At 56.4% G+C, this 115,455-nt stretch overlaps 41 protein-coding genes across 41 annotated transcripts; 22 read left to right on the top strand and 19 right to left on the bottom strand.

Annotated features, from left to right (window-relative positions):
• Nucleotides 1-1,621: 1,621 nt before the first annotated feature.
• LY79DRAFT_519825 (C2 domain-containing protein) lies at nt 1,622-5,210 on the top strand (the record flags this gene model as incomplete). Its single annotated transcript, XM_060555177.1, has 2 exons — nt 1,622-1,860; nt 1,928-5,210. The coding sequence occupies 2 exons, from the start codon at nt 1,622-1,624 to the stop codon at nt 5,208-5,210; spliced, it is 3,522 nt and encodes a 1,173-aa protein (XP_060411916.1).
• Nucleotides 5,211-5,386: 176 nt separating this feature from the next.
• On the top strand, nt 5,387-7,476 carry LY79DRAFT_560230 (methionine aminopeptidase 2-like protein). The gene is made up of 4 exons (XM_060558313.1): nt 5,387-5,852; nt 5,904-6,682; nt 6,738-7,001; nt 7,081-7,476. Exons 1-4 carry the CDS (start codon nt 5,810-5,812, stop codon nt 7,273-7,275), a joined length of 1,281 nt encoding a protein of 426 aa, XP_060411915.1. The 5' UTR covers nt 5,387-5,809; the 3' UTR covers nt 7,276-7,476.
• A 643-nt stretch (nt 7,477-8,119) lies between these two features.
• Nucleotides 8,120-9,341, top strand: LY79DRAFT_636085 (uncharacterized protein). The gene is made up of 3 exons (XM_060562264.1): nt 8,120-8,143; nt 8,191-8,437; nt 9,098-9,341. Exons 2-3 carry the CDS (start codon nt 8,264-8,266, stop codon nt 9,293-9,295), a joined length of 372 nt encoding a protein of 123 aa, XP_060411914.1. The 5' UTR covers nt 8,120-8,143; nt 8,191-8,263; the 3' UTR covers nt 9,296-9,341.
• A 306-nt stretch (nt 9,342-9,647) lies between these two features.
• LY79DRAFT_560221 (WD domain-containing protein) lies at nt 9,648-11,866 on the bottom strand. Its single transcript, XM_060558312.1, has one exon. It carries the CDS (start codon nt 11,716-11,718, stop codon nt 10,111-10,113), a length of 1,608 nt encoding a protein of 535 aa, XP_060411913.1. The 5' UTR covers nt 11,719-11,866; the 3' UTR covers nt 9,648-10,110.
• A 535-nt stretch (nt 11,867-12,401) lies between these two features.
• LY79DRAFT_290721 (uncharacterized protein) lies at nt 12,402-13,519 on the top strand. The gene has a single exon (XM_060552205.1). It carries the CDS (start codon nt 12,690-12,692, stop codon nt 13,386-13,388), a length of 699 nt encoding a protein of 232 aa, XP_060411912.1. The 5' UTR covers nt 12,402-12,689; the 3' UTR covers nt 13,389-13,519.
• LY79DRAFT_560213 (glutamine synthetase) lies at nt 13,490-16,186 on the bottom strand. The gene is made up of 5 exons (XM_060558311.1): nt 15,919-16,186; nt 15,734-15,769; nt 15,509-15,601; nt 13,727-14,636; nt 13,490-13,658 (listed from the first exon to the last, which is right to left on the bottom strand). Exons 1-5 carry the CDS (start codon nt 15,919-15,921, stop codon nt 13,621-13,623), a joined length of 1,080 nt encoding a protein of 359 aa, XP_060411911.1. The 5' UTR covers nt 15,922-16,186; the 3' UTR covers nt 13,490-13,620.
• Nucleotides 16,187-17,835: 1,649 nt separating this feature from the next.
• Nucleotides 17,836-18,922, bottom strand: LY79DRAFT_290592 (uncharacterized protein). Its single transcript, XM_060552204.1, has 2 exons — nt 18,508-18,922; nt 17,836-18,403 (listed from the first exon to the last, which is right to left on the bottom strand). Exons 1-2 carry the CDS (start codon nt 18,627-18,629, stop codon nt 18,013-18,015), a joined length of 513 nt encoding a protein of 170 aa, XP_060411910.1. The 5' UTR covers nt 18,630-18,922; the 3' UTR covers nt 17,836-18,012.
• Nucleotides 18,923-21,018: 2,096 nt separating this feature from the next.
• On the top strand, nt 21,019-21,587 carry LY79DRAFT_591869 (uncharacterized protein; the record flags this gene model as incomplete). Its single annotated transcript, XM_060561345.1, has 2 exons — nt 21,019-21,502; nt 21,526-21,587. 2 exons carry the CDS (start codon nt 21,019-21,021, stop codon nt 21,585-21,587), a joined length of 546 nt encoding a protein of 181 aa, XP_060411909.1.
• Nucleotides 21,588-23,220: 1,633 nt separating this feature from the next.
• LY79DRAFT_591868 (uncharacterized protein) lies at nt 23,221-23,523 on the top strand (the record flags this gene model as incomplete). The annotated part of the gene is made up of 1 exon (XM_060561344.1): nt 23,221-23,523. The coding sequence occupies one exon, from the start codon at nt 23,221-23,223 to the stop codon at nt 23,521-23,523; it is 303 nt and encodes a 100-aa protein (XP_060411908.1).
• Nucleotides 23,524-24,144: 621 nt separating this feature from the next.
• Nucleotides 24,145-25,833, bottom strand: LY79DRAFT_581464 (uncharacterized protein; the record flags this gene model as incomplete). The annotated part of the gene is made up of 1 exon (XM_060560193.1): nt 24,145-25,833. One exon carries the CDS (start codon nt 25,831-25,833, stop codon nt 24,145-24,147), a length of 1,689 nt encoding a protein of 562 aa, XP_060411907.1.
• A 959-nt stretch (nt 25,834-26,792) lies between these two features.
• On the bottom strand, nt 26,793-27,563 carry LY79DRAFT_660866 (uncharacterized protein; the record flags this gene model as incomplete). Its single annotated transcript, XM_060562780.1, has 2 exons — nt 27,040-27,563; nt 26,793-26,908 (listed from the first exon to the last, which is right to left on the bottom strand). Exons 1-2 carry the CDS (start codon nt 27,467-27,469, stop codon nt 26,793-26,795), a joined length of 546 nt encoding a protein of 181 aa, XP_060411906.1. The 5' UTR covers nt 27,470-27,563.
• A 2,101-nt stretch (nt 27,564-29,664) lies between these two features.
• Nucleotides 29,665-30,931, bottom strand: LY79DRAFT_290504 (uncharacterized protein). The gene has a single exon (XM_060552203.1). It carries the CDS (start codon nt 30,568-30,570, stop codon nt 29,860-29,862), a length of 711 nt encoding a protein of 236 aa, XP_060411905.1. The 5' UTR covers nt 30,571-30,931; the 3' UTR covers nt 29,665-29,859.
• A 1,742-nt stretch (nt 30,932-32,673) lies between these two features.
• LY79DRAFT_671444 (uncharacterized protein) lies at nt 32,674-34,198 on the top strand (the record flags this gene model as incomplete). Its single annotated transcript, XM_060563913.1, has 4 exons — nt 32,674-32,909; nt 32,979-33,231; nt 33,426-33,658; nt 33,721-34,198. The coding sequence occupies 4 exons, from the start codon at nt 32,674-32,676 to the stop codon at nt 34,196-34,198; spliced, it is 1,200 nt and encodes a 399-aa protein (XP_060411904.1).
• Nucleotides 34,199-34,564: 366 nt separating this feature from the next.
• On the bottom strand, nt 34,565-35,867 carry LY79DRAFT_560183 (mitochondrial ribosomal protein subunit L20-domain-containing protein). Its single transcript, XM_060558310.1, has one exon. The coding sequence runs from the start codon at nt 35,533-35,535 to the stop codon at nt 34,888-34,890; it is 648 nt and encodes a 215-aa protein (XP_060411903.1). The 5' UTR covers nt 35,536-35,867; the 3' UTR covers nt 34,565-34,887.
• A 4,163-nt stretch (nt 35,868-40,030) lies between these two features.
• LY79DRAFT_290355 (uncharacterized protein) lies at nt 40,031-41,666 on the top strand. The gene has a single exon (XM_060552202.1). It carries the CDS (start codon nt 40,517-40,519, stop codon nt 41,603-41,605), a length of 1,089 nt encoding a protein of 362 aa, XP_060411902.1. The 5' UTR covers nt 40,031-40,516; the 3' UTR covers nt 41,606-41,666.
• Nucleotides 41,667-42,738: 1,072 nt separating this feature from the next.
• On the bottom strand, nt 42,739-44,223 carry LY79DRAFT_560175 (P-loop containing nucleoside triphosphate hydrolase protein). Its single transcript, XM_060558309.1, has one exon. The coding sequence runs from the start codon at nt 44,145-44,147 to the stop codon at nt 43,131-43,133; it is 1,017 nt and encodes a 338-aa protein (XP_060411901.1). The 5' UTR covers nt 44,148-44,223; the 3' UTR covers nt 42,739-43,130.
• A 2,466-nt stretch (nt 44,224-46,689) lies between these two features.
• Nucleotides 46,690-48,021, top strand: LY79DRAFT_519803 (DnaJ domain-containing protein; the record flags this gene model as incomplete). Its single annotated transcript, XM_060555175.1, has 2 exons — nt 46,690-46,859; nt 46,947-48,021. 2 exons carry the CDS (start codon nt 46,690-46,692, stop codon nt 48,019-48,021), a joined length of 1,245 nt encoding a protein of 414 aa, XP_060411900.1.
• On the bottom strand, nt 47,911-51,847 carry LY79DRAFT_691533 (uncharacterized protein; the record flags this gene model as incomplete). Its single annotated transcript, XM_060564749.1, has 3 exons — nt 47,911-49,121; nt 49,201-49,587; nt 49,648-51,847. The coding sequence occupies 3 exons, from the start codon at nt 51,845-51,847 to the stop codon at nt 48,358-48,360; spliced, it is 3,351 nt and encodes a 1,116-aa protein (XP_060411899.1). The 3' UTR covers nt 47,911-48,357.
• A 300-nt stretch (nt 51,848-52,147) lies between these two features.
• LY79DRAFT_560170 (uncharacterized protein) lies at nt 52,148-52,582 on the bottom strand. Its single transcript, XM_060558308.1, has 2 exons — nt 52,385-52,582; nt 52,148-52,319 (listed from the first exon to the last, which is right to left on the bottom strand). Exons 1-2 carry the CDS (start codon nt 52,498-52,500, stop codon nt 52,205-52,207), a joined length of 231 nt encoding a protein of 76 aa, XP_060411898.1. The 5' UTR covers nt 52,501-52,582; the 3' UTR covers nt 52,148-52,204.
• A 1,195-nt stretch (nt 52,583-53,777) lies between these two features.
• Nucleotides 53,778-54,651, top strand: LY79DRAFT_290203 (uncharacterized protein). Its single transcript, XM_060552201.1, has one exon. It carries the CDS (start codon nt 53,887-53,889, stop codon nt 54,481-54,483), a length of 597 nt encoding a protein of 198 aa, XP_060411897.1. The 5' UTR covers nt 53,778-53,886; the 3' UTR covers nt 54,484-54,651.
• Nucleotides 54,652-56,959: 2,308 nt separating this feature from the next.
• Nucleotides 56,960-57,330, top strand: LY79DRAFT_671438 (uncharacterized protein; the record flags this gene model as incomplete). Its single annotated transcript, XM_060563912.1, has 2 exons — nt 56,960-57,066; nt 57,108-57,330. 2 exons carry the CDS (start codon nt 56,960-56,962, stop codon nt 57,328-57,330), a joined length of 330 nt encoding a protein of 109 aa, XP_060411896.1.
• A 243-nt stretch (nt 57,331-57,573) lies between these two features.
• On the bottom strand, nt 57,574-58,293 carry LY79DRAFT_671437 (haloacid dehalogenase; the record flags this gene model as incomplete). Its single annotated transcript, XM_060563911.1, has 1 exon — nt 57,574-58,293. The coding sequence occupies one exon, from the start codon at nt 58,291-58,293 to the stop codon at nt 57,574-57,576; it is 720 nt and encodes a 239-aa protein (XP_060411895.1).
• A 1,046-nt stretch (nt 58,294-59,339) lies between these two features.
• Nucleotides 59,340-60,439, top strand: LY79DRAFT_591859 (TatD family hydrolase; the record flags this gene model as incomplete). Its single annotated transcript, XM_060561343.1, has 2 exons — nt 59,340-59,420; nt 59,501-60,439. The coding sequence occupies 2 exons, from the start codon at nt 59,340-59,342 to the stop codon at nt 60,437-60,439; spliced, it is 1,020 nt and encodes a 339-aa protein (XP_060411894.1).
• Nucleotides 60,440-60,583: 144 nt separating this feature from the next.
• On the bottom strand, nt 60,584-62,250 carry LY79DRAFT_591858 (saccharopine dehydrogenase; the record flags this gene model as incomplete). Its single annotated transcript, XM_060561342.1, is given in 6 exon segments — nt 60,584-60,808; nt 60,884-61,121; nt 61,190-61,626; nt 61,689-61,747; nt 61,810-62,081; nt 62,099-62,250. 6 exon segments carry the CDS (start codon nt 62,248-62,250, stop codon nt 60,584-60,586), a joined length of 1,383 nt encoding a protein of 460 aa, XP_060411893.1.
• A 2,680-nt stretch (nt 62,251-64,930) lies between these two features.
• Nucleotides 64,931-65,436, top strand: LY79DRAFT_519937 (uncharacterized protein; the record flags this gene model as incomplete). Its single annotated transcript, XM_060555184.1, has 3 exons — nt 64,931-65,056; nt 65,108-65,155; nt 65,227-65,436. The coding sequence occupies 3 exons, from the start codon at nt 64,931-64,933 to the stop codon at nt 65,434-65,436; spliced, it is 384 nt and encodes a 127-aa protein (XP_060411892.1).
• A 941-nt stretch (nt 65,437-66,377) lies between these two features.
• LY79DRAFT_591856 (CST complex subunit Ten1) lies at nt 66,378-66,871 on the bottom strand (the record flags this gene model as incomplete). Its single annotated transcript, XM_060561341.1, has 2 exons — nt 66,378-66,672; nt 66,783-66,871. 2 exons carry the CDS (start codon nt 66,869-66,871, stop codon nt 66,378-66,380), a joined length of 384 nt encoding a protein of 127 aa, XP_060411891.1.
• Nucleotides 66,872-67,620: 749 nt separating this feature from the next.
• On the top strand, nt 67,621-68,481 carry LY79DRAFT_519844 (Snf7 family protein; the record flags this gene model as incomplete). Its single annotated transcript, XM_060555181.1, has 4 exons — nt 67,621-67,804; nt 67,864-68,068; nt 68,137-68,342; nt 68,402-68,481. The coding sequence occupies 4 exons, from the start codon at nt 67,621-67,623 to the stop codon at nt 68,479-68,481; spliced, it is 675 nt and encodes a 224-aa protein (XP_060411890.1).
• A 664-nt stretch (nt 68,482-69,145) lies between these two features.
• LY79DRAFT_289064 (uncharacterized protein) lies at nt 69,146-70,044 on the top strand. Its single transcript, XM_060552199.1, has one exon. The coding sequence runs from the start codon at nt 69,290-69,292 to the stop codon at nt 69,764-69,766; it is 477 nt and encodes a 158-aa protein (XP_060411889.1). The 5' UTR covers nt 69,146-69,289; the 3' UTR covers nt 69,767-70,044.
• Nucleotides 70,045-71,207: 1,163 nt separating this feature from the next.
• On the top strand, nt 71,208-71,800 carry LY79DRAFT_289192 (uncharacterized protein). Its single transcript, XM_060552200.1, has one exon. It carries the CDS (start codon nt 71,275-71,277, stop codon nt 71,599-71,601), a length of 327 nt encoding a protein of 108 aa, XP_060411888.1. The 5' UTR covers nt 71,208-71,274; the 3' UTR covers nt 71,602-71,800.
• Nucleotides 71,801-80,579: 8,779 nt separating this feature from the next.
• On the top strand, nt 80,580-84,842 carry LY79DRAFT_671432 (uncharacterized protein; the record flags this gene model as incomplete). Its single annotated transcript, XM_060563910.1, has 4 exons — nt 80,580-80,603; nt 80,666-83,615; nt 83,674-83,694; nt 83,848-84,842. 4 exons carry the CDS (start codon nt 80,580-80,582, stop codon nt 84,840-84,842), a joined length of 3,990 nt encoding a protein of 1,329 aa, XP_060411887.1.
• Nucleotides 84,843-92,223: 7,381 nt separating this feature from the next.
• On the top strand, nt 92,224-94,019 carry LY79DRAFT_519877 (multicopper oxidase; the record flags this gene model as incomplete). Its single annotated transcript, XM_060555182.1, has 3 exons — nt 92,224-92,545; nt 92,601-92,802; nt 92,855-94,019. The coding sequence occupies 3 exons, from the start codon at nt 92,224-92,226 to the stop codon at nt 94,017-94,019; spliced, it is 1,689 nt and encodes a 562-aa protein (XP_060411886.1).
• Nucleotides 94,020-94,635: 616 nt separating this feature from the next.
• On the top strand, nt 94,636-95,127 carry LY79DRAFT_560091 (uncharacterized protein). The gene has a single exon (XM_060558306.1). It carries the CDS (start codon nt 94,859-94,861, stop codon nt 95,024-95,026), a length of 168 nt encoding a protein of 55 aa, XP_060411885.1. The 5' UTR covers nt 94,636-94,858; the 3' UTR covers nt 95,027-95,127.
• Nucleotides 95,128-95,709: 582 nt separating this feature from the next.
• On the bottom strand, nt 95,710-96,935 carry LY79DRAFT_560089 (uncharacterized protein). Its single transcript, XM_060558305.1, has one exon. The coding sequence runs from the start codon at nt 96,852-96,854 to the stop codon at nt 95,772-95,774; it is 1,083 nt and encodes a 360-aa protein (XP_060411884.1). The 5' UTR covers nt 96,855-96,935; the 3' UTR covers nt 95,710-95,771.
• A 2,013-nt stretch (nt 96,936-98,948) lies between these two features.
• Nucleotides 98,949-99,738, top strand: LY79DRAFT_288999 (uncharacterized protein). The gene is made up of 2 exons (XM_060552198.1): nt 98,949-99,356; nt 99,417-99,738. The coding sequence occupies exons 1-2, from the start codon at nt 99,029-99,031 to the stop codon at nt 99,599-99,601; spliced, it is 513 nt and encodes a 170-aa protein (XP_060411883.1). The 5' UTR covers nt 98,949-99,028; the 3' UTR covers nt 99,602-99,738.
• Nucleotides 99,739-100,314: 576 nt separating this feature from the next.
• LY79DRAFT_591853 (gamma-glutamyltranspeptidase) lies at nt 100,315-102,438 on the top strand (the record flags this gene model as incomplete). The annotated part of the gene is made up of 4 exons (XM_060561340.1): nt 100,315-100,479; nt 100,544-100,562; nt 100,666-101,015; nt 101,110-102,438. The coding sequence occupies 4 exons, from the start codon at nt 100,315-100,317 to the stop codon at nt 102,436-102,438; spliced, it is 1,863 nt and encodes a 620-aa protein (XP_060411882.1).
• Nucleotides 102,439-102,966: 528 nt separating this feature from the next.
• Nucleotides 102,967-103,626, bottom strand: LY79DRAFT_591852 (thioredoxin-like protein; the record flags this gene model as incomplete). The annotated part of the gene is made up of 3 exons (XM_060561339.1): nt 102,967-103,139; nt 103,236-103,512; nt 103,600-103,626. 3 exons carry the CDS (start codon nt 103,624-103,626, stop codon nt 102,967-102,969), a joined length of 477 nt encoding a protein of 158 aa, XP_060411881.1.
• A 228-nt stretch (nt 103,627-103,854) lies between these two features.
• LY79DRAFT_288918 (uncharacterized protein) lies at nt 103,855-106,606 on the bottom strand. Its single transcript, XM_060552197.1, has 2 exons — nt 105,802-106,606; nt 103,855-105,743 (listed from the first exon to the last, which is right to left on the bottom strand). Exons 1-2 carry the CDS (start codon nt 106,203-106,205, stop codon nt 104,144-104,146), a joined length of 2,004 nt encoding a protein of 667 aa, XP_060411880.1. The 5' UTR covers nt 106,206-106,606; the 3' UTR covers nt 103,855-104,143.
• On the bottom strand, nt 106,607-108,083 carry LY79DRAFT_288917 (SAM-dependent RNA methyltransferase). Its single transcript, XM_060552196.1, has 5 exons — nt 107,601-108,083; nt 107,510-107,527; nt 107,329-107,439; nt 107,154-107,272; nt 106,607-107,064 (listed from the first exon to the last, which is right to left on the bottom strand). The coding sequence occupies exons 1-5, from the start codon at nt 107,911-107,913 to the stop codon at nt 107,008-107,010; spliced, it is 618 nt and encodes a 205-aa protein (XP_060411879.1). The 5' UTR covers nt 107,914-108,083; the 3' UTR covers nt 106,607-107,007.
• A 2,005-nt stretch (nt 108,084-110,088) lies between these two features.
• On the top strand, nt 110,089-112,117 carry LY79DRAFT_581443 (serine carboxypeptidase; the record flags this gene model as incomplete). The annotated part of the gene is made up of 3 exons (XM_060560192.1): nt 110,089-110,231; nt 110,335-110,695; nt 110,753-112,117. 3 exons carry the CDS (start codon nt 110,089-110,091, stop codon nt 112,115-112,117), a joined length of 1,869 nt encoding a protein of 622 aa, XP_060411878.1.
• A 318-nt stretch (nt 112,118-112,435) lies between these two features.
• On the bottom strand, nt 112,436-113,229 carry LY79DRAFT_560070 (uncharacterized protein). Its single transcript, XM_060558304.1, has 2 exons — nt 113,204-113,229; nt 112,436-113,083 (listed from the first exon to the last, which is right to left on the bottom strand). The coding sequence occupies exon 2, from the start codon at nt 112,777-112,779 to the stop codon at nt 112,531-112,533; it is 249 nt and encodes an 82-aa protein (XP_060411877.1). The 5' UTR covers nt 112,780-113,083; nt 113,204-113,229; the 3' UTR covers nt 112,436-112,530.
• LY79DRAFT_519833 (anamorsin family protein) lies at nt 112,776-113,903 on the bottom strand (the record flags this gene model as incomplete). Its single annotated transcript, XM_060555178.1, has 2 exons — nt 112,776-113,083; nt 113,204-113,903. 2 exons carry the CDS (start codon nt 113,901-113,903, stop codon nt 112,776-112,778), a joined length of 1,008 nt encoding a protein of 335 aa, XP_060411876.1.
• Nucleotides 113,904-115,455: the final 1,552 nt, after the last annotated feature.

Here is a 115,455-nt window from a genome sequence, read left to right as displayed (position 1 = left end):
AAAAAAAAATCCAAACCGACATGGTCCAGTAATACACCAGCCTCCTGAATTTTTCTCAGATATGGATGGAGTGCATGGTACGGCCCAACCTGGAGTGCTGGACCATGATGGATGGCATGGTACCTGTTGTCGAGTTCATCAGCCCGGAGTGCTTGCTTGCTCACTCTATTCCCCGTATAGTAAATAGGTACTCCGTACTCCGTACTACCAACTCGATATCCATACACTGCATGTCATAGGTTAGTAGGTAGTACGCAAGACTGTGCTAGATTCATCTGGGGCTGCAAGGCAGCAGTAATCCGCCCCTCTCCCCACCCCCTCCTCTTGACACAACGAAGCCAACCCCAAAGGAGATCAAAGCAAATGCCGTCCGTCACAGATCAGACGCAAAGGAAGCCGCCTCTGGCCTTTGCTTGGTTCCTGACTGACGACTGACAGACGGCGAGGTTGAAGCCCCCAGCTCGACCAGCCACAGCATATTCCCCAATCCAGAATCCAGGACGTCGGTGGGGACACATAAATGGGGGCCCTCATGTCGCACCTCATTCGCCCAGCCACCCACACGCGCGGCCCTGGGACTGTCCCTGCACGCACAGTGCGGTTGGAGCGTGTGCCTTGGCGCAGCCGAACCCCTCACCCCCGTCGTTGTCGTCGCTAGCGTGCAGCCCCGTCCACCCCCAGCCAAACGCAGGGCGCAGAAGAGCTAACCTGGGAAGGTCATGTAGGTACGGCAACAGGGCTATTACCTGCTAGCTACTCGAGCTACCTACCTACCTATCTACCTACCTACCTATCTACCTACCTACCTACTTACGCAGCATCACAGACTGACTGGGCTATGCTATCGGCCTTTCCTCATTTTCTACCTTCATCTTGTTTCCATCACTCTGCCAGCTCATACCTGGCTGGTCCGGCTCTCGACAAACAGGTTCAGGGCATTGCCTAGGAAGAGAGCTGTCACGGCTGGTACCTGTTTTTCCCCCTTCCTTTCTTCCTTGCTGGCTTTGCCTAGCTACCTACCTTAGCCCCCCCCCCCCCCCCCCACCTGCCCTCCAATTGGCATCCTGTGCATGCCGCCCGACGCCAAAATACGGTCCTGAGCCGACATCATTCATCATACGTCTGCGTCGCACGCACTTGGCCGTGTCTCTCCCACACCACACAACGCAACGCTCGCTCGCTCGCTCTCTGCGCATTACCTCCTCTTCCACCTGTTCCGCCTCCTTCTTCTCCTCCTCCTCTTCCTCCTTCCCCTCTTTCACACCCGCTGCCATTGCCATTCATTCCACGGCTTCAGCGTTGACTCGCCCGGCTCTGTTTCACTCTCCTTGCCCTCATCGTCATTCTCCATTCCATTCCGCCTTTGTGCTGTTCTCTCGGTGCGCTGCGCCCTGCCATCGTCTTTTCCTCGACCTTCGACTGTTTTGATACCCGTCTTCAAGAACCCCGCCCCGTGTAGACAGCTCCTCGTCCAGCTATTTTCTTTCGCTCTGTGGCTCGCCGGAAGCCCTTGCTTGATGCGTTTTCTTCGACTCTGCAAAGTCCCGGCGGCATTGGTTCGCTGAAGACGCAGCTCTCACAAAGCCGCAATAATAATAACAACAACAAACAAGCCACAGCCATGGCTACGGCCAAGTCGTCCAAAGTCCACCCGCTCAATGGGATGCACACGGCCGGAATCTTTGCCGACCCCAGCATCGACGGGCCTTTGATTGGAACTCTGGTTGCCATTGTTGACCGCGCCAAAAACTTGCCCAACCGCAAGACCATCGGAAAGCAGGACCCCTACTGCGCTGCCCGGCTAGGCAAGGAAGCCAAGAGGACCACGACGGACATTCGCGGAGGTCAGACTCCAAGATGGTAACCGTCCCCTTCATCCTTGCCCCTCCGCGAACCTTCACTTGTGTACTAACATCCGTCTCTCCAGGGATCAGGAGCTTCGCTTCCCCGTTCACGACTCGCCAGATTACTACCAGCTGAAGGTGTCCGTCTTCCATGACGATAAGAAAACGGACCTCATCGGAGAGACGTGGATCGACCTGAGGGACATCATTGTGCCTGGCGGAGGCCAAAACGACATTTGGCGCAACTTGATGTTCAAGGGCAAGTACGCCGGCGAGGTGCGCATGGAGATTACATACTACGATCAACGCCCGAAACCCGAGAAGCCCGTTGCTAAGCCCAAGCCCGTCGAGGCAGAGCCTACCGAGTACCACCATGGCACCATCCCTCGGAAGCAGATCAAGCGCCGACCGCTGCCATCCGATCCCTTCACCGGCGAGGCTCCCGCTGCCCCCTCTCCGGATCAAGCCCCGACCCCGCCCCGCACTGGCGGCCCCAGAGGTCCCAAGGAGATGAGCACCCCTACACCCCCAGCCCAGGAGGCAAGTCTCTCGGGCTCGCGCCCGATGCCAAAGGGCCCGAAGCAGTTACAGCCAGCCCAGGTGCCGACACAATCGCCCTTGCAGGCCATTGAGTATAACACCAACGCTGCCCCTATGGCCCAGCCCACCCAGCAAGACTTGCCTGCGCAGCCGCTTCAGACCGCTCTGCCGCCGCACTCGACAGAAGTGACACCACAGCACACGCCGAGACACGAGCGTTACGAAAGTCCCGCCGCTCAGTACGACGACAGGGACTACAGTCCGAGATACTCATCCCAGGAAATCGTCAACCAGGCCCATTACCGTCAGGGTTCCGAGCCACCGCGTGAGATGCTTTATTTGGAGGACCAGCGGCAAGAACCCCCTGCCGACGACGATCGTCCACCACCTCCGCCCGCTCATAGAAGCCGCGGAAACTCTCAGGATATGGTCCTGAGGGCCGCCTACGACACTCCTCCCAAGTCGGCGAATGCCATGAGGCAAGATGTCCTCCGAAACGAGGCTCATCGCATGTCTTTTTCTTCCACAGCGTACCCTGGACGGCCTACCTACCGTGGTTTCGATTCGGCCCCCGCAGTCACCAACGCGCTTCCAGCCCCTGAGGACCACCATCACAACCACCATCAGGAGCTGACATCTTCGAGGCACCACTCGTATGATGCTCATGCAGAGTACCGATCCATGCAGCCGACGGTTGAAGACGTGCCCGAGTTGCCCAATACTTCGGCGAATCCCCACCAACGAAGGATCTCGCGTGCGCCTCCGTACGAGGAGACGGGTTACGGCCAGGAACACAACCAGCTTCCGCCATCGCAAACACCTCAGCAGTCGCAGCAACAACAGCTACAGCATCAGCATCAGCATCAGCATCAACATCAGCAACAGCAACAGCAATTCCAGCAGCAGCAGCAACAACAATTCCAGCAGCAGCAGCAGCAACAATTCCAGCAGCAGCAGCAGCAACAATTCCAGCAGCAGCAGCAGCAATTCCAACAGCAGCAACAACAGCAGCAACAACAGCATCATCAGCAGGCGATGCAGTTATCCCAGCGCCGGAACTCGTATACACCCCAATATGACGAGATGGGATATGAACAAGGTTACGACCAAGTGCCTAGTCCTGCCCCCTTGAACATCGGCGGCAGGGGAAGTGCGGGCTCCTCTCGTCAAAGAGGCGCCTCGCCGCAGCCCGGCTACGGGCGAGGGGACGAGATGTCTCAAGCGGGCCGCTACAGCACGTCGCCTCACCCAGAATACCAGCCGAGAGGAGACGAACTGGTATTCGCCGGCCGAGGCGGTGCTTCCCCGGGGCACTACAGCACATCACCTCAGCCAGAACATCAACAAGATTATCAGCCTAGAGGCGATGAGCTGGTTCTTGCCGGCAGAGGATCCGTGTCGCCGGGCCACTACAGCACTTCCCCGCAGCCGTACGTGAGGGGAGACGAAATGGCTCGCCGTCAGCAAGTCTCTCCCATTGCGACTCGGGACTTCGCTCCGAGCCCGATGGAGGGATCGCCGTACCACTCGCACTCCCGTAGCCAGACCCAATTCACTTCGCAGCGGTCTGAGCTGGGCGGTACCGAGGTCACGGCTCACAGCATGCCCGCTGTGCCGGCGTCGTTGGTGCCGGGCACCGATCCGACAATATCGCAAGAGGTTTCGGATCGGATCTACGACGAGAGACGTCAACAGCGGCGCTATACTGATCAGAGCACGGCGATTCAGCATCGCGGGAGACAGCATAGCGAGCCTGCCGGATACGATGGCAGCTACACGAACCAGACATACGTCCCGCCAGGGTACAACTCCCGGGCATCGGCGTACGGCGCGCCTCCCCCTGACATGAACAGAGGACGAGGGCCTTCGCCGAACCCGATGAGGGGACGGGGCGCTTCCCCTAATCCCATGATGGCTCGAGGATCTTCTCCCAACCCTATGGCTGCGCGGGAAGTCTCGCCCAACCCCATGAGAAGAGGTACTTCGCCTCAGCCCCCTCCCCAGCACATGAGGTCGCGAGGCATATCGCCCAATCCTCACACGCAGCACACGATCAAGCGGAAGTCTGTTAGTCCCGCGCCGCCTCCATCTGAGCACCGCAGGTTGTCCGGCATCCCCTTTGGCCCGGATTCATACGATATGCTGAATCCGGCGGTGTCGACCACCAACAGCGACATCTCGAGGCCCGACCCCGACGAGAAGATCATCACTCATGACGGACGTGAAATCGACCCGTCGGATCATTTACCTATGGACACCTGGGCACCAGAGCCGGAGCCAAAGGGTCCCAAGACGCCGGTCTCTGCGTCCACCCGATCACGGGCGTCTACTGCCGGCGCTCAGGCCCTGCCTACGAGCGGCCGTCGGCAGCTGCGCATCGCCGGCCGGCCCCAGTCTCAAGCCTCGCCAGTGACGTATAGCTCGGACCCGTACCACGTCCCGGGCACTCCGCCGAACATGAGCGGCGGTGGCCGAAACCGGCTCCAGAAGAAGACCCAGCGCATGTCTGCTCTTCCCTCGACGTCGCCCGCGGGATCCAGCCCTCTGGCCCCCATCTCATCACACAACTACCAGGACAACGGTGGCGACTTCACACCGCCACGCCTGCCGAGGGCGAGCACATGGGACTACCCGAGCGAGAACCACGCGCCGCAGTACGGCAGCTCTCCCGGAGGAAACTACGGCGGCGGCGCACCCCCGATCCCGGCCAAGGTCCCCTTGCCCATGATGAGTGGCGCGAACGGCGACAACGAGTGGGCGCTGATGCAGGAAATGAGCCGCATCGACATAGGCGCCGGGCGCTCCAGACGTCATCGGCACCACTGAGCAACGGCGTGTGTTTGGTGGCGTCGACAAGAATCGTCTTGTACATGTACTATATAATGGTTACGGGGCTATGCTTTCTGAGATCGAACGATGCTTGCTTGAGTGAACGAACTGAAAAATGTGGCTTGGGATATGGGGCTTGACGGACTGTGGTAATGCTGTAGGCAGCCGGAAAATTTGATTTTTTTTCTTCATGTTCAGTATGTTCCATCGTGTTGGTGAAGTCCATGCCGTTCAGACAGGTAAGGGACGATTTCCTGTTCGCACCTTGCGTTGGAAGAAGTGTTGTCTCAATTTAGTCATATCTTCTTCCATGGGGGGAAGGCAGTGCCGCTCCTTCCTCGGGAATCCATGCCTGTACTCGTCTAGTCTTGCCGCCGGCTTCGGCTTCACTTTCTAGCCAGCCAAATAAAGCCGTTGCGCCCTTGGGTTGACAAGCACGGCGCAACTTCCTGCGTCCTTTTTTTTTTTCCTTTCTTGTAAAGCGATATAAGGGAGCGCGGCTTTGCTCGAAACCGCTCGTTTTCGTCCTCTCTTCTTTTCTCGTCTAGAATCCACCATCGCATCATCCAACCCAACTTCCCAGCGTTCATGTCGGAATGGGATCCAAGACACCCGAAGAGCAGATTCCTGGAGGCAATGGTGTGACTTGTTGACTCGTTTCCACTTGTAACAAATACTTACCAGTAACAGGCGGACCGCTGTCAGCCGGCCCTTTTTCCAGCGGCGGCGAGCCGCGTGGCGCGCATCTCTCCCGCGATGGGGATGGTAGCCTTGGGAACCAGGGCGACGACGACGACGCTGACGATGACGATGTTAGCTCCAGACCGTTGACGGCAGATGCCGAGAAGAAGAAGAAAAAGAAAAAGCCGAAGAAGAAGAAAAAGAAGTCTGCCGCTGCCAAGGAGCAGTCGTCGCCCCCAAGGGTGCCGCTGAGCGACCTCTTCCCTTCAGGGGAATACCCCGCTGGCGAGGATCTCGTCGACGACAAAGTTTCTCACCCGGACGCTAACACGGCTCGATCCACGACCGCGGAGCTGCGGTATCAGAGTCGCAAGCACCTTGAGGACCCCGCACTCCTCAACGACTACCGCAAGGCCGCCGAGGTGCACCGCCAGGTCCGGCACTGGGTACAGGAAGTCGTCAAGCCTGGCTGGACGCTCCTCGACATCGCCACCGGCATCGAGGACGGCGTGCGCTCGCTTCTGGCCAACCAGGGGATCGAGCCCGGCGACAACCTAAGGTCCGGGATGGGATTCCCCACGGGGCTTTGTTTGAACCATGAGACGGCACACTACACACCGAACCCCGGGCAGCGGGACGTCGTGCTGCAGTACGGGGACGTCATGAAGGTTGACTACGGCGTGCAGGTCAACGGGTGGATCGTCGACAGCGCCTTCACCATGAGTTTCGACCCCACGTACGACAACCTCCTGGCCGCGGCCCGGGACGCAACGAACTCCGGCATCAAGGTGAGACACGTTTCTCAATAGCCTCAAGGACATGTGATGACTGACACCATCTCAGGCCGCCGGCATCGACGTCCGCATCTGCGACGTTAGCGCCGAGATCCAGGAGGCCATGGAGAGCTACGAGGTCGAGATCCGCGGCAAGACGTACCCCGTCAGGGCGGTGCGCAACATCTGCGCCCACGATATCAAGCGCTACCGCATCCACGGCGGCAAGTCGATTCCCTTCATCCGGAACAATGACCAGACCAAGATGGAGGAGGGCGAGATTTTCGCCATTGAGACGTTCGGCACAACCGGCCGCGGCAAGCTATACGACGACGTGAGTACCCCCGCTTCCCTTGACAATGCACTGGCCACTCCGAGATGTGAAATGAAAAAGGCTGAATTGCGATTGGAAGTTCGGTGTCTACGGATACGGACTCCGGCACGACGCCCCCGCGCAAGTGAGGTTGCCCTTCGCCTCCGCGAACCGGTTATATAAGACGATCAAGGAACAATTCGGGAGTATCGTCTTCTGCCGCCGCTACCTGGACCGTCTTGGTTTGGACCGTTACTTAGCTGGGGTAGGTCTCTCTTCTCCTATCTCAGGATAATCTTCGAGATAAGGTACCGTACTAATCGGCTGGTCTACGACAGCTGAATTCCCTGGTTTCGCATGGCGTTCTCGAGTCATACGCGCCGCTCGCGGACATCAAAGGATCCTACAGCTCGCAGTTTGAGCACGTAAGTTTGGTCACCGGGCACAAGTTTCCATAGAAGATCAAGGATGCGTAGCTGACTTTTCCCAGACGATCTTGCTGCGAGAGTCCAGCAAAGAAATCGTGAGCCGGGGATGTGACTACTGATTTGGAGATAGGATGAGAAGAATCATTGGGACGAGGAACCGTCTTTGCGTGAATGCAGTATGCGGCTTGCAAACTCAGTTTTTGGAATTCAGGGGCAGATTCAACACCGCCTGTGTGAAGTGCTTCATTGAAGCAAGGGAGGCAGCTCCAACACTGCCTCTGCCTCGACGCGGGGTGTCATGGCCCCACTGCGTCTTTACATTCGTTACGCTTTGTCATTAGTTGTTCTATCCAGAAACTCGTGCTCGTTGCTAAAGCATGGTTCGGCAATGAGACCTGCAAGAGTGAGACGTGGGCTTTTCCCTCTCGTGCAGGCCTGTTATCCAGGTGACGGAACTGCACTCAATGTGGTCTCCGGCTCTATCCTGGTGTATCAACTTGGAAGATTGCAATATCAGGGTGAAAATCTTGCAATATCCCAAGCATCGAATCTCTTCCTCCCCCTTATTTGGTGTTGTGGGAGCGGGAGAGGAGCAGTGGGGCGCCAAAGATCGCCGACGTAGCCCGTGTAAGTCGCAGCCGGGCCGGAAACATCTCGCTGACTTTTTGTTTCGGACGGGATCCCTCATAAACCCCCATCGCCCACCAGCTTTAGTTTTATAGTGAACCCTGCCGTGTAAGCTCATTCCACGAAAGCCGTCCATAGATGCTAATACCCTGAAGTTTCGATTTCTCGCCTCGCAACTCATCGACATCGTTCTATTCCGGTCCAAAAACTCAAATTCAACCCACCACCATGACGTCCATCCCTTCCAAGACTCTGGAGGTCTCGCCCGGGATAACGTACAGGTACTTTTACTCCCGCGCCGCGCGGGCAGACCTCCCCACCATCCTCTTCCTCCACGGCTTTCCCTCCACGGCGGCCGACTTCCGCCCGCAGCTCGAACACTTCGCCGCCCGGGGCTGCGGCGTCCTCGCGCCCGACCTCCTCGGCTACGGCGGGACCTCGAAGCCGGCCGACCCGGGCGCGTACACCTGGCGCGCGATGGCGGGCCACATCGCCGCCCTCCTCGACGCCGAGGGCCTTCTCATCGGCGGCGGCGGCGGCGACACGGCGCCCATGGTCGTCGGCGTCGGCCACGACCTGGGGTCCTGGTTCCTGAGCCGGCTGTGCCACCTGTTGTATCCGGCACGGCTGGCGGGGCTGGCGTTCCTGTGCGTCGGGTACGTGCCGCCGGGCGGGCGGTTCGACGTCGAGGCCATCAACCGCACGTCGTCGGCGGCGGCGTCCGCCGACGGGGCGGAGCGGTTCCGGTACTGGGACTTTTTCACGAGCGACGAGGCGCCGGCGCTGATGGGGCGGGAGACCGAGTCCGCGGTGTCGCTGATGCACGCGGCGCCGCCCGGCGTGATGGCGGCGAACCTGGGGCCGCGGGGCCGGGCGAGGGCGTGGATGGCCGCAGGCCGGGTGGCGTCGGCGCACTCGTTCGGCGACGGGGACGCACGGTCTCACGCCTGCTTCCGGGACAAGGTCGCGGCGTTTCGGACGGGCGGATGGACGGGGCCGACGAACTGGTACCGGGCGCTGCGGGATAATCTCTCGCTTGGGGACGAGGAGGGGATGGGGAAGGAGCTGGAGGTGCCGGTGCTGATCGTGGGGTTCGGCCGGGACGAGATGACGGCGGCCGGGCTGCAGGACGAGATGACGAGGCCGTGGGCGCGGGCGGGGTACCGGTTCGAGGTGCTCGACACGGGCCACTGGGTCATGCTCGAGGACGCGGCGGGGACGAACCGGCTGTTGGAGGAATTCGTGGACGGTCTTTCTTGACTCTTTTTCTTTCTTTCTTTTTTTTTTTTTCCTTCCTAGTAGGGGGTCAGTGTGCTTATGGCTATGCTTGGATTGTGGTGTTGGATAGTACCGTATTCTGATGAGCCTCCCGTCGTTCGTTGGTCTGGACGGTTGTGCCATTGATGGATGGATACACGTATCGCCTTGATTCAGGAAAGATCGAGCATGTTAAGAACACTTGTTTGGACAACGTGATATTCAACAACCTCTCGGCCTGTTGCCCGTCCTCTTTCGGCCAACATAGTTAACCGCGAGAACTTGCGGGATTGGGGAATATAGACGGGGGAGGGTGGGATGCAGATAGACTTTCAGATTCCACATTTGTGTTTGTGTAGCTTGGACCCAGAGAGACCTGGATGATATTCTGATTTTTGAATGTCCGGCCCGCCTCTAACGGCGTATTCGGGTAAGGTAGATAGATAGGTTGGGCACATTCTATATCAACACACAATTATTCTTCCTCGTCTCTTTTATCTTGTTTTTCCTTGATCCCCCAACGCCATCGCAATGCATCAGTGACCAACAAGGTACGATTTCCACAATCGGACATCCCTCCGCCGGGGGACGGATCGTGGTCCCTCCTTCCATCCCCTCTCTCCCGCCCCTTTTCTTGACAAGGCACAAACCTCGTCGTTGTCATCTCCGATTCCTTCGAGAAACCTGAGAGGCCTGGTATACGCACCGGTCAACCGAGGATTGCCCAGAACAACCTCGTACGTCACACAAAACATCTAAACCCAGAAAAGGGAGAAAAAAACAGAAATCAAAACCATCCCGATTCAGAAACCGTCCCACTAGGCAGACCCCATCATCAGGCTCTCGACCATGCCGCCCGTCTCGCACGCGAGCTGCGCCTTTTCGACCTCGTTCCCGACGCGGCGCCTCAGTGTCCGGAAGCCTTCGAACAGCTCCGCGCTCGCGGCGGCGTACTCGGCGTACAGCTCCACGAGCACCAGGCCGACCTCGACGCAGACGCTGACGTACCGCGGGTCGATGATGTGGTTGCACGTCCACTTGAGCACCGGCTGCACCGTCCTCTCGTCCCTGCCCTCGAGCGCGTCCCGCACCGCCGACCGGTGCCGCAGCGCCAGCAGCAGCGTCAGCACCGCGAGCGGCGAGTGGTCCTTGCCCTGTGGGTCGAGGACCTGGTCCAGCGCGCTGGCGTAGCGCCCGTGCCGCAGCGCCTTCTGCCACGCTGTCTCCTTGGTACGGGAGACGCGCGCGTCCTGAGCGACGATGACCTCGGCCTGGCCCTCGCCGAGGGCCTCGAGGCGACGGTGGGCAGCGACCTTGCGCTTGCGCGTCTTGGTGACGCGGTCGTGCTGGTCGAGTGTGCCGGCGATGAGGGCGGCCATCTCGCGCTCGCGCTCCTTTTGGCGGGTGGCCTCGGGGCCGGTGAGGCGCGTGCGGATGGAGAGCACGCCGGACTGCATGCCGACGACGAGGTGGCGGTCGGCGTGGTCGGGGGAGTCGGAGGCCGAGAGCACACGGAGGGAGAGGATGGGCGAGGGGTACTTGGTGGAGGAGACGACGTTCCAGGCCGTCGTCTCAAAGACCTTGACGTGGCCGTCGAGGCCGCCGGTGACGAGGCGGGTGCCGTTGGAGGCGAGGCTGAGGGAGGTGACGGTCTTCTGGTGGTTGGAGATCTGGTGGATGGGGCGGGCGGCGACGAGATCCAGGACGGAGACGTTGGCGCCCGAAGCAGCGAGCAGGGTGGTTCCCGAGAACAGGGGCAGGACGGACTCGACGGGGGCGGCGTGCTTGAAGGTCATGACGGCCGCGTTGGAGCCTATTCTGGGATCCCAGATCTTAACGGTGGAGTCGTAGGAGCCCGAGACGACCATGTTGCTCGCGCCGGAGGGAGACGTGGCAGGGAAGAACTCGGCACAACGGACGTAGTCGGCGTGGCCCACAAAGGTATGCGTCGGGTCGTTGGCCGTGAGGTCCCAGAGGCGGACGGTCTTGTCGTCGGAGGCGGAGAGCAGCGTCGTGGGCTGGGTGTTGGAGAAGCGCGTGGCCCAGACGGGCTGGCGGTGCTTGGTCCAGGTCTTGAGGATGGAGCGCGAGTGGGTGTCGAATACCTGCATGCGCCCGGTGTCCTCGGCAGCGACGAGCACGCGGCCGTCGCGGCGCAGGGAACCGGAGCGGGCGACGTCGGCGAAACGTGTGATGGTCTTTTCGAGCTTGCGGGTGCGCGACGAGTAGAGTTGCACGCGGGTGCCGGTGGTGACGGCGAAGAGGCCGTCCGCCGAAGTCGACGAGATGTGAGTGATTGGGTAAGACGTCGGCGAGGGAATCTGGAGCTGGTTCTTGAAGGACTTCCAGTAGCGCTGCTCGGCCGTCACGGGGGACGGGCCCGAGGGCAGCTTCACCTGCGGGAGGGGTCCCACGGGAGCTGCCATTGTGATGATGTGCGGGATACTTTTTCTGCGTCTTACTCGGTATGCCTATGTGGAAGGGGTGGTCGTGGCGGAGTGGGCTCAGATGGGGAGGGAGGGGGGATATCGTCGTCGTGATAGACGTTGGCGATATTTTTTTTGGAGTTTGGCAAAACCGCTGCTAAGGGGAAAAAAAAAAAAGATTCTCAATTGAGAATTTCTTTGGGTGGCTAGTCCCGGTTCGGTTTAGCGGATACCCCACGTCGACTCGATAAGATAAGGCGCGGGGCCAGGGACATCGAGGCTTGGAAGGATTAGTGACAAAAGACTGGTGCACGAAAGAGCTGTCTGGCCTGAGAATAATGGTGTTATATGCAAATACGCAAGATATGGTTTTAATTGCAGAGAAAATAGAATGATTAAGTTCCCCTTCTCCCTTTTTCCTTGAAAAAAACAAAAATTGACCAGGCTTTGCGCTGTCGCGGAACAATTTGTGGTCACGTAGTCTTCAGCAATAGAAAGCAAGGGTATACTGACAGCTCAGCCATCGCCAACTCTATGGCTCCAGCTTCACATCTAGCCCTTGCTGTGTGAAAAGCCTCGAGTAAATCAGACCCGCACATGCATCAGATCTCCCGCTGCTTGACGCAGAAATTCTCTCCAAGAGTACAAGCCTCCGATCCAACTAGCTATCTTTTCGAACGAAACATCCATGCCCGCCGTCGTTGCCAAGGGGAGTACAACACCACACTTCACCGACCAACCCCATGTCCAACATCTCGGCATCGAAGGTGCGAAAAAGGCTGGACAGTTATATCGAGCTCCAATAACGCGCATAGCGACGCCGCAGAAACGCGAGGCTGACAGTTGTCCGTCCCGTCCATCCAACACACACAACAGTCCAAACCACGGTCCGCTCAGCCGCCACCGCTTGGGAGAAGTAAGCCCCAAACGCCCCTTCCACCCCAAAACATTCTCCTCCTCCTTCTTCTGGGATGTGCCTACAACTATCACTCACCGCTCGTGATAAGCTCCATCCCATGGTCGCCAGACCGAGCTTACAGACTCTTGGCCTCACCAACTTCACCTGCCGGCTCGCCGCCTGGCGCTCAACCGCCCTACACCTCATCCGTCCTCCAAAAGAAAGGGGGAGGCTAAAAGAATATATATCGTCATCGTTCGAAGACAATGTGAATTCAACTCATCGGACGGTGATATCACCGCCAGAAACAACCGAACCGACCCTTTCTCTCTCTCTTCGAAACAGGCCAGCGGACGGACGGACGGGTGGGCGGCAGGGCTTTCGTCCGATGTCGCCCTTCTCCTGTGGATTGGGTACCCAAAGTCTAAAAAACCCCTTCTCCTCGCTGGGCTTAAGCACCCTTCGAAAAAGTACAAAGCAGTACCTAGTGGTACTGTTAAAGGCACCCTACCATTTCCGTAAAGCAAACCGAAAAACTCTAAACATGACAAGTCTGCTGCTATTGCATCGTTTTCCTCCAACAAGTCTTGGCGAAAAACGCTGCGCCACAGGGCTCTACGAAATACGGTCACGGTCACGATGGTCGGTGGTTAGACGGTGGGATGCCGTCGCCACCTGCGGCACATACGAGGCACAAGAAAGGTCTCCAGACCAAACCCGAGCTGAGCTGAACGTTTCAAAATGGGTTCTCCGTCACGCACCTCGAAAATGACGTCGTAACATCATTAAGCAAGCGCCATTCAGCATGCTGTCTCTACGTATGGAGGGAATTCTTCTCAACATCAAGGAATAATTGCGATCAACATTTTTTGAACTTTGTTTGGATTTCTCATTGACCCGTAATAACCTTGTCTGATCTATGTAACACGCTGGTAAAGCATATTCAAAACGAATTTTGAGCCGTTGAACTAGGGTATAGCATCCTCTCTCTTCTCCTTCTCCCCTTACGCGACGGAACCGAAAATAGTCTCCATCATGATACCTGCAAGAAATGGTTAGCGTCACGGCAAACAACATGGCGTTGTGAGATGGGTGCATCATCAAACTCACCAGTAATTCTGTAGGGGTCGGCATTTGAGGCGGGGCGGCGGTCCTCGAAGTAGCCGTAGCCCTTGGCGGCGCACTCTCTGGGGATGCGGATCGAGGCACCACGGTTGGCGACTCCGTAAGAGAACTGGTCAATGGAGCCCGTCTCGTGACGGCCAGTGAGACGCTTCTCGTTGCCCTCGCCGTAGACGGCAATGTGCTCCTTGTGGCGGCCCTCGAGCTTCTTGATGGCGGCCTCGATGTGCTGCATGCCACCCTCGACACGCATCTCCTTGGTGGAGAAGTTGGAGTGAAGGCCGGCACCGTTCCAGTCACCGGGGATAGGCTTGGGCTCAACCGAAACCTTGGCGCCAAACTCCTCGGCGATGCGGGCCAGGAGGAAGCGGGCGAGCCAGAGGTGGTCACCCATCTCAATGCCGGTGCAGGGGCCGACCTGGAACTCCCACTGGGCGGGCATGACCTCAGCGTTGGTGCCGGAGATCTTGACGCCAGCGTACAAGCAGGCCTTGTAGTGGGCGTCGACGATGTCGCGCTGGACGACCTTGCCGGCACCGACACCGCAGTAGTAGGGGCCCTGGGGGGCGGGGAAACCGTTGGTAGGCCAGCCGAAGGGCCGGTTGCTAAGGTCAAGCAGAGTGTACTCCTGCTCGAGACCGAACCAGGGCTCGTGGGCGGCGTGAGCCTCCATCAGCTTAGCGCACTCATGTCTGTAGTTGTACTTGTTGGGGGTGCCGTCGGCGTTCCAGCACTCGGAGAGGACGAGGATGTTGGGGGATCCACGGAAGGGGTCGGGGAAGACGGCGACGGGCTTCAGGTAGACATCAGAGTTGTCGCCGGGGGCCTGGCCGGTGGAGGAACCGTCGAAGTTCCACATAGGGAGGTCTTCGGGGGTGTACTCCTTCTCCTTGAGCGTCTAGAGGGGCACATGATGGTTAGCTCCGTGTGTCTGCCAGAAACGGTATGATGCAACTGCGTGAATGGTTCCCCGACTCCATGCCCCAAGCAAGCTTCTGAGCCGTGCCTAGCCGCCGAGGCTTACATCATGCGATGCACCTTGCCGTCAGACCGACGATGCCAGACGGAGCGATTCCAGCAGCCCATGTTTTGGGGTTCCTGCGGAGAACGACGCTCGGCCGGCGGCAGCAACTGGGGACAGACGACACACCGAGAACGCGCCGACGGCCAAAAGGGCAAAGATACGGGGCGAGAGACCGGCAAGAATCTCTAATAACCGAATTGCGGCGTTGAACCCTGCAACCGGAGGCAAGGCAAAGCCTTGGAGGGGTCTCGGTGTCTTGGTGACCACACGAATTGTGTGGGGTGGGGTTCCTTGCAGGACCGAGTCGTGGCCGAATGCTGCCAGCCAGACATGGTCAGACAGGTACGTACCGACCGCCCACCCGCACCTGGAGGGGCAGACAACGGTTTGACCCCCGCCAAGCCCCCCAAGCGCACATCGATCCGTATCTTTGATGCCCCCTCTGCCCGCCATTCCAGCCGGTACTCGGAGACGCCCCGAGGGGAAGAATACAGAGCACGGGGGGCCGCGCCCCAGTTTTGTCGCGCCCTGTCGCCGCAGGAAAAAGAAAGGAGCCATGCGACAGCAGCGCTCTCTCTCTTACTCGCTGAGACGGGCCGCGGGAACAAGGACCTGACTGATGTTTCTCACATCGAAGAGCGTACGGCTTGGGTGAACACAGCGCTGAGGCCGGCCAGGACCAACAAAGGGGAAACCCAAAAAGGGAAAGGAAGAGAGGAAGAACGAGACGAATGTCGCAAACTTACCCTCGACTTGGAGCGGGTCTCACCGTCAGCGTCGATCCAGATGTACTCGGCCATGATCGAGCCCTTCTGGTCAAGCTTGAGGTACTTGGCCAACTATTCGACGGGGTCAGCATATTTGCTTATTTTTGTGCTTGAGTCGTGATGCGCCAAGCCGACAGCAGGATCGGCTACAATTAGTCGATCCTACTGTCAGCTGAGCTCCGGGGAGAGGCGGTGTGTTCTCACAGTCTCGGGCTTGGAGGTGAAAGCAGCTTCCGTCGCCTGAAGTCAAGACTCATGTTAGTATATGCCCTTTTTCGCACAAGCATCGTGTGAGTGTCGGAGGGGGAGAAGGCGGTCTGGTCGCCATCGGAAGGGTATGATGTGGGTGGGGGGTTCAAGTGCGGTGTTGAGGGCGGAGTGAAACTTACCATTTTTGCGGTTGTGTATGATGTAAATGTGGGAGAAGAAAAAAGACGCAGGGTCAATTAGTGTCCGAGGAGGTTCAAGCAAGAAAGATCTGGTGATCTAGGTATCGATGGGGGGATAGAGGATGGATCTGGAAGTAGAGAAGGGGGTTCGATAAGAGAGGCAGACGAAGCGGGTGGTTGAGGGTTTTATGTCTTCTCAATGCGCTGTTCGTCTTCGGGGGTGGAGGGGGGCACAAAGGAGGGAGCAAGACCTGGGCTAGGAAACACCCTCACAGGGCGGCGCGATGCGTCGATGCTTTCTTACACGCACACACATAACATGTACACACAGCGAATCTGCAAGGTACCGTCGAGATACAACATGACAACCGCGGTCCTCGCCCACGAACTCTCACAGGCGGCCGGTACAGAACCGTCACTTTGTCCCCCGCTCAAGTTCCTCCTTGGTCCTTTCCAGCCCAAAGATAAGGCCTACCCACCCCTCTTACCCCACCCACAATCGATACCAGAAGCCACAGACTGGCCACACCCCTGCACGCTGCGATGGGCTGGTGGGGTGTAGCCCGGAAACGCACCTCCTGCCATTCGCCCGCCAACCCAGGGTTTGGGGGGCCACAGATACCTACAGTAGGTACATGCCACCTTGAACTTGCTACCCAGGGTCTCTCACATTGTCCAAGTCGAGATACTTGCGCCCACCTATTCCGCCACCATTTGCACAGCAGTCGTATGTACTCCTACAGCATCCTATCCTCTCGTAACCAACGGCATCGCGGTTTCCTGGGTTCCGGTAGTCCAACGGAAATGTGACGGCCGGACCATTCGCCTCTAGAGGCATCGTCAACTCCCTCTTCTCCGTAACTGACCCCCCAGGATCTCCTCTTGCGCTCCCACTTGGATGATTTTGTTCTGTCAACCCTAGTCCCCGGGGCTGATAAGTAGCAAAGTCACAAGAGGGAGAAAGAAAGAAAAAAACGTGTGACGATGGCCTCCATGTACGCCCAGAGGCCCAGCTTGGAACCAGTCATATGTCACCGGAGGCAGCCAGTACAACATGTGCCTGCAAGTAGCTGCATTGGAATTTCCACCTCCCAACCCCATTCATCATAGTGAATAGCAGCGAGCCCATGGAAAAAGTTTGCCAAAAGAGAGGTGAAAGACAAAGAGCGCGCGGTACACATACACCATCGTACCTAACCAGTTTAGGGTAGGTATTCGTACGCAGTCAATCCTACACTAGGGACTAGGTACTCAAAGCCTAAAAGTGACTCTCGCCCATACCGGTAGCCGTCCACCCGTGCAACAGCGCGGGGTACGTACCGATGCATGATTTACCAAGCGCACACCCCACGTCCTCCTCTGTTTCTATCCTTGGAAATGCTCGTGTGCATGCACACCAAGCCTTTCGCCCTCTCTCTCGCCTTCGCCCTCGCCGCCGTTGTCGGTATCGGGGTTATTGTTGGGAAGCCAATGCCTGTAGCAATTGCTGGTGGTGGCTGTGGCAGCCGTCCAGCGCCCGGGCCAGAAGCATGACGGGTATCTTCCTGGACTCGGCGACCACCTCCCATTCAGACCACTTGCCAAAGGAAGCGCCCTGGAGCTTTCAGGCCTCGAAAGTGCAGCGCTCATTGGTAATAACTGACGACTGGCGGTCCAGAATGCATTGAGAGGGGAGGGGAGGAAGGGAGAGAAGACCGCGTCGCCTGCAACTTGGTTCCACGCCGACGATCGCAAGGTCATATTGCGACAACCTGCATATTCCTGGAGCCGGTTTCTTGCTGGGGGGGACCGTTCAATCTCTAACCCTCGTCACCTTGTCATTTCTCTTCTCCAGAAGACCCTAGATCACACAAGATCACACAAAAGCGACACAGCGACAGTCTTTTATCGTCCCGCAGGCGTAGCCCGTCGCAAACAGCAACACGCATGCGTTGGTTTTCCTCAACTCCTCAATCTCCAAACCTTGCCATTAATATGCTTGAGCGCGGCACAGGAAAGATAACCATCCTTCAGGAGTCGTATCCTTCTTCGTCTTCTTCTCCTCCCTCGGAACCAACACCGTCTGGTTCGTGCATATGGCCTTCCCATAAAACATTAGCCGCCTCTCAGCAGGCATATGTCGGCCATCCTCAGTGATATCTGGCAAGTTTCTCTCGTTCCCGTGTGTGTCTGTAACCCCTTGGTGGGGTCAACTGGCGACTGGGGTTCCCTCTCTTGAGGTATCTGTACCTCTCTGTATGGATCTGTCCTGGGTGACTCCCGATTTGGACTGAACCCAGGCAACGTCGTCACAGATTCCACTTCGAGGCTATCGCGCGGCAGCGAGGGGCAAAAGGTGGGGGAGGCCATGTTGCGGTCCAGATGCCCTCCGAGAGTTGAGGTGAGTAGCCAATGCGGTACGATCCGATGAACTCTTGTCGGTATCCTGTTAGCAACCTCGAGTTTACAACACCTCCCGATCTCTCCGATGACGGCTTTCCCAAACCTTCGGGATCGTTAGCCGAGCTCGTCCTTCCGGCCAGTATTCAATGGTCTATTCGTCAGCGAACTCCCCACCCCAAGATTTTGCGTCAGGAAGCCACCTTGTACATCAAAGGACCCCTCTCTCCTGAAAGAGGGCCAGTCCGCATGGCCTGCCGTGACCCCGTCCTGCGAGACTTGAGTGAATATCTGGTTGATATGCAGCCCAAACGTCTTGGAGACTGCAACATGCACAAACAAGGCTGGAGGCTATCGAGGGGGCCGTCAAGGAGAAATGCTGCTCGATAACAACATTGCGTTCAAGGAGTAGGATGCTGTCCAGTTGGTCATATCGAACACAGAACATTTTGCTCCGATACGGCGGCGTATCAAAACTGAGCTGATTACTCCCAACAATACCGTCCCAACATCTCAAATATCACTCGTCGGCCGTGGGCGATTCAGGCTATATTCTGGGATGGCCGCTTGCCATTGCCGCTTCTAGAGTGAGCTCAGGTAAAACTTTGATGATTCCATTATGGAACCTGTTCTCCAGATGTGACCTTCAGGAGACCTCCATCCCGGGTGCCTCCAAACCATCAAATGTGGGGCGCTAGTGGGCATTTCTCATTGCTGGCTTATCGCTGGGCGGTGATTGGTCAGAGCCCTTCTGCAGAATAATTGAATTCTCTCAAGAGCTGTGTCGATTCTGTCGTCTCCTTAAAGACGGGCATTAATCGCTCAAGAGGACCTGGTCACCCGTGACGCCCTTGACTGCTAAGCACATTTCCATCTCTTGTCATTCGCAACTCCTGTTCACCTGCAACGATGCAAGGCTTCACGAGGTGTCGTTGGCCTCGGTGAAGCATGTGGCAGCTGACAAGCTTACTTGGTGGAGAGCAGCGGTAGGCAATGACATGGGGTCGCTGCGAGCATGAGATGCAGTGAAAAGCACCCCGTCCATGGCAGAAACAAACCGTTTGGATCCAACCCGATGGCTAGTGCTGCAAAGTTGGGTTCTGGAAAATGTGGATGGAGCAGCCATAGCTACTGGGCTTGGTCGCCGGACCGGCGGGGATGGGGGGAAAAGGTAGAATCGGGTGGAATGTGGACTGGGTGTGTTCTCTCGCTGAGTTGACGGTGACCAGGACTCTGCAGAACCGGCTTGACGAACAGGCCGCCGAGACCGGGCAAGCAGCAGCACAGCGGCAACGGCCGGCAAGCGCAGACACGGACGGCACCACCGCTCTTGGCTTTTGCGAACCCCGACGACGTGCGATATCCGTAAATCCCACACCGGCAACTCATCGAACAGACCCATCTCTACCGAGTATCTCTGTCGCTTTCAACAACGGAACTGTCGGCTGCCATCGTCGCTCTTTCTCTCCTTTTCCTTTAGCTCTTCGAGGGCATGCGAAAAGTCATCATTTGCCATCGTCCGAGCTTTGATCAACGACCATTGTCTCGTCGCTGAGTGGTTGGCGTTGACACATAGTTATTCTCTGATTGGTCGGCTACCATCCGCCACGAATGGGACCTGGCTGAACACTGCCCGGGGCACCTGGGCTAGACATGCCAGGGCTCCAATCGGGGATCGATGACCCAGAAGAGCGCCTAGAAGAGCGGCGACATCCATCATCATTGTGGTCTGAAAGTAATTTGTTTCAGGAGGTCTGCAAAAGCCGACTCGGGGACCAGCACCGGAGAAGGCAAGACGGCTTCCGTGACGACGGCCGCGACGAGTATCGACCGGCAGTGGTCTCGACTCGAACGTGGAGATACCGAATTTGGACTCGGATCATGGAGTCCCTCTGTTGTGATCTATAGCTGGATCTCGGGGCCCCCTCAGCGGGTAGGCGTCTCGGTGTGCGGCAAGCGCCACATGGAGAGGCCGAAAGGCCTTAGCAGTGCCGATATGCCAAGGCGGCGGGCGTGACACAAGCCCACAGCAGGGCGCAGTCGACATCACGAAGCGGGTTGAGTCAGGCTCGTGTTCGGCCGACGGGGGCATGTGGTTATCATCGGAGCTTCGTTCCGGGACCAAGCGTTGGGCAAATGTGAGATGAGACGGGAGAGAGGCTGTTCAAAGACTCCCAGGGTAAGGCTTTGATGTGTCACAGCGCGAGCGCACAATGGATGTGCGCGAGGCAAGGCGGGTTCTGCATCCACCAACAAGATGCGCCGCCCCGAGTCCAGCTGAAAGGAGGAGGCTGTCTTGAGGAGGCTGTCTTTGACAGTGCGTGGACGATGGTAACATATGAAACCGCACTGTATAGAGAACCGAGTTGGCTGATGGCGGTTTGAGGCAGCAAGTGCATCTTTCCCAATCCAAGATCTCTTCCTTCCCGAAAGGGACAGGACTGTAAATTCCTGGCTAAGCATCACATGACTTCTGATCGGTTGGGGAAACCGTAACGATAGATGGGTTGGGAAACTGCACCAGCCTGACGTTTGCTGCGTACAAAGGACTTCTCTGGACGTATCTGAGAGTCTGAAAGTGATCTCGAACGAATTTCGCAGACTGAAAGTATACCTCTGTCTTTCGTCACCGCTGCGCTGCATCACTTCTGAATCAATCAGTAGCCCGGTTCCTGGCTGTTTTGGTGCCCACCAACACCAGCACCCCTTTATGTCTGCGCCATGAACTGGACCGAAGGGGCTTTGGCTCGTCATTCGCGAGGAAGAGGCTGGAATCCGGAGCTCGCGAAGCAGAGGCAGTACTTTGCAAAGGCTCGAGCAGGGTTTCGGGTCACCTCGAAGCCGGATCTTGCCTCTATCTCAATTCTTCCTCGACGGCCCGAATCGCCTACGGTGCGTCCTGGTAAACAGCCGTCAAGGACTTTGATGGAGAGCTCGCCGCATTTTCAGCACCGACAGAGCCCGCATGGAGATAATGGAGAACGCCATGTCGGCCATTCGCTCCACCAGCGTCAGCAGGAGGTCAAACCATCCATGGATGGTCGTGGTTTTCCCAAACCTCACGGATCGATGCATACGAGCGCCAAGCGAAGGCACATTGTGGGCGATGAAGAAGCGTTGGATGTGAAGAGACGGCGGTTGTTACAAAAGGCTGACTGGGCCGGCATCAACGTCCCAAAACCAATACCCTTCCATTTCTCGGCCCGTAATAACTTGACTGGAAATCAGATCTGGGGCTTTCGCAAGAAACATATGACTGGGCAGCCCGCTCCTTTCGTTCAGAAGATTAGGCACAACAATGATGCATTGAGGAGACCCGCCACCAGTTACAGCAGCACTCAGGATGGAGACAGAGAAGTCAGAATCATGATTGGCAGCGAAGATATTCGGCTCGGTAGCGAGACCTCAAACACAGAGAAGAACAGGAACAAAAGGTCTCTTCGAACTATCTCCAAATCAAACAACTATCATCAGTCGGGCTACTTCCAGAGTTTCTCATCTCGGACACTTTCGCAGCACCACGCATCTCCAGAAAGCCATGACCACAGAGAAGTGGCAGGTCATGGGACAAAGCGTTTGCGGGAGATTCGCCTTGGAAGAGACGGTGCGGCCCCCGGGAATATTGCAATATCTGTGTCATCATCCGCTTCATATGGCCGACGGACCAGGCCTGAACATGTGCAACGAGCAGGCCAACATTTGGTTGTTCAATCATCTTCTTCCGTCGTTCACCACCCGGTTCCTCAACGACTCAGTCAGCTTGTTTCGGCACAGAAGTTGGGAACCCCCGAATCGGATGCATTCGGAAGCACCATCGCCGAAGTTAGTCATAACCCCCTTGCCGCCGTCCCCTCCTCAGAGATGAGTGAGAACGAACGTTGGCATGGCATGTTTTCATCTTCCGGCGACCGCGCAGAAACCCCTGATAACATAGATTACAACGGGATTACCGCAGCTGAAGATATCAGTCCTGGAGTCAGCAACTTTCCAGTCCCTAGCTTCCCACCAATCCAGGAGTCAAGTCCTGAAGACACTCAAAGTAACTCTCTCTCAGATCTACAAAACAGTCCTAGCTTCAATAAGGTTGTGCAAGTAGGCTTGCGAAGGTGCCATGTTGGATCTTCTGACGAAACTGATGACGGCAGAAACCCGTTGGAAGACACTGTTCCCACGATAAGGTTCTCCTCGCCACTCTCGCCAACCAACATTTCTCTTTCCTTAGACCGCCCAGCCTCAAGTGACCTTAACGAAGATATCGGTCATATCCAAGGAATAACATGCATGACCGAAGAGGTGCTTGCGGGAAACATGGTAGATACCATGATCCAATACCCTTCGTCATCGATGGCCTCGGACATCCCTGGAGAACGAAATCTCGACCAGCACGAGCGAGATGAATGCACTGCTGGCAAGACGGGAATGCTTGAGAATCCCAGTTTATCGTTGCAATCTCTAGAGATCGGCGTAGGTCGAAACACACCAGTACCAGAACCAATGCGGATCGGAGCGGATGCAGAGTGGATCAACTTCATATTTGGCGACGGTGGTTATGAAGTCCAAGAAATCGCGTTTCAAGAAGCAAGAAAAGAAGCAGCTCGAGATCTACGGCCATCAAGTAGCTCTGCCAACAGTTGCTCTCAAATTCTAGGACCACCCAGCGTTGACCATGCCACAACAGTCGCAGCTACCTATGCAACGTCCAACCATGAAACCGAGGAGGATAACATCATTCCTTCACCTCATTCAAGAAGTTCTTCTGGATTCGGGCTTGGTCATACATCCATGAAAGCCTTCGAAGACTCCACGGACGCTCTTCTGGAGACATACAATCATGTGGATGCTCACACAGACATAGAGTCCACCATTGTGGAAGTTTCTGGATCAATTACTCAGGGGGTACAGCCAGGTTATTACATGGCTGACATGTCATCAACACCAGCATTGGACTCTGCGTCTACAGCGGCGCACCCGCCCGAGTCGGAAGTGGGAGAAGTGCCGGGTCATTCTTTCCAGTTTGTACGACCAAAGACGTTCATTGGCCGACTGGCTAGTTCGTTCGCGCAAGACGTAGGCCCTATCGTGCCCCTGAGTGTTCACAACGAAGCTAGCAAGAGCGTCAGGCCGAGAAGAAGGTCAAGGAAAAAGAAGGCGAAGGACGGGAGAGCCGATATCCGCCGAGTGCCGGACCATGACGGTGATCCCATCGAGGGGGGTTCAGATGAATAAGTACTTGGAAGCCTACTAAATCTTGTAAGAACATTCACCGGATACCAAAGCACGGGGCGGGCACTCATGTACGCTTTTCCTGGCATCATTTCAACATTCATGGGATATCTACCGCTGTTGGGGGACCTTGTCCCATCTATGCTAGAAACAAGAACAAAAAAACACGCACAGTGTGCCAGGAGGAGAGGAAAAGACCGCAAATCCCCCTAAAAGTACAATGCTCCGAGAGCCCCTTCCCCTTTGCCGTCCATCCTGTCCAAAGGGTTCATGTTTCGTTTTCTGATGCTCCAGCCACGTCAGAACCCAGCACAGCTGCCTGCTCCGGGGGTGATCAAATTTCGTTTGTATCATGTGCAAATAAATCTTTTTGCCTTTCCCAAACAAAAAGATGTCAAATGAGGGTATTTTTTATGCTTTTTCTTTTCTCCCCTTTTTTTTGTTTGTTTGTTGGTGGTAGTCGTTCTGGGGTCAACGTTCTGTGTGTATGACTGACATGGCATGATGTCTTTGCAGCAAGGTAGGTAGGAGAGCGGACAGCAAGAGTACCGGAGGCTGAACTTGTGTTCGAGCTCTTCTTTCGTCTGCTACTGCGCCTCCGCTCCCTTCCGCTCCAAAGCCGTCTTACCATGAGCCAAGGGCGCGGCCGAAGTTGCGGGGGCGGTAGGCCACGTCGGGTTCTTGTGTGTGCCCGTGCTTCTTGAAAGCCTCCTTGGCCTTTTTGAGCTCGCCGGTGGGCGCGGGGCACGAGGAGACGGTCTGGGTGACAGTAACTGGGACGCAGCTTTGGGTAACAGTGACGGGAAGGCAGTTCTGGCCGCCTTCGCCGCCCTCGGCCCCAGGACTGGGGAGGGCCGGTGCCATGGTCGTGGCGGAAGCGGTGCTCTGGGCTTCGTCGGAGACGGTCACGACGCCGGTAAGGGTGCCGACGGTGACGGTGATGACGCGCGGGGGAGCGGCGGTGGCTGCGGGAGGCTGGGCCGTGACGTAGATGGTGGTCACGACGGGAGGGGCTGGGCCCTCGGGCTTGGGCGCCTCGGGCTTGGGTGCCTCGGGCTTGGGCGCCTCGGGCTTGGGTGCCTCGGGCTTGGGCGCCTCGGGCTTGGGCGCCTCGGGTTTGGGGGGCTGAGCGGGAGGAGGGGGAGGGGCAGCAGCCTCGGCGGTCTTGGTGACGTAGATCGTGGAGACGACGGGAGGCAAGCCGCCCACAGCAGGGAGGGTCGAAACAACAGCGGAAGTGACGACAGGCATGGGAGCATTGCCTCCGGCAGGCATGGACGGCGCGGCGCCAGCGTTCTCGGTGACAGTGATGACAGACACCACGGGGGTGGCGTTGGGCTGGTCAGGGTTGGCTACAATGGTGGTGGTCAAGACGCTGGTCTGAGGGGCGGCAGGCTGGGAAGGAGGAGCCGCGGGGGCGGCGGTGACGGTGACAATCGAGACGCCTCCGGTTCCGACGGACACGCCGGCGCCAGCAGGGAGGGTGGTGGTGGCGATGACGGAGCCGCCCGCCTCGGCAACGCCAGAAGCAACACCACCAGCGGCGCCAGTGGCCTGGCCGTTGGGCAGGACCACGGTCTGGGTGACGGTCGTGGGGACGGTGACAGTGACGGTAGCGGTCTTTGCGGCGTTCTGGCAAGCGACGTGCTGGGACTGGCACTGGGAGAGCTGGAAACCCTGTCCGGTGATGCTCTGGCACTGAGAGAGCTGTATGCCACAGGCAGCGCTGCAGGCGGACTGGAACTGCTGGAATTGTTGGCCGGCGACGATGAAGCCGCCCTGCTGGCCCTGCCGGACAGGGGGACATGCGCCGCCGAGGGCGGAGTTGAAGTTGAAGAAGGTGACCTGGGAGATGATGATGATCTGCGGCTGCATGATGATGGGGGCAGCGGCGGTGACGGTGCGTTCTGTCGTGACGACCTGGGTGGTGGTGACGTTGTTGGACAGGAGCGAGGTGACGGTGGTGACCTCCGTCAGGGTCGACATTTGGGGAGGAGCGGCAGCAGCGGCAGAGCTCGCTGCTGGGGGGAGAGCTGCGGCGGCAGAGCTCGGCGGCGGGGGAGATGGAGCTGCAGCAGGGCGCGTGGTGTTGAGGAATCTGCCCGTGGTCCCCGGCGGGGCGGGCCCGGCGGGAACGTTGACACCAGCGCCAGTCGACAGAGGAGGCGGGATGCTGATTCTGGAGAGGATGGGCGACGGGGCAACATTCTGACGCTTGACCTGGTGCTGGGGCAAGTATCCAAGGCGCTGCGCCTGATGCGCGAGACCAAGCTCGGCGAGGAGAGTGAAGAGGAGAACGGATTTGAACAACATGTTGAAGGATGTCGGTGTTTTCGCCATAGTTATGCGAAGACGAGCTTGACGAAAGAAGAGAAAGCTAGGAAGGGGAGGGAGTGGGGGGGGGCGCCGTCCAAGTCGTTTATATCAAGAGGAAGAAACAGAAAGCAAGGCCCTTCGAGGGAGTGGGCGACTAGCACCGAGAAGAAAATGACAGGATCCTCTAGGAAGAGGCGAATAGAAGAAAGAAGGAGAAACTTGGCCGGAGATGGATGCCAAAGAATGTCAGACCAAAGAAGCTGTTGTGGCAAGAACAAGGACTGGACCAGAGACGGGAAACAAGAGCATCTTTTAAACGCGTTTCCTCGTCCTCATCTGACCGATGGACAGGAGGATAGTCCTCGAACCAGACCCTAGCCCTTCGACTTGACAGATCGGGTACCACATCTCTAAGCCACTTAGTCTCATCCCCCCCCCCCCTCCCAGTGATGCTGCTTCGCCATCGCCTGGGTACGATCGTCGTGAGACGTTGGGTCAACAAGCGGTCTGGCTGCGGGGCCAAGGTAGGGGAACGAGCTTGACCGTCGTTTGGTGTTTACAATTCCAAGAGAGGGGGGGTCGCAGGGTGGAGGCAGCGGAGGAGGAGGAAATGCTGACCAGAGGGGCGAACAGAGTATTCTCGCGGAAGATGACTAGCGGCGAGGGCGGCATCATCCACGAGAGCGTGTTTCCCGAGGGGCCGACTTTTGGCAGGCTGTGTTATTCCCCCTGCCGGCACGACAGGGGACGTGGGAAGGATGGAGGGGATGGGTGAGGGTTAGGCGTTGATGTCTGTGGACTCAGGAACGGAGGAGACGGCGTAATGGGATGCTTCCTCCGAGGGGGGCACACCTATATCACACCGTGACATAATGCGGGCGCCTCCTTTTTCCAGAGGTAGTGACGAGAAAGCGGAGCTCAGTAACCAAGTTTATGGAATGAGGGTTGGATGTGGTTTACGAGGATGCAACGACATCTGCCGACGCAGGTACTGCAGGAGGCTTGTTGATCCAACCGTCGAGGGGAATGAAGGAAGATGATGAGAAGGACGAGATGATGGTCTCGTTGCGGCCTACAGCAAAGTTCACCTTCAACTGATCTCTCTGTCATGTCACCACGATCTGCAGGTCATCTGTTGTCTATCCTGCCGTCTGCCGTCTTGTGTTTTTCCGAAATGTCTCTTTCAGACCCACCAAACGATACTTTCTTGAGCTCCTGAACGTCCGGACAGGCCAGTGACAACCTCCCCCTGGTTCGAAGGACTGCACAAATGGGAGCAAACGGTGGACGGGCTCAGGGAGCGATGCCTGTTCAAAGACTTCTTTGCACCGGTCACAGGGGAAGGGGGCTGGCTCAGAGGGAGCCGCTTGGCGTCCGATGTTCTGCACCAATAAAGCATAACAGCATCAAGCTTGATGAAGAAGAAAAACCTGCTGCAGGGAGCAGGCAGGCTAGGACAGGAGATGCGGTCGGTATCAGGGCCCTCCAAACCGAGGGGGTGCAGGCCTGTGGAGGAAGTGAGGTTCACTTTGAGTGCCCAGACTAAGGGGGGACGTTGAACAGGACTGAGCGATGAAGTCGGTGTCGGGATTCTGCCCATGCCTTCCAGGGTTACCGGGAAGGGACGGTGCATGATTTACGCCGGGGGGGATTGCGGATCCATCGGACGCTGCCTGCCCATCAGGGAGGGGAGATCGGGGGATCTTGCGCATGTTGCCGTACGTACGTAGTAATATAACGTTGCGGCTAAGACCCCACTTGATTCGTTTGAAGATTCCCGCGCACTTTCCCCCCCACCACCTCATGGTTGGGTACCTAGGGAGGCACATACAGGTAGGTAGGTAGGTAGGTAGGTAGGTAGGTTGAGGTTCTTTCCCCTCCAACCCCTCCCTCGTACCTACCCGGCTGTTCCTGTTTCAGCTGATTGCCGAAAGAGGAAGTCGAGCCTCTTCACAGTTCCCCTGACTGTGGCTTCCCTGATATTAAGAGAAAACGACCACCACACTTAAAGGGCTTCTGGACTCTTGGTGTTCTCCACTGTCCAATCAACTTCCATCGCGCTTCCCCTTTTCGTTCCCGAGTATTCGACCGAAACCGCTTTCAGATCACACGTGGTGTGGTGGGTGGCCTTTGCTGACACATGAACGCCATCTGCCCTCTCCTCTCCTCGTCCAGCAGTCCTTTTCGGTCCTTCACGGGATTTAGACATACACCAATGCCCATCTGATGATGTCATGTTGCCCGACACGCCCGACACGCCCTGGACCTTGGACCCCTCCCCACCCTTTGCGCTACTTTTCATCGAGGCTAATTGCAGTTGTCGTCTTCCGCGCAGACTTTGGACGACAGTGGGCACTGGGTCGCCAGCTATTCCCTTCCTCGCTGTTATTCTCCACGTCGAGAGTTTTCCCGAGAGCGTAACCGGGGAGGGAGAAGAGGGGCAAATATTGCATCGAACCAAAAGCGAAGCCTAGCTTGTGTCCAACAGATGAATAGCAGAACAGTTGCATTTGCTACCGCTGTCGGAGAGCCATCTTATCAATCCACGACGTCTATCGGAGATTCGTTACTGTAACTTTTAATGCCCGCCGCCGTCAAGGTTCTCGCTGATCACCCTGATGCCCGCCGTTCTGAGCTCCGCGATAGGCTAAACCCGAGAATAAGGTCTGGCGTGTGCGACCCATGCGGGAGATCGTAGGTGCCCCGACCCTCACCCTTCTCCCTCTCTCTCTCTCTCTCTACGGGTACGTGTATGTATCACTGTCTCTCTGCACCCCCTTTTGGTTTCGACAGCTGCCCCTCTACCCATGTTTAAACGGTTGGCCGTTTGAGGTTGCGTACATAGGGGTATAGTGGAATTTGTGTGAGACTTCATCCATGTAGCATCATCCCGGAATGGGCAACCACTTCACTTGCCAATGTCGACTGCTTTTCGGCTTTCACGATGTGGGACCTTGGGCAACGGTTTCTTGGCCACTTGCTAACACGGCGGGCCGATGGTGAATCGCCGTGAGGGTTTTTTAGGCGTTGCTATGTACTTGACCGTTGGAGATCGCCCTTGGCCAACGGGAGCTCCGAGCATCAGCTCTTCCCCCCCTCCCTTGCGCCGTTAGGAAAATCTGCCAACAAGGGACGAGACCGCTCTGTCGCTGCCACTAGGCTAGACGACATCAAGGAAGAAGGCTGTCAACTTAGCTGAGATGAACCACAGCAGAACCTTCAGACAAACTTTGCTTCATCTGAACCTGGCAGTCCCGGCAGAGTCGCCTGTTAGACTAAAACGGCGTGACTCGGTCTTGGTATAACGCTAGCCTCCAAGGTCTCTCTCTGCGTACTGCCCTCTTCGAAAACGGTAGTTCGGCCCTCGTGCGACTGCCACTGTTGGATATGGCAGCACGAGATGCGTCTAGAACCAAAGATGCGGCGCTCAGCCATCATCAGCCTGGTGCGAGGCCGTCGCTTCGGTTCCGCAGATCCATCCGGCGTGCCATCGGGTTGTGACCGTCGAGCTTCGGCATTGACGCAAGAGCTGGGATGCGTGCTGCGCCCTCTGGCGATCAAATCTGGGCCGGCCTGCCGCGCACATTCTTTGCCTGCGTGGAGGGCCTCCCCCCCCCCGTCTTTTTTGATCTAGAAGAACTTAGGCGGCTTCCGTTGCATCGCCTTTGCCCCTCCCGGCTTTCCATACGGGTGCTCCACATCACCAGCGATTTTTTGCCGTGACAAATCAGGCCTGCGTGCCTAACCGCCATCCGAGTTTCAAGTGACCTCTTTTGACATTAACGGCTTTTCTTTCTTTCTTTCCTTTTTTTCTTTTCTTCCGGCAGGCCAAGCCCCTGCATCTATCTCCTTGGCCATCGTTGCAGCCGCGATGCTGTGAGTCTCGGTCGGTCGGACTGTCGAGTGGTTGCCTTTCTCGTAGCCGCCGAGCGTCCGATCAAGCGGCAGGTCGGGCAGAGGAACCGGGGCGGGTAATGGCACTGAGGCGTCTGAAGACTCGCCGAGTAAGTGTTCGCCAGCCCGTCATGACACGCCCGCGAAAAACCCATTGATTATCTGCGACTTGGCCGCTAAAAAGATGCGCCGGGGCCAGAAACACACTCTCTTGGTAAGGGGAGAAGCTTCGGGGTGCGACCAAGATTTCCACGAGTCCGAATCACGTTGCAGTATCTCGGCTACGGTATTATCGTTATTCTTCTTCTTCTTCTTCTTCTTCTTCTTCGCATCGTAATTGACATGGCCGATTTCTGTATAAAAACTTGTTCTGCTTGGGCGGCGTTTTGGTGTGGACGTTTCAGGGGTTCCGAGCCAGCAAACCATCTGAGTCGAAACCAAGCGATGTTGGACATGTTCCAAGCTGTTTCTCGACATAAGCCCCTGTGTGAACCATGTGGTTTTCCCAACCCCACTCCTTACTTCATAAGCGGAACGTACTCCGTAGTATACACTACGGTTAAAAATCTGTGCCCTTGTCTTTTGATTACCCGATATCTCGATAAGCAGGGTGAGTGGTTTCACCTTGTGTTGTGCATTAGGCCCCCCCGAGGGCCGTCGACTGAGACGCCGAGTCCTCGGGCCCCCGCAAACCGGGTGTTCGATTCTTTTTGTCCGGATCTGTAAGAGCCTCAATGAGAAAAGATTTTCCCCCCCTCTTAACCCCAACCCCCCCCATGTGGTATCAGCTAAGCGGTTTATGATTCTTAACGACGATCTGACCCCCGAGCTCGTCGGCATGTTTCCCAGGAATCATCCTTGCAGCGTTGGCTTTCTGTCAGGTGATGGCAGGTGAGCCAGAGATAACCCGGGAAGTTACCGTCAAGGTTTTCCCGCGGTGAATACTAGATTCCAAGGAGGAGCCGGACGAGCAAGCCTGGGAGGACTTGGGCAAACACCAAGACTGCTGGTGGCGAACCTACCGCTGGGCTTGCCAGGGACTTGGGCTTCACTAACTATGCTGTGAGCTCGGCAGGCAGATTCTACCTGGGAGTAGGTGACAGGTTTGACGTCGGCATTTTGCTACATCGCATGGAGATATGTCCAAACAAGGTTGTTGTGCTCTAGAGACAGACTCGGGAGTCGGCATCGATGACGTACGCCGTAGACCATGCATGCAAAATCAAACCTGGTGGCACCCTTGATGCCAGCTGAGCTGTGACCATGACGGGAGAACAGTAGGTTCAGGCTTTGTTTGGTTTACCGACGTTTGTAAGGTCTGCCTCCATGGGATCATCGTAACGTGAACAGACCACTCCGGTCGGATATAAGGGCGCGGAACACAACACATGCCGCTTCTGACATGACGAAACCACAAAGCTTGAGTAGGCCTCAATTAGAAGATGATTTGACAGACCACCCCATCTTAAACTGCTTCAGCGACTCCGTATGACGGCTAGGGTTACACCAGCAGTCGATGGCTTTTTAGATTTCCAACAATGTCAATCTTGCTAGCCAGCCATAGCAGTATTAGTATTCGACAGAGGGTTGAACGGCACCCAGAAATGAAGGGCAATTTACCGCAAAGACTTTCGAGTTAGAAGTGTCTTCTCTCTCCAAGAGATGAGAGCCAATGTTTTTCTACCCATCTCTGTCAGCCGACGGAGGTAGATCATGTATGTTGCAGCGGGAGTAGCCCCACCGGGCCGGTGCAGGCTCAAAGGCCCGAAATTCCGGGGAAAGGAAAAAAAAAGTCGACGCCAGAACCCGGGCCGAGTCCGATGTCTCTCGGCAGAACGGTCAAAATACGAAAGGCGTCAAGAACAGAGTTGATCCGACGAGAAGGACTGTGTTGGTAAGCGGAGTAATTATTCATATTGGGAAACAGCATGCCAAGCCGGTCGGAGAATCAGGAATATGATGCAAAAAGAGACGGATGTCTCGTCATCGCCGAAGACGCCTCGGCGGTCGGTCGTGCGGTGTGGGGTATCCCGTCTGGCCGTCTCCGGAATTCGGGGTACTGCCCACCCCAGAGCGACGCAAGTGCTTTCCCTGCCAGCACAGTGTGAAGACCCCCCATCAGAACAGGGAGAGCGCTGGACCACCCCGGTGATCAGTACTACAGCGCGTGCGCTAGTGACTATGCTGGCGCTAAGAGCGCCACGAGCGAATGCCGCCATCCCCAAGTGCAACCAAGGCATGTAGGCCGCGGAGAGTGCATGTGTATCTTTTGATCGGGGTGGCAGCACGACGGTACACGATCTTGGGGGGGGGGGGGGTTTGTCTTCCGTTGTTTCTGGCCGGCCTATCGTGCCGAGAAGCTAGCTTGGGCGTTTCTCTCTTTCATCTCTCGTCCGAGATCTTGATGCCTTCCCTCACTGTGCGCTTGGGTAGGTAACTGTGTTCTCTGACGCTCTCTCCTCCTCGAGCTGATCTAATCTCTGGCCTGGGCCTCTCCAACCGGTCAGCGATTCTCTCGTCTTCCCAACCCCACATCACACTTCCATCACTCACCTACCTACCTACCTATTATCGCGGTGCTCTCAGCTCAACATCGCCAACTTGCGATGGACTCGGAGGTTGAAACCCCTCTCTTCTAGTGTTGTGTCCGCAACGTATTGTTTTCACATTTTACTCACTCTTCTCTTTTCCTGCTTTGTTTCTCCACAGCATCTCCTGAGATCTGCCTTGCGTCATCTACCTGACCCAGCGGGGAATCAGAGAAGCTGCGGCATCGGGGGGAATCTCGAACCCCACCCCGCCCGTCAATCCTTACTCACAGCTGAAGCTCGGCTCGGTGTCCAGGGACCGAGAGGAGATCGGCAGCAGAGCAAGCTCTCGCCCATTGCTTGTCCGTTCCAAATCTTCAATTAGCTTCCCTGATCCTGCCGCCGCTTGTCCGCCATGGTTGTCTTTGTTGATCTCGATGAGGACATGGAGCCCCTTCATGTGCTCGAGGCGCGTCGCCTGGCAGCTGCTGCCGCGGTCGCGACTGATTCACTGGAACCAAGCAGTCGTGAGCTTGGTCGTGAGCTCGAGAAGCCGGCGAGCGCTCCGCTTGTATCAGTGGCGTCCGTTCCCGCACCAGAGCCAACGCCGACATTTCGGAGTGCTGCTACCGAGGCTTTTGGCTGCTATCCGTAAGCTTACCGTACACATTGCTACGTGTTGCCCATTGCCACCGTGGCTGACGTCGAATCCTTATACAGTATCGTCATGTCCATTGCTAAACACATCGACCTCAACACCCTCGACAGCCTAGCCCGCACCTCGCGTCAGGTCCGCCGTGGCTTGCTGCAGTACCGCTCCATCCTTCTATCCTCGACGCTGCACTGTTCCAATGAGGACGTACCTGTCGACCCAGAGTCCACCTTCCGCTTTCGCGCAAGGGCAGGCAATTGGTATTATATGGAAGACGGCCGGAACTACAACGGCAAGAGCGGCAGCTGTGCCCGGGACCTGGTAACGGAGTGTCGAAGGTGCAGGACCGTTGTGTGCAGGGTATGCTGTCCTATGCCGAGCCACATGCCCTTGGGCCTTTCTTCCGCGAGGTCCCCCTCATAGTCGCGAGAGCGGAGACCAAGGGTTTTAGGCAATGGCCGGGGGAACGATGATGGAGATGACCGAGCACAGTTGATCGCTGACACTGGCAACAGAATTGCGCTATCAAGCCTCCAGCCCACAACGCCCTTCGGGAGCGACATCGCAGGTTGTGTAATCCATGCACCAAGGCTCCCATCGCGACACTTGTCAACGACGCACTGGAACCCGACACGTCTCTCGTGGACGACGCGGTGAGACGGGAGATTTGCCGGTGCGAAATCGACGGCGTCTGGCTTTGCCAGCCTTGTGGGCGGAGCATGCGCGGTGCCGATCACGACTATCAGCGGTATGAATCCGGCCCTTCGAACTTGACACACAAAGCTCGATACACTGACAGCTTTTGTTCAGCGTCTGGAAGTGGCGAGCCCACTACGGCGAAGTGCTTGGCGGCCTGGGAACGGGCATCGGTGAGGGTGACCGCGGTGTAATTTGTGGCCGCGAGAGCGCCTGCGCCGGAGCAAAAGAACGCGAGAACGAGACCGACTGTGACGCCGAGGATGCAGCTGTCAGCGGCGCGAACCTATGGACGGCCACGGACCAGGTGCATCTGGATACGGTGCGGTACGAACGGACGCCGAGTCCTCAGCTCGGCCCTGGGTATGAGAGGCACGAGATCGAGGGCATCGGTGGCTGTGTCAAGACCAAACTCATCAGAATGGTGAGGGTCGGCGCTTGCGTGCCCGAGTGGGACGACGAGAAAAGCCAGCACAAAATCCTCGCGAGGGAGGTCAAAGGCACCAGGAGGAGCTGGTGCGGCTGGTGCTACAGAGTGATTCCTGGTGAAGCCGATTTGGCAAAGGTTGGTATTAAGATGAGCCAACTTTGACAGTTGGATAAACGATATACTTTCATTGTAATGTTTTGACTTTCATTTTCTATGACAGTTAGGTATGAGAGAGGTAGTAATGCTGTTATGGAACTCCTCCTATACGGCGTCAGGGATGGACAGTGGGATCAGGGGCACGAGGATAGCCAAAATGAGGAATCGGTCCGAGGCAAAGTGCCTCGAAATGAACAGCCTGTGGGGGGGGGGGGGGGATGCCCGGAACAGCCAGTATTCTGTTGGAGGGAGCATATCTGTGAAAGCGTAGGCGCCATCGGCCGTCCCAGTCAGGGGGCCCATCCACGAAGACGAGCATTTCAGTGTATATGACGACGCGGCGAAGTCGACATGGGAAAATTATACACGAGTTTCTATAGCTTTTACTCATTGTACAGATGTTTGGGTGGGGTTTCAGTCACATCGGCAACCCGCAAATGCCCTGCTTCTATCCTACAGTACCTCGACCCCCCCCTTTTTTGATACTCATTGCGATGTGATGGTACAAACAGTGGAAGTGCCATACCTCTCTCTCCCCTTTTTCGTCCCGTATTGGTACATACTTAGACACCTTTCTCCGATTTGGCGGCATACCTTGATGTTTGCATCTTGGGTCATCTCTTTCTTCAAGACGGCCTATATTCGTGACGTGCCCAAGGCCCCGTTCCGTCTCATCCCTTCCTCTCCCCTCGCCTTTAAAGCTCGCCGCGGAAGAGCATCTCCTTGCGGCGGGCGCGGTCCTCGCGGGCCTTGGTGCGGATGGCACCCCAGCGGCTCTTGACGCCTTCGAGCTTGCGCTCGAGGCGCTCCTTGTGCTCGCGGGGCGCGGGGGTGCAGATGGTAATAAAGGTCTCGGAGCAGTCGAACTTGCGGGCGAGGGCGGTGACGCTCCAGAAGCCCGGGTCCTCGGCGCGGAGGCGGCGGATCTCGGCGACGTCCTCGCGGGAGAGGTGGTAGCGCGGCTTGGGGCCGCGGGAAGGGACGTCAAGGGCCGGGGGGAGGGACCTCGCGGCCGACGACGACGGCGTCGTTTGTGATGTCGCCGCTGAGGAGTTGGCGAAGAGGGAGGAGAGGTTGGCGCGGCGGCGGGGGTCGGACGGCGGAAGGAACTTGAAGGGGGTGTGGTAGACGGAGGGGGCGGCCGAGGGCGGGTTGTAGATGATTGTGTCGCCGGCGGCCGGGGCCGCGGGGAGGAAGTCGGGGTGGGGAGGGATGTTGAGGGAGCGCTTCGTGCGGGAGAAGGTCTTGTGGCCTCGCCGGGGGGGAGCGGAGACGGCGGCGGTCTGCTGGCGGAGGAGGGCCGCCAGCGTGGTGGCCGGTCTAGTTAACGTCCTGGCCTCCATGGTTTTTTTTTTTCGGGGGGTTCGTAAGGGAGGAGGTCGTGGGGATGGAATTGGAGGGAAGTCGGGGATGGACTGTGGATTCGTCGAGCTCGAGAGCCTCCTGAGGGTTGTTGGTCGTTTTAGAAGCCAAGGGGGGACACGCTGGGCGACTGCGATTGTGACCGATTGGACAGAGGCACGGCCAGCGTCGCTTCAGAGGGAGATGGTGGAGAAGACGACGGCAGGAGTAAGGGAGGCGTGATGCTCGGACGGGCGAGGCGCGTGAGTCGGGTGTCGCGTGCTAGCTGGCTCTTCACGGGGACCCTGAGGTGACGATCTGAAGTTTTTCGAAAGCGCGATGGTAATTTGGCTTAGGTAAGATTGTGGAACAAGCTGTCCCGAAAGGAAGGAATTGCTTAAGTAATACAGACAGGCAGCTCTATTATTCTACTCTTCTCATTTGTCGAAACCCGAGGCGATGTATGATTAGCTAAGAAGCATAAGCTAGATCACATGATGAAGCACGTGATTGGCTCGGGGAATCGATGCTCCCAGGCGACTTGATCCAAAGTTTGACGAGTGATCAGACAAGCTGATATTGTCCCCCCCCTGTCAACCCGAGAGTACCGTGCACAATAACAGCAATAAAGCTCAGCAGACAGTGGATTTAGTGATAACACAACTATCTCTAGAGGCAAAAGGGATGGTCTTGGCCCATCCCGACCCGGAGCGCAGCGTAGGAAGCAGGGTGGGTTAGACCATTCCAACCCTCCCCGGCGGAGCCGTTTTGGAATTAAAAAAATCTAAGAAAACTGGATTTGAACTGGATTTGAACCTGCAGCCTTTAGGATGAGGTTTATCGCTGTTATCGTGCACGGTACTCTCGGGTTGACAGGGGGGGGACAATATCAGCTTGTCTGTAGACTCAAGTTTGACCAAGGTTGCGCCGTTCGTTCGCCTATGTGACGTCTTCGCAGCCAGCTCGCAGCCAACACACCTGATCACTTTCTTCGTGTCGTGGCACCCGGCGGTTGTACAAAAAAAAAAAAAAAAAAAAGAAAAGGCTAATAGCGAGAAAGTGCGGAGAAAACGAAGGTCGGATCTTGCAGCCGATTTGACTTCGTGTCTGTCACTTGAGGCTTTCTGACCGCCGCCGTCAGGCACGGTGTCAGATCTCCGTTTGGTTGGGAATGCGTCTTTTTTTCTTTCTTTCTCTCCCTCTTCTTCTTTTTAAGCTTTGAGGCTTTCTCTTCCCTTCTTCTGCGCCCCCCTTGGAGGTGGCTTGGCCGAGGCATCTAGGAGAGTTATCTCACGGGATCACGAGCGGGACCGCCTTGGCTACGTAGTCGCTGTGCTTTGAAAGGGTTTCCCGCTGGCAGTTCTCTGCATTGGTGTTGTTCATGCGAGTGCCGAGTGACGTGCGTATGCTTTTCGCACAGGGGCCCCGGTTTCCTGGAAAAGCGAGGCTGGAAAGAGGGACCACCTCAGCGATTGACACAGGGATTCGTGCCCTGCCTTGCCATCGACAGTACACACATGCATAGACCCGTAGGAGGGTACTATCGCTTTGATCGAGTTCGCTCCTAGGCGGTAAGCCGAAGACGAGGCGGAGGGAGGGGCAGCCCTTGGTCATGACCGCTGTTTCCCAGGCGGACACATTCGCGGGCTCTCGCGGCCAGCTTGGTGACTGGGGCTTTTCCCTCGAGGCCAGACCTGTAGGGAAATGCCAATGTAGAGGGGAACGCGGCGGAGATCAAGGCTGATAGGGAGGAGAAGCGATGAAGGTGTGGAGCGCAGAGATAGAGAGACGTCCGAGAGGAACCATGTGGGAAGGGATCTGGGAAGAAGGGGCGCGGAAACAGGGAACAGCAGTGTTGGCAGAGTCGATGTTTGGCACGCAACCAAGATGTGATTCGTCTAACGCCGTCAACTTCCTGACATGCACTCACGGCCTTCTCCGTCTGAAGGGGACTATCCCTATACCCCCTTCTGCGATGTTTGTTCGGTCATGTTCCATTCAATGCCCCGGGCTCGGGGCATGAGAAGTTGAGAGACGGCGAATGGATTTCTGGGGTTTGATGGCTGTTACCGGGGGTAGTCACGTTACGTCTTTACTTCAGACGGTGGGCATCCCTGGGATGGTCTTCATCCATGACGGGGCATTTGCCGCTTGAGGGGTGCGCGAGTCAAAGATCTGGGATAGAGCATTGCGGGACCGGAGAAGGGTCGAGAAGCGGTTGCGAATACAAACAAACAAAGGACCCGAGGAGGACGACGAAACAATCCCCCGCGGATATTTTTGGGTCCAAGACATTCCACTTCAGTGCCTGCATTGCGAAATAAAGAAAAGAAAAGAAAAGGGGTCCAGGGTCGAGAATGGCATTGTGGTGGGCCAAGCTAAAGCTGTGCTCAACTGGCCAGTGAAAAAGCCCGGATTTGTACGACGACGGAAATGCCCAAGAGCTGAGCTCAAGGCAGAAAGGAAATTAGCTATAGTGGAAGGGAATCAATGAGAAACTCGGAAAACGAGCAACGCATGTGTAAGACTGGGCAGAAAAAGAAAGAAAGGGTCCGAGAAGGGGAGAAGGACGCGTTCCAAACAGATTGCGGTGGATGGTCAATCGAAATCAGCCCACGTAACGTTTGGACCCGACTCACGCCACAGGGCGCGAGGCCATGTTGTTGTCGTCGTCGTCGTCGTTGTTTCCCCCCTGACGCCAGGCGCAAAGAAGAAAAGGTTAGAAAGGAGACAGGGAGGGAGGGGAAGAGAGAATAAAAAAGACTGAAGCCATCAGAGGCTGCGGATGCTAGCGGGGAGGCCCAAAGATTGGATAGAAAGATGACGGAGTGGCGATACGGACGGGTGATTGGTTTGAACAGCGTTAACGAGATTCGGGCTCAAAAATACCTTACTTTCGGACGGAGTAGCTAGCTGTTTTCATCATCGTTTCATTCATGGATACGCGACACGCGACAACGGGAGAGAGGGGGGTAGTCAGGTCCGGCGAAGAGCGGCTGTGCATCACTAGAGGGTTAGTGGTGCCGATTGTCCGTACTGTAGATAGTTGGGCAGAAGTGTAATTGAGTGTCTGTGTTTGTGTTTGTTTGTAAGTAGGGAGGTGATGGATGGAGAGGTTGCACGCAGCATGTCACTGCCTCCTTCCTTTCCTCCTTCGTGCGGTAGTTATCACGTCACTGCACGAACTCTGCCGATCCTGTACGTGTAAACAACTACGCGATACGAGGGGGGACCGGACGTGACTGACTGGCGCCCCCTTTCTCACAAGCTGCCAGGGCGTTGTTGACGGGTGACCGGCGGATGATTTTGCCCTTAGTGGCAGTTTAGTTTTGGCTTGCAGAAGGAACCTGTGCGAGGACGAACGGCCGAAGACTAAATAAATTATAAGAGAGGAAAAAAAAAAAAAAAAAAAAGAGGAAAAGAAGAACTCGCTGCTCACCTCCTAATCTCCGGAATAAGATAAATATCTACTTAGATAGATGGGCCGTTGTTCCTCTTCCGACTCCATCTCCTTTCTCCTGAGCCTCTTCCCTTCCGCAATCATCATACCTACCTAGGTGGTCTAGAAGACTTCTGCGAGTCTGTACTTTGTCCTCCCACGCCTCCTATCATAGCTCTCGCCGACCACACTGCGAACTCACAGGGAAAGCCCAACGACACCCGTGACCTTGGGCGCATTGCATCCACGGGTACTCGTACATCCATCCACCCAGGGAGAGGGAGAGGTACTCCACCGAACAACCGGGCCAGCCATCCATGACCCAAGCGAACTCATCCATCTCCAACCACCAAAGTTGAACAGGACACGCAGCGAACCCCGGTCCCGCCTCTTCTGCCTCTCTTGCAGATCAGCACACCTGAACAGGGCTCCCAACCTGCTTACCAGACAGACGCCCTCGGCCGCTGCGTCACACTGTCTCCAGATTCGCTCGTCAATCAGGGGACCCGACCTGTTGCTCGCGGCTGTTGACTTCTGTCTCTCTTTCTGGGGGTGGTCTGGATCGGGCGCCATTTTTCGACGACGACTGACTGGCTACTACGCCTGCTGCGGCAGATACCTACCCTTCGGCCTCGGAGGAAAAGACAAAATAAAGGAGTCACTCCAGCAAAACGACACAAGAAGACAGCATCCACAATAGATACCAAGTCCGTTGGTAGTCAGAAGGGCGAAGACTCGCGAACCTTGTTAGTAGCCGACAGCAGAAAACGAGAAACGCCATTCCGTGTAAATCGTCCCATTTCACCACGCCCAACGCAACACAACGCAACACAACGGCTAGTCTCATTCCCAACTCCTCCGCCGAGCATTTTCCATACGCAGGGGAAAGAAGAGGGAAAAAATCAGTAAAAAAATTGTGCCCATTCCTGGCTCTTCCCTCTGTTTCCAGCGAGGCTAAACCAACGGTCGGTTTCGAACCCCTCCCGGTATGTACATCTCGATATTGTTATCCCGCCCAAACGCACATCCCACCCTATGTTCACCAGGCCAACCTTTGATTCGGAGTTGGGGGTGGCACAGCTGGCGTTGCTGCTGCTGATGTCCGCCCTTCGCCTGTGACAACCACGGAACTTGCACACCCCCCTCCCCCCCCCCTCATTCCACTTTCCCCTTCCCTTGCAGTGACCCCCTCCCCCCAAAAAGGGCGAATCGCGGGAATCGACGTCAATCAGGGTCACAGGGCCACCAAGCCAATCTATTGTCCCCCCCCCCACCACCTGCTTTCCCAAAACTCGTTCCTTTTGCGTCCTTCCCCCTCTCCCTCTTGGGTCTACAAAACATAACGTCAACGCCCGGGTCCCTGCTTGTAAGAGAGACAATCTCATTAACTTGATCTTTTTTTTCTTTGATAGAACAAGCCCACCCAACCCGAAAGAAACGAAGAAAAAAAAGTCACCAAGCTGTCGGCAAACCTACTAGCGCAGACACCTTACACACCTTACACCCCAACAAACACCACTCAACCTAAACAACTCTGTATCACCATGAGTCTAGCACAGGCAGCACCCATCAGCGCTGGCCAGACGGCTATGAACCCCTCCATTGCCGTCCACGTCGGCGCCGACAGACTAGGCGGCGATGCGACGTCCCGCTCTTCGAGTCATCGCACTTCAGATACGGACGGCAGTAAGAAAGATGTGAAGAACAAAATGCGCGGGCTGTTCGGGCTGGGGAAAAAGAAGGAAGAGCCCAACGTCTCCAACAAGTCGGCACCCAATAATGTGACCAGCAACCCCTACTTGTCACGAGACCCCTCGCAAACGTCGGCTCGATCTGCGGCATCACCCTACGTTGGCGACCACTCTGCGTCGCCAGGTCGCGGAATGTCCGCCTCCCCGCGAATGATCTCGCCGGCAAGCTCTCAGATCTTTGAACGAGATGTCGACAACATGTCAATCAAGCCTCAGTCGCCTGCCATCCCGTCGCACATCCAAACCGAAAACCACATTCCGCCCGTCCTAGATGCGTCATCCGAGGCCATCACCGATAGCCACCTCGACCCGGACTCCGTCGAGATCATCACCCATGCTCAGCACCAACCCGCCGCAGCTGCCGTGACTGGCTCAAGTGGAACGCCCCATGCCGCCGATTCCATGTCGGCATCCTGGACAGACGAGCTCCGCGCATTTGCCGACCGCGACGACGCATCCAATTTCAATTCGCTCGATAACGCCGACGTCCGAAGACTGAGTTTCATCTCCTTCGCCGATGTCGTGCAAGCTGAGCACGGCGGCCTCGCCGGCGTAGGAGGCTCACGGGACTCGGCGCACGTTGCTGGTCTGACATCTCTCTCGTCCATCAATGCTCGCTCGCCCTCGCCCATCCGGTCGCCCGTGTCATCGCAAGGCCTGGGCACCTCGCCGCCGACGAGCAACCCAGCATCCGTCAAGGGATTTGAAATGTCCCCTGGCCGGAAATCTCTGGGCAGCCCCATTTCGTCCCATCACAATCTCAACGTGAGCGGCGATCTTAACATTGAGACGATGACGCAGGCGCTGAGGCGCACGGGAAGCTCGGATCTCAGCGGCGTGCGCAGCTTCCCCACAAGCCCGGTTGAGGGACCCTCGCGTTGATAACTTGCAGACGAACAAGAAAACGAAGGAAAACCAAAGAAAAGAAAATAAGTATACAGGTACGGAGTCGGAGGCAAACGGAGAACCATTGATACCAAAGTGGACGTTTCTATCGCACGGGTTTATTTCACGGATGACATTTTATTCTCCTCGGAATGCGTTTGAGTAAGGCCGAGCAGTCCTCTGCAGACTGGTTCTCGGATCAGGGAGGGAGACTGTTGCATTTGTTTACAAGTATTGGTTTGGAGTTGAAGGGGTAAAGAAAGATGGAATGCCATGTTCATTCGAATGGTCTCTGGTGTGTGTGCGTATGTGTGTGTGCGTGCGTGTGCGTGCGTGTGTAAGCGCGGTGCGTTGGTGTAGCAAGATATCTATCTTCTTTTCCTCGAGATGAGGGACCTCATTTCTTCCCGTCTCTAAAACGGTTCGGGCCTGGATCAGTTGCACTTTCTATTCTTCCATCGACACGCGCATACGCTTCCTAGGGCGAAGGCAATCAAGATTGTGACGGACTGTTTTCTATTTGTACTTTTTGTTTTTATCTTGGCCGGAGGGAATTCGGGCAGTAACTCGAATAAAAAAACCTTTAGACTGTCTAAAGTGATTCCTCTTCTCTCTCCCCCTCGTTCTCTACCTAATCAAGGGTTCCCTCCCCTCTCCTGTCACCTGTCAGGCCCAAGACCGTGCCAGTTGCTCTCGACACGTGGATGACCGTTGGCGCTAGGCGCTCATCCGGACAGGTCTTGCTTGGTATGGCCCCCTAAGGTGGGAACCGTGTTTGAGGGTGGGGGAATAAAGAAAGAAAAAGAAAAAAAAAAAGCTAAGCTGTCACGGACGCGAGCTTTTCTCGTGGATGTCTCGGATGTTAGAATCCACCCCGCCCTCCTCTCTCCTGCGAGCGAGAAAGTGAACGCCGCGACTCCCCTATGACTCCTCTCTCCTCCTCTAGGACGCATCATGGGAGCGAAAGTCGATACCCGTCCCCCCCTCCCCCCCTTGTGCCGTCATGGCTCGGGCTATGGCCTTTCACGTTACATAAAATGGAATGATTTGGATTCGGACGACTGCAAAACGCGCAGAGTGTGGCCTATACAGTCATGATCCAGGTCGCAACGACGTCATTCACGTCGTGGTTTTTTTTTTTTTTTTTTTTTTGGTACATGGATGTATACTTATCTCGACCTTGTGGGATGGAGGTAGGGGAGACGCAGAGGAGGGGGGAGCGGTATGGAGGGGAAAGCGTTGCTGGTGCGCCGGCGTCCGGACGGCGACATGTGAAACCCGGACCGGCTGGCCGTCGGTCGACGTGGGTGGGCGGTGTTAGTCGAGACTCGCGAGGAACAGATAAATTGCACCATCGGAAAATAGGGAAATGGGCAAACCGCTCGTAGAAATCCCAGCAGACAGTGGCGTGAGTCAAGCGTTTTGGACATGAATTCGTTCGACTTATTCAATCTGGGCTAAAACCCGCCGTTCCGCCAGCCGCTGGGCCCACCCCTTCCTTCAACGCCTCGGTTCTCGGAGTTTACCGCTCGTAGTTCCTCGCCTTGGGCATCTTCTTGTCCTCCATCGCCTCCATGTCCTTCTGCTTGTAAAAGTGCGGCGCCAGCTCCGCCAGCCACTTGGGCTCGATGGGCATGCAGCTGCGCATGTACTCCTTGGTGGTCTGCACAAGCTCAAAGTAGACGAGCATCTTGACCGGCGGGTCGACGCCCATGAGCACGGAGCTCGGGTGGATGTAGACGGTAGCGTTCTTCTTGACAGTGCGGTAGCTGTCGCCGCTGCGCTGCAGGCGCGCCGCGTTGGGGAAGAAGCCGGCCGTCAGCGCCCGCTTGATGGGCTGCAGGTTGCTCGCGCCGCACGTCGAGGGACTGACCTCGACGCGCTCACAGAGCTTGGCGAGCTGGTCGCGCACGTCGCGGGCCCGGGTGAGGGAGCGCTGCTGCAGGAAGTTCTCGCGCGCCCAGATAGGCGAGAAGTCGCTGTCGACCCACTGGTTCCAGATGTTGAGCAAGGTGAGGTGATCGCCGCCCTCCTTGACGGTGAACCGCGCCCGCGCGCTGTCGGCGTGAATTTTCTTGTCCTTGGGCCGGAAGAAGAGCGCCGATGCCTCACTGAGCATCGACACGACCGAGAGCACCTCCTCGACGCAGCCCTCCTTGTCGGCGGCGAGCACCGCCTTGGCGAGCATAGGGTCCGTCGGGAACTCAGCCATCTGCCGACCCATCTTTGTGAGCTCGCCCTTGTGGTTGAGCGCCTGCAAGGCGAAGAGCTGGTTCAGCGCGCCGATGAGCGCTTCAGTGGGAGGTGGGTCCATGAACTCGAAGTCGAGCAACTCGTTGATGCCCAGGGACTTGAGCTGAAGCACGACGCCGTTGAGGTTTGTTCGCTGGATTTCGGGCATTGGTGATTCGTCCATCTCGTTCATGTAGGCAAACTTGGTGTACAGTCGGAAGCACTTCCCGGGGCCAACGCGACCGGCGCGGCCGCTCCTCTGGTTCGCCGACGCTCTCGAGCAGGGCGTAACGACGAGGTTGGACATGCCCGTCGCCGGGTTGTAGACGTTCTCCTTGACGAAACCCGGATCGATGACGTAGACGATGCCGTCAATGGTCAAACTCGTCTCGGCGATGTTAGTAGCCAGAACAACCTTGCGGGCGCCCTCGGGCGTCGGCTCGAAGATCTTGGCCTGTAGTTCCGATGGCAAGTTGGCGTAGATGGGGCAAATCACCAGCTCCTTGATACGGCTTCCTAGCTTTTTCGCCGTGTCTGCTATTTGCTGTTCGGCGGCGTCAATCTCGTCTTGACCCGTTAGAAACACGAGGATGTCGCCCTTGCCCTGTGTCGTGTGGATTTGGAATACTGTCGTAATGGCAGCGGCCAGGTAGTTGGCTTCCGGAGCGGGTGTGTAGTAAATGTCGACCGGGTATCTTCGTCCGGGGATGTTATAGATGGGGGCGTCGTCGAAATAGGCGGCAAACTTCTCAGCGTTCATCGTTGCGGACGAAATGAGCAGTTTCAGATCCGGCCTCTCTCTCGCCAGGTCCTTGACCAGCGCAAGCAAAATATCCGTGTGGACAGTCCTCTCGTGAGCCTCGTCAATCATGATGGCAGAGTACCCCGCGAGATCGGGCTCTGTCATGAACTCTCTCAGCAACATGCCATCCGTCATGTACTTCAGGATCGTCTTGTCGCTGGTGTTGTCCTCAAAACGGATCGAGTAGCCGACCTCCTGTCCGACCTTGACGCCAACCTCGTCCGCCACACGCGCGGCAACACTCATCGCAGCCACGCGACGCGGTTGTGTACACCCGACCTTCATGCCGTTCTTGGTGTACCCAGCCTCGTGCAGATACTGCGGCAGTTGCGTCGTCTTTCCGGAACCCGTCTCTCCGACGATGACGAGGATCTGGTACTTCTCTATCGCCGCGATGAAGTCATCTCGGTATGCGTAGATGGGCAGGCTCTTCCTCGTCTCCTGGATAGAGAGCTGCTTTTTCTCGGCCGCCTCGATCTGAGCTGCCAGAAACTGCTGCTCTTTGGTCAGCTTGCCCTCCCCAGGCAAACTCGACCCCAGGTTCCACTTGATGTACTGCTCCTCGTCCATGACGTACGAATAGTCGTCATTGTCCCTTTCGGCCCTCTGAATCTGCGCCTTGGCCTTGGTCGCCTGCTCCCTTTCCCACTCCTCGTGCTCCGTGACGAACTTCTCTTGTCCGTATTCGTCCTTCTCCACGTACCTCTTGTACATGGCCTCTTCCTTTCTCTTCCTGTCGATTTTTCCCTTCTCCGTGATGTAGTCCTCCGGTATGTAGTACCCGTCCGTGTGGTCGTCAATCTTGAGACGCTCCTCCGCCAACCGCAGAATCTCGCGATTCTTGGCGAACTCGGCCTTCTCCTTTTCCGACAACCTGACGCCGCTCCTGAGCTCCTCTGTCTCCTCGGCGACCTGCTTGCGCAGCAGGGCAAGCTTCTCGGCCTCTCGTTTCCCGAGGTACATCTGCCGACTCTTCATGCGCAGCTCCTCCATGTTCGCCTTGCGGTCCACTTCCGGCCGTCTGCTCTCGGCGCCTGCCTTGGACGATTTCTTGTCGTCCTTCTCGCGCAACCGTTTCGCAAAGGCCTCGCGTTCCTCAATGTCGCGTTGGCGCTCCAACTCCTCTTTCGCGCCATCCGACAGGTCGCCGTCGCGGTCTCGATCATCGTGGCTGAGTTTGACGCGCTTGGATGCTGATTCCTGGAAGTCGTTCTCCTGATTATCCTCAATCTCGTCGGCGTCCGATGGTGGTTCCTCGTCCGCCCACCTGTCGTCGGTGTCGGCATCCCTCTTGCGGTACTGTTTCGACGGTCGGGCGGGCGATCTGGACCGTGATCGGCGTCTCGACGTTCGCTCGCTGCGGCCATGGTCCCTTTCCCTTTCACGCGAGCGATCTCGGTGGCGCGACTTGTGCTTCTTCTTATCCTTGACCACCTTCGTTGGACCGACCTCGTCGTCCTCCATTGGGAGGAAGGCGTACTTCTTTGACGCCATAGCTGTGTGTGGCAATTAGAACCCCCCAGAAGACGCGCTTGTGAATCGATAAAGGCGGCTCAGGTGTGTATGGTGAACAGGATTCGAGGCAAGCACGAGCACTGCCTGGCGATGTCAAGTCACGGAAGTTGAGGCCTCGGTTGACTTCCCTGGCGTGTGCCTCTGCGCATTCATCTGAACCTCCACGGGGCCCACATCTTTTGCAGCCAGGTGTGGGGCGGATGCTGCATAGAAGCTGCCGCCCAATGACCGTGCGTCGATAACATGTCTTATCGGACCTCTCCAGCTCCCTTCTTAACACGTTGGAACTTTACATTTTGAGAAGAAGCTGGCTCCCAATTGCGCTTGGTTCTAGTCGATGTCTTCTACAATCATCCCCTTTCCTCCTCCGCCAGATCCTTGATAGGACCCCTTCTCTTCCCCCCCCTCGTCGCTTCTCGAGGACTTGAGAACACCAGGCTGTTCTTAATACGAGAAATACCAAGCGTTCTTTCTTTCTTTTTCCACTTCTTATAACCCACCTCCCAAACGAAATACACCAAAGGGGAGCGCGATGTTCTTCCGAGGGGCAGCACTCGTGCTGCTGCTCCTATGCCTCGCCCAGCTGGCTCTCTGCGCCGAGGACTATTACAACCTCCTCGGCATCAGCAAGTCCGCCTCGGACCGCGAGATCAAGTCCGCCTACCGTAAACTGAGCAAGAGATACCATCCCGATAAGAACCCGTACGTTTTAGTCTTCTAATTCTAGAATACTTGCTCCCTCCACCCTTCTCCCTTTGATTTCGGAAACTCACAATCCCTTTCTCACAGCGGCGACGCCACCGCAAAGGACAAGTTTGTCGAAGTCTCGGAGGCCTACGAGGCCCTTATCGACCCCGAAAGCCGCAAGATCTACGACCAGTACGGCCACGAGGGCCTCAAGCAGCAGCAGCAGGGCGGCGGCGGCCACCGCCACGACCCCTTCGACGTCTTCTCCCGCTTCTTCGGCGGCGGCGGTCACTTTGGCGGCCAAGGCCAGCGCCGCGGCCAGGACGTAAACGTGCGCATCGGCATCTCCCTCCGCGACTTCTACAACGGCGTCAACACCGAGTTCCAGTGGGACAAGCAGCACATCTGCGAGGACTGCGACGGCACCGGTTCCGCCGACGGCAAGGTCGACACATGCGGCGTCTGCGGCGGCCGCGGCGTGCGCATCGTCAAGCACCAGCTCGCCCCCGGTATGTTCCAGCAGGTCCAGATGCAGTGCGACGCCTGCGGCGGCCGCGGCCAGAGTATCAAGCACAAGTGCCGCACCTGCGGCGGCGCGCGCGTCGTGCGGAAGCCTACGACGGTCCAGCTCACCGTCGCCCGGGGCGCCGCGAGGGACAGCCAGATCGTGTACGAGAACGAGGCGGACGCGAGCCCCGACTACGTCGCCGGCAACCTGGTCGTCACGCTGGCCGAGAAGGAGCCGGAGCTCGAGCAGGACAACCCCGACCGCGTCGACGGCACCTTCTTCAGGCGCAAGGACCACGACCTGTACTGGACAGAGGTCCTCTCGCTGCGCGAGGCGTGGATGGGAGACTGGACGCGGAACCTGACCCATCTGGACGGACACATCGTGCGTCTCGGCCGCGACAGGGGCCAGGTCGTGCAGCCGGGCCACGTGGAGACGGTCAAGGGCGAGGGCATGCCCGTGTACCACGAGGACGGCGACAGCGTCTACCACAAGACCGAGTTTGGCAATCTGTACGTCGACTACGTCGTGGTGCTGCCGGACCAGATGGAGTCGGGCATGGAGAAGGAGCTCTGGAGCGTCTTCCAGAAATGGCGGGGCAAGATCGGCGTCGACTTACACAAGGACAGCGGGCGGCCAGAGAAGCCCGTGGTGCACGACGAGTTATGATGAAACATGTAGATGAAGTGAGATATAGAGAAATAGACGATGGCCAAAACAGCATGTGTACATAGGTCTGCCTTATCCGATGCTCTCGTCTCCAACAGCTTTTGTACTTTGGAAGATTGGAAAATCTATCAGATATGTTCAGCAAAGCTCTATGTATTTTCATGTTTCTATTGATGCCATCTTGTCCGTAAAATATTTTTTGAAGCAGAATCATAAGTCGTTAGAATTCCCGTCATATCATATCTAAGTACCCCAAGGTCAGGTCAGGTATAGGAAAAGGCACCCCCGCGTACAAGAGGGCGTAAATAATCGAAAAATCAAATCAGTCGTAAGTCGTCAGTTACTCCTCCTCCTCCTCCTCCGCTGCCGGCCGTGACGGTCCTCCTCTTCGTCCGTATCCTCAATCCTGCGCGACTGCCCACCTTGTTGCACCTCCTGGACAATTCCGACAACATCCTTCAACAGACTCTTCCAGCTACCTTGCCCACTAATCATGTTTTCAATATCGCCTGCAACTCTCTGCACCATATCTTCGTCTGTACCGCCGACAGCCCACGCCCCGCTCGAGTGCCAGCCGTTGCCGTGCCGCAGTCGGGTTTCGAAAGCGCCTTGCCTCCACCGCATGGCTCCCGCACTGCCAAGGGGGCGGCCCTCGGAGTCAAATCGATCAGGTAAGACCTCGACCTCGTCACTTGGTTCAGGAGAGTCCAGTTCTCGTTTGCGACGAGCGGCTAGCGGCCTGCTGGAAGAAGGGTCTGACGAGGAGCGCCGGCGGTTGAGAACAGGCCGCAGACTTTCCAACTGCTCTTCACTGAGCGCAGGTGGTTCTTCTTCCCTCTTGGCCTCCTGCTCCGCATGTTGCTCATGTTCTAGACGATGACGACGCAGAGTTTGCGACGATTGAGGGGAAAGTGGAATGAAGGTGACGGATTTGGAAGATGAGTGACGCGGCACCTGGGCGCGTTTTTCAGACACAGAGCTTGATTCCGAAGACGACGGAGAGGACCGCGGCCGGGGTCGAGGCTGGGGCTGAGACTGAGGCCGGGATAGTGAACCTGGCGGCAGAAACTGTTCGACACGCTCTCTCCATTTTAGACCATCTACAAGATAATGTTAGCCGCCGGTTCGCAGGGAGCGACTCAAGTCTCAGAAAAAGAAACAACGACTAGATCAACCCACCCTCACGGCCCAGACCAACTGGCTGGGCATCTTGTGGTGAGGCGCTACGAGATATGTCATCACTCACATGATCAGGACCGAACCTCGTCCCCGGTGGCAGACCACCTGATGGGGGAGGACCGCCAGTCGGGGGAGGGGGATATCCCCCAGCACCGCCAGTGGCCATAGGCGGAGAAGGCCCCATTGGCGGTGGTCCTGGGGGATAGTCTTGGGGATACGGCGGGTACTGCTCCCTCAAGTTGGCGGTCGAGATGTTGGGATGTTGAGTGAAGCCCGCAGCGGCGGCCGGCGGTGGCGGATAGTAAGAACCGCCTGACGCATGAGGCGGCGACGGCGGACGACTGTAATCGTTGTAGTACCCATCGTCCCGGACGCTTTCTTCATACCCTGCCAAGCTTGTCAGCCGTGCTCTCCACAGAAATCGATGCACATTTCAACTCTACGTACTCCTGCGGTCCCTTTCGCGGTCCCGATTTATCGGCCGGTCTGTGCTTCGTTCTCTGCTGTATGCCCGGTCTCGCGAGTGTCCTCGGGAGCGCGAGACAGATCTGTCTCTGGAGCGGGATCTGGCGCTTCGCTCCCTCGACCTGAGGTCCTCCTCCTCCTCCTCTCTCTCCTTCTTCTTCTGGTACTGCTTAAGCCCGATAGCGGCGGCTCCTGTCCCAACTGCCGCTGCTGCCATGTCTCTCAGCCGACTCTTGCTCCTCTTCTTCGCTGGCTCGCGGTCATCGTAATCATCGGCTGACGTACGTCGGTGTCGACGGCGCCGCCTCTCGTTCGCTGCAGACTCATACCCATCATCTAGAGGGTACGGCGGGTCGGTCGGCAGCGGTGAAGCCCCGTACTCAACTAAGCCTAGCTCGGAATCAGCGCTGTGCGGCTCGGGATGTAGAGAACGGGCCTGAGACCTGCTGCGCGACCGACGGTGTTCACGCCGTTCCCGCCGGACTTCTTCCTCATACTCATCATCGCTGAGTTCGCGATCTAGTTCGCGCTCTCTCTTGTCCTTGCGGTTTTTGTAAATCTTACTAGCCACGCCTCCAGCCAAGCCGGCAGCAACCACCTCCGCTCCGGTCCTTAGGCGGGACTTGGACCGTGAACGGCTCCTAGATTTGGATCTGGACTTATCGCGGAAGTGTTTCACCAAACCTGCGGCGGCAGCAGTTGCCGCTGCAGCCTTGACAACGGACCGGCTGCGGCTCTTGCTCTTGCGGCTCTTGCGGCTACGGCTGCGAGACCGGGACACAGAATAGCTCGAAACAGAGTAGCTTCTGTTCCTGCTCCGACCGCGGCGCATCTCTTCCTTTTCGATTTTGCCGCTTTGGTAATATTTGGCCGCGCCTGCTACGGCGAGTGCTGCGGCGGCAATGCCAAGGCCAGTCTTGATCCTGGAGCTGCGGCTGCGGGATCTCGAGCGAGACCTGTAGTGGTCGTCGTGATAGGTGTCTTCGTATGCGCTGCGGGCTCTTCTCAGAATCTCGGTGCCCAAGCCACCGATGGCAGCGCCTGCGAGGACTTTGCTCCCGCGGTTAGCGGGGATCTCGCCACGGCCGTCTCTGCGACTTGCGGCTAGCGCTGCAAGGCCAGCACCGGCAAGGGCTCCCTCGGCAAGATGGCGCTTGTGGTGGTGGTCGGAGCTGGAGCTTCTGTTCCGGCGGATGACGGTTCGTTTGATGTAGTAGTCTTCATCGTCGCTGATGTAGTCGCGCGCACGGCCTCGGCGGTCGTAATGATACTCACGTTCGTCCCGGTGGTAAGGACCGATGTCTTTGGTCTCTCGGCGGTAATAGTACTCGTCCTCGCGGGGCTCGCGACGAACCATTTCACGGGGAGACTCACGCTCCCTCAGCACGACAATGCCGGGTTCTTGGCGAGGGACAATGATGGGAGCAGGTGGGGGCGCCTCCTGGACAATGATCTGCTGAGGTTCGGGAGCCTGCTGGCGGATGATGACAGGCTGGGGAACAGGCGGAGGGCTGATGGGAGAGTAGTACTCGGTCTCCTTGCGGTATGTCTCGACCTCTGCGCCGCCGTGGTCGTCCCGGTATTCCTCGACACGCTTTTCAACCTTGACGTCGCCATCCTCGCGACGCTCAACACGCTTGTCGACGCGGACTTCTGTCTCGGGCTCATGGTGATGGTGGTGGTGGTGATGGTGGGAGGTTCCTCTGGAGCGGCGGTCCCAGTCAACCCGCTCGCGCTCAACCTCGATGACACTTCGGTTGTCGACAGCACTACGGGCTTCGTCGAAACGAGTGTCGTCGAAGCGGCTGCGGTCACGGTCACGTTCGCGCTCGTAATTGATTTGGGAGACGACGCTGCGGGTTTCGCTTCTGTAGGGGTCGACGACGTCGCGCTCGCGCTCAATCACCTGGCGCTCGACAACCTGGCTCCGAGAGTCAAAAGCGGAGCGGGGACGCTCGGGAGCATAGGCAAAGCCGCCGGAGCTGCGCAGCGGGTAGCCGGAATAGCGTGATCGGCGGTCGTCTTCGTCGATTTCGACTCGCTCCGTGCGCTCGACCGTGTCAACACGTCTGGGGCCGACCTTGTAACGGCGTACAGTAGAGGACTTGTAACGGTCTTCGTCGGATGAGTAGTCGGTCGGATCCCGGTAAACTCGGGTCGACTCTCTATAAACTCCAGCCATCGCTGGATGCGATGGTAGCGAAAGAAGGGCAATGCCGTTTGCGGAATGCGGCAGCTGAAAGTCAAATGGGCGACGCGGTTCAGATCTTTTGGTGTAGGTTTGCGGGGGATCAAGCACAAAGGATAAGGACAGGATGTGCGATGATGACGGAGGGGAGCACAGGATTAAATGGTGTGTATATAGAGGAGGGGACACTAGTGGGTAGTGTGTACTGCGCAGCGTACGTAGTGCTGGTGGGCCTGCGACAGTCTCTGGTTGGGTGGAAGCGGGTAGGCAGCCTGTCTAATGAACACACCACATACACACACACACACACACACACACACACACACACACACACACATACCAGCCGATGTATTAGTGTATTGCTTCTGTCTTGCGAGTGAAAGGATCACAACTGGACATGTACAAGTGATGGGGAGAGGGGAGTGCTGCCCGAGAGAACGACAGAGAAGTGGGTGGAGAGCGGTTCGAGACAGAGAGAGGGGGGGGGGGGGGGGGGGGGGAGGAGGACGGACCTGGAAAAGAAGGGACGGCAAGAAATGGAAGTGGTGGAGGGGCACCGTGGTGTTGGGCTGGGATGGGCAAAGTGTGACACAGACAACCCAGCAGGACCACCACCACCACCAGGAGCAGGAGGTGGTGATGTACATCGTACTTTACCTAGCGTCTCCTCTCTAGGTAGGTAGCCCTACCTATCTTAGGTACTCAGCCTACCTACCCACTACGGATAGGCATGCAATCAATGTATTAAAGCCGTCTCTTTCTAAACTAATTACTTTGAGGCGTCCCGACTCGTCCTCCCTCCCCCGACCCCCTGGGCCTTTCTCCCGACCAAGGCATTAAGCTACGGGAGAGGGGCCAGTCCGGCCTTGTCGGCGCCCGCCGCCAGCTCAAGACGGGTCCAGGCCAAGGCCAGCACATGGGAATGTGACTCCCTGTTGCAGTAAAGTGCTAAATTTGCATAGGTACCTAGGTACGGATAGCTTAACTCCAAACCCTCGAAGGGGGTTCCATGTCATCCCCCCAAATGAAAGCTTCTCGTTTGGCGGCAACTGACCAAGCAGGGTCTGGAGTTGGAAGACGCTTTCTCAACCAATGTTCCCCTTCCTTCCTTCTGCCCATGCAAGGTCGTAATACTATCTGCATTATTGCGTCTCCGAACCTGTCCAGCCAGACACCTTACGACATTGACTTGACCACCTTCTGTCGCGGCCCCCTCGCCATACTGTGTCGACAATATTACGTCATTTGTAATGGCCGTGCTCTTACCCACCCAAAAAAAGCACCCAACACCTCCCACCCCTCTTCAGTGCTAACTGTCCACGAGCGAGACACAAAAGCAGCACGGTTCGCGAAGCACCTGCTAGAATCCACTCTCCTCAACAAAAAAAAACCCCCCCCAAGTGACAATGCCTTCTCGGCCAAGCAGTACTGAGCGTCGAGGCCAGGGCAGCCTTGTGACCAGCCAGACTTGGTGCGGCACGCCATCCGAAGCCTCGATGGGTGGGTGGCTCAGAGCAACGACAGGCCACGATACCCCTCAAGCGGCCTTGTCATCCGTCCCCATCCTTGTCACCTGTGGCAGCTGGTCAGACTTCAACTGGACGCCCCGCAGGAGACACTGCCTGGAGGGGGGTGGCAATGGTCTATGGGCGAACGACGAAGAAAAGAGCGGCACGGTTCGATGCCTGCCTCCCGAAGGAACTCTTGTTTTCTCGATCTATAACCTTGGTTCCCCGTCCCACGCCATCTTGACAGTTCAGACGGCGTCTATGATGTGGTGTGCCGCAGTCTTTCTTCACAAATGCATCCCTCATCACAAATGCTCATGTTCTGAACCCTGGAATATTCTGCCCCGCTTCGTCGCAGCTGCATGTCGTCATGGCACGGAAGAGCACCTGTAGACTACCAGGTGTCACTGTCTCTGTATTAGATGCGCCAGCCCCGCCGGAACGCCAGAACACTGAGGGAAGCCCGAAGAAGACTTCTCTCAAGCTAGCTCCACCTTGGCCTGGCCCTGTCTAGTCTTGCTTGGTATGGTTTGGTCCGGTCTGGTCTTGCCGTCGAGGAAGAGAACGCTTGCTGCCCGAGACCGTGATGTGAAGGACAACGGGCTCAAAAAAAAATTCCCATCGCTACCATCTTCCAATCTCGGAAAGCTTGTCAATCGTTGGGATCGGCCCTGCTTCACTGCCACGACATGCCGCCCGCTACCAACTTTCTTCTTGCGCTGCTGTACCGCCGTCGATGCCGCAGATCTGCTTCCAGGGAACGCTTTCTTAATACGCCCTATTAAGGCGACTACCTTCCAAGGCCTGCGTTCCATCGACTTTGGCCAGCTGCAGAGCTGTCTGCCTCGCTGCACACAGCCGGCACTTGACCATGACCTGCAGCCCGCCGTGGCTCATCTGCTCCGCCCCGGGGACTGCTGCTGCTGCCCACTATTGTCGACATCTCAGGGATTCCGGGGCCTCACAGCCCCAAAGCCTTGGACCCGCGTGGACGCCGGCATGCTTCCTGTTGTGGCTTGTCGATGCAGTATCCCATCGATTGGTTCGGGGGCATTCCCACGGATATGGGGGGGCATGCACCAGCCGACCCCGGCGCTCACCGACGTACCGGTGTCAGACTGACTGGGCTGGCGCCGCTAGATGCGGAACAAGTTCACAATGGCCTGTATCACGAGTTTTCAAACGGTAGTCACATGTACGGCAGGGAGCCCCGATCCAAAAGAAGTGAGAAGGCAGTAAGTATTATGCTATATAGCTAACCAAGACATCGACAATATGAGTAAGTTCTACTGCAGAACTTCTCCGTTGGAACCTGTAAAGTCTTGTTAGCCAAGCGGTTCCTCCCGAGCGATTCCTTGATAACAGAGCAATCATTGTGTCGATTCAGAATTTTCAGTGTGAATAAATAATCATTTAATAAGATATCAATACAGATGGGAAATATCCCGGTATCATCTTTAAGGACGGTGTGGGAGAAGAAGCGAGGTGAGAAAAATCTTACAAACGTACCATCAGTGTTGCGGGATCAGACAGGCTCTCAGCTGACGACCCGGTCTCAGGTCTGCATAAGACCGATGAGAAACGATTGCCACCCGGGACCGTCTCGAGAGCCGCGTCTGATCCCTTTTGGTTTGTCAACGAATAACCGCCTACGTGTTGCTGGGGGGTTTTTTTTCGGTTTGGCGAAGGACGAGAGAAGTGAAGATTTTTTTGCGGCTGGTCTGGTTTTATTTGTCGGGCGGCGTGGGGTCGCGCTCATTACGTAAGCGGGATTTCCCCGACGGCGCACGCTCCACCCTCCAATCCTCTCGCTCCTATGCTCTCATACGGTACATGAGGTAACTCACAATTGAACATCACTTTTCAGCTTCATGTTTTGATTTCATTATCTCGTATTTGGCGCGGTATAACAGATTGTGAGACAGGTGACTGGAAAACTGCCTCACAAGTCGTGGATATAAATGGGATTCTGATACATTGAGTCAAATTCTCATAGCTAAAACCGGATGCATGTGGGCCGCCAAGGAACTGAGCCAGCGTCGTCTGAGAATCATGAACACCAGGCTAAGACCGTCTATATCTTCCCCCTCTGAGTCTTCCTTATGTGAAACGTTTAACCTAAAATCCAGTACCATGAAGCTTTGACTTAGAGTATAGATGATCTGGTGCTGGGGCCGTATGCTGGTTGCGACATGAAGCCTGCGGGTTCGGGCGCTGATGATAACACAAGACATTCTGTCTTCGCTTTATTGAAACTATCGCGACTTTGAACGGCATCATTTGTTAGAATCTGGAGACGTTCACTCGGATAAGATGCGATCGGGAGCCACCATCTCAGTCAACAGCAGCTGTCTTCGCTCTCAGAAGCTCTTCGCCTTCCTGGGCATTTTCTCGCCAATATCACCCTCCGAGACATTCGGGCGAGACACCTTGCGGCCCCAGACCGGCAACAATGTGAGGTCGTTGCCGGCTGGTTCCTTGTCAAAGCTGTCGGTGTGAACTAGTGTCAGACATCAGAGCTTTCATAGCCTGGATCGGCTTGAATACTGCTGGGGTTTTAGGTCCCAAGACGTCAAGTCACTGGGGACGGGCTGAATCACCTGGATCAATCAAGTTTCTTCGTTCACGATATGAAACTATTGTTTGTCGACTGAGTTGTGTAGTTTTGCTCTAGGTCACCTACATTTTGCTCAACTCCCATCACTAGTGTAACACACATAAGTCTTTTACACAGAGACAGAAATCCGAATGAAGCAAAGTTGGTTATGTGTTTTCATTTCTTAATGGAAACCTGCAGAGCTTTTTTTTTTTTTTTTTTCCAGCCCAGAGAGCCGGACGCCTTGCATGGCGTACTCTGTGCGAATTATTTGGCAAACACTGCAGACCTCCCCATCCATGATTTGCCAATAGAACGGAGGTACATGGTGATGAATGAGACAGACCGTATTCAGCAATATACCAAGCATATTTATGGGCAGGATTTATGCAAGGTCAACTGTGCTGATGATGTCGATCGTACAACTCCGACAAGACAGTGTTCAGGACAGACGCCGCGTGGCGCTAGTGCCCGTAGCCAGTACGCCTTTAAGATTTGGACTGAGAAAGAAATCCACACTCGGACCGCAGAATTGCGGGCTCAAGATCTTGATGGTGTGAGTTGTCAGTGTGCGGCTTGCCAACCAGACCGTAGGCGTCCGATCCGGTACCCGATCCCCGCCGAAGCTGAGTTGCAACAAACTGGCACTACCCGGCCCCACGCAGCACCGGTTCCCATCGGGAGAGCTCCCTGGATAAAACTGCAGAAAAATCACAAAAGTCTCCCGCTCATCGCCGTTCCGGTATACCCTAGTCAGCCAGCCCGTCATTGCAGTTGGAGAAAAGCTGGGGTGGGTGGGAAGATTGCAGCGATTGCGTGATGGCCTCCACACTTTTTTTCGGTCCTTGACTGTCTCTGAATTCTTCCCATTCCTTCAGCAATTACCCCCCCTCTCCCCACTGGCAGTATCTCGCATTGGTGCGGAGGCCATCCGATCTCGAAACCGCAAAGACCAGCAAACTCTCGCCCTCCACGCCATAGTGTCCACCCAACGACGCAATCATGGCTAAACCGCACGCCCGGCCCCGCTTCCCGGACGAAGAAGCCGGGGGCGCACGAGCCGCCAAGCCCCCGAACCCGGCATCGTCGCCGCCTCCGCCTCCGCCTCCGTACCACGATCCGGGAACGGAACCCTCCGCCCCGCGCGAAGACCAGCCCCTCCTCCTCCGCGACCCGGCCGCCGCGATGGGGGACGGCGAGACGTGGAAGCCCCCCCCCGCGGCTTCGGCTGGATCGAGCTGGCCATCATGTCCAACGTCTTCCTGTACGGCTTCGACGGGACCGTCACGGCGGCGACGTACGTCGTCATCGGCTCCGAGTTCGGCGCCGCCAACACGTCAACACGCTTGCTGAGCCTGAGACGTAGATTCTGAACGGCATCATTCAATACATAACATAAGTTAGCGAAACGGCCGATCAAGTACTTCTGTAAAGGCAATGGCTGATTTTTATGGCACGCAGAATCAATCAGAATATCCATAGCTTCGCATGGTGTACTAGACATGTCCAGTCCAGTTCATTGCGTGAACCAAACGAACCCTTCTTACATGGAGCAATTGAGCACATCGGCCAGAAGTCATGGGGAAAAGCTTTGTCTTGCACCGGCCAGGATTAAATCAAGCCAGTTCTTTTTCGAGAGCATCTGCCATCTGGCCCAGGGTTTCAAACTTCCTGTCGTACACCTCACGCTCTGTGTTTCCCATCACCGCACCGGGCCGCACGATCCAAGACGATTTGATCCCCGCCTCCTTCGCCGGGTGGTGGTCATGGAACTGGCTCTGCGCCGTCTGCAGCACCTGGTCCTTGTCCACCCCGAAGCCCCCCCTGACCTTGGCCAGCATGTATTCGAAGTTGCGTTGATCAGGCTTGTAGGACCCGACATCCTGAGCGGTGATCACCAGGTCGAACGGGGCACCTTCGAGGGGCCCCGAGTTGGTAGCGGCGAAGGAATCGCGGTCGACGTTGGAGAGAACAACAAGCTTGTAGTACTTGCCCAGACGGCGCAGGGCGTCGACCGTGTCCGGGAAGGCAGGCCAGCGGCCCACCGAGTCCCCAAAGGCTTTCGAGGACTCCGGAGAGGGAGCGGCCAGTCCGAGCTTGTCGGCTATCTGCGGATGGATGGTTGTGAGGAGCTCAGAGTACGGCAGTTCTGGGGTCTTGGTTTGCTGTTTATGTTCGTGGTCTTGGTATACTTCCAAGAGATGCTTGCGGGAGAAGTCGGTGCGCTGGTTCTCCTCGAGGAGGGGCTGTAAAGCTGCCAGCATACCAGTCTCCCAATCAATCAAGGTACCGTAGACATCAAAGGTAAGAACACGGAAGTCTTTGAGGCTCGTCATGATTACAGAAAAGCGCGGTGAAGTCGGTTGCTGTTGCAGGGTTGACGGTGGTAGTTGTGATAACTGAAGGGCTTAGATGAGATAAGAGGAATTCGGGATTGTTGATCTTATGTTGATAGCAACATAGGTGAGATGATTTGCAGATTTCCAAACCCTCGTGTGATTTCCAAACCCTCGTGTGGAAAAGACGTTTGTATTTATGGAATTTGTATCTAGATTGTTGGTCCTTGGTTGATGTCTAGCATGCACCAGGCCGAAGTAATGACAAGACAGCCTCCGCTTGGAAGGGCGTAACATGTAGTAGGTACGTATTCTTCTCCGCATAGCCAATCCCGACCGGGTGACCGTTCCCGCCGCTCAAGCGGACACGGTGCTTACGCACGGTTAACGCCGGCCCGGCCACAGAACCGGGATTGTCGCTTCTACCGCGAGCATTTAAATCCGCAGCCATGAAAATGTCAATAGACACAATAGAGTAGATGGACTATCTGCACTCATGAACCAGAAGTAGTTGCGGGCAGAATATCAGGGCCCTATCCAGACAGATATTTCTCATTTCAGTATGCGTGTGCTTAAGTGCGGTAAGTAGACGAAGGTACTTACTGAGCCTACTGATGTGTCAAGGCCAGGGCCAAGGAAGGCAGCCCTACTTCTATTTATCATGAGTAGATGCTATGTCTAGAATGATTTTGCCATGAACCTATCTTCAGTTGCAGTGGGCAACGAAAAGTTGGATTTGAGGCTATATATCGTTGTCAACTGCCTGTCTATGCCATCGTGTCACTTCAATGTCACCCTGCGATGGGGCTCAGAGATAGATTGAGCCCTGCTGCCAAGATGTCCGCTCCACTAGCCTAACTGATTCCGAAGCGGGGGGGGGACGTGTGGGAACACTGCTTGAATCACAGCAAATGACTCACTACTGGTGATGATAACAAATCTGAGGTGTTGTCAAACGCTTGATCTATTGAAAAAAGGCTTGGGCATGCAGTACCTCTGATCGCCACTTTTCCCGACCGGTGAGACTCACTGGTCATCTTGAGTTGATGGCACCGGATGCAGACCTACTCGCCGGCTTCCCGACGAAAGCGCCGGTGAAGCCGACCAAGAAACTTCGCTTCGCGGATGTAAGTACCTGATTCCTTCCAAGTCTTTATGCGCATCAAGAGCACACGGGCCTTTGGTGGGCTGACTGGCCGTGTTCCAGGTCGCCGTCACAGCGACAGCAAAGAACTTTGCAGGTTTCTACCGTGGCAAGCAGTATCATCAGCCGGACTTTGACGTCGTCCTCGACCGCGCCCTGGCCGCCGGGGTCGACAAGGTGATGCTGACGGGTATGTCGCTCGGCGACGCGGCGACCAACGTTTGCATTGCGAAGTCGCGGCCGGCGGGGACTTGTTTCGTTACCGTCGGTATACACCCGTACCACGCGGCCGAACCGGATGCCGAAGAGGATGGCGGCGAGGACGGGCACTTTAAGAAGCTGGCGCAGGCCGTACGCGACGCCCTGAAACCCGCGACCGAAAGGTCCCCGTCGGTGTTGGCTGCCTTTGGAGAGCTTGGCCTCGATTACGACCGTCTCAACCACGCCTCTAAGGAGGCCCAGATCCGCACCTTCAAACGCCAACTGGACCTCTTTGTCGAGGAGCGGTTTGACCTGCCCCTGTTCCTCCACTGCCGCGCCGCATTCGACGACTTCGCGGGCGTTGTCGGGCCCTACCTCCCCAGGCTACCCCGTCGAGGTCTCGTCCATTCCTTCGTCGGCACCTCGACCCAGATGAAAGCCCTCGTGGAAATGGGATTCGACGTCAGCGTCAACGGCTTCAGCTTCCAGGGCAGGGAGAGCCTGGAGATGGTGCGCGAGATCCCGCTGGACAGGCTGCAGATCGAGACGGACGCGCCATGGGGCGAGATCCCCGCCGGTTCGGAACTTGCCAAGAGATACCTTGCCAATGCGCCTGCTCTACCGCAGAGCAAGAAGAAGGATAAGTTCGAGATGGGGCTCATGGTAAAGGGCAGGAACGAGAGTTGTACAATGGAAAGGGTGGCTTATGTTGTGGCGGGGTTGAAGGGCTTGAGTGTCGAGGAAGTGGCGGATGCTGCATGGAAGAACAGTGTTAATATGTTCAAGCTTGGTGAACTGTAGGCCAGGCACGCGAGTACAAAGATGGATATAAAGAAAGCCAGCCAATTGACTCTCGTAGTATGAATCAATCCCGGAAGTACAGCTAAACATGCTGTATCCCCGGCAAAAAAAGGGTTAGACAAGGAGATCGGAAACATCAATTGCCTAAAGAGTCTTCTCGACCAACTTGATACCCTCGTCCTCAAGCTTGTTGCGGATTGGGTTGCAGATATCCTCTGTATAAGGCACCAACACTCCAGGTACATCAAGAGCCGGCTCACCATCAAGCAGCAACTGGGTAGCGATGCCACAGGTAACGCCCACTGACTTCGCCATGGCAGAGTGGCCGTCGGGATCTCCCAGAAGCTCCAGGGTAGAGGTTCTTGTCTCCTTCACGAGCCGTCCATCAGCGTTAATCACACGAAGCGCGGGATATGGCATGTTAGCTGGTGGGGCGGCGCTTACCTTTCTGCCGTCTTCCCACTGGATGACGAACTTGTGCTGCAGCATGACCAAGTCCCTCTCGCCAGGCTGGAAGCTCAAGAGCCGCTCGAGCTCGACGCAGAGCGTGTCAAGGGGATTCCCGCGAAGGGTAGCCGGGCTTTTGGAGAACAGACCAATCCACCGCAGCCCAGAAATGATCCTGCCTCTCTCCGCGCCGTCTGGGAAGCTGCACAACTCGTCGATGCGTGCGATGAGGGACCTACGCCCCATTAGGGGAATGGATACAGGAGGAATCACGTTCTTTGGAGAACTCACTCTTCGTCTGACCCATGTGCGCCGATTATGCGTCCAAACACTTCTCTCAGCGTCAGATCACTGTTCTCCTTCTCCAACCACTCCCTCGACTGTGTATCCAGCCACCCTAGCTTGATTAGCGCCGCCACGAAGGACGGGTTCCCCTCGTATCGCAGCGACCCGCGAACAACGGTCTCTGCTTCGGGAATGTTGTAAAACTCCCGAAATGGGACCGAGTTTCGGTTCGGGTACGCCACGAAGGAGTATCCGTCGGCAACGTGGCACGGGCCGGCCCGGGCCATGAGGTCTCGGTCGGAGATGTCAACCACCTTCCCATCTTGGAGGTACGAGGCCGAGTTGAACTGAGAGAGGAGAGCGCCGCGCGGCGACCAGGAGAACTTGAAGCGTAGGGGGTTGTCGGCGCATTCTGGGAACGGCAGGCCGCCGCAGTAAGAATGGAACTCCTTGATCTGTCAAATTCCTCCGTTAGTCACGTCGTTGTGCGAAGCAGAAAAGCAAAGCAAATCTTCACCTTCCCGCCCTTGCGGTGCACTTCGCCAATAGTTTTGATGGCGTACAAGTGATCCACGCCTAGAACGCCACCATGAGCAATCTTCTTTCCGTGAAGAACAAATAAGGAGGACGCGTCTTACCGGGATCAACGCCCACTTCGTTCAGAACCGTAATCCCCGCCGCTTTGGCTTCTTCCTCCAACTCCCTGATGCCTGGAGACACGTAGCTTGTAGTCACGACGTGCGTCTTTCCCCTTATCCCGGCATTTATTACTGTCGGATGGTGAACGAAGGGAACAAGAGAGATAACTAAGTCGTGGGCGGCTACATGTGCGTCCAGCTCAGGGGAGGCGACGTCGAGAGCAATGGCCGTGGCTCGTATGTGGTTTGACGCCAACGCCTGCGCAGCGGACCTGGTACGGCACGCTACGGGTGGGTTGTCAGCTGTGCTAGGTAAGAGATTTGCCGGAACAAGGAATGCGGACCAATCGTCAACTTGTTTCTCTCGTTCCGTAGGAGGTAGTCGACGCATGGCTTTGCCACCAAGCCACTGCCGAGGACGAGAATCTTCTTGTCAGACATTTTGGGGGCTTGAAGGTTATTTCGAGGCTTGGCTGAGATACACAAACAAGAGCACATTTATACCATCGACTTGCCTCAGTTCCTGTTGTCGTCTTCACACTGTTCTCTTGAGCCCGTTATCAGCCGTGAGTCATCCGGCGAAAACGTTTCAACGACCGACCATCCACTGATGTGCGAAACCCTACCACTAGTCTTATCGATTTGAATATCCATACCGAGTATATCCCCGGCGAAACCGTTCAAGTAGAGGAAGACAGGCGGTGCATCCTTCGCAGCCGGCCAAAGACGAGGATTTTGCACTGGCATTCTTTTTTCTTAACAAAAATAAAAACCAACAAGCATAATTGTCATCAAATTTCTCAAATAAAAGTTGCCTCGACATGTCAAGGCGTGCCAGATTGTGATGCAGAGGCAGATGCTTTGAAAGGTGCACACCAAATGGAGTCGTGTGTCGTTATCAGCTCTGGTAGTAACATTCGAGGTCAGCACCATTAACTTGAAGAAGGGAAGAACACACAGGCAATTATTCGTAGCCAGGACAGGCTTGTACTTGTCTCTCCGGTGGCCAACTGAGACGGTCTTGAGAGTGGATGATGGCCTTAGAAACAAACCCTGTAAGCCGTGGCCCTCTGCGGCTCAATCGAACGATCGAGGGCACAGGTCTTGCGCTAAAATTGACGTCGACCAGTAAGCCAGGCGACCAAGTATGTCTGAAGACGAGCATACAATATGCTCGCCATATAATAGCAGCTGACACGCGAATGAATCACGCGCAACGACACTTCGACAGCAGCGCCGACGGCGATAAGCCAAGCCTTGATCGACCCACCAGTGTGACGATCTAGGGCTGTCGAGGATGTCCAATCCCCCGACAGGAGCCTTGATTCGTGAGGGAGAATCGCGGGAGATTGCTGCAAGTGTTTAGCTGCCCACCTCGAGTGGATCTCCCGGTAGTTCCTTGGCAAGGGGTTTCCATTGTTGGTGGTATGCAACGAGAGACGGCCCTGGCCGCCTTATCGTACGAGCCATGGACTGTCCATTACAGGATTTCTTCTTTACAATATGCGGCCGACGAATACCAATGTAAATGCTCGCCCTGCTTTTCACACCCCGTTCTTTATCCGTGCCGTCCTTTAGGTACTTAAACAACGGCAGAGCTTGAGACGGTAGCAACAATAGTGACGAGGCAGGGGAGAGAAGTAAAGGTAGTGTGTGGGTAATGGTGAAGCACAGAGTCTCGTACATAAGTCTGTCTCGTGCAGTAGCCAATCCGTACGTAGTCGAGGACATGGGCATTTGTTCACCATCCCTCTACCTACGGCGGGGAGTCCAGGCATTGTGTTCACCCAGGGGGGGTTATATGGTGATCACCAAACAAGATCCCTGGTAGGAAAGCGCCGGTTTTGTTCATCGTAGTTGCGTGAGTCAGCCTTGTACTGCCGTCGTCTTTCAATATTGAGGAGTCGACATGGTCTCGGAGTAGGTACATTCCAAGTGCCAGTCCACAGCCAGGAGTTGATTATACACACTACAAAGAACAGTGGGAGGGCTGTCTCGAGAATGATGATCGACTTTCGATTATTATTCATCCGAACTATGACGTGACGTCGCCGATCACGGCAGCCCTGGGTTCCACAGACCTGGAACCAGCATCAAAGCTGGAAGGGTCTAGGGTTCATCCGGATCGTTGAAGAACGCGAGATCCTAGATGAATATAACTTCCGGTGGGCACCGAGTGGCCGCCTTTTCGCCCTTCCCCGCAAGTTCGCCTCGAAGTCGGAGACAACGATCGTCCCAATCTGCGCATTCGACCGCCAGTGAAGAGCGGCGCCTTACCTTACCCACCGGGGTCATCCATGGAGGGAACCCCGTAATGAAAAGGGTATGCCAGGAAGCCACGAGGGGGTGTTCCATTCCAGTGTGTTCGAGAACAGCCGTGGCAAGAAGATGGACCTGCAGAAACTGCACTCTAGTCCCCGTCACTGGATCTGGCAGCGGGTTGATCCATCCATTACCGAGAAGTGACTAACGAATGGCCAGCGTAGGAGGCATGGTTTAATGACTGGGCGCGGGCGCGAAAATCGACGACACAGTTCAATGTAGGTGGCTTCGACGTTGGGTGCAATGCCCGAAGGTGATTTGCGGTTGCGTTGGCGGGATTATTGCGAGCGTGTGAGGCGGACCGTCATGGGGTTGCCGCCGTCCGCCTCACTTTGCCTATCTCCTGCAGGCTCACCACCCCAACGTGAGAGGTGGAACGCACATTCACGCACACACGCACACGCAAACCCATCCATCTGGTTCCCGCCCTCATGAGAACCGACACAACAGACGGACATGTGTAGCGTCTGGCCTTGCATGCAGGCATTACCGAGGCAGGTTCTGACGACTGACAGCCCGAAGCGGTGAGGATGCCGACAATAACTGTGCCGAAAAGGCAAGTCCAAAAGTGCTCCTTTTGTCTTGTTTGGTGCAAATGATAGGCCTTGGAAACTAGTCATCTCGACTCTGTTGCCGTGTACGAGGATTGGCGCGCCCAGATCATCGCGCAAGTAGTTGGGCGAAGATAAATACCGTCTTCGTCCTCCTGATCGCCATGACCTCCTAACAATTCGAGCCATCTCATCCGTTACAGGTGCTCGAGCAGACAAATCATATTTCCCATGTCTGAGCGCTTGCCATGTCTTCAACAACAGAGATGAACAGATATTGGATCCCTCGTTTGGATATCCACAAGAAGATCATCACTCAAGAGCTTCCCTATTATCTTGGCCCAGATGCAACGGTCAGGCCTTACACAAACGAGGTGTGAACTTGTCATCCAGTGTGATCGAGCCGCCTCTCACAGCATCTATAGGGAGAAGATGGGTTTCTCATCACTACTCCAGGCCCATGCCTGACCGACGTGAGCTTCACCATGACGCATTCTTTCTTTTGAAAAGCGCACTTGCCGCTAACTGTCTTGGCTTCTTCTAGGAGCAAATCGATGATATTTGCAGGAAGTCCAAGGAGATATGGGAGCGACAGGCGGCTATTAGGGCACAAGAAGCGGACAAGCCTCTCAAGAGGCCGTTGCACCAGCCGGTCGTGATATCGCGAGGGTCAAACGATTCTTCGCGAAGGAGACATGAAACACACCGAAGCCATGAGCGGCATCGACGTTACGATGAGAGGCGGCGTGAGTGAGGGTGGACAGTTCGGTTGAGTCGGTTCTTGCGACCGAAATCTCATATTGGGCCAGACTTTTGGAACCAAGCGTAAACACCAAGGGCGTCGCACATGGCTGGATTCGTCCTTTGCTGCATATCGGGACGAATTTGTGGAATTCGATGATTCGAGGTATGCGATGAAGGCCGTGTCTTTGGTGAGGGGAAGCGGTTTGTGTGGCCTAGGGCCGCAGCGGACGGTGGACCCGGTCAAGCAATCGTTCTGTGGCTGGTCAGGCGACAGGCGGGATGAAGCAGCATAACCAAGTCTTTTCTGATTGGGACGAACAAGAGTATGTGCCGTGGAATCATCCAGCAGCAGTTCGCCATCTGGCAAGTCCGGGGAGCCAATGGTAGCAGCCAAAACTACGGCACCGTCCGTCCACTGCTCTCAATGGGTATGCGTGTGCAAAAACGTCGTGAGAGGCGCGCTGCGGAAGTTCAGCGCCCGGCGGGATGCGACCAGCTAGCCTTTTCCGACTCAGATACTCACTTTTGTACAGTTTTTGGTTCCCGAAATAGACAAGATGCATTACAATCGCACCAAAGGTGCTGCTGTGGGCCAATAGCATGTGCTGCCCAAATTCTTTGTACAACAGAGGCTTCCGACAGGACGCCAAAGTCGGGACTGCACTCGGTCCGTCCCAAGGCTCGAACCACGGATCGGGAACTTTGTCACCAGTCTAGTAGACGTAATCCTTATCGAAGTCTTGTGGTTCGTGTGTTCGACGACGAATCGGGAGACATGAGGCAGCCTGAAAGCGGTGGTGAGCGGCAAGCCCGACAAGCATGACACGTCTGCCAATGTGGTGAGTAAGGTTCCTATCGAGGTGTGCCCGGGTCATGCGTAGCCTTTCACGACATATGGTGAGTGTGCTTCTTTTCGTCAAGCAGTAACCGCGGACTCGTCCAGACTTCTGGTCAGGCAATGGTAAATGTAGACTCGTATCTTTGAAGATCGAGAGGGCCGGTCGACCAAAGCATCAGTGCCTGGATAGCCGCTTTCCTGGGCTCTCCTGTTGTTCCCTTGGCCCGTGTTCCCGGAGGCAACGGTGTGACATAACCAACGACATTAACCCATTCGCCGATTTGCGTCTGATTCGGCTTAATAGTGCCAAGTAGAAGCTGAACGTCGACTAATGCAGTGACGTGGGACCCTTTGGGGAAGCTGTGCTCTAGCGTAAGCACTGCCGAGTGCGTTGAGTACGATGTTACACTGAAGCCAAATCAGTATATAGTAGGCACGGGGCGACTTCTGAAAAATCAATGGGCGAGATTCTACCAACAATGGTATGAAGAATCAGGGATGGGGGAAGCGGATCTTACCATCCCATGAATCTGACCTTGTCGCCTGGAGACCTCAACGGCAGGTCTGATAGAAGACACAACTGGGAAGGAAGCGGGCCTCTGGACATGATGACGCAAAAGGCAACCTTGTCCGAGGCATACAGTTCACCGACGTACTCCGAAAGAGAATTGTTTAGGCCCCTGAGAAGTCTGTCATAGTGACACTGGTTTGAGGAACATGGCTAGGCTGATGATGGGTTGATGAACGTGAATGCTTAGAGAAGATTGGACTTGTCAGTTCAACCCACAGGACGAAGCTTCCAAATAATGCGCAGACAGCTGGTAACACCTGGATCAAGTCGGCGATAAGCAACATGCTTATCTGCCAGTCACATTGCGAGAGTCACGCGGCCCTTCTCACATGACCGGCTGAACCTCGGCCGAACCGAGCGGACGGTGTTGCTGGGCAGAGCCGCCGTCATCGCCCGCCGCCCACTAAACGGCATCGTTAAGCCAGTCGGAAGCTTGCATCATACCTGCTTTGGCTACCTGATCCTATCTCTCAGCGTTCTACCTACCGACCCTGCGACGTATTGACCTGGAGAGCCGCGAGTGTTCATCACACGATTTCACGACTTTGGCAACCGTGTTAGCCAATATTCCTTGCTACCTCTGCGGCTCGTTGAAACGACGACGAGTGCCCGCTTGTTTTCCCGTTTCGGTACCCCGCCATCAAACTTCGGCGAGTGCCACGCAATCGTGGAATACGGCTGCCTTCGACCGATAGTCGCCTGCGCACAACCTCAAAACCGGCTCGGCCCCCTTTCCGTTCACTCAACTCGATAGCCAACCTCTTAATCCTACAGCCTGTATCATAATGTCTGGCGTCTGGGGCTGGTTCGGCGGCGGCGGCGGCGCCAAGAAGAAGAATGACGCCAAAGATGCGATCCTTGGCCTTCGGGTCCAGCTCGATATGCTTCAGAAGAGAGAGAAGCACCTCCAAAACCTGATGGACGAGCAAGACGCTATTGCGAGGAAGAACGTCAACACCAACAAGAACGGTAAGTCATTTGAGCCATATACCGCAAGGAAGTTGAAGGCTGACGAGGCAACCCGATAGCCGCAAAGGCTGCCTTGCGTCGCAAGAAGGGCCACGAGCATAGCCTCGAGCAGACTATATCTCAGATTACGACACTCGAGTCCCAGATCAACGCCATCGAGTCGGCGAATATCAACCGGGAGACGCTGCTGGCAATGGAGAAGGCCGGCCAGGCCATGAAGGGCATTCACGGCAAGCTTACGGTCGACAAGGTGGACCAGACAATGTATGTTTCCGAAAACCCGCGATTTGCGTTGACGGCCAACGGAACGAATGCTTACACGGTGCAAACAGGGAGGAACTCCGCGAACAGAATGCCCTCAGCGAGGAAATCGTCAACGCCATTACGACGGGCCAGACTGACAACATCATCGACGAGGATTTGGAAGAGGAGCTGGAAAATATGCAGCAGGAGCAGTTGGACGAGCAAATGATAAGCACTGGGTCGGTGCCAGTGTCGGATGCCGTCCATCGCATGCCGGCTGCAGCGAACGGAGAAAGTAAGGAATCCCCTCCCCTTTCATGGACGTTGAATAGTGGCTAACATGCGACAAATAAGTCAAAGGCAAGGCACCCATTGCCGAAGAGGACGACGAGGAGGCCGAGCTCCGCAAGCTGCAGGCGGAAATGGCCATGTAAGGGGCTACAGGTGGCAGTTGTTCCCGCGGGGACGGCCGAGGAGGATGGCATAGCATTCGTGGCCAAGAACGGGGCTCCTGGAGGCTTGCATGGGACCGCTATACGGGGGTGTGAACAAAGCCAAGCCCAAGTCTGTCTGGGGGGGAATTGGTGGGCTTTGCACGACATACACGACGTACGATGTAGGCTTTGCACAGGCTTGCTTATTCGATGCGGCGACAACTTCAAGGGCGGCCTTTGTTCATACGTTTCTCGGGTACCTTGGCCCTTTTCATCAGACCTGTTTACTGGCGTTGGCGTTTTTGGGATACGCGGGGTCGTCAATCGACGGGGATCTTGCGGTTGAGGAGGTTGACGGGAGTTTGACAAGCTTTTCAGGGTTTGCTGGAGTGGCAATTTACAAGTCTCCGAGTACTATGCGTGCGTCTTTTCTCCCCCATAGAAACATATATCGACTGTTGTTGAGGAGCTAGGCGAGGGTTTCGCAGAACCATATGCAGCGTGCAGTTTCGGACATGCCCCTTGGGGTGGAGGGTTTGCTTGGCTTATGCACCGGAGATGCGGCCGGAATGCAGCGGTACTTGGTTCGGTGAAGGAACGGTCAAAGCAATAGACGACGGTCCACCTGAAAGTAAGGCAGGGCAGTTTATGGCAAGATCCTACATCATAGTCCGCTGGCATTGGGTGCCCACCTGACGGGACCGGGACCGGGACAGAAGCCATCTCTCACGTGTTCCGGCACACCGCCAGTCGCCAGGAGCGACCGATCGTGGGCTGGGGCGTCCGAAGCCACGATCATCTTGGCCGTATGCGCATCCGATGTCGTTCTGTGAGGGGGAGGGGCTCGGCTCGAGTCACGACAAGAGAGGCGGATCTGTCCGTCTGCTTTTTTGTGAGTACACCCGCCACGGATAATATCCAACCAACAACCCTCGAGGGGAGGCGGGTGAGGCGGGCGAGGCAGGGTTCATGTCACTGCGATACATGCTCCGACTCGGATGGTCGAAGGAAAGCAAATGAGGCTCTCCAGCCTGGTCAATGCAAACTCCTAGGATACCACAAGGCGATGCATTGTGGACAAAAAGGAGACGCAAGGCGAGACGTCTGTCTGGCCTGGTTCGGAACCCGGGTCTCGAGGAGGGAGAGAGAGCCTACAGCGCAGTGGCTGCCGGACCTGGTATCTTCCTGGCGAGACGAGCTGGTGACCAACTTGCCATGCTTGGTATTAAGTGCGGCGGGGATACCGATACATGCATTTGTCGTGGCCCACTTGCGTTGTTTATGAGGGCACCTAAGTACAGGCCTGTCAGGGACCGAAGACGCCCTGAGTTGTCTTTCTCGGCTGACAGGGTGATGCAGGTGTCAGCCACTGTCCGAGACCACGAGCGAGAGCGAGTGAACACAGTCGGTTACACCCAATGCTTCCTTCCCGGCGAGGGACAAGAAAATGTTTTTATTTTATCTTTATTTTTAACACGTTTTCACCTGCCGAAAGTTCGGCTCACACAATGTCGTCAGTTGCCAACGTTGGCCAACTCTTCTTCATTTCCGCTTCCCATCCACTCCCAGTATCCCTGAAAAACGGACGTACATACGGATACTCTACTGTGCGTTCATGGATGGCCGTTCCTTAGGATACCTAAACAACAACAACAAGGCCGTTCACCATCGTCCATCGACTGCTGTCCCTGCCGCCTTCATGCACGCATCGATACAGAGTCTACCACATCGACGATTAATCGACGATCAACCAGACGCCCACTCGGCCTTGTTGTTGTGCCGTACGGATACGCCGTGCTCCCTGGTAGTATCCCAGGATATGTAGCGATTCCGGTGTCGCGATGGCTTCGGCCAAAATCTCGATGTCTTGCTGGTCCAACCGACTGCGAACCCCACATGGTCAGCATCGCCCGTCAGCCACGAAAAAGCAGACGACGGCCCAATGCCACACCAGCCATGTTGTCTGCGGCATCCCTCGGCGCCCAACCTCCGACTCGTACGGCCCTCCACCACGTCTTGTCCCGTTTGCCCAGTGGCGTCTAGTCGGGCCAAGTCGGGTGCTTGCAGTGCACCCAATAACACCGGCAGCACCGGGCTACCTACATCGCTGCAATGCAGACTGGCCTATTGAGAATCTGTTCGGCCCAAGACAGGACTACTGCACCTCCCAAACACTGTCGTCGGGAGGAGCCTTGCCACGGCATCCCGTCCCATCAATCCCACCCGCCTTACGGCCATCCGGCCCAACCTCACCACCACCAGCATGTGTCCAAAGTCACCCAACTTCCGTCCTGAGCCCTTACCTTCCGCCCGAGGTGAAAGGACGACTAACCAGCCGTTGCCACGACATGTCTCTTTGCTTGCATAGTCACGACCGCATTCTTATCAATTGATTGATCGATTGATTGATTCATAGCTAGCTTTCTCAGCACAAGGAAACAACGCCGCCCTCTCGTTGCTGAAGCCAATTCGCTAAGATGCCACCACTTAACCCAACCCCCCACCCACCACTCGTGTAGTAGTAGTGTACCCACGCCTACGTCAACCACTTGTACGGTCACATCCGCCCCTCCCGCCAGCCGTCGTCCGGCCTCCTACTGCATGGATCTTGAGAGGCGAGCCTTAACCAGGCGAGCCACGTTGCACGCCGCTGACCGGGGGTTTAATGGCCGGTGGGAAACAAACCGCGTTTCTAAACCCACCACTTAACTGACATGCTTGCCGCCCAAAGGCTTTTCTTAGACTTCCAGTAGTAGGGGTTGGAAGCAAGTTTCCTGCCTCAGTGCACTTCGCATGCGCTGCGCTGCATTCACGCAAATCGGACGTTTCTCAACGCCAACTAGATGCATGTGGCTAGACTGCGGTTTCTCCCTCGTCCAATCCCTCTTCTTCTCGAACAACGGATGGCAGGATGGTTGGGATTCCCCCTACACTACGGTTCAGGAACCACCACCCTTCTATCGGCAATCTCTTCCTTGTGTCTCAACCGGGGCGATGAGGGCTTTTGCAAGGATCGACCTGGCTTCGGTGGACCGGCCCATCGACCATTCCCTGTCCCGACTGCCCATTGCGTGCGTGAGTGCTGGACCAGAGACCAACAACCAGCATCGCCCGTTCTAGCTCATTACCGCTGAACGGATGGACGCTTGACAGTTTGCACTTCAATCAAGTCCAGAAAAAATTCCCACACTGCAGGAGAAATCCGGACGATCTAGACCTCTTTGGGTCAGATATGCCGTAGTACTGTACGCTTTTGAGCTCTGATGACTACTGCTCGGGGCACTTGTTCGACGGGTATTGGCTCATTGATGGTCAATTCGTCTCGTTCAAAAGTCTCTCACCGTAATGCCGACTTGAGTTATTTTTCTTCTTCATCAATCAATTCTCTCTACGAATATCGGGGCAAAATCTCAAGTGACTTTGCCTCTCCAGTCACTGAAAGAACTCGAACTGAGCGACAAGGAGACAGGAGAAATTGAAAAAAAAAAAAAAAAAAGGGGGGGGGGGGAAGCCCATCATGTCGATGCATGGGCGACGGCCCTACTACTATGAAACTACCAAAAGGGACAAGACCACAAAATGTAACGCACTCATCCTGGGAAATGTCACTGACATTCATTCATGCCCGGCCTCATCGATACCGGCTCTTTATGCGGGTTGGCGGCTCGCTTCCCAACCCACCGCCGTCGGGCAGCCATCATCCCTCCTACACGGTCTCCTTGCCCGTCTGATGTGTTCAACCAGTAAGCCTGTCTCTGCTGCTTCGTCCCTCATCAGTCATCACAGCACCCTCCAAACCATTCAGGCTCCCCAGTCCTAGAAGCCGCGCTTCCCCCCAAGTTCGACCCAATTGCGACGTGGCGCCAGTGGTTCTCCCGCCTCACTCAAGCCAATGGCTCCCAAGCACGCACGACATTGATCACTTGGACTCTAGAACTGCCCGATTTTGTCTCCATTCGTGGGGACTGCGTGGGGTAAGCCTGTGTCAGGGTCCCCTTACTCCCGCGCCTTGAACCCTGCCTCTGGCCAGTGATGCTTGTGATGTTTGGCACGGCTGGGAAGCTCCCCCTGCTTGTCTAGTTTAGAACCTACTTTTCATCCCACCACTGCTCGGCCCAATTGTGCCCTCCTGGGGTCGCCGTTGTTCAAAACGCCTCTCGTCACTCTTGTCACTCTTGGTCCCTTATTGCCCAACTCCATCCGTCATGAAGCCGAGATAAGAAACTGGATGCTTCCTTGCCGCCGTAACCATCAATTGCACTTTTGACTGTTGTTTACACAACGGCCGTCTCATAGGCGACAAAATACCACTGCGTACTTTGCTTTTGAGTCTCGCGATACCCGCCCAAGAGACTCGAACTTTTTTTTTAACTCCGGTTTGGGCACCGCATACCAACAAAGATCACAAAAGCCTACGGAAGAAAAAAAGAATAATTCCAAGCTTATTCTTCCCCTGAAACCACCCTCCCCTTGCCGCCGTGGGCAATATCAGACTACGTACCCGAACTCGCATTGATCAGCTGCTACGAAACAAGGGCTCCCGTAAACACCAGGTCCCGGAAGCATGAATTCGCAAGAGCCAGTCGACGTCTGCCCTTACCGGCGGAACCTTGATTGGAGCCATGTCCAAACCCAGGACTTCTCCAACGTCAAGTACTTTCAACCTTCAGATTCCGAATTGGAAAATGGTAAGATATCTGCTTGGCATCGCATTCGAGTCTGGTAATTGCGTCTAACTCGGCCAACTTATAGACGGTGACGTATATGCCAATGGCGTAAAATACCCCTCACAACCTGCACAGGCCGCCAGCAGCAGTAAGAAGAGCAAGAAGAAGGCCAAGAAAGATAAGAAGGCGGCGCAAACCACTCACGAAGAGCCTCCAGTTGCTCCCCCCGAAATCCCTACGCCAGAACCGCCTCAGGACACCGGCGTAGCGGAAGACGAGTGGCCGACGGCAACTACCAAGAAGGACAAGAAGAAGAAGAAGAAGAGCAAAAAGGAAGAAGCCGCTGTCATTTCTCCGCCTCCTCCGCCCCCTCCGCCTGCAGAACCGGAGCCCGAACCAAAGCTTGAGCCTGAGCCCGAGCCCCAACCCGAGCCGACACAGGAGGAAGAAGTCACTGTTGAGGAGACCCCGACGTCTCCGGTCAAGGCGAAAGAATCTTCGAAAAAGGATAAGAAAGATAAGAAGAAAGACAAAAAGAAGAAGAAGGGCAAGGGTGGCAAAGAGGCCGAGCCAGAGCCGGCCGAGAGCTCTCAATCGACTCCTCCGCCACCTCCGCCGGCGCAGGCTGAGGCAAAGCCGCCAAAGATGGATGAGCCTATAGCGCCACCTCCCGAAGCCGTAGTCGACACTAAAGAGGGTGCTTCTGCCGTCGAGCCCGCGGCCGACACCGTTCCAGCTGCCGACAGGAGTGTCGACAAGAACGAGGAGACGGGTGCATCAGCGGCAGCCGCTGGGGCTGTCGCTGTAGCTGCCGCGGCGGCAACAGCGGCTGCGGTAGCAAGCACTGACGAAGATCCCGCTGCTTCCTCTGCTGTTGCATCGGTAGAAGACAACGAAGATGCCTCGGGCAATGCCCCAGCTGCCTCGCCAGAACAGCCGGAGACAACACCCGAGGCAGCTGAACCTGAACCTGAAGCTCCCATTGAGGAAGCCTCATCGGAACCGCCAGCACCGGAAGCAGCAGCAGATGCTGCCGAGGCCCAAGTCGATGATACAACAGCAGTCGAAACATCTCCTGAGACCGCGGGAGACTCGGAAGCCGAAAAACAGGCGGGTGATGAGCCCGAAGGTCCTGCACCTGCTGAGACTACCCCCGTAACTCCAGATGACACGCCCGAGGAGCCCGAAGCCGAAGTGCAGGCAACACCGGATCCTCCAACGGAAGCCTTGACTGATGATGACAAGCCCGGCGAACCTGCTCCCACAGAAGTAGCTTCTGAAGCTCTTGCCGAGGCCGAGGCCGAGGCCTCCGCTTCTCCGGAAGAGCCAACAAGCGAAACCGCGACGGAGCCGGCTGCGGAGGAGCCTACACCTGCCGCAGAGCCTCCAGCTGAGACACCGGCTGAGACACCGGCCGAATCCAAATCAGAGGAGTCCGCGCCTGCCGGGGAGGAAGCCGCTGACGCACCGGACGTCGGCACCTCCGTGGTCGAGTCGGCCGATGACGTGTCAGCTGAATCCACGGCTGATGCTTCTGCTGCCTCGGAAGAGGCGACGGCCGAGGTCTCCGTTGAGGACAAGCCAGGAGACGCTGCGCCTGCAGAAGAACCGGCTACCGAAACTCCAACAGAGACGAAAGCGGAGGATGTCGCCCCTGTAGAGACGGCAGCGGCTGCCTCGGCCGAAGCCGAGACTGTTGAACCGGCGCCTGTAGAACCAGTTGCCGAAACTTCGGATGAGGCCAAACCCGAAGAGTCCACTCCTGCAGAGGAATCCACGAAGGATGCCATCGCCGACGCTCCGCTTGAGGTCGCTGCAGAGGACGCTGCGCCTTCGGACGGACCAGCCGTTGAAGCTCCTGCTGAAGCTGCCGCTGATGCTCCTGCTGATGCTCCTGAGGAGGTCAAGTCCGAAGAAGCTGCCTCTGAGGACGCATCAGCAGAGCCCGCCCCTGGAACTGTCGCCCCTGTTGAGGATACAGCGGAGGAGACACCCGAGGCTAAGACGGATGAAAGTCCTCCTGTAGAAGAGGAGCCGGCTCCAGCCGAGCCCTCAACCGAATCTTCTAACGAGCCGGTGTCAGCAGAGACCTCATCAGCTGAGCCTGCTTCGACCGACGCAACATCAGATCCAACAGAGGCTACCCCTGAATCCGCCAAAGAGGAGGACGCAACTGATCCCAAAATTACAGAGGCCGAAGCAGCTGCTACCGATGACACTCCAGCTTCTGACGCTGTTGAAGCTCCTGTACCTGCGGCAGTCGAGGAGCCAGAGTCCGCTGCCGACACAGAACCATCGGTCGAAGCTCCGGCTACGGAGAACATTCCTGCTCCCGTAGACGAGGAAAAGACTGAAGATGCTTCCAAAGATGGTGTTCCTGAACCAGCAGTTGAAGAGCTAGAAGATGCAGCTCCTGCTGAGAAACAGGCGGAGGTGTCTACAGACGACCAAGTGAAGCCTGAAGAACCGGCAGCGGCTGAACCAGAGATTGACTCCGAAACATTGGAAGAAGCGCCCGCGGCTGATGCTTCCGTCGAGGCGCCTACCGCTATAGACACTCCGGCCGATGGTCCTTCTCCCACGGATCCAACTGAATCAAAAGAGGACGCAGCAGCTACTGATGCTGAACCCGCAGCATCTCAAGAGGATGGCGCTGCCACTGAGCAAGACGCCAAGGCGGAACCGGAAGTGGCTGCACCTGAGACAGTTGACGATGAGGCCAAGCCTGAAGATGCACTCGCTGCTGCGGAGTCAGCGACAACAGAAACAGTCACACCAGCTTCCGACGCCGGGGACGAAAAGAATGAGACGCCCGCTGCTACTGCCGAAGTTTCCGAGGAACAAGAAGCCGCTCCGGCTACGGAGACTACGCCTGTGGATGAGTTAGCTCAATCAGACGACGCACCTGCAGCCAGCAACCCGACCGATACGCCGGCCGAAGCAGCACCTGATTCTACGGATGTCACTGAAGTTGTTCCCGAGCCTACAGAGACAGACGAACCGGAGCTTGTCAAGGAAGCCGAGTCTGCGCCTGAGACTGATGCTTCTAAGGAGCCCGAAGCCGAGTCTCCCGCGCCTGTTGAAGCTGAAATCGAGACTAAGGCTCCCGATGAGGCAGATTCAGATGCTCCAGTCGAGGCGGCAGCAGATGCTTCTGGGCCAGCGGAGTCAGAGCCTCCCAAGGCAGAAGATATTGAGGCTCCTAAGGCCGATGTCGAAGAACCCAAGGATACCATTCCTGAGCCGGTTGAGGAGGAGCCTGTTCCCCCCAAGAGCAGAATGCTTCACCTGTTTCAGAATCCGAGCCGGAGGCACCCAAGACGGAAGAGCTCGAAGCAGTCAAGGATGAGCCGGACGCTTCCAAGGAGTCTGAGGCCGAAGCCCCAAAAGATGCTGCTCCCGAAGCGGATGCGGTACCAACTGCCGATGCCGCTCCCGAGGCCATTTCGGAGGCTGCTTCTGAAGTTACCCCTGAGGCTGCTACCGAAGCCGAGGCTCCAGCGCTTGCCAACATTGAAGATAGCGCCGAGCCTGCGGCGGAACCCGCCACGGAATCCGCCACAGAACCCGACGCCCCACAGGAAGCGACACCAGAGGCTGAGCCCGAGGCCAGTAAGGAACCCGAAGCTGTAGCTGAAGTCGAAGCAGAAGTTTCTAAGGAAGCTGAATCTGTTGCTGAGCCTGCTGCCGAGCCTGCCGCTGAGTCTGCTGCTGAGCCTGCCGCTGAGCCTGCTGCTGAACCCGCTGCCGAACCTGCCGCTGACCCTGTCGCTGAATCTGTTGCTGAGCCTGCTGCCGAGCCTGCCGCTGAGCCTGCTGCCGAGCCTGCTACTGAACCTGCCGCTGAGCTTGCTGCCGAGCCTATTGCTGAGCCTGCTGCTGAGCCTGCTGCCGAGCCTGTCGCTGAGCCTGCCGCTGAGCCTGCCGCTGAGCCTGCTGCCGAGCCTGCCGCTGAGCCTGCTACTGAGCCTGCTGCCGAGCCTGCTGCCGAGCCTGCTGCCGAGCCTGTCGCTGAGCCTGCCGCTGAGCCTGCTGCCGAGCCTGCCGCCGAGCCTGTCGCTGAGCCTGCTACTGAACCTGTCGCTGAGCCTGCTGCCGAGCCTGCTGCTGAGCCTGCCGCCGAGCCTGCTGCCGAACCTGCCGCTGAGTCTGTCGCTGAGCCTGCAGAAGACGTCACAGATACTGGAATCGAAACAGCCGAGAAGGAGCCCGATTCATCAAAGGCTGCCGAGGTCGAGGCCGATACACCCAAGCAGGAAGAAAGCAAAGCACCAAATCCCGATTCCGCGGATGCTTCTGCAGACTCAGCCACCACAGACGACGCAATTGTCTCCACAGAAGGTATGGAAGGTTACGAAATCATCAGTGACGGCAAAGAATTCAGCTTTACCGTAGACATTCTCTCCCCCGGGTTCAAGGATACTAAAGAAGAGACAGAACCAGCCACTGAAACCGAAGAAAAGCCCGAAGAAACCAACCATGAAGAGGCAACGTCTCATTCTTCGCCAGAGGAGCACATCACTACCGCTGATGAAGTCGAGGACACTGTAGAGGCCGTTGAGGCACCTGCCGAAACTTCTGTGGATGCTGCCAAGCCTGAGACCGAAGCCACCGAGGCTGGCGCTGCGATTGAGCCTGAGGAAGCCTCCACATCTGTGGGCGAAGCCAAGGTGCCCGAACAGGAAGGCACCGCTATCGATACTGACACAGCCGAAGATGCTAAGACCGCGGACCCGGAGCCAGAAGCAGAGCCAGAGCCTGAACCTACCACTGAAGCGGCCCTGGAACCAACAACCGAGACAGAGGATGCCGCGCCTGATGCAGAATCTGCTCCAGAACCTGCTCCAGAAGCCAAGGATGCTAAACCAGAGTCAACTTCTGACGCGCAAACCTCGGAGCCGTTGACTGAGCCAGCCCCGGAATCCGACCACGTAGCCGAGCCCTCCGCTCCGGTTACTAGAGAAGACGAAGCGAATGTGCCAGAGCAGGAGACAACACCAGAGACTACAGAAACCGCGGATATCAAACCCGAGGTTGATGTAGCTCCTGAGACCGAGGCTACAGAGCCCGAAGCGGCGGATGCATCTGTAGAACCGGCACCGGAAGCAGAGGCTACTGCGGAAGACAAAGAAACCAACACTGAGGCCAAGGTTGAATCTAATGAGCCTGAGCCTGAAGCCGCAGCCGAGTCGCCGGAACCAGCACCCGTGGCCGGAGAGGCCAATGAAGTCGAGGCTGAGCCTACTCCCGAGTTAAAGGACGCCGAAGCTGAGCCGGCTCCTGAGACGAAAGAAGCCGAGCCCCCGCTAGAAGCTAAGGATCCTGAGGCAGAGGCAGAGGCAGAGGCAGAGGCACCCGTCGATGCGGAGACGAAGGAAGCAGCACCTGACTCGGAGGCCGCGGCTGAAGAAGACAAGACTGCCGAGGCCGAAACAGCTCCTGACGCGAAGAACCCTGAGTCCGAGGTTGAGGCAGCGTCGCCAACAGATGTCAACGAACCCGAATCTGGGCCTATACTGGTGGAAGAGACATCTGAGGTTCGAGATCCTGAACCTGCTGCCGAGCCTGTCGCCGAGCCTCCGGCTGAGAACGACGCCATTGTTGAAGCTAAGGAGCCCGAGCTTGAGCCAGCCGTCGCGCAAGAAACCCCCGAAACCAAACCCGAGGAGCCCACCACCGAACTTGAGGCGGCTCCAGAGGCCAGTGATTCAACACCTGAGCCTGCGACGGTCGCTGATGCAGAGCCCAAAGAGGCGGATGCGGATGCGGAAACTTCGGCCCAAGACACAGAAAGTCCTTCTGCTCTAGTAGAGACTCCCGACGCCAAGGACGCAGAGACAGAGGCCCCAGCAGCTGCTGAAGATGTCACAGAGCCTGAGACTGCTCCTGCGAAACCTGCTGCAGAAGATTCTGAGGAGCCAATACCTCAGACTGATGTTGTCGAGGAGACAAAGGAAGCCGACGCCGAAGCACCTGCTGCTGTTGAGGTAGCTGCCCCGGAAGCCGAGGAAACGCCGGTAGATCCCCCTGCCGAAGCGGAAGAAACTACGGCAGCAGAGTCTGCCCCAGAAGCCAAAGAGCCGGAGCAGATGCCGGAGCCAGTTTCCGAAGAGCCTAACCAGCCGGAGCTTGCCGAAACAGTTGCAGAGGTCGAAAAGACTGCTGTTGTTGAGGTGTCGGCACCAGAGCCTGAATCTGCTAAGGAACCAGCATCTACCGAACTCGAGGTTCCTGCTGAGCCTGAGGCTCATGTTGAAGCTGAGGCTCCTACTGAAGCTGAGGCTCCTACTGAAGCTGAGGCTCCTCCTACTGAAGCTGAGGCTCCTCCTACTGAAGCTGAGGCTCCTGCTGAAGTAGCTAACACTGAACCTGAACCTGAAGCTCATGTCGCCGAGCCAGAAGCAGAAGCACCTGCTGAGCCTGAAGCACCCGCTGAACCAGAAGCACCCGCTGAACCAGAAGCACCCGCTGAACCAGAAGCACCCGCTGAACCAGAAGCAACCGCTGAACCAGAAGCAGAAGCACCTGCTAAAGCAGAGGCACCCGCTGAGCCTGAAGCTCCTGCTGAACCTGAAGCTACTCCTGCTGAACCCGAAGCTCCTGCTGAACCAGAAGCACCTGCTAAACCCGAAGCAGAAGCACCTGCTGAAGCAGAGGCACCCGCTGAGCCTGAAGCTCCTGCTGAACCTGAAGCTACTCCTGCTGAACCTGAAGCTACTCCTGCTGAACCCGAAGCTCCTGCTGAACCTGAAGCTACTCCTGCTGAACCCGAAGCTCCTGCTGAACCAGAAGCACCTGCTGAACCCGAAGCAGAAGCACCTGCTGAAGCAGAGGCACCCGCTGAGCCTGAAGCTCCTGCTGAACCCGAAGCTCCTGCTGAACCTGAAGCTACTCCTGCTGAACCTGAAGCTACTCCTGCTGAACCCGAAGCTCCTGCTGAACCTGAAGCTCCTGTTGAACCAGAAGCACCTGCTGAAGCAGAGGCACCCGCTGAGCCTGAAGCTACTCCTGCTGAGCCGGAAGCAGAAGCACTCGCTGAGCCCGAAGCTCCTGCTGAACCTGAAGCTACTCCTGCTGAACCCGAAGCTCCTGCTGAACCTGAAGCTCCTGTTGAACCAGAAGCACCCGCTGAACCAGAGGCACCCGCTGAGCCTGAAGCTCCTGCTGAACCTGAAGCTACTCCTGCTGAGCCGGAAGCAGAAGCACTCGCTGAACCCGAAGCTCCTGCTGAACCTGAAGCTACTCCTGCTGAACCCGAAGCTCCTGCTGAACCTGAAGCTACTCCTGCTGAGCCGGAAGCAGAAGCACTCGCTGAACCCGAAGCAATTGTTGAGCCAGAAGCGCCCGCTGCAGAACCGCTGATTGAGCCTGAGCAAACAAGATCTCTGGATGTTGACGAGAGTAAAGATACGGTGGGGCCGATTGCGTCTGATGCAAGAAAGGCTGAGAAACCAGGTGAGAATTCCCTTCCTTCCCCTAACCCCGATTCCCCCGGTGGAGATGTACGGGAAGGACAGGATGGCCAAGATCCCGGGGTTCCAGACAAGGACGTCGTGGCCGATAACCCTGAAACGGAACCTACGGAACCCATTGCGGACGACACACCGGATCCGGATCCTATTGAAACTGCCGAAGAAGATTCTCCTATCAATCTGTCCGCGACGGATACTCAAGAGAGCCAAGACACTGCGATTGCAGTGGAGCCAAATACTGTGGTTTCAGAAGAAACTGCCATCGAAGACCCTGTTCCTTCCGAGGAGCCTGTTGTCGAAGAACCTGCCGGTTATGATGAGCCTTCTGTTGAAGAGCCTGCTGTCGAAGAGCTCCCCGCCGCCGAAGAGCCTACTGCGGCTGAAGAGCCTGCTTCAGTTGACGAAACTTCTGTTGTTGAAGCATCTGTCGTTTCAGAAGAGCCTTCTGTTCAAGAGCCTGCTACTACAGAAGAGCCTCCTGCAGCTGAAGAACCTGCTACCCCTGAAGAACCTGCCGCTTCCGATGAACCTACTACAGTCGAAGAACCTCTAGTTGAAGAGTCTGTTGCTGTTGAAGAACCTCCTGTGGTTGAAGAGCCTCCCGCGGTCGAAGAGCCTACAGTCGAAGAGCCTGTTACTGTTGACGAACCTCCTGCGGCTGAAGAGACTCCTGCTGTCGAAGAGCCTCCAGCTGTCGAAGAGCCTCCAGCCGTCGAAGAGTCTCCTGCTGTTGAAGAAGAAGCTGTGGTCGAAGAGCCTCCTGCCGTCGAAGAGTCTCCTGCTGTCGAAGAGCCTCCTGCTGTCGAAGAGCCTCCTGCTGTCGAAGAGCCTCCTGCCGTTGAAGAAGAAGCTGTGGTCGAAGAGCCTCCTGCCGTCGAAGAGCCTCCTGCTGTCGAAGAGCCTCCTGCTGTTGAAGAAGAAGCTCTGGAAGAGACTCCTGCCGTCGAAGAGTCTCCTGCTGTCGAAGAGCCTCCTGCTGTCAAAGAGCCTCCTGCCGTTGAAGAAGAAGCTGTGGTCGAAGAGCCTCCTGCCGTCGAAGAGCCTCCTGCCGTCGAAGAGCCTCCAGCTGTCGAAGAGCCTACTGCCGTTGAAGCAGAAGCTGTCGAAGAGACTCCTGCCGTCGAAGAGCCTACTGCCGTTGAAGCAGAAGCTGTCGAAGAGACTCCTGCCGTTGAAGAAGAAGCTGTGGTCGAAGAGCCTGCTATCGAAGAAGTTGAGGCTTCACTTCAAGACACCACAGAGGCCTCTACAGAGGAAATGCCTGTTGAAGAACAATCCGATGGCATAGTAACTGAGCAGCCAGCTCCTGAGGACATCATCCCAGAGACTGAAGCTAGCGGTTCAGCGTCTGAAGAGCCCACAGCAGAGTCTTCGGTGGAGGAAAATTCTGCAACAGACGCGGCGATAGAGAAAGAAACTGAGGACCCTGCCGAAGCAGAAGCACTGACTGCGGAACCCACGACGGAAGAGCCATTTGCAGAAGAAGCTGTCCCTGATAGCGTCCCTGCAACTGTACCTACCCCCGAGTCAATCTCTGAGGGCTTGGTGCTGGACGAGGCTACCCCTGCAGAAGCCGCCACCCCTGAGGAAGCTATTCCTGCCGAAGAACCTGCAGCCACAGCAGCTTCCGACGTATCCGCCGAAGATGCTACTTGTCAGGAACCGACCACCGCTGACGATGTCACTGAAACTGCTCCAACTGAGCCGGCTGAACCGGCAGCGACAGAAACCGGAGTAGAGGCGACTGAGAAAACGGAGAAGGCTTTGGATACCGCACCTGAGGCCGTGGAGGAGGAGGCCGCACCCGCAGAGACCGCTCCAGAAGATATCACACCCGAGGTCCCTGCTACAGTCGATGCTACTGTCGAAGAGCCAGCATCAAATGCGGCTGCTTTAGAAGAAACGACAGTAGCCGAACCAACCGCTGCAGACTTCGCTCCTGAATCTGCGACAAACAACGCTTCCACAGAGGTTGTATCGGCGGAGACAGCTTCCAAGGAGGTCAACCCTGAAGAGCCTTCGGCATCTGATGAGCACTCCCCTCAAGATATTGCGGAGTCAGAAGTGGCAGGTGAGGAAATTGCAAAGGAAGACGACCTTGAAGAATCTTCCCCAGCAGACATTGGAGGTGGCCATCCAGCAGAGGGCGAGTCGCAACCAGATGATCAAGTGCAAACTGCTCCCGAAGTATCCACCATTGACACCTCCGTTGAACCCGAACCCTCTGAAGAACCGGCATTACCACCACCAACCAGGATCGATGAAGCAGAGAAAGCCACGGAAGAAACTTCAACAGCTCCGGAAGGGGAGGACGCTACACCTCAGGAACCTCACGCAACATCTGAAGAAACGGCCCTGCCTGTCGAGAATGAGGATACACACAGCAACGACGAGCTCATCGCGGGAGCTGTCACCGCTGCTGGTGTTGGTGTTGCAGGATATCTGGCTGCCGCCAATATTAGGAAAGACTCGGGCGATGACAACACCGCAAGGGAGGTTCCCGGATCTGACACAGTAGACGCCATCTCACGTCGAAGTTCGGTGGACAAGTTGACCCAAACTCTCGCAAACCCCCAACCTTCGAGGCAAATTGTTATTGCCGACCAAAAAGACGCCGATGTGGACTCCAACTTCAACCTCGTGCACCGGGAAGGTTATTCAGACTCTGGGACGCAAACAGATACTTCGGTTTTGAGTCTTCGTCCCTCGACACCAGCCGTGGTTCTACCTGAACTTCCCTTGTCACCAGCGGCCAAAGAAAGATCAAAGGCTCTCAGAAGACAGCGGAAGGTCTCCATCAAGAAGGCCGAAGAGCTTGTGGCAGCTGCCGTGATTATCTATGCTACGGCGGAGGCCCTCCGCCCACCCATGCGTCCTTTGTCCCGGAGCACTCAAATTACCAAGGCCACGAGCAACTGGGAGCCACAGATGAAGATCAAACCGAAAAGGGCCTTTTTATCGAGGGTTCTCCCCGGGCTTCTTTCCAGACGCAGGAGTACTACCACTACGGGAGCGGGCAAAACTAGCAGATTTGGTACTAACTTTTTTCGCAGAAAAGAAGGATGCAGAGGCTCGTGAAAGGCATCGGCGACGCCGCCACTCTTCTACTCAACAACTATCATCTCACTCTAGCCGCAGTCGAGGCGAAGAAGAAAACAGAGACGACAGCAGACGATACTCACATCACTCGCATCACTCACATCACTCCAGCCGACGACACCGCACAGAGAGCGAGCGGTCTCTCCGATCTGGCGACTCCGCCCCTCGCACTCCACCGGAACCTCTAAAGAGACAGGACAGCGGTTTCTCGGAAAGCCCACAGACCGTCATTCACCGAAGACTCCGGAGCGAGCGCAGTGAGCACAGTGAGCGTAGCGGGAGGACGGAAAGAAGCGAGCGCAGCAGTCGCTCCGAACGAACTCCCGAAGAACAAGCCGCCCATGATCGCCGCAAGGAAGAACGCAGACTTGCGCGTGAAAAGGAGAAAGAGCGTGAACGCGAGGCTGAGCGTGAGCGAGACCGCGAACGCGAACGCGACAGGCGCCGCGAGAGAGAACGCGAGCGCGAGCGCCGGCGTGAGATGGAACGCGAAGCCGAAGAAAAAGAGCGGTCATATCGCAAGGGCAAGGAGCCAGAGGTCATCGCCAAGCCTGAGGAGATGGCGGAACGCAGCCACCGCCGCTCTCGCCGCCACAGCACCGCAGAACACCACCGTCCGGAGCGTACCCTCAGCAAGAGAAATCCCACGGACCCCTCACCAGGAAAGACAAAGAACTTTTTCAGCCTCCATGACGAAGGTGCGATTGAATCGAAACCCCCTCCCCAGGATCCCCCTCCCCCAGAAATCAAGGGCGACATGCCAACGGATGACAATGCAGGACAAGAAGGGGCAACTAGTTCACGAGGTATCCCGAAGCGGTCCAACACGACGCGCGAGAGGCACAGCCACAGCCACAGCCATACCCGTCGGTCTGAAGACGTTGGAAGACCCAGCAAGCTGCAGAAGGCACGTGAGCAAGTTGCCGAAGAAGCATCGCGTAAGGCGGCCGAAAAACCCAGGTCACATCATTCGGATGATACTCGGCGGCGCGCCCGCGAAGAAGAGCGACGAAGGACGAGAGACGTTGAGAAGGAAAGAGAGAGGGGCAGAGAAAAGGAGAAGGAGAAGGAGAAGGAGAAGACAAGCGGGATCAAGGGCATGTTCAAGCGGTTGTTCAACTAATGAGATGCACGTAATGATGTTACGACAACGAGTGCATGCGGACTGTATGTATTACGCAGAGGAATTAGACTACGTATGTTTTAGGGGGTGTTCAGGATATGATTTGGAGGATGGACGATTTACTACACCATGGATTTTACGGATAATGTATTAGGAACCGAATTTGCAATGTCTGATGAGCCTCAAACAAATTCCATGTCACAAATTCTGATATTCACGAGGCTGCTACTCTGAGGCGTAAAACTGGGTGAAGTTCATTCCATGGCAACGAAGGGGTTGACTGTCTAGGTAGTGTGTATCAGCGGGCTGTTCAAGCTCGGGTGTTGGGCGAGGGCACTCGGAATCGACTCATGAGCTAACTTGCCATTATCCCTTCCCATTTGTCCACTCTCGAGGATGGCAAAAATACTCTTTTGGTCTGCAGGGCCTTTTTTTCACGTCATGATAGCCCTCTTCTCCCGAATGAGTCCCAAAGATGGATGAGAACGAGGTTTGAGGGGGGGGGGGGGGGTCAGGTGAACGTCAGAAGACGGGCCGAGTTCTCGGGAAACAAACAACACGCACCCGGGTCAGACGAACAGACAGCCCCCCCCTTCCGGTCAAAAATAAAAACAGAATGAAGAAGAAACTAAAAGTGAGATGCGTTTGTGGGCGGAGTCGTCACATTGTTTCTGTTTGGGGTTTGAGAGAAAGGGGGAGGTTGGGGTTGGGGTTGGGGTTGGAAGCCTTTTCGCAGCTTTCATTCCTAATTTTTTCCCCCCTCCTCCTCTCACTTGAGCACGGTGTAGAGCGAGCCCTTGGTAGATTCAAGTAGAGTAGGCTCGCGTGTGAGATGGTCGCGACCGCCAGAGGCAATCTTGGTCAACAGGGTGGAGGTTTTAGTTATGAGATTCCACGGTACTGCGCTTTATACGTATATTTAAACGCCTTCTCAGAAGTTGGGTTCACTTTTGGACATGGCACTGATAGTTTGTTTTCTGCTCCATCTTTTATTACTACCATATACTCGTGCGATCCTGTAGGGACTGTCTTTTCTTGGTTTCAGATAGTTAAAGAAAGATATTAAGTGCAATAGGTACGGCACAAAACTACACAACCCAAGTACAAATAACTACAGGTGTTGTTATGTTGTGGTTATCGAAATTTGTTTTATTTTATTGTTCCTTTTTTACTCTCATGTCTTGAACACGAATCTCAGTAGGAGCAGGCCGGTCTGGCTTGATTTCCCGTCTGCACCGGCTATCTGTTTCAAAATGCGGCTGTCGCGATGGCCCGACGCTCTTCGGGCGGAGTCAAGCGTTAGCAACGCCCCCGGGTCCGGAGGCCGGGCTGTGAGCTCCCGGGTCCGAAATCTTGACGTCACCGGCACCCGCGTCCGACGCTTCGCCCCTTCCATCCCCTCAGTCAGCTGCCTTTTCGGAAAGAGTTCGAGGGGAAGGAAAAAGAAAAGAAAAAAAGAAGAACAAGAAAAAGGAACGAGACATGTTGGCCAACAGAGAACCAAGGCTAAGTTCTGTGTTTCATTCACACCTGAGATCTGTCGGTGGAGCCACGGCATGTGGGGTAGACAACGTTGGTGGCGGCCATCGCAGCGTTCCCCCTGCCATGCCTAGGTAACTGCCCATTCACGTCGCATTCTGGCCTTCACCTAAGTGAGCGCGGAGCGTGCGCCGTCCTGACCCGAAGGAACCGTGTGCTACCTACGCTATGTATAGTGTGTTACAGGTGAAGACAGGACTGCATTTCCATGTAACGGTGCCTCGCTTTTCCTTCTGATATGCGCTGATCGGGTGGGGCAAACGCCATGTTTCCTATGGAGGGTGTGTCCACAAATGGAACCCCCCGATCACACACCAGTTCGTGGCCACTGCGACTGCCCGACCCTCCACGAGAGAGGTAAACTTTAATTGATGATGCTGCGTGATGGTCCCGTCGTGCGAGTAGATGCGCAATCTAGTCAGCGGCGATTGCAAACGCTAGCTTGGGGCCATGCAGGTGCCTGACAAATGAATTAACGTGCGATGACCTGTCTGTTTGATGTTGGAGAACTGTACTTGTCAAGCATGCTCTCCATCGCCATGCTGATAATTCAGGATTGGCTTTTGAATGATATTGGACGCCTCAGAAACTTCGCAGGGACTATCATGAGCACGTACTGCCGGTGGTCTTTTGCTGGGCTGGCGTAAGCCTACATGTGCCTGGCATAACCTCACCGGCGCTGCCTCTGCAACCGACAGAGAGCAATTCGTGTGACGATGGCGCTTTCCGGCCTGAGCACTTGATACTTGCATCTGGCAGGCACGTTACGAGCGGACCTGCGAAGCCGAGACGTGTGACTCCATCGCCCTCGAGCTAACCTAGATCAAGAGGCACATCCTCCTGAAGTTGTCTTCTATCTAGGCGGCTATTAGTGATGAATGACAAACCTCTCTTGGACTAGGTTACTATTGCGATGTTGACAGCTGTCACTTTGCCGCCAGGGCTTGGGCGTCTCTTGACATGGCGATAATTTGCGAGAGTGGCGAATGCAGGCGCAAATTGATACGACAGTACGCCGATTCGAGGCGGAGGCCGAGAGTTGGTTTCCGTAATCTACCCCGTGGCCGACGCTGCATGCAGCGAAGCCGTAGCGAGATGAATTCGGTCCAACTCACCAACCATTGCGAGCTCTTCCTGAGACCATGCACATCTTGCCCTGAACAGGCAACCTCCTCGGTGCCCGTGGTGATGGCCGCGACCAATTGTTCCACTCTCGTGCTTCTCTGATACCAGCGTATCGATGGGCCAGAGAAGACAAGATGGCACGGTGATTAGTGGCTCACTCGGAGGAACGAGGCGGCTGCTACGTATTGTTCGATTACTGGCACAGCCTCACGGCAGTGGATTTAGGCGGGCAGTAGACGAGAACTTGGGGCAGGCGGTCCGTCGTGCCTTGCATCCCGTGAGGCTTCGGACGTCCCCACGAAGTCAAAATACGAAGAAGCAAGCGGAGCCATTGCCCACACCTAATACGGAGTGCGGAGTACATGATGGAAGTTCTCGGTCAACTTCCTTACTCCGATACCGACCGAACATTTACGGGTCGGCAGTTACAGTGGGGTCCGGAGGGGGGGGGGCCGAGCGAGAGGAACGTGCGTAATAGCAGATACCTCGCGCCGAGTTGTCAACGTGAAGCAAGCAAGCACCAAGACGCAGCTTGAATGATGTGCTGCAGGTGGATGAGAACTGCCTGTTGAAATGGGACGGCATGGGAGATGAGAGGATCAGCAATGGAAGCTGCTTTGAGGCCTTCTTCCCGGAAACAGTAGTTCGATGCTAGCCGTGAAGAGGCTAGGTATGTGACCCACATGACCGAGGGCCGGCAGCAGTGGCTAAGCTAGGTGGGTGGATTGACAAGCTCGATATAGAGCTAGAGACGAATGGTAATGCGATAGTACTGCGAGGGCATGCAATAGTCCGGCAGTGGTCAGTAGGCAGTCTTGGTGGTACGGGACAAGCATGTATCGTATAGCACAGGGTAGAGAACAATGTTGTTTTGAGGGTGGATCCAGCGACAAAACCCGACACAAAGCCTCAGAGGACAACAGCCGTGGATTTTCCGATTCCTTGGGCACTTTTTGGAGGAACCGACGCACATACATAGTATACACCAATGGCCAGCAGGGATGACGCCCATGTCCAAGGTGAAGGTACCCGATCCCGGCCCTCCCCCCTTCCCGAGTAAAAAAAGGTCGCGTCAAAAGGGGATATTGGGGCCGATGACGGCAGGGACTCTTCCCATTGGGTAACGGAGGCTTCGGTCAGGTCAATTCAAGCGAGCAGGGCGTCTCGCGGGCGTGGATGCTAGGATTCGTTGCGATGGGCTTGGTCGGTGATGTCGCTCGACTGGTGAGACATGGGATTTGATAAGGATTTGTAAGAAGTCGCCGGCGGGCTGTCGTGTCGGTGTCATCGCTGGCGTGTTGTCGTTGTCAAGATGGCGGCTCTGGGGTTATGAAGGGCGGAGTTGACCACTAAGATGCACCGGGTGTGGCGCATATGCATGGCGGCAACGTCACTGGGCTAGCGCATGCGTTAGTGGCCGTGCCTGGCGAATAGTAAACAGGTTATTGAGTAATCACTAAGGCGGGGGGAGGGGAGGCTCAGGATGCCTGCCTACGGGTACACGTACAGCACCTAATCTTGCGTACAGTAGCTATCCGTACCTGCACACTGCGCCTCACTACCCTAGCGAGCCTACCAAGTACTAGTGTAGTGCCCGTCGTGTGTGTTCCTGCCTCACTACCGACCTAATCACCGGGGGGGTCACATATGATGCTTGCCATGCAGCGTCACTGAGGTGGAGGTTGAGGCTCTCCGGGTGCAACTCGACGATTCCCGCCCCTCCCCCCTGCCCCCCTGCTTAACCCTTTCAGCTCCGCCCCTCGGGGAGAAGGACCTCCGTAACCCGGCGTCGGCATACGCAGTAATTCACTGCCGCTACTATGTAGGTGACAAGTATGCAAATACACAATACTATCGTACTAATTGATTGGCAACAGCAGAGAGTAGTATCGGACTACCTACACATATAGAAGGTGACGACGACGACGCACTGACTGCTGCCGGTACACGAGTCAACCACGGCCCATCCCGGCCTGCGCCTGACATATCCCTGATCGATGCAAGAGAAGAATGGGAAAGGGGAAAGGGGAGGGGGAGAAAGGACGAGACACACATACACACACATACACACACAGAGAGAGGGGGCGAGAGAAGGGGAGAAGGATGCAAGGAACTGCTTTCGAAGCGCCAACTCCTCTATCGTGCAGCACACATCAAAACGTCAAACGTCAAACACGAAAAAAGCAAGCAACAGCATCACATACCAGGCCAGGGCCCTCGCAGGTTCAACCAAGATAGGTGCGCCTACACTACTTACACACACTAGTGTACGGACGTAATGCAGGGGCATCCTGCCGTACCTAGTGTATCCGGCGTCTACGAATATACAGAGGTACTCTCCCCTCCCACATCGTCTCCATACAAGTTCCATAGCAAAAAAAAAAATTTGCCCACAACTGACCCCTCTTAGTGAGCCTTGGCCAACGCATAATTTGGGTGCAGTGGTCTGTTGCTGTGCGCGGTACGTAACCACTGATATCCACCTCGCGCGCGCGGTCGGGAACTGCATACGCAATCATGGTCCAGCAGCCCTTTCCGCAAATGTAACCTCCTGAGCCAACAAGCGCATCCTCGAATCAAACATGCCGTTTACGCCGAACCACGAGGCAATCGCCCAATTGTTTCCAGACCCTGATCGCTACGACGCAGTTGTTCCCGTTGGTCCGCTCCGGGGCTTTCAAAGACCCTTCCTGAAGCCTGCGCCGACAGACAGCAGCGCGCTGAGGAGCGAAAGTCGCGCGTTCGGAACTCGCCAACATTAAACAATTTCCGCATCACCGTTGGATGCCCGACGTTATGTTGCCTTCCTCCGAGTCATATCACCAGTCACCGGGCCTGCGGGATAACACGATTCTAATTTTTTTCCCCCATGTGGCTTCTTGGCGTTAGACGATGCTGCAACCTTGTGGCATGTGCACTTCCAGATTTGGCCGACGACCTCTTCGCTTTACTGCTCTACCTCCTCTGCCCCCCCCCCCCCCCCCCCCCCCCACACTTCTTCCGCACACCCAATCTAACGAACCCCCCTTTGTCCCGTTTGACGCGCTCGCTCCCATCTTGGACGGAGTTTTTCTGATCTGACAACCCCCCGCCTCTTGACGCCGTTGCGTTGGGTGTAGCACGATGGCCCAGGGGAAGGGGGGGCTCTCGGACTTACATGACGGACAGGGGAACCCTTGCCATCGGAGGAACGCCACTATTTACATACATACTGAGTAGTAGTATATGCCTCGACTGCCAAGACGTATATTTCTCGCACGCTTCGACCTCCTCACCGTCAATGTCTCCTTTCGGCCTGCTGCCTAACCAACGCCGACGGTCCTCACGCACCATGCTTGACTTTCGGCCTTTTCTCATTGGCCGTTAAAGGTGGGCTCTCTTATCCGTATCGGGCACGACGAGTCATCGATGGTTTACTGATCGGTGCCCATCGGAACAATTGGGTACTACCAAATCCGGACACAAGGTCGCAAGGCCGTCTCTTCGGGCTTGGTCCCCTTCAGGGACCACAGATATCCAGGACGTCAACATGGTTCCACATCTCGCTCCCGCTGCGCTCGAATGGTCATACCTCACAGAAGAGACGCCAACGCTCGCTGTTCGGCTTGACAGCACCTGTGGGAGCTAATGCAGACGCACACGCACGTCTCGATAGTGGCTGATGCCTAGACGGCGGGCTAAAACACGAATCCTGCCTGCTCCTTCGTGGGCCTAGTACGATCCTACCAAACGCACATGCTAGCTTCCACGGCGCCTGCGCGCAGGCCTATCAAACTGAGATTTCGCGCGCGGGAAACACCGTTTTCATCACACTGTACGGATATGCCTCGCTGTTCCGCCACTATAGTCCAAATCTCAAAAGTCTGTGCTCCTATATTGGCTCTATAAGCCGTACAGAGTAGAGTGTTAAACAAGATTGAAAAGGTAAAATAAGCATATAGTAGTCTAACCGGGTAATACCATGCATCACCTTGAGCTTTCCCTTGCCCTCGTCAAATGCCGATATCAGACAAGGAAGGGTGAAGAAAAGGGGACGGGCCTTTAGTGGTGCACTGTAGGACCCCGTCCGGCACCCCCCACTGTACATGATCCAGTCCAAGACATCCATATCGACTTGACCCTAGGGTCTGTGTAAGTGACCCGCCTGGACATGGGCAACACGTTCCCATGTCGGTTCGAGGAGGCGAATTCGAGGATTCATGTACCCTCTGACTGACAGGACGCCCTCTCCTTTCCAATCACCGAGCCCACATGGCTACCTCACCCGTACAAGGCGATATTTGCCGTCCAGCCATGGTTCAGCTTGCCGAAGTCACACCGCGGCCGAGCATGCAACAGCATGATAATCTTTCCATGTGGGACTGGCCTCTCGGATCAGGGGCGAGCTAACCGTCGGAGGGCAGCATCGAGAGAACGCTGCGAACCTGTGCCGGGGGCCCAGCTTCGGTGATGACCAACGTCGACGAGCGGAACACCCTGCTTAGGTCTCCCGATGATGCTCGAAAGCTCGTGTCCGAATCCTATAAAGCGAAAGAAATCCGCCCTCCATCATGGAGAGTTTCCCAGACACCATCGCTCGCTTCTCACAGCATCGTCCTCCTTCCTTTCCCGCCCTCCTTCGTTTTATAGGGCGTCTGCAGCATCGTTCGTTAATCAGACTGACACTGTCGTCCTCGCATTCGTTCCAAGTCCTTCCACATACATACAGCTGCCCGGCATGTATAAACGCTCGCTTTTGGGATGCTTCGCGCTCCTGTCCTCCGCCTTTGTCTCTGGCGCCCCTTACTCGCCCACCAGCCCGGTCGAGAAGCGTCAGGACTGCGTCTTTGACTCGGCCCTGAACCCTTCTTGCTGGGATGGCACTTACGATCTCTCTACCAACTGGTACGAGGAGGCCCCCCACACCGGGGTCGTCCGCGAGTACTGGTTCGAAGTCACCAACACCACCATGGCTCCTGATGGAGTCGAGCGCATGGTCCTGTCCATCAACGGCACCGTTCCTGGACCTACCATCGTCGCCGACTGGGGTGATACTGTCGGTGAGTATCCGGTCTCGCAATCTCGTGCCGTACAAGTTACTGACAGCTTCGCCAGTCGTCCACGTGAAGAACTCTATGCAGAACAACGGCACCAGTATTCACTTCCACGGCATCCGTCAGAACTTCACCAACGAGGCCGATGGAGTTGCTTCCATCACCCAGTGCCCTACCGCTCCGGGAGACTCCATCACCTACACCTGGCATGCGTCTCAGTATGGTTCCTCATGGTACCACAGCCACTTCGCCCTTCAGGCCTGGTTCGTTCAACCCCCACGACGCAGGAACGTCCCCCGGCTGACAGAATCTTAGGAACGGTGTCCTTGGAGGAATCATGATCCGCGGTCCCGCCTCCGCCCCCTACGACGAGGACCTCGGCACCATCCTCCTCAACGATTGGTTCCACCAGACCACCGACGAGCTCTACGGCATCGCCTCCAGCGGCGGCCCGCCCACCCCGCAAACGGGCTTGATCAACGGCTTCGGCATGTACAACGGCCTCGGATCGCGATTCACGACGGCCTTTGAGAGCGGCAAGGCGTACCGCATGCGCCTCGTCAACGCCGCCATCGACACGCACTGGAAGTTCATGATCGACAACCACACCCTCGAGGTCATCGCGGCCGACTTCGTGCCCCTGAACCCCTTCAACACCTCTGAAGTCTCCATCGGCATCGGCCAGCGCTACGACGTCATTGTCCGTGCTACCCAGAACTCGGGTGACTACTGGCTCCGCGCCATCCCCCAGCTCACCTGCAGCGCCAATGAGAACACGCTCGACATCAAGGGCATCGTACGCTACGACAACACGTCGACGGCCGACCCCGTCGGGGATGTGCCGATGTACATGGACGACTGCAAGGACATGCCCATGTCCCAGCTGGTCCCCGTCGTTCCCCTCGAGGCCGGGCAACAAGTGTACCAGGACACTCTCACCCTCGGACTCCAGGTCATCAACAGCCAGTTCAAGTGGACTCTGAACAACAACACCTTCCTCTCCGACTGGGGCTACCCGACCGTCGAGCAGATTTTCGACGGCAACCAGAACTACACGGCGGAGCAGCACATTGTTCACCTCGACGAGGCCAACTCCTGGGTTCACTTCATCATCCAGAACCCCCTCGGACTCGCTCACCCCATCCATCTCCACGGCCACGACTTCTGGGTGCTCGCCCAGGGCACCGGCACCTACGACGCCTCCATCCCGCTGCAGACTGTCAACTCGCCCCGCCGCGACGTTGCCATGCTGCCCTCTTCCGGGTACCTCGTCATCGGATTCTACACCGACAACCCTGGTGCCTGGCTGATGCACTGCCACATCGGCTGGCACACTTCCCAAGGCTTCGCGCTCCAGCTCATTGAGCGCCCGGACGAGATCGCTGCCATCACCAACACCGACAAGGTGAACGATACCTGCACGAAGTGGAACGCCTACGTCTTGGAGAACTCTGTTCACCAGGAGGACTCTGGTGTCTAAACAGACAGCTTCCGCGCACACTCACTCTCTTTAACACACACGTACACGCACATACACACACACACTCACTTTCTTTAACACATACGCATATACGCACACACACGCACACACACACACACGTACATACACACACGCACATGTACACACACCAACGGCCTTCAAGTCTTTAGATACGAGGGCCTATCACGTAATGAATGTCTCATATGTCTTTTTTAACACTTGCTGCTTGCGACGGAATTGACGATGGAAGCATATCACGCCACAGGTCGAAAAGGTTTTTTTTCCGTATTCATTGTATATAGTAATCATACTGTTGAGGTTGTAGCTCGGAAATGCCCCGAATCCGGTATAGTGATTTCCATGCGCGTCATGCAGATTCTTTCAAACGTCGACCTTGGTTGCTGAACTGCTCGGACCCGAATTCTCTGTTTTCTTGGGTCCAAAGCCTGGTCTTTCATTTCGACAATCAACTACCGATGCCAGATGTGGTCCCGCCCGCCAAGTAAATGTGGGGAGTGTGGGGATAGGGATCAGGGTACCCTGTCGGCAAAGGTGGGGGCGTGGGGGCGTGGGGGGAGGGGCTGGACCCCCAAAAAAGAAGGGAAGGGGGGGGGGATATATCTGATAAGGCGGCCCAATCACGAAATTGACCCAGCGCAACGCCGTCGATGCCCTTTCACCATCTCCCTTATGCGCTGTCAACACGGAAGCCCGTCCCGTTGAGCCTCTTTACCGGGCAGCTTAAGGTCGCCAAATGAGGGACCTCGTCATTGTTGGCCCGGTGACCGCGCCCCTCCTCCCCTCCCCGCTCTACCCCGGATTTTGACACTCCCCTCTGCATGGCCTGTCTATCTGGGCCGCCCAAGACGAAACGGAAGAGTTGTCGAGCTCGAGGAGCGCCTGCCAAGCCATCAGCACTTACACTTCTGTGGCTTTACCCTCTGGCGCGAGAAAACGACGGGTGCTGCTCTCTCTCTCTCTCTCGTTGGAATGGTTTCTTGGCTTAGGTGGGCGAAGACGAAAAGGGGCTGCAGAATGGCGGGCTGCGCTGCATCCCTCCACCGCCCAGGGATAACAAGCTTTGCCGCGCCCGATTATGGAGGGGTTCGGGGGGGGGGGGGAGGGCGCGATCGACCAGCATTGGCTCTCCCCGCCAACGGCGTTACGTAGACAAGGTCGAGACTGACGGGTCGGATCCAAGGTGCGGCTGTCAATCAACCACGCCATCCGGAGATGTGAATGGCTGGAGGCCATATTACCCCATGGGGGAGGGGTCGGCGATTAGCCCGACTGGGACGAAACAGCCTATGGCATGGCGCCCTCGTCTTGACTTTTCACCCTCTTCCCCTTCTTCTTTCCCGAGGTTAGTCTGGTTGAGTTGCGGAGTTGAAAAGAAATTGTGATATCCGCCGTTTGTTCCGGACATATCGACCTCAAGGTCTTCCCTCCCAGATCTTGCAACGGATAACTACGAAAACAAGAAGGACACGACCGGGCACATACCCAAGCTTGCGGGATGGGTTACCGAGTGAAGCGGCGGTTCTGGTCTACGTCTCCAAAGGCCTCTCAACAATCCGTCACGTATCCACAAGGCAAGATGGAAAGAATGGAACATTTGAGGTCGGGAAGAGAAGAAGATGTGGGATGATGGGATGATGGAATACTGGGATGATGAGAAGAAGTGGGTTGCTAGATCCTAGCAATATATTCATCTAAGTCCGACGAAGTCCATATCTGCCATCCGTAGCAGGATTAAAGAAGCACCCAGTCAGTCATGACCTGCGGCTCCTTGTTTTGTCTGGACACCGCCAGCCCCTTGTCTGATTTGTTCCATTTGTATCTGATTGCCCCCGGCGGATATCCCTCTTCCTGACGGTCCCAAGGAGGTGCCGTGTGGTCTGTGAATGTCAAACTTAGCCACATTGGATCGGAGGGAGAGCGGCATTTTCCGAATTGCCTCCAAGTCTTCATCTCGACGGACCACTTTTTGCGTCCGCCATGCCACTTGGTCGTGATTTCGGCGTCTGTTGGGCATAGCGGGCACGATAGGGTTGTATTGCGCCGCATATTGGCCAGGAACGCGGGCAGGGGGTGAGGGTTGCGGCGTCCGTCGTAGAGCTCCAGCTCGGCACCAGGTTCCACGTTTGACCGGGAGGTGGAACGAGGGAGATTCCACACGATCCCGTGTTTGCATATACGTCCTCTGTTGTCGTTGATGAGCCATTGTTCAAGTTTGAACATATCACCTTCCGGAGGGTATGCTGTCTCGTGTATGTATAGGAAAAGCTCGTCGTCAATGATGCGTGCTTGCCAAGTGGACCTGCAGTCTACAGGTAAACATCCTGCAAAGAGATTGGTTGCATCCTTGTCAAATATTCCCACGGGGAAGCCGTGGGCGTTCCCATATAGATGACGGTTCATGATTAACCGGGCATGGAGGTACGGTGGCGTTCCAAGTTGTGAGGGTGGGTTAAAGCCTCTTGTCTTGCATAAATTACCGCTTCTGACGCCAGAAAGCAGCACGTGTACTACCCGCCGCCATGGGTGGAGGATGGCACACTCGGAACAATACAGAAGCTTCGGGACGTCCCTTTCGAGTAGTGTGAGAAGTGCGGCTTTCGAGCGGGCGTTGAGAATTGGCGACTCGGGAAAATAAGAACAGTAGAGCGACCGACAGGTGAGGGCAAGCGACAGGACTGCTTCGGGTGGCAGGTAGCTGATAACCATGAGCATGATCTCTGGCGGCAGCCTGAGGGTCGACCTCTGCCAGGGGACAAGCCTCGCAGCACGCCTCCAGAGCGAGACCAAATGTCGTTTAGCTGTACTCCCGCACATAGGATCGTGGAGGTGTAATTGTCGTAGGATCACGGAAGTGTGATTGTCGCCCGGTGCAGAGAAGAAGAGCCTCGATACCGTGAGGACAGGTGTTAAATGGTGTGCTGATACGTCGGTAGTGACCTAGGTAGTCATCAGGGATACCTGGATAGGTAACATGGCTGGTGAAGCGGTACCTGGCTAGCTCGCCATTTACGAATACTCCATGGGCGACAACCAAACGGAGACACACCTCCACCTATCTCCCATTTCACCTCAGAACTGACTATTACAACTATTAACCTACCCAGAGATACTGATGGATATAGTGGCTCTAAATCCCCATAAATGGTCTACTGTTTACCCGATACACCGGTGATATCACGGTACGTAAAACCCAATACAGCACACCTCTGACCTGTCCCAGATCTCAATGTCTCAATACGGTATAGAATACCCGATAACGTACAGCAACTGCCGAATCTGACTTCACTTCAACCATGGCCTGGATGCATACGCGAACGACCTTTGGTTGCCGGAACGTTGGCGGCAAACTTGGAGAGTCGCTGCTATGCCGCGGCTTGACGTACCGGCAACGATGGCTGTTGACTAAGGTCGCGCGGGTTTGTGGGCGAGCCACACTGAGCGACGAGGGTGTGACTGGCGTACTAGTGATGACGGTATTGTTGAACCCACCACCAAGGCTGCGATAGTTGCAAGCCGCACGATGACTCTGAACTCTGCCACCACCAAGGTCTTCAAGAACTTTGCGCCTTGAGTTACAGACGGTACCGGATATAGCTTCACTCGCCAGCAACCTTGCTGGCCGTGGGCAGGTATGCAAAAGGCGGCTGAAGTTGGGTTTGGTCTCTTCTTCCCTCCTTCCATCTCATCCATATCATTTTATGCCGACGTCATGGGCGCCACAGCGGCGGCCATCAAGGCCAAAAATGACCCATGGGGCGGCCAGAGTTAGGTGGTCTGAGCTGCGATGCTCTGTTGTATGTAGCATGCTTGGGACATTCGCTGACGGCGGCAGTGATCGGTCTGGCCGGACCGGGGCGACGCGGAGGTCGGCGGCGCGTGAAACCCGGGGACTTCAAGCTGACTCGGAGGATGGCGGCGGCGGCGAAATGGGTCAATTGCGGCGTTTCTTCTGCAACGGCGGAGTGCCCAAAGGCAAGTTCATCTAGGCTATCAAGGTGTGGGAGGGGAAAAGTCTTTTTGATACCCAAAGTGCAATAATACACCCTTACTTTCGGATTCCAACTTGCTGAAGAGCCATATGGAGGTTTGAAATCCACGTGACCAAAAGTGCCCATTGACTGTTTGAAGTTGCGTAAAGGGGGGAGGTGTTGTTCGCTGGTAGATAAGCAGGCCGGCCGGCCGCTAAAGTGAAAGTCACCATTGGCAGAAGCTCTAAACACACACAATACAAGGCCATAGGCCCTTATGGTTGGCCATAATCCGTATCATATCATATATAACTATAACTATTACTACTATTACTACTTCCTATGTAGGATTTTCCAACTTTAAGAGTAAACATATGTACTGTGGTTCCCCTGCTCCCCTCCTGACGTGCCCGTTGTACGTCCTCTGCGTGGCCATGGCGGCCTTCATCCCCGGGTCGGCGACGCGGTACGTCCCGATGATGCTCGTGGTGCCGGGCGTCCACTCGGGGTACACGATGGCGGCGGCGCACGGGTTCCGGTTCAATGTGTGACAGGGGCCGGGCGAGAGCAAAAGCCCGAACAGCTAGCTGCGTTGCGTTCTCATGTTGAGTTTCACGGGGGTTTAGGGATGACGTCGTCTCAAGTTGACGTCCATGGATGTAGTCTGTCGCTCAGGCGGGCTCCTCGCCAAGGCGGATCCTTCGCAAGATCGAATCAGGTAGTACGGCAATGCAAAAATACAGTTCCCTTCTTACGGGGAAAGGGGGGGAGTTATCTTGGGGGTTTATGGTGTACCGATCGTCGGCGTTGCATGCACACTGCGCGTCATGATCCTCGCTACCGGCTTCCGCCCCGTTGATCCAATCGCAGGCCCGTAGCGCTTTGCTTCCAACTCTTCCGATCTCGCGGCAGCATCCCACGTTGACAATCATCCGAGCAAACGTTTGCAGAGGGCATAAGCAGGCGGCATGAACAAAAGACGACAAGCGTGGCACCAAGCCCAAAAAAGAAAGAGAAGGCATGAAACGCGCCTCATCGGACGTACGACTCAGGTCTAGCAGGGGCATCGCCAAGCTTTTCCCGCGGCCCGCATCCTTGTTGCCTCTGGAGAAAGCTTCTACCTATTTTGACTTCCTTCTGGAAAGACAGAGGAGGGGGGGAACACGTGGACGCCGCAGAACTGGGCCAGGGTCCAAGCACACCAGGCTATTTAGACTTCATCCAACTCGTTTTTGTTTTTTCTGCTTTGTCTGCTTTTCCTTGTTCCTTTTTCGGACCCGGAATACGTGTGCGAACAGCTTTCCAGTTAAAGAAGTCCGGGACGGACGGGATGAGCCGTTGGTTTGGTGCATGCTTTTTGTTTCTTTTCTTTTCCTCGGTTGGAAGGTTGGTGGCTGACTAACTAAAGTCACTTACTTGACCGGCATGTCTGGACATGACAAAGACGAATCAAGACATGAGACGATGGACCAAGTCAGTGAGTGTGAGAGGGGCTGGTTCATGGGAGGAGTTGCAATTCACAGAAAACCTTACCTTCCTGCCTTTGCATACGTGGCCGTGGGCGTCACCTCTTTATCAAATCCTCGAACCTGAGCCTTGGAGATGTTTTGGAGGCTGGGAACAGAGTGAAACAAGTCCCGGGTTTCGGGCGCTTTACCCGCGGCCAACCGCCCGGTTGCAGAGCTGGGTGGGCTAAAAAAGAACGTGGAATAGCTGAAGAATTGTTTCGGCCCGCTGCAAGTCTGTCTTGGGTGCTTGTGAGATGAACGCGCCACACTTTATTCCCCGGGCTGCGTTTGCTGGTGCGCAGCACACACGCAACACACACTCACTCGTTTATCGACCTGCCTTTCCTGGCAACGCCCGGCGAGGAAACCCAGGCAAAAATTACGTGCAGACGCTTCCATGGTTTATCTTCATCCCAGCCGAATCCGATGCTCCCCTGGTGGTCCCCCCCCCCCGACTGTCGGCATCCCACCACCTGCGGTGCCTCGTCGGCTATAAGCTCCGGACACTAGGGAGTAGGTTATCGGCAGTTCGCCTCCGAGCTCGCTGCGGCTTCGCCGCCCGTTGAACTCGAACGACGCCCACCTTCTTTTTTATCTTAAAGAATCCAGCGAATCCCCGCAGATTTGACATTCGACTCGTCCGTATCTCGAGTTGCGACCCGTTCGTCTAATCGCACAGGTGCACAGTGTTAACCGTACACATTGCTCGCTCTCTACAACTCCTTCCCCCCCTACCGCTCCCCGTCTCCTTGTCGTCATCATCTTGGTCAACAACCCCGCACCAGGACGAGATTCATCATGCCCCTCACTACAGAGTCCCTCAACTCGGCGCAGGCGGGCGAATTCGCGAGGTACGCGAGCCGGCGGAGCGTCGTTCACAGCACCAAGGGAATCGTTTCCTGCACACAGCCCCTGGCCGCGAAATGCGGTATCGAGGTGCTTCGCGCCGGTGGCAATGCCGCTGTAAGTCAAACCCTATCTCGTGTCGATGCACCATCCACAGTAACTGACTGGGGGTTCCGAATAGGACGCCGCCGTCGCAGTCGGTGAGTTCACTCCTCCCGGGGGACGAGCATAGGTAGTAGTAGTAGTAGTAGTAGTGGGAGGTATGCACGGTATGGTATGGCTAACACGCCCAAAATCGCCTAGCCGCCGGCCTGAACATAACGGAGCCCTGCTCAACCGGCATCGGCGGCGACATGTTCATCCTCTTCTACGACGCTGCCACCGGCAAGGTCTCAGCCATGAACGGCTCCGGCCGCTCCGCCAAGAGGGCCACCCTTGAGGCAGTCCGCAAGGACCTCGGCATCGCCGACGGCGCCTCGGGCAAGATCCCCATGAAGAGCGTTCACGCCGTCACCGTCCCCGGCGCCGCCGCCGGCTGGATCGACACCATCGAGCGCTTCGGCAGCGGCAAGGTCTCGGTAGAACAGGTCCTCGCCCCGGCCATCGAGCTCGGCGAGAAGGGCTTCCCCGTCTCCGAGCTGACGAGCCACACCGTACGTCTCATCCCCCTTGCCCCTGTTTCCATCGTTCTTCCGTCCCGGCGCGGAAGAGCAAGCGGGGGTCAAGAAATACTGACGGCGAAAGCAGTGGAACGCGGCCGAGAGCCAGATCCGAGAGGCGTCTCCCAACTTCTCGGAAATGCTCAAGAAGGACCCCAAGGCGGCGGACGGCGTCAGGGCGCCCAACCCCGGCGAGATCATGAAGAACCCCACCCTGGCGCAGACCTTCCGCGCCCTCGCCAAGGACGGCAAGAAGGGCTTCTACACGGGCCGCGTCGCCGAGGAGCTCGTCAAGGTCGTCAAGGACCTGGGCGGCCGCCTCGAGCTCGACGACCTGGCGTATCACCTCGAGAAGGGCAGCGAGCCCGTCGATCCCATCTCGCTCAAGTTCAAGCCCTCCCTCAAGAGCCAGGCCAACGGCCACGGCGCCGAGACCGGCGGCGGCGGCAGCAGCGGCGACGACGGCGCTGTCGAGGTCTGGGAACACCCCCCCAACGGCCAGGGCATCGTCGCGCTCATGGCCCTCGGCATCATCCAGGAGCTCCAGGCGTCGGGCGCCGTCGCCGCCTGGTCCCCGGCGGACCACAACACGGCGCCCTACCTCCACGCCATCATCGAGGCCCTCCGCCTCGGCTTCACCGACGCGAGCTGGTACGTGACGGACCCCAACGTCGTCCCCGTGCCGTCGGCCGCCCTCATCTCGCGCGAGTACTCGGCCGCCCGCGCCAAGCTCTTCGACCCGAACCGGGCCATGAAGACGCTGCACGTCGGCGAGCCGCCCAAGCACGCCTCGCCGGCGCTGCGGAGCAGCGACACCGTCTACTTCACCGTCTCGGACGAGCACGGCAACGCGGCGTCCTTCATCAACAGCAACTACGGCGGGTTCGGCACCTGCATCATCCCGCGCGGCTGCGGCTTCACGCTGCAGAACCGCGGCGCCAACTTCAGCCTCGACGCCGACCACCCCAACCGACTGGAGCCCGGGAAGCGGCCCTACCACACCATCATCCCGGCCATGGTGACGAACCCGTCCGACGGCTCGCTGCACAGCGCCTTTGGCGTCATGGGCGGCTTCATGCAGCCCCAGGGCCACGTCCAGGTGCTCCTTGGCCAGCTGGTCGCCGGCCTCACGCCGCAGCAGGCGCTCGACGCGCCGCGCGTGTGCGTCGTCGCCGGCCTGCCCGACAGGGACGCCGACTTCGACTGGACCGTCAGCGTCGAGGAGGGCATGCCCGAGGAGACGGTCGAGGGCCTGCGCAGCCTGGGCCACAAGGTCGAGGTCGTCACGGGGTCCGCGAGGTCCGTCTTCGGCCGCGGCCAGATCATCAGGTATAGCGTCGACCCGGTCGAGGGGACCGGCGTGTGGTCGGCGGGTAGCGACCCGCGCGGCGACGGCGCCGCGTACCCGGCGCTGTAGTGGTTGCAGGTCACTGATTGGTTGGTTGGTTTGGGGGTTTCTAGTAATGCGGTCTATTAAGAGCGAATCCCATGTACAAAAAAAAAAAAAACCCCCGGAAGTACCTCCAACCTCCGGACTCGAATCCTATTTGTGACGATAGCAGGCTTGAGTAGGGAAACCTCTCCATCCGAGAACTAGGGCCGTACATATCTTTTGGCTCCTTGGCTCGGGTGTCTGGAATCCAAAATGCCCCTAAACACCTGATGGACATCTTTTTTCTCTTTCTGGGCGTGGCGTTGCGTCGTGATGGCTTCATCAGTAGTAGCAGCTCCAACGATCCGGACGTTTCATCCCAACGATGGACGGGGCAGTGAAGCTTTGAGATGATTCGAGATTGTGGGCTTCGCCGATGAATATTACTCCATTGGCCGCGGGCACGTTCCGCGCGTGGCCGTCTCACCCCCCCGTTTGGTATGATACAGTTGTATAGAAACAAGCGCCTTCTAGCGCATCGCACACAGCAAGCTTCCATCCTCCCCGTCCTACTCACTCCTTCTTCTCGGCCTCGGGCTCGGCCTCGGCGAGGACCTTCTTCTCCTCGAGCAGCTTCGCCAGCTCGCCGTTCTGGTGCATGGACACGAGGATGTCGCAGCCGCCGACGAACTCCTTGTCGACGTAGAGCTGGGGGATGGTGGGCCAGTCGGAGAATTCCTTGATACCTGTTACCCTTGTCAGCTTTTTTCCCCCCCGTGCCACACTCTTGCACCAAATATTTCACGGTCAAAGGGGGGAGGGGGGGCCACGGGCAGCATTACCTTGACGCAGCTCGGGGTCGGCCAGGACGTTGAAGGCGGCGAACTTGGAGGGGTCGACGCCCTGCAGGCCGAGGATCTGGATCGTGGCGCGGGAGAAGCCGCACTGGGGTGTCTCGGGGGTGCCCTTCATGAAGAGGACGACGGGGGCGGAGCCGACGGCGCTCTCGATCGCCTTGCGCGTCTCGTCGGAGAGGAGGCGGTGCTGGGTCAGGAAAGGAAGGGGGGCCCGGAAGGCGATCGGCCGGGCGGCCGGGCGGGCGGCCTGCCGTGCGAAGTTCTGCGCGCTTCCGGGTTAGCGATTGCCGCTCGAGAAAGGGGAGAAAGGGGAAGGAGGGGGGAGCGGGTTCGGAGATTTCAGGCATACGGAGCGGAGGAATGTCCTTGAGAGCATGTTGGGCTGTGTGTTGTGGTGCGTCCAAGGGGGGTTTGGTCAACGTAGAAAGGGCAGTTGATGATAAATACGAAATTGTTCGGATGGCAGATTGATTGGGTGATGTAATGAGGTGAGCTCGGTGAGGAAGCTTGGACCATGTCGTTACCGATCTCACCGACACCTCCAGCTCCATGTGGACACCCCTCGGCGCCAATCAGTGCACAGCATATGTCATCTCTCTTGTACCTTGGACCTTTGGAGCACTTTTAGAATATATTGGAATCGACTTCCAAGTTCCTGGAAACATGAATGAAAACCTCATGATTGAGCGAAGCCGAGGACTGGCTGGCTTTACGCAAGGCCTGCAGACCTGCCCTCCCCGGCCGCTTTCACTGGGCCTCCCGTATTGTTAAGGCATTAAAGCCAGGAACCTGATCCAAAATCAAAACAAGTCCATACCTTGTTTACAGCTCATTACCGTAAAAGCCAGGAAACCAGATACATATGTGCAGCGCGGTCTAGACTTATCCGAGCCTCATCGTCCGTCATCCCTAAGCCCAACTCTCATCTGCCCCTTGCCGCCCCTGTTCGCCCTGAAATAGAACGGCACAAAGACAAGCTCCCTCCTGATGCCCTCCTCGCCCTTCTCCAGTGCCTCCGGCGACCTCTCCCACCCGACCGTCTTCAGTGCGAAATATCCCTCCCCGCTTTCCGGGTCGACCCGCCACTCCTCTTCGACCTCCCCCCTTCTCTTCAGCGCCATGTCCTTGAAGTGGTTCTTCTCCCAGGGGTGGTCGGCGTCCTCGACGCAGTACACGACCGGGCCCCGCGCGAGGCTCAGCGTGCGCTGGTTCGTGTACGGGTGAGGCGCGACGTACCGCGGCGCGAAGCCACCGACGTCGAGCGTGAAGGCGGCGTTGGCGGCCGTGTACGCCGGGCTCAGGTGGAGGTACCCCCTCTCCAGCGCGGACGCCCCGGGAGGCGGCGCGGGCGTGAGGGTGAACCCGCCCTCGGCCCAGGCCGGGATGCGGAGCCGGATCTTGATCTCGAGGCCTTGGGCGCCCCCGAGCCGGAACGAGACGCGGCCCTCCCACGGCCAGTTCGACTTTTGCGAAAGCGTCACCTCGGCCTCCCCCGCGGGGAACCTGACCTCGGCGCTCGTGTACAGGTGGACGTTCACCCACGCCGTCCCCTCCCCGCTTCCGTAGTCCCACAGGTACCCGCCCAGGCTCCCAAACAGCCGGGTCACGTTCGGCGGGCAGCACGCGCACCAGAACCAGTCCTCCCTCTCGCTCGGCGCGGCCGCGCAGCTCGCGAGCTGGTTCTCGTACGTGAAGGCCTTGCCGTCGAGGCTCATGGCCGTCATGACGTTGTTGTACAGGCACAGCTCCATGACGTCGGCGTACCGCCCGTCCAGCACCGGGTCCGCGTGCAACAGCCGCTCGGCGAGCATCATGACGCCCACCGAGGCGCACGTCTCGGCGTAGCCGCCGCCCTCGTCGGCGCCCTGAGGGAGGAAGTAGTCGATGCCGAAACCCTCCCACTGCGCCACGGCGCCGACGCCGCCGGTGAGGTACATCTTCTTGTCGACCATGTTGGACCAAAGGCGGCGCAGGGCGGCGAGCCAGTCGGCGGCGGCGGCCAGGGGTCGGAGTTCCGCCGACGGCGCGCTCGTCTGGGAGAGGTTGAGCAGGTCGGCGGCGGCGGTGAGGAGGTACATTGCGCGGACGGCGTGGCCTTCCACGGAGGGCTGCTGGAGGATGGGCGCGTGGGCCTGGCAGTACCAGTAGGACCTGTCCATCGGCCAGGAGTTGGGCCGCTTCCACCGCGGCTCGTCGCGCTGTTCCGCCTCCCAGTCGTAGAAGTGCTTGCCTTCCTTGCCCGCGGGGCTCCCGCGCTCTTCGAGGAAGAAGCGGGCGAGGTCGTATGCGTCCCGGAGTCCCGTCACCGAGTAGAACCTCAGGAGGGCGAGCTCGATCTCGGGGTGTCCCGGGTACGCCCGCAGCTGGCCGTCCCCCGGGCCGAAGCGTCGGCGGATGTGGGCAATGTACTTCTCGATCGGCTCCATCAGGCGGTCGGTTCTGTAGTACTGCGAGTGCGCGAGGGCCGCTTCGATGAGATGCCCGGCATTATACCTGTAAAGACGTGAGCTACGCACTGCTCCGCGCGTGTCACATTCGGGCCGGGACCAACATCTCATGCATGTCACGGATATTAGTCCATCGCTTCCCCGGCTCGACGACAGAGAAGTGGACGTTGAGATAGCCATCGTCGTGCTGCGCGCCCCGAATCATCTCAACCAGCTCACGCACGGCAGCATCGACTTCCACGTCGTACTCGTCGGCCAGAAAGTAGCAGGCGCCCTCGATCCACTTGGCGACATCGCTGTCCCAGAACAGATGCAGGGGCGCGGGCCAGCGCGACTTGTCGTCGTAGATGGGGTGCCATCCGAGCTTGAAGCAGTCGTACTGGCCGTTGGCGCGGAGCTGGTCGAGCTGGGCATGGACGGTGGTGCGGGAAATGGTACGGCGGCGGGAGAGGAGCAGAGACGGGGCCGTGAAGGTTGTTTGGCGGAATACGATCTGGGGGTTGGACATTTTCTTTTTCTCTCCTTTTTATTTTTTACTTTTTTGTTTTATTTCAAGCAGATGATATCACTGAAACTTGATGCTGGCGAGGTGGACATCAACGGGCATATCTTGGCAAAAGGTCACGGAGAGCCAAGGATTGAGAGTAACCTCGAGACATGAGGGGATCTCGGGTTGTCGGAGCGGGAATGAGAGCTACGAGGAGCAGGGATTAAACTCGAGGTCGGTGGGATGTGAGGCCGAGAGAGGAAAGTCGAGTTGATAAGGATGGCGCGGGACAGATCCTCCGAGCAGGACGAATAGGCGGCGGCAGACAGGTACCAGCGACCAGAGAGGAAACTGTATTGCTTTCAGGTCGTCTCTGGACGATAAGTTGATAACCGTTTGGAGAGCGGATGGATGGTCAGCAAGATACGAGGGGCGGGCCAACCACAGTATTAAAGCCTCACATCCCTCCCTCCGTCAAGCGATGGCCGATCTCCGGTGCGGGGTCAACAATGACCGGCATCAAACCTGCGCGGCATTGAGGTTCGAAATGGACCGAGAGCTATCCGTCTCCTATCATTTCAGTACCCTCTATCGCTCTCGTCTTCTATATGGCGAGATCTAGGGTTGTTCTGACGATGCAACGCGGTTCCGACGCAAATGTTATTCAACTGGTGGCGAGGGGTTTTTTTTTAAATAATTTTTATCCTTTGTTTTTTCTCCAAATTTGCAAGATGGACGCAACGTCACGGAATTTTCATGAAGTCGTGCATCGGCCGTGTGAGCTTATAAAAACGTTTCATGTTCAATTGGGGTTGGTATCAAATTAGAAGAGATCATCAATTGCCTTATCGGCATCCTTTCTGATGAGGTCAACCATACCCTGGAGACGGTAATTAGCATTACCTTACTCGGTATTTTTCATGGGAGTGAAAAAAAAAAAAAGAAAAAAAAAAGACGCTGGGATCTCACCTCAGGCATGATTGGCTGCCCATTCTTGTCCGTGACATACTTGAAAGGCATCTCGGTGCTCTCATGGTCACTGAACTTTAGCTCAGGGTAGGTAACGTAGGGGATCTTATCCAAGGGCGCTGCTGTCCGTTAGTGATGCAGCCACGGGAAGGTGACAGAGGTGGCCGAAACATACTCTTCTCCTCGACGACGATTCTCGTGACACGGACGGCCGTGTCAGTGGTCATCTGAGTCGGGCCCAGGCGTCTCCCTTCGAAGCCCTTTTTCCTCAACTCGGAGGTGCGGTCTGTAGAAGGGAGGGTGTCAGAAGAGACGGTTCACACTTGCGCGGGGGGGTTAGAACTGAGGAAAAATACCACGAGGGGGGTCATCGCCTGGTGAGGAGGAGGAGGTTAGCGGAAATCGGGAGCCGTCGAAGAAGTCAGATTTCGGCATGAAAACTCATACCCAGAATGCCGCCGAAAAGAAAGGCGTCAAATTTTTCACCGTCGTCGGGGCTCAGGTCGCTGGCGGCGGCGGGGTCGAGCAGGCACACTCGGGACTTGTCCTGGGCGTAAAGCTCCTCGACACCCCGGGCCTCGGCCTCGAAGGCCGGGATCTGCTTCAACTTGTCCGGGGCGACGAAACCGGAGGGCAGGGAGGACAGCAGGAAGGTGCCGCCGGCGGCGTGGGTTTCTTTGGCGATGGCGATGTACTCGAGTTCCGACCAGGGGCCAAGCTCGGGGTCGAGATGTTCGACAATGTACGTCTTGCCTGGCATTATTGTGCTATTTCGGAACCGTTCCGGTGGACGTCAAAGGTGCGACTGGGCCAAGGCTGGAAATGGTATGGAAAGGGAGGCCGCGTAATGCGTTTTGAGCCGATGGGGTTGGTCTAGTCTATTGCGAGGACGGGCTGAGAGCTGTGGTCAAACGCTTGTTTGGGAAGCCACTGACGGATGCGAGAAATCGGATCGGGAAGCGCTTGTCGCTCGACTCTCTCCACTTGTGGCTTTCAAGCCATCGCGGGCACTTTGGCAATGCTTAATCGCTACCCACTAATCAATACCTAGCTAGACCTGCCAGCCTACCCAAGGTAGAGAGACAGAGGTACCTACCTACCTAGGTGGGTGGCCAGATCAGCCAATGCTGGGGACCTGTCTCGCCGCAAGTTCCGCAGAATTGGCTTTCACCATTTACTTGGCAACCAACGGCTGGGGCTTGTTGTGGATACTATGGTGACGGTATCATCATCCTCAGTTGCGCCGTTGATGATGTGCTTTTCTGTCAATGTCACGGTTGTCTGTGTGAGATGAACATGCGTCTTGGTATGGGGACTGAAAGAAGAAGCAATGAAAATGCTTGGGCAGGGTCTGTTGCTGTCTCAGGTTTTACATAGCTAAAAGATTGACTTGGGGGCCTGCCAATAGGCGCCTACAGTACGGAGTACTGCGTAGGTAGGTAGTGTAGGTAGGTAGGTACCTGTAAGTAGGTAGGGAGACGGGGAAAAGGAAGTTATGTAAGCGGTATGCGCCCCTCAGACTCGGTCACCCTGGGACGGCGATCTGTATGGGATTCGGGCGTGTTCTTCTGCATATTTCTGTCAAAATAGGGGGGTACACTACTCGCGTCGCTGACCTGACGCTCCTGGACATCTTATTCCGTCCTGCTCCCGGTCTTACAGTTGTCGGGGAAAGAAATATAGGAGGAGAAGAGGTTCGATCGACAACGCCAAGCCAACGGGACGACCTTGACCTTACAAGGGTTTCGGGAACGCACAGATGGCCGGCTGTTGTCAGCTTCGCGTCTCTTTCGTTCGTACGCATGTATTCATACTGGCCTACCTATCCATCGTTTTGGTTTGTTAGTAATGGATTCACAGTCGAGCGCTTACCATGTACTTGGTGCGTAGTGTACACGGCCTACCTTCCTACCTAGACTAGGTATCTGTACAACCGTACTGTCGTACCTACCTAGGTAGGTACCTGGCTTATACAACTCGATCAGTAAGTAAAGTATATACTATGTACATACATACAATCTACTACGCAAACAGCATGTAATGAGAGCGCGCTTCATTCAGCGCCCACCACGTTGTAGCGGCTGCCGTGCATCAGCGTCGTATCTACGGGCGCCAGCCGTCGGGACTGTCACCAACAGCCGGGGACCTCAAAGCTTTACAATGGAGGCCCAACCCCTGTTTGGAGACCGCCACAGCTGGGTCTTCGCTCATGCGGCACACCGCACCTCTCGGCTGCGCTATCATCCGCTGGTCGATAAGAGGAAAGGGAGGTAGATGTTCCGTAGGCACTGGAGAACCACTCCCAATCCTTCTCAGTCCAGTCCAGTCCGTGCTACACAGCAACGCACTCGCCCACCCCAACCTATTTTAGTGGGCGGAGCAAGGGTGGGTATCGGGAAGAGATACCTACTGTCGATACGTGGTGCTGGGTGCTGGGTGCCAGTTGCTGGGAGTGTGGCGGGCGGTGGGAAGCCGGGGTGTGGGAGGGCGAGCGAGAAAGACTGGGGGCTGACTACGGAATGTACCTTAGTACATACACTAGTGCTGCCTGCGAGGCATGAGACAAGGGGAAAGCACAGTATTTACCTACCTACTTAGTAGAGTACGTGTACACATTTCAGATCCGGATGGATGGACGGGACAATCATAACGGACCTCTCGCGTCGCATCTTTTTTCCCCCTTCCTCCCCTTCGCTTCACAATCTTCCTCCTCCCTCCCAATCCTCCGCCCTCCCTTCCTTCCGACATCACCGTCTATTCAACAGCAGCATCTCTTCCGCTGCCGTTGCTTGTTTCTTTCCTCTCCCCCTTCAACGCTTCCCCGAGAGAGAGAGAGAGAGAGACGTTAATGCAAACCCAAGTTGGACTACGCCCCCAACTAACTCCCATCTAATTCTTCAAAGGTAGCCTCGGGGAGGCCAACACTTCCCCCGTCATGGCTATCCTATCGACGGTGCCGGCGCTGCTATTTGCGCTGGCATCGTGGGCTCCAGCCGTGGCGGCTCAGAGTGCCGCCGATTACTTTGTCCACGAGTTGCCCGGCGCACCCAAGGAGCCCTTCATCAAGATGCACGCTGGGTGAGTGACCACCGATGCTGCTGCCGCATCCCCGTTGAACCCCTGTGGGGAAGCTCGCATCGCAACCTTTCAAATCATCCCGCTGACGCGCATTTCATCCCAGACACGTCGAAGTCACTCCCGATCACAACGGAAACATGTTTTTCTGGCATTTCCAGAACCAGCACATCGCCAACAAGCAGCGCACCGTCATCTGGCTTAATGGCGGCCCCGGCTGCAGCTCCGAGGACGGCGCCTTGATGGAGATCGGCCCCTACCGAGTCAAGGACCCGGACCATCTCGAGTACAACAACGGCTCCTGGAACGAGTTCGCCAACCTGCTCTTCGTCGACAACCCCGTCGGCACCGGCTTCAGCTTTGTCGACACCAACAGCTACCTGCACGAGCTCACCGAGATGGCCGATCAGTTTGTTCAGTTTCTCGAAAAGTGGTTCGCCATGTTCCCCGAGTACGAGCACGACGACGTAAGTCAAACACCCGGAACCATGCTTTATGCAAGCTCCATGTTAACAGCCAAATAGCTCTACATCTCAGGTGAATCATATGCCGGTCAGCACATCCCCTACATCGCAAAACACATCCTTGAGAGGAACAAGAAGCCCGGAGTCAAAACCCCCTGGCAGCTCAAGGGTCTACTCATGGGCAACGCATGGATCTCCCCCAGAGACCAATACGATGCCTACCTAAAGTACGCCTACGAGAAGAAGCTCATCGAGAAGGGCTCGCCCGTTGCGCTCCAGCTTGAGCAGCAGTGGCGTATTTGCCGCACGGCGCTGGCTGTCACCAGCACTGTCGACTTCCCCGAGTGCGAACTGGTCCTGCAGAAGCTGCTTGAGCAGACGGCCAAGGTCAACGCCAAGGGCGAGCGCGAGTGCATCAACATGTATGACATCCGCCTGCGCGACACCTACCCCTCTTGCGGCATGAATTGGCCCCCAGACTTGGTCAACCTGACGCCCTACCTCCGCAAGAGCGAGGTCGTCAATGCCCTGCACATCAAACCCCAGAAGAACACCGGTTGGACGGAATGCAACGGAGCTGTCGGATCCGCCTTCCGAGCCCCAAAATCTGTTCCTTCCAGGGACTACTTGCCCGATCTCCTCAAGGAGGTCCCGATCGTCCTCTTCTCCGGCGCCGAAGACCTCATATGCAACTACATGGGAACCGAAGCGATGATTGGCGACATGGAATGGAATGGCGGTAAAGGGTTCGAGCTCACCCCCGGTAACTGGGCCCCGCGCCGCGACTGGACCGTTGAGGGCCAGCCTGCCGGTTTCTGGCAGGAGGCCCGCAACCTCACATACATCCTCTTCTACAACTCCTCCCACATGGTCCCTTTCGACTACGCCCGCCGCAGTCGCGACATGCTCGACCGCTTCATGAAGGTGGATATCAGCTCCGTTGGCGGAACACCCACCGACTCTCGTCTCGACGGCGAGCAAGGCCCCGCTACGTCGGTCGGCGATATTGGCAAGAACGGCACCTCGGCCGACGCGGAGACGCAGAAGAAGTTGGACGAAGCTAAGTGGAAGGCATACTACCGATCTGGTGAGATCGTACTGGTCATCGTCATCATCGCTGCTAGTGCCTGGGGCTGGTACGTCTGGCGCGAGCGCCGCAAGCGCAGGGGCTACTCGGGTATCATGGGCAACACACCCCCCATCGCCCAGCGCGGTACCACCCGCGGCCTCGAGGGCTTCCGCGACAGGCGAACCGGCCGTGACGTTGAGACGGGCGATTTTGACGAGAGCGAGTTGGACGACCTGCACGTGACGACGCCGACGGCAGAGATGGACAAGGATCGTTACAGTGTCGGAGGGGACAGCGACGACGAGCCTCACGATGAGAAGCCCTCGAGGTCGAACGGCGGCCGCTCAGGGCGGTAGAGGGAGCCGACGGTTTGCGGCGGATAGGTTGACTTGGTTGAACTATTGATGCTCCTTGATAAAAACCTGCATTGGAGAGTTTAGCGAAAATCTTTATTTAATGAGGGGCACAGGTGACGCTCGGGAATCCATCACGGGACGGAGTTTTTGTGTTGTCTGATTACGTATAGATCAATGAAATAAGTGCCCGCACTCGAATGGGCAAACAATCATCCTCGTTTTTTTTTTGGCTTTGTCTGAAGATGCGTCCACCCATCTATCTACAGCAACAAAACAGAACAAAAATCATGCCCATTGCCAATGAACCCCCCCCCCCCCCCGTCTTCCTACTCTCTCCATGTTGCAAGTGTGTCGTCTCTCTGATTCTCTCTCATTACGCCCAAAGTGAAAAACACCACCCATTATGCGCCTTTTTATCCTTCACCGCATGTGGCTGGCTGGCCGGCTGGCTGGCTCTGCCGCCACGCAAAGTCTCCCCCCCCACTCCATCCCGCCAAAATGCATGTGCCGACGGATATAGATATATGTATATCGTAGTATGTGATACCAGGCTCCTCCCGCGCCACGACAATTGAACGCCAGTACCCGGGTTTCTGTCCAAAGAGGGAATGGAAGAAAGAAAAAAAGAGAACAAAAAAAGAAGAGTAATCCCGTTTCTTCATAGTTGGATATCGTTGGTGAGGATGCGCACCTCCTCGCCGGGTTTGAAGGGCGGCAGGCCGATGTATGGGCAGCCGTCGCAGCGGAAGGCGTCGCCGAGGGCGCAGTTGCCGCAGGAGCCGACCTTGCCCTGGACGGTGAAGTCGACCTCGGCAAGGTCGTCGGCGCCGAGCTTGACGGCCGCGAGGGCCTTGTCCGCGGAGGCGCGGGCGGCAGCGTCCTCGGCGGCGATGCGCTCAGCGAGGCCGCAGGTGCAGTCCTTGCAAGCGCGGCGGCGCTTCCCGGCCTTGGGGGCGCATTCGGGGGCTGTTTTCCCGGACGTGTTAGCTGGGTGCCGGCTCGGAGAGAGGAAGAGAGAGGGAAAGTCTTTGAGCTCTCTCATTTCGCTCTTTGTTTTGGAAAAGGGAAGGGATTGGGAGTACTTACGGATGTTGAGGGGGCGCGAGAGGTCCGCATCCGTGAGGAGGGTGTCCTCGTCAATGAGGTCGTCGTCGCCGTCCATGTCCAGGTCGTCGCTAAAGTCGACAAAGCCGACGCCCGCAGGGGGCGCGGAGACAGGGGGCGCGATGGTGGGTCTGCCGCTGCCGCCAAGCGGCACAGAGCCGTCAGACGCCGGGGCCGACTTCTTCTTCCCAAAGCTCAAAGTGACGACCTGGTCCTCGCCGTAGTCGGGCTTCGTGAAGCCGCCGGCCGTGGCGGTCACCAGGCCCGCGAGAACGGCCTCGCGTGCGACGGCCGGGTCATTGGCGAGGTTGCCACCATCCTGGGCCTTGAGCTCCGCGGAGGGCTTCAGGGCGTCGGCGACGGCCGAGAGCACGGCGCGGTCGGAGAGAAGGCGGGTGGACTCGACGCGGGAGCCGTCGGCGTCCGTGAGGACGAGGACGAGGTCGTATGTGGACGCGGGGAGGGAGATGTGGCCGGCCAAGAGGCGGTCGAGCATCTGCAGGTCCGTGGTGGCACGGTCATGAGAGGCGAGGACGGCCTGGAGCTTGTGCGGGTGGGAGGCTATGGAGGGGGGCGCGAGGAGTAAGGTACGCTTTGCGGGGGCAACCGGGGCAGTCGTGGTCGAGGAAGGGGGGAGATCGAAGTCGGGGGTCGTGTCGAGGGTTACGACGGCGGGCGCCATTTTGGAGATGGTGACTCGCTGCGAGCGTGGATCGGACTCTGCTTTGGTGTTTTGCTTCGGGGGGTCACCGGGGTTTTCTGTTGACATACGATGGAAACGGTCGCCAGAGATGAAGGAGAGGTAATCGATTAACAATGTTGGAAGAAGTTGCGATCTTTTTGCTGGGCGAGAAGAGAGGGCGAAGAGCAACTTCGCGGATTAGTCAAATGAAATAAATAAAAAACTAACTGTGTAGCGGGAGACGGTACTGTAGGACGGCGGTGCTTGATAAGCGCCGGAACCATGAGGGGTTGGCGGGGTGCGCACCGTAATCTGGCAAAGTCGACACACTGTATTGCGTAGGAGGTACCTGAAGCAAGTACCTAGGCAGTTTAAGTTTGAGTGATTCCGAGGGCCGAGGGAGCCATTCAAGTTCGTTGTTATCGTTGTAACGGTCCTTCGGTTATTTCCGTCGCGTGCAAAACGTTGGAGGAAGAATTAGGGGAAGGACTTTGGGGAGGCGACGGAACTTGGGACGGAGATGCAAGATTCTACGGTATCTTTATCAGATCTCTTACTTACCACCCAGAAAAAAGGCAAGGCACACACCTACTCTTACTACTACCTACGTTACGCAGATGGGGGTCCGAAAGCGGCGGCATCCCTGCCGTCCTCCCCAAATCGGCTTCATAATCACAAGCATGACCTGAACGAGGCACGAGGGATGACCAGGGGTGAGAAGCCGGTGGCCAAGGGTTCAGAGTGGGAAAGAGAGGAGGGGAATGCTGACGCTGCATTACAGACAGAGATTATAACAGCACTAGTGAAGAGAAGTGATAATTAAAACATAGGTCCTGTATTCTACAGAAGCTAATTCTTGACCTAGCTATTACTAGCCTTTTACTAGGGGGTTAATACCTTTTTAATCTTGCGTTTATTTAGCCTTGCTAAGTAAAACGCTTACTAAACTATATTAGGAATAATATTCTTTTAACCTACTAGGTCTACCTAGGACTTTAGGGTAATTACCTATTATCTTATAATAATTATACTTTTCTCTTATATAACTGTCCTAGTTATACTACACTAGCCTTAATCTAGTATATCCTTAAAAAGGTTTAGTTAGCCTATTAGCTATCTATAGGGCCCTTTATACCCCTCTTTAGAGCTACCTTTCTAAGCTTTACCTCTCTATTATTTATTTACTTTTATAAACTTTATTTTTTTTTTATTATTATAGCCTTTTATTAAGTTCTTATACTATTATTACTACTTTTTCTTTTTTCTTTTACTAGTGTTTTATTAAATTATTAATTTATTTTTTTTTTCTTTTTTAGATTTTTAATAGCTAATTTCTAATAAATAATAACTAATATAATAATAAAACTTAGCTAATTCCTTAGATTACAAGAAAAGAATTTATAGTATACTAGCGCTAATCCTTTAATAACTTATCTTAATTAAGCTATTTATAATTAGGCTATATATTAGAAGTAATTAGCTAGACTTTACTATACTTAAGCTAATATTACTATAACTTACTTCTTTTTATTAGTAATTAACTAGCTATTCT

This window comes from Colletotrichum navitas (assembly GCF_030913465.1).
Source record: "Colletotrichum navitas strain CBS 125086 chromosome Unknown LY79scaffold_50, whole genome shotgun sequence".
Classification (NCBI taxonomy): domain Eukaryota; kingdom Fungi; phylum Ascomycota; class Sordariomycetes; order Glomerellales; family Glomerellaceae; genus Colletotrichum; species Colletotrichum navitas.
Note: the sequence above shows the minus strand (reverse complement) of the source record. Positions and strands in the feature narration are given on the sequence as shown.

What these genes read in the sequence shown, in the direction of transcription:
- LY79DRAFT_560170 (XM_060558308.1), bottom strand. Translation starts at nt 52,500, where the DNA reads ATGTACATCACCACCTCCTGCTCCTGGTGGTGGTGGTGGTCCTGCTGG. An exon ending in CTCCACCACTTCCATTTCTT is followed by an intron (nt 52,320 to 52,384) that starts GCCGTCCCTTCT and finishes TCTCTCTGTCTC; the next exon opens with GAACCGCTCTCCACCCACTT.
- LY79DRAFT_560175 (XM_060558309.1), bottom strand. Translation starts at nt 44,147, where the DNA reads ATGTCCAACCTCGTCGTTACGCCCTGCTCGAGAGCGTCGGCGAACCAG.
- LY79DRAFT_636085 (XM_060562264.1), top strand. Translation starts at nt 8,264, where the DNA reads ATGACGTCCATCCCTTCCAAGACTCTGGAGGTCTCGCCCGGGATAACG. An exon ending in TCGCCGCCCGGGGCTGCGGC is followed by an intron (nt 8,438 to 9,097) that starts GTCCTCGCGCCC and finishes GGGATGGGGAAG; the next exon opens with GAGCTGGAGGTGCCGGTGCT.
- LY79DRAFT_288918 (XM_060552197.1), bottom strand. Translation starts at nt 106,205, where the DNA reads ATGTCCAACCCCCAGATCGTATTCCGCCAAACAACCTTCACGGCCCCG. An exon ending in ATCCGTGACATGCATGAGAT is followed by an intron (nt 105,744 to 105,801) that starts GTTGGTCCCGGC and finishes ACGTCTTTACAG; the next exon opens with GTATAATGCCGGGCATCTCA.
- LY79DRAFT_290203 (XM_060552201.1), top strand. Translation starts at nt 53,887, where the DNA reads ATGGTTTGGTCCGGTCTGGTCTTGCCGTCGAGGAAGAGAACGCTTGCT.
- LY79DRAFT_560091 (XM_060558306.1), top strand. Translation starts at nt 94,859, where the DNA reads ATGGCCTGTCTATCTGGGCCGCCCAAGACGAAACGGAAGAGTTGTCGA.
- LY79DRAFT_288999 (XM_060552198.1), top strand. Translation starts at nt 99,029, where the DNA reads ATGAAACGCGCCTCATCGGACGTACGACTCAGGTCTAGCAGGGGCATC. An exon ending in GGATGAGCCGTTGGTTTGGT is followed by an intron (nt 99,357 to 99,416) that starts GCATGCTTTTTG and finishes GACTAACTAAAG; the next exon opens with TCACTTACTTGACCGGCATG.
- LY79DRAFT_560089 (XM_060558305.1), bottom strand. Translation starts at nt 96,854, where the DNA reads ATGTGCGGGAGTACAGCTAAACGACATTTGGTCTCGCTCTGGAGGCGT.
- LY79DRAFT_560213 (XM_060558311.1), bottom strand. An exon ending in AGACCCGCTCCAAGTCGAGG is followed by an intron (nt 14,637 to 15,508) that starts GTAAGTTTGCGA and finishes GTGCCCCTCTAG; the next exon opens with ACGCTCAAGGAGAAGGAGTA. An exon ending in CGACCCCTACAGAATTACTG is followed by an intron (nt 13,659 to 13,726) that starts GTGAGTTTGATG and finishes CATTTCTTGCAG; the next exon opens with GTATCATGATGGAGACTATT.
- LY79DRAFT_289064 (XM_060552199.1), top strand. Translation starts at nt 69,290, where the DNA reads ATGCGCATCCGATGTCGTTCTGTGAGGGGGAGGGGCTCGGCTCGAGTC.
- LY79DRAFT_560221 (XM_060558312.1), bottom strand. Translation starts at nt 11,718, where the DNA reads ATGGCAGCTCCCGTGGGACCCCTCCCGCAGGTGAAGCTGCCCTCGGGC.
- LY79DRAFT_560230 (XM_060558313.1), top strand. Translation starts at nt 5,810, where the DNA reads ATGGGATCCAAGACACCCGAAGAGCAGATTCCTGGAGGCAATG. An exon ending in GCAGATTCCTGGAGGCAATG is followed by an intron (nt 5,853 to 5,903) that starts GTGTGACTTGTT and finishes TACCAGTAACAG; the next exon opens with GCGGACCGCTGTCAGCCGGC. An exon ending in CAACGAACTCCGGCATCAAG is followed by an intron (nt 6,683 to 6,737) that starts GTGAGACACGTT and finishes ACACCATCTCAG; the next exon opens with GCCGCCGGCATCGACGTCCG.
- LY79DRAFT_290504 (XM_060552203.1), bottom strand. Translation starts at nt 30,570, where the DNA reads ATGCCGACGAGCTCGGGGGTCAGATCGTCGTTAAGAATCATAAACCGC.
- LY79DRAFT_288917 (XM_060552196.1), bottom strand. Translation starts at nt 107,913, where the DNA reads ATGCCAGGCAAGACGTACATTGTCGAACATCTCGACCCCGAGCTTGGC. An exon ending in AATCGTCGTCGAGGAGAAGA is followed by an intron (nt 107,273 to 107,328) that starts GTATGTTTCGGC and finishes AACGGACAGCAG; the next exon opens with CGCCCTTGGATAAGATCCCC. An exon ending in GGCAGCCAATCATGCCTGAG is followed by an intron (nt 107,065 to 107,153) that starts GTGAGATCCCAG and finishes TACCGTCTCCAG; the next exon opens with GGTATGGTTGACCTCATCAG.
- LY79DRAFT_290355 (XM_060552202.1), top strand. Translation starts at nt 40,517, where the DNA reads ATGAGTCTAGCACAGGCAGCACCCATCAGCGCTGGCCAGACGGCTATG.
- LY79DRAFT_290592 (XM_060552204.1), bottom strand. Translation starts at nt 18,629, where the DNA reads ATGTTGCAGTCTCCAAGACGTTTGGGCTGCATATCAACCAGATATTCA. An exon ending in GGAGAGAGGGGTCCTTTGAT is followed by an intron (nt 18,404 to 18,507) that starts GTACAAGGTGGC and finishes ACGATCCCGAAG; the next exon opens with GTTTGGGAAAGCCGTCATCG.
- LY79DRAFT_289192 (XM_060552200.1), top strand. Translation starts at nt 71,275, where the DNA reads ATGCGCTGCGCTGCATTCACGCAAATCGGACGTTTCTCAACGCCAACT.
- LY79DRAFT_560183 (XM_060558310.1), bottom strand. Translation starts at nt 35,535, where the DNA reads ATGGAGGCCAGGACGTTAACTAGACCGGCCACCACGCTGGCGGCCCTC.
- LY79DRAFT_290721 (XM_060552205.1), top strand. Translation starts at nt 12,690, where the DNA reads ATGTGCCTACAACTATCACTCACCGCTCGTGATAAGCTCCATCCCATG.
- LY79DRAFT_560070 (XM_060558304.1), bottom strand. Translation starts at nt 112,779, where the DNA reads ATGAAGAAACGGGATTACTCTTCTTTTTTTGTTCTCTTTTTTTCTTTC.